This window comes from Anopheles merus, chromosome 3L, assembly GCF_017562075.2.
Source record: "Anopheles merus strain MAF chromosome 3L, AmerM5.1, whole genome shotgun sequence".
Lineage (NCBI taxonomy): Eukaryota > Metazoa > Arthropoda > Insecta > Diptera > Culicidae > Anopheles > Anopheles merus.
Window position 1 is genome coordinate 18,100,929 of NC_054085.1, and position 140,492 is coordinate 18,241,420.

The window sequence follows — 140,492 nt, forward strand, 5'->3', positions numbered from 1 at the left end:
TTTCTCGTTAAAATTTTTACAAAAATTTAATATGTACTCTTGTGGAGAAATTACAAACGAACAAATATGATTTATGCAAGAGTGCGGAAATTTACCAATACTTGCAAGCGATTTAGAGCTAGAAAAACGGTGCGAAACCGTCGGAAAGTTTAGCTTAGCAGGAAGGGCCAGGGTATTCGTTTCAATTTATTGTGTAAAAATTGAATTCCTTTCTTTCGCTGTGTTTGATTAGATTTAACCGTTCAAATAGGCATAGAGCGACAACTTCTCGCAGGATAAACAAGTATCTCAACATTTCACTCCGCGAAGATCTCAGTAGCTCATTTCACCCAGTCAACCTACATGTTGTTTGTTTAAAAATATAAAAAAAAAATAAAATGAGTTCAAGTTTATTTTTCTCAGTTTTGAATTAGTCTGGCTCGTAAACAAACTGGATAAATCGTTTGTTTCGGATGTAGCAAAAATGTTGCGCGAGTAGCTCAAGTTTGCAAAATTGAGCTACTTTTTGTTGGGTGAGTGCAGAAATCGCAGTGACAGTTTCGGGTTCTATTCCGGTACCAGAGCAGGTTCATTACTAGTTCTAGAACTGGTATCTGGTGCAGAATTTTACTTGTTTTTGGTATCAGGCTCTGCCGCATCCAGTACCAATGTTTACAATCCATCATGATACGTATCGGAAGCAGACTAATGAAGAAAGAAAAAAAAGCAACCAGCGACAAGCATATCACAAAAAAGGAAAAAAAAACAAGAGGTAATAGTCAGCTGTTACAATATGGTGTTCTCCCCCCTGAAACAGCCGCAACGCTTGCAACCTTCACGGGTTACATTACCAATGTTCGTGCACGATCACGCTGGCTGTAGAAGTGCGATCGACAACCGCGAATTTGCGTGTATTGTTTGTATAAAAAGCGAATATCTGGTATCTGTTCCGCACAGTGCTAGGCTTAGCGCCGATCGCTAAGGTGCAATTTTGCTGACAGACCCCCACACCATGGATAGAATGCAGGTAAGTAGGGCGACAAAAATCTCGTACTTGTTTTTGAATTCAACTGACGCCCTTTTCTAACGCCCCCAGCAGCGGGCTACGGTTCGCGCGATTCTACTCTCACTGGCCGTTAGCAGCGTGGCAGCATGGGCGGTCACGAAGCCCCCAACCACTACGACCACCCGCGGTGGAACAGGGAGCTGTCCCAGCTCCAAGTACCGTTCGATTGATTCGTCCAGCGCCAACCCGTTCAATCCCAGCTTGGGCCGTGCGGGTGAACCTTACGCTCGCCTGCTTCCGGCCAACTTTGCGGACGGTATCTCCAGCCCTCCGGTCATGAGCAATGGCAGCGAGTATGTTAACGCACGAACCATTTCGTCCACCTTGTTCCCGATCGACGAGACGCCCGATCCGAGCAATACGCTGATTAGCATATTCTTCCTGCAGGCGATAGCGAACGATTTAAGCTTGCCAGCAGGTTCCAACGACAACGTGCAGTGCTGCGTCGATGGGCAGATTGTACCGAACGCACCGAGCAGGTGCTATCCCGTCAAGATCCCGAGCGGTGATGCGCTGTATTCGTTTTTCAACATCCAGTGCTTGAACTATGCACGTGTGCTCACCAAACCGGGCAACCCACCGGCATCACAGCCGGTCCAACCGATCAACAGTGCTAGCAGCCTGCTCGATCTGTCCTTCCTGTACGGCACCAGCGTTGCGCAAAGCAGTCGGCTGCGAGCATTCTCGGGCGGTAGACTACAATCGTTAAGGCGCAATGGAGTCGAGTGGCCGGTAATAGATCCGGCCGGCTGTACCTGGTCCAACGTGTGCTATCTGGTGGCGGACATACGGAGCTATCAGTCGCCGATGGCCGCAACGGTGCATCTTTTGTTCCTGCGAGAGCACAACCGGCTGGCAACCCAGCTGCGTCTGCTCAATGCCGGCTGGTCGGATGAGGTGCTCTTTCAGGAGGCAAGACGTATCAACATCGCCCAGTACCAGCAGATCGTGTACTACGAGTATCTGCCCCGGATTTTGGGACGGTCGAACATGCTAAGAAGTCGGTTGATATTCGAAGGCACTGGGTTTGCGTCGGATTTTAATGAATTTCAAAATCCCTCCTCCGTGGGTGAGTTTGGAGCCGTGGTGATGCCGTTCATGCAATCCCAACTACCGGGTGGTATAAAGTAGGTCCAATTGGCTTGCAGAGGGAAAGACAGTTTCTAATAGGAACGGCCAACCTTTTTTGTCTCTCTTTTTACCAGTTTCTACATGGACAGCGTAACTCAGACGCTGCGGTTGAGCAGCTTAACGGGCAACCTCACACTGCTGGAAAGCATGTCCAGCAGCTTCTTCAACGGACTGACCACCCAATCGGCCAAACAGGTCGATGCTAGCTTCAGTGTTGAGTGGAAAAACTTCATGTACCGTGGTAGCGAGACGCTCGGGCAGGATCAGCTTGCACTCGACATTCAACGCATGCGGGACTTTGGCTTTGCGCGGTACAACGACTATAGGTCCCGGTTCGGATTGAGCCGGTACACGACGTGGGAAGCGTTCAACGCCACGTTAAGACAACCGTGCATCAAAACCGTTCAATACCTCAGCACGCTGTACCCAACGATTGATGATCTTGACCTGATCGTTGGTGCTGCATTTGAAGCGCCTGTGCCTGGAGCTTTAGTTGTTCCAACGCTTTACGCCATCATGGAGCAACAGTTCTTGGCAGCGCGTGCCGGCGATCGTTACTTCTTCGAAGCGGGCGGACAGCAGGGCAGCTTTTCGGCGGCGCAACTGACGGAGATACGCAAAATTAGTCTAGCACGGCTGATATGTGGAGCGCTACCGACGATATTGGAAGTTCAACCGAATGCTTTTGGGCCAGCCTCGGCACATAACACACCCGTGGCGTGTGGCGCATTGCCCGTACCCAATCTGGCGGCATGGCGTGTGTAGAACAGTGTACTTGAATGCCCCTTTTCTGTTGGACTAAGTTCTGGTATCAGTAAAGTAAGCCAATAAAAAAAATGTCCCCAAAAACGTACCACAACACAACTGCATCCAGCTGGACAAACAAATCGCACATCTGCAAAAGATTTTTGTTTCTGTACGATACCGTCACGGTATATCTGCTAGAGCACTGCAAAATGGTGTGCAATTCGAACGATGGTTTAAGCTCGCTCTCTTCCTGTGGGAGTATAATTTTGGATGCACGAGGCGCCGTTTGTTGAATGTTTAAAGACAGTTTGTACGTTGTAAAACTTGCTACAAGATTACCAGTAGGCATCTTTGAGCCTTTGTTTTGTTTAAAATTTATTCACTTAGAAGATCCCCAAGCGCCTCAGATTAAGCTTAAACAACTGGAAAATCAAATATCTATAGAAAAAAAAAAAACTTATCGCCGTTCTAGTTATAGCGATGCATAACTTAAATGCGAAACCATACAACAGTACAGAGGAAATGAGAAAGCTCTCCTCCAAGCGAGGAAGTTCCACTGGTTGGATATCCCACAAACAGATGGTGCCACCACTTTTTAGCTATTTTTAGAATGCATGAGTTGTTTGCCGTCTGCTAAACGTAGTCTTTCTATATTCCGTTTAGGTTGAGAGCTTGAGTCGTTTAGAGCCACTTTAGTGGTCGTTTAGTGGATTTGTGGTACTTGGGTAAACATGACGTACATAAAAGAAACACATGCCTCGTTCTACGCTGCTTAATAGCTACCGTCAGCCTAGAGGTGACATCCTGTTAACACGTCACGCTTTCTTTTATTTTCGCTTTTTGCGCATTCTCTCGAACGCGTGATTATGCTCGTAATCTGCACGTAGGGAGTAATTTCCCAAGTGACATTTGCTCGAAATTGTTTTTCCATATCTACTCGATTAGTGCTCGATACGCCTGAAATTGTGGATTTGTGTGTGATCAAGTGTGTTGAAAGCGCTAAGATTTGGCGTGTTCGTAAATTAGACTTTCTTCTATCGATGGATGCTACTGTCGAGCTCATTTTACAGTCGTAGCTTTAATTTTTTTATGAAAAACAAAAGCCATTTTTGTTTGACGTTATTTTATAAAAAAAAATCGATATTATTTAAGTACAAAATGGTTACATGGCCAACTATAATGATAGAAAACATCATTTCTGAGCGAATCTAGAAGAAAACAACGAAAGAGCCTCATCACAGTTGATTTCAAAGGCCTTTTTCTAAATTCCCTTAAATTGGTGCAGTTTAAGGAAAGTTTAAGGCTCCAGTCTAAGGGAATTTGCCCGATTTAATTCGAATTTCCCGGTTATTCGTGCTCGAAAATGTCAAATGTAAATTTACCCTCAATTTCCTACAAAAGATTGTTAAATAAACTAAAGAGTTTGAATTAATGGTCTGTTTTCATTTGAATGGTCCTCGACCGGCTTTCGCGAATCGTCAACGCTCCAAATTGGTGACCCGCAGAGCAATGGGTGAATGATGGGGAGGAGCGAGGAGTGATGGAGTGCATCCTCACAACGACTTACAAAAACAATCGCCAACGAGGGAAAATTGCACCGATTTGGAACGTTGGCGAGCTCGTTTAAGGAGGTTTTTGAGCTCTCGATCCAATCGATGTTTTTCCTAACGAGGGGTAGGATAGTGCTGCCAAATGTCAAATTGAGCCATTTCCACAGAACTTTCAAATCGCGGCATTCATTCGGAATTGTACTTGCCGATCAAAAGGGAGTGATCTTGCGTGGTTGAAACAAAAAAATGGACTACCTCTTCAACAACGACTGCAAATTCTTTACAGACCGTGGTGACGATGAGGAGCTTCCCGAAATCAGTATCGTTTGTGAGAATAGTTGCCACACGACGGCGCTGCAGTAAGTATCTTGAAGTCGATGCGCAATCTCCAGCCAGCTACACACATTCATGCTCCCCCGCCCTCTATCGCTCCCCTTAATCCACGTACCCAGGAAAGCAACACATTGCTTTGAAAAGCTGGACTACCTCGCCAAGCAGCGTCGTAAAAAGGCGGCCAAGGAAATGGAGTCACGCCATAACAAGGTGCTGCTATTGAACGGATCCGCTATGGTGCAGGACAAAGTGTTCCAGTGCAACAGTCTAGCCCACTTGAAGATGTACTACAACAACGCCGGCAAGCGTTTGCAGGACGCGGGAAGGATGCGGGACTCGATACGCTATCTTGAAGCTGCATACGTCATCCCGTTGGAAAATAATCGGAATGTGTTGCAAACCTCCATTAACCTGCTGCTTAGCGTAGCGTACAGAAAGACCGAACAGTACCGGAAGTATCTCACATTCCTCGGACGCTCGAAGGATCCGCATTCGCAGGAGCAGAATTTAAACATTCTTCGTAAAAAGCCATTCCCCGTCTGGCAGGAGGATGCAGCGTGCAGCGCTGTCGATTGGGAAAAGGAACTGTTCGGCACTAGCAACAGCCGTGCCGTGTCTTGCGAAATGTGAGTCCCTTCCACTAACCGGAAGGCATCGAAGCCGAACCGGAGTTCCTACGCATGTTTGAAATCACAATTTTTGCTTTTTCTTTTCAGAATCAACGGATCATTGGTGGCCAAGCGTGACTTTAGTGTTGGCGATGTCATATTCGTCGAAAAGCCAGTGGTTGGCTACGTTGCGGAATCAAGGGGTCAGTGTAACTGGTGCAACCTGAAGACGCTCTACACCGTGCCGTAAGTATGTTGGACAGCTTGGGGTACCTGATCGCAAAACCCAATAATAACTCCCTTCAATCTCAGGTGTGTAGTTTGCCGTGAGGTATTTTACTGCAGCGTGCAATGCTTGGGCAAGGATGAGCATTACCACCAGTACGAGTGTAGGGGCTACCGGTCGCTGTTCTTTCCCCTGATGGATTTTATGCTTACAATCCGTCTGCTGGTGAAATCGTTGGATGTACTGCAAACGAACCTATCGCTACGCAAACCGCCCATCCATCATCCCAGGACGGTGGAGCAGCTGTGGGCAGCTTTGCTTGAGGATCACCATGCGCATTCGGAAGACTTGCTTTCGCTGTTGCAAGGGTGCACGTGCGATCATTACGTGGAGGAGCCCGACAGCTATCCGGTGCTGATCCAAAAGGCTTCACTCATCATGTACTACTTGATGATGGACAAAAGGCTGGTTGAAGATTACAAGTCCTGCTGGATGAATATATCGATTGCCGAGCGGAACATATTCCTTGAAAGCGTCCTGCTGCGGCTTTTGTGTGTAGTGCACATGTTTATGTGCGGATTCAAATACGAGCTGTCGTACGACAAGGGAGATGTCGACGAGATGTTAGTGTCCCGCTCGTCAGCGATGGACGCGCAGGACACAGTACATACAAACGCGCCAGAGTCGAAGGCACCATTCGACGCGCATCAGCGGCCAGCCTCATACGCGCGAACACGTGATAACTTGCTCATGTTTTGGGACGTTTGTTGGACCGAGGCAATTGACCGCGCGCAACAGGCGGACAATGTAGACGCTGTGGAGTGTGCGCTGCAAAAGTACTGTGAAGGTTATCACTCTACGTTCAACTTTCTGGAGCACCTGACCCAGTGCAAATCGGCACCGAAAGTAACGACCTTCAACCAGTACCGTGGTTTGTACCGATTCGTTCGTGAAATTGAATCTTCTGACGATGAATCAAATGTTATCACTATGTAAGTACACTGTGGGTTGCTATTTGTAAAACAGGCCACGGGAAATGACCATCTTACGTATTTTACGTATCGGCAGATTGCTGGACCATGGAGTCGTCGCGTTTCGGGCATTAAAATCGATCAAAAAGGGCGAGACATTGGTATTGGCACGTACGTTCAGCAACGCCAGCGAGGTGCAGAAAGATTTTTCCAATTCCATTAAAATAATAGCAAACGGTAAGTATACAAGGGATCCAACGTTCAGTGTTGGTAAAATAGTAGCTAAGTCAAACGCATCTATTTCCATCCCTCAGATGACATCAAAACTGAGCAGGCAAGATTGATCTGTAGGATCGATTTAACGAGCGAAATCATCGATAAGATGAAAAATAAGACATCTTTATTCGTGTCGGGAAGTTTCTTCTCCTTTTTGTTCATTTTCGATCATTTCATAAAAGTGTTCGATGGGTAAGTGTAGTCACATGCGCTATCAGGTAGTTGATTGTGCAGCACTAATGTTACCATTCATTTTTGTTTTGTTATTTGGCAGCATTTTACAGCGATCGAAGCACAGCGTGCAGATTTTTGAGCTTATTAACAAAATAGAGAACATTTACAATCATGCCCGGATAGTGCCGGGTGTGCTTATGCAAGACGAGTGGACGTCCCAGTTGGTGAAGCGCGGTCCCAAGTTGCGCTTGATGAAGCGCCAGAACAACAAAATCGTTGCCAATCAGCTGTACAATAGCTTCTTCAAATGAAAAACGGATGTTGTCATGCGTACTTTTGTAGGAAAATGAATAATTTATGAACTACAGTGTGGGATTTCGAAAATAGAATGAATTCAATCAATAAGTCATCAAAGAGTTTATTATTTTTTTGATAAACCATGATTATTCTTAGAAGGGCACCTACTGCTCCGAACTGAATCCGGCTATTGTAAGCTCGATCCCATTGTAAGCTGGTTCCGGTGAAAACAGATCCATCCAGAGTCGGAATAAGCCAGTGCTGGAGTCGATAAGAGTCAGAGCAAATTGGAGCTGACTCTGATTCCAAAAGGCTAAGACTGAACGTCATCCCGGCGGACCTCGGTTTTTTCGATTTTGTACAGCTTTGAATCGATAGTGGTTGAACCTAACTTACCGGATGTTGACGGAGAAGAAAGAAAGTGGCGAGTTTCTAGATGATTCCGACTATGACCTAGCTCAACTTTAGATAACTCCGAGCGCCTCCAGATGATTTCGGACGGCTCCAAATAACGCTGATTGCTGATCTTCCGAAACCTAGTTGACTTTTGCAAACTTTACCCATCACAATATCAAACGGTACTATTCCATAGGTTTGTTGTTGAATAATTAAAATTAAGTTTTTACCTAACGAAACATTACAAAAAAACTTGTACGGATAAGTTCTTCATTAATTACTTCATAATTTACACGCTTTTTTAAATGGGACTGGAATGGATCTTTCTCATTTAAATGTGTTGTCTGTTTGCCTTGATAGCCCCTTGTTTATTTAATAGCTAAGTGATAAAGCACATTCACAAACTGATGATAAAATAAACGATGACAACGATATCATGGCCTACATCCTAAGTTTTTTTTCTGTTTTTTTTATGCGTCCGTATTCGTATTATTGAGCCGGTCTGGTGGTACAGTCGTCAACTTGTACGACTTTAACAACATGCCCGTCATGGGTTCAAGTCCCGAATAGACCGTGCTCCCATACGCAGAACTGACTATCCTGCTATGGTAACAATAAAATAAGTCACTGAAAGCCAAGCTCACTTTACTAGTGGGTACTGGCAGGCCTTGACCGACAGCGGTTGTTGCGCCAAAGAAGAAGAAGAAGATTCGTATTATCGAAATTCTGGTAAAAATTACTCTTGCAACACACATCAAGCAGAAAACCGCCGCCTGGGTCTGCGGACAGTGCTGCCAGACGCACTCTATGCTTGCTTTGACACAGCGTTTTCAGATGACAGCTGCTGCTGCTGGCAACAAGGCCACCGCTAGCTTTCATTTTTTTTTGCGGAGGTAAAGAAACCCATCGGGCTTGTAATCTTCGACGCGCTGTTTTCGCGAACTCGTCAGGACAAAACATGCAGCAAAAGCTGACCAGAACGGTGAATTAGCAGCGCGTTACAGGTAATACCGTCCGTCGGCGTGTGTGGAAAATGGGACTGGGTCGTTTTATTACGTAAGTTTTGTGTAAAAAGGTTCGTGCCTGGTGTGGGGGTAATCGCCCGTGTGTGCTAGTGCGGCGGGTGTCTCTGGGTGCATGAGCGGTGCGGAACTTCCATCAAACATGGACGACCAGCAGCAGCAGCAGCAGCAGGGTGAAAATGCGAAAACAGTGTGTGGTCATCCTGGCTGTTGCCGAGGTGAAAGTGGTTGTGGCGACCTGTGAGATGGAACGGAACAAGTCGTCGTGAAAGTGTCCATACATACGTACGAAAACACGGATTGTGTGCATCTGGGTTCGCTCCGTTTGCTTGATAAACATAACCTCTAACCGCAGGGATAGCTGCTTACCACAGCCTGATTCCCGTTTTCTGCTCTGAAATCGATGTTTGTCCGATGACAAGAGGGTGGTTGATTGTGTAAAACACGGCCGTTTAGCAGGGACCGGCAAGATTAAAAATCAATATCAATATGGTACACCCAAGACAAGACAGCCAATCAAACAAACTTTCGTTGCCAGAAATGGAATCTCGTTCGTAGCGAGTGTTTTTGCGACTGGTTGAATCTAATCTTGTCCTGTTTTTGTGTTTCTTTTTCGGTTTTTTCCCCCTTTCGCTCTCCCGATTCAGTGATAATCCAAAGCGTCGATACGGTGGCGTGTGTGCCGCCACCCAACAAGCGCGGTCAACATGTCGGTGCACTACAAGTTTAAGAGCGCCCTCGACTTTGACACGATCACGTTCGACGGGTTGCACATCTCGGTGGCCGACCTGAAGAAGGGCATCATCCAGCAGAAGCGGCTGGGCAAAACGGTCGATTTCGATCTACAGATTACGAATGCGCAAACGAAGGAAGGTAAGCGACGGCCGTATCCTCATCCGTATCCTCATCATGACAGTCAAATTGTCATCATTTAACGTGTTTTTTTTTACAGAATACAATGATGATAATATGCTGATACCGAAAAACACGTCGCTCACGATAGCGCGCGTGCCGGTCAAGAACACAGGGAAGAAGAACTGGGAAAAGGCCGCGGCGGCGGCGGCGGCAGCGGCCGAGGCGAATGCACCGTCGTCGGCACCGCGCGGCAAGCACGATGCGGCCAGCTCGCAGACCAACGTCGACCTGTCGATGATGAACGGGACGGAGGAGGACAAGATCCGGGAGATGATGTTTCAGAGCACGGCCGAGTACGACCCGACGAAGTGAGTATTACGGGCTCTTTTTGGGCCTTTGTTTCCCGCATAACGTACAATAAGCTAACCGTTCTAACACAACTGCAATGCGTTCTTTTCCCCCCAATTTCCCATTCACAATGCATACAATGGCTAACTGTTGGTAACTGGTGGTGGGATGTAGATTTAAGCACAGGTATCTAGTTACTTTCCGCCTACTTTACTTAATTTATTCGCTCTCATTTCAAATTGCATTCATTTTCAATTCTTCATTTGCTGTAAGTAAATCAACCAACTCATAAGCGTCTTTTCGTTCTTGCCTCCCCCCTTAGCTATCAGAAGGTGCGCGGCACGCAGACGGGCGAGGTGCCGATGAACTACAAGTGCTACCGGTGCCACAAGCCGGGCCACTGGATCAAGAACTGCCCGTTGGGGCCGCTGCCGAAGGAAAGCATCGAGGTGAAGCGCACGTCCGGCATACCGCGCTCGTTCATCGAGCGCGACAAGGAGGTGGGCAACAACCCGGCCATGCAGCCGGTGCAGATGCCGCCGGAGGAGAAGCAGTCCATCCCGGAGGATCTGATCTGCGGCATCTGCAAGGATCTGTTCACCGACGCGGTCATGATACCGTGCTGCGGCAGCTCGTTCTGCGACGAGTGTGTGCGGACCGCGCTGCTCGAATCGGAGGACAACGAGTGTCCGGACTGCAAGGAGAAGGGTTCGTCGCCCGGGTCGCTCATACCGAACCGGTTTTTGCGCAACTCGGTCAATGCGTTCCGCAACGAGACGGGCTACACGAAGTCGCAACCGAAGGGTAAGTTTTGATCGATTTTTCCGTTTTTTTGTTTCTTTATTTTAAATGTTTTTAAATTTTTGTTCTTTATTCAGCTAACGTTGGTAAGAAACAAACCAAACCGGAAGAAACGCCTACTGCGGACAGTACCACTACTACGACCAGCGGTGGTGGTATAACGTCCTCTTCCTCCGTACCATTCGGTGGTGACGGTGCTCAGCAGGGTGCCCCCATCGTCAGTACGATTTCCACCACTACCACCACCGCCGAGCTGGTGGAATCGTCCACGTACGAAGAGGATGGTGCGGGTGGTGGTGGAGCGCGCGATGCGGATAGCAATCTGCAGCCGCAGCTGTTTGACGAAATCTCCCAGCAGGATGACATCGGTTCGCCGGGTCGTGAAGAGAAGGAGGCGATGGTGGCGGGCGGTGGTCCGACCGGTGGGTTTGACAATGAGTCGGACTATGAGGACAACATTACCGTTACGGTGCCGCCGGCCCACCTTCAGAGCCGGGGTGCGTTCCGAGGCCACTACAATGGCGGGCGGCCGATGCGCCACGGCGGACGGCTGCACGGGCACGATACGCCACCGAACGAGCGGCAGATGGTGGCGAATCAGCAGCAGCAGCAGCAGCAGCTACAGCAAGGCTATGGTGGTGTTGGCGGGAATGGTAACAATGGTGGCCGCGGCAACGAACTGATGGAGCGGGAGCAGCGTGAAGACGACCATCACCGCCGTCGGATGTTGATGGAGGAGAAGGAAGGCGAAGGGTACGGTGGTGCCGGCCCGAATGCGGGCTTGTTGGGCGAGCGGGGTCGTGAGTACGATGAGCGATCGCCGGAGTACATGCACGGAGGAGGGGGAGGAGGAGGTCGAGGACTGATGCCCCATCCGCAGCATAATCATCCGCAGCACGTGCAGGCGATCGGGACGGCCATGGGACACCCGGGCGGCGGTGCGTACATGGGACCGGGCAACGGTGGCTACGGTGGCCACGTCGGCCACCCACAGTACGCGGGCGCGGGAGGTGCAGGAGCGTACGGAATGCAGCAGGGAGGCGGTTATCCGCCACAGCAGCAACAGCAGCAGCAGCAGCAGCGGGGATACGACCATCATGGCGGAATGTATCCCGCGGACCGTCCGCCGAGGATGATGTATCCGATGCGGGGTGGAGGGTATATGCAGCACCATCCACCCCACATGCGACAGCGTCCGATGGGACCGGGACCGATGGGTGGCGGCTATCAGACCGTACTTCAAACGATAGGGCCAGGGTAAGACAGAGAAGATCGTCCGTGTGTAGAAAAGCGCCCAATTAACGTTGCTTTTTGTTTTCCTTTTTCTAGCGTCATTGATGATCCGCTCGAAGCGTTCAACAGAATCATGCGCGAGAAGGAGCTGCGCAAAAAGCAGGAGCAGCAGCAGCAGCAGCAAATGCGCCGCAACCGTTCGCCGATGGGTGAGCGGGGCCGTCGCTCACGATCCTTCGACAACGGTGGTCGGGGCGGTGGCCCACGGGGCAATTCCTCCGATCGGAGACGCACCTCGCGACAGCGGTCACCTGATAGGCGACGGTCGCCAGACGATAAGCACCATCCGGACGAGCGGGACCGGGTGCGAGAGCGGCGCCGGAATCGGTCCAGCTCGTACAGCTCCTCGCGCTCGCGCTCTTACACGAGGTAAGCGATTTGCCTGTCCCCATCAGTGCTGCAAAATGTCACTGTCAATGTCATAAAAAATCTGAATGAAACAAAATTCATATCAGCGTCACGTACTCAATTGTGATAATCAGAGGTGATACTCAGAACGGTTGGTGTGACTAATACATGCTCATGACATGTTTGCGACCATCACGGTCAGTCACTATGTCACGACTTTTTTCTTGCTGTGATTAGTTTTGCAAAATGTCACTGGCGTAGTCATGACAAATTCCGGCTGAAACAACACTATGTCAGCGTCACGAGCGTCTACTGTGATGATCAGAGGTGAGACTCAAACAGTTGTTACGACCATCACATGCTTGGTGACATTTTGTGCAACCGACTCTTGTGGTCAGTCACTTGGTCGCAACATTTTCTGTCGATGATTATCACGTTAGTCATGGGAGATAGGCGGTGTGTGCGAATGGTTCCAAAAACAAAATGAGCATAGTGCTTCGCTTTGCGTGACCCGACAGACAAACAAAGCTGACAGAGCGAGAAAGAATGCCCATTTTGTTGCTTAGGACCACACGCCAAGTATATTCCAAGAATGTCGTGATTATCACCGACAGAAAATGTCATGACCAAGTGAGTGATCAAGAGTTGGATGCTAAACAAAATGTCATCAACCATGTGATTGGTCGACCAACTGTTTGAGTCTCACATCTGATCATTTCAGTTGTTTACGTGATCTGATTTGAGCTTCGTTTAAGTCATGTGTGTTGATGCCTGAAACAGTGGCATTTGGCAGCACTGTTCATAGCCAAAAAAAAATCATGATTATGCTTGCGTCGGCATTAAGCTCAGCTTGTCAGTCAGGGTTTCGGGTTTGACTCAAGCACTCGCATGTCGTGACCGGCATGTCATGACGCACTTTTATTGAGTATCATCAATGATCATCAAGCTACCATGGATATGGTGATTGTTTTCGTTGTTGAACATCTCGTGATGCTCATGACATTTTGCAGCACTGGTCCCCATTATTGTAGAGGAAGAGAAATGTATTTTAATACGATTTTTTTTTATTTATTTTTTCCAGATCCAAATCAAGGTCGCCCATGAAACGGAACAAGTCGCCACGGAAACGGTCACGCAGTCCACCGGGCGGTTACAGAGATCGACGAAGCCGAAGTCGGTCGGGATCGTTTGCGGGAGGAATGCGGTAAGTTCTGTCGATAGAAGAAATATTTCCCAGTAAATGACTGATTTTTTCCGTTGTACACAGATACAGAGACCGTCGTGATGATCGACGTCCGGGTGACTTTAATCGCGATCGATCGCCTGGATTTAATCAAAACTTTGGGTAAGCATTTCAAAAACAATTTTCCCATTCTAGCAGTTTACTTAACAACGACTTTTCCTTTTGTTTACTTTTACAACAGCTACGGCAATCGTCCTCCCCGAGGCGGCGGTGGCCCACGAGGAGGTGGTCGGGCCCGTGGCAACAGTCGGGACGTTGGGGGACCGATGCAGCATTTCCCGCCCCGAGGCTATGATCGTCACCAGCCACCCCTGTTACCGTTACCGGGCGGACGGCCGGACGAGATGCAGCCAGGCTTCCTGCACGGGCAGTATCATCTGCACGACTACCGGGACGGACCGGGCGGTGGCCAGCAGCACCAGCAGCAGCACCAGCAGCAGCAGCAGCAGCACGGCGGCAATATGATGAGCGGCGGTGGGCCAGCAACAGCCTCGATGCAATCGGGTGGCGGTGTTGGTGGCGCGATGGCTGCCACACAGTCAAACAGGTACTGTTCTCATGTCATTAAACTTTTTAGTAATTTTGGTGTACTTTGGTTTGCAATGTTCTCGACTGCCGCCGGTAACGGTTGCGCCTACGCGAACGCGCAGAGCAAAAGAGCTATTTATTGTGCGGAAAATTTAATTTTTACCTTTTACAAAACTCGACCTAAACCTGTGATATATATATTGAACCTGTGGTATACGTATAATGTGTATAGATATAATGAGGCGTTCGGTATTTGTAATTTAAATACATGCGCGCTTGTGGAAACCTTTTAAGGAGTAGCTAAACGTAAAAAAAACATCAAATTGTGATATAATAATCGTGTCAACTTAGCTACACGAGACACACATAATCGGGTCAAATTAAGTGCACACAAATAATACTGTGATAAGTAGTTCGTAATAAGTCACAATGTACGTTTAAGAAATTACGTTGAAATTGACACACAGTATTGATCTAGAACAGATATATCAAACAATCGTACCTTAGCACATTCAGCTCGTTTACTCTAGACTTCATAGTTTCTTAATGATGAACGATTTAAAATGATTTTTTAAGCCAGCTTATACACATACACCTTTTATTTATTTATTGTTTGTTTGGCGACACGATAAAAGTAAAAATATTTCACTTAAGCCACATAGAAGAATGTACGCAATGTGTATATGTTAATCGTAGAATTTTCTCGTCACATTGTGGCTGAGTTGAACAAGTTTTATTTTAAATGACTTTCATTGTGAATGGTGCCTCTTTTAAATCACGCCTAAAGATTGCCATTTAGTGTAAACCATATAATTAGAGCGTCAAAAAAAACAAACAGACAAACAAACAGCAGAGCAAAGTTAAGATTGTATTTCCAAAATTCCATTAAAACTCCCGTTGTTAATTATCTAGATTTTATGCTAGCTAGCGATTGTTTAAAATCGTATCCTTGTTGTGCCTGGTTGTTAAAATAGCTTTAAATTTACCTTGTATAACAGTTTACACAGAAGTGAAGATCGTCGGCATTTTCGATTGCCAAGGAGACTCGCCGGATACAGAAGAGAAAAACTCGTTTCTTGATGCGAATAGAAGATGCGTTAGCAGCTCTCTCTTTAACGAGTAGCTACGAAGCTAAGATGATCGCACAATGTGATGGAAAAACCCAACAACGCTCAATTCTAACATATAATGTAGAGAATATGTTTACACCTTGCCGTCCTTAGTGTTATGTTTGTGTCTGGGGAGAACTGAATTTGAAATGAGAAAGGCATAGAGAGAAAGAGAGAGAGTCTTTAATGCACTACTGGCTACTACCTCACACAAGTGACTGATTTTGAGAGGATGGAAATAAACAAAGAAAAGTTATTCCGGTACGAGGCTAGAGCTTGTTGAATAGACATTATTATCTTCTCTTTATTTTGTCGAATCCCTTTTCCGCGATGTGTCGATCGCTTCTCGTTTTTTGTTGTTGTTGTTATCAAGTTAAGCGCTAGTGATTAAGAAAGTATGCTCGATGCATAAGCAGCTCGGATCGCGTTTCGTTGTCCATAATCTGCATCAGAAAAGGTTCGTCGTTTGTCGGCATTCCGGCAAGAATCGCGCCTGTGAAAGTGCTTTCATCTAAATCATCGCCTGTGCAAGACGAGGGTAGAGTATCGGAGTAAACGATGTAACGAAGTTCCTCGTCGCCACTACAATCGTGCCTCCACTCAACCGGTTAAGAGTAGCTGAAGCAAAAGCTTAAGCACCGGAACGGCCAGCCTCCTCCTAGCTTTTCAACGCATCCAAAACGGCGGTCGGATTTGTTCCAGCGTTTTTGTTGGATCGTTACTGGGAGTATTACTGTCCGTGCTACAGCCCTCCCACCCCCCTTCTCCACAAACACCAACCCATGATGAGCGATGATAGAGGTAAAGTGGTCGTGCTTTTGTTTACTGTATCACCACCAGATGCTAATAACAACAACTTTTCCATCTCCGCAATATATCTGTAGGACCTGCGACACATTGTACAAGTCTCGGAGCGCTAAGCGCGCGCCTGTGCCACAACTAATTTGTAATGTTCTTTCTCTTTTTTTCTCTCTTTTCTTTTTAAACCACTCCCAACTGCGTTACGTTGCGTCCTTCAATCTATGGATGGTTTAGGTATCCGGGTCGTGATGAGCGTGAACGAAGTGTCGGTAGCTACGGTGCCAAGCAATCGGCGGACTTTGGCGAAGGAGGGGAGCATCATATGCAGCATCCGAACGTGCCTGGCGGCAGTGAGCAACGGCACAGAACAAGTCGACAGTCCAGCCGGCAATCTTCTCCGATGGGTGGTGCTCATCAGCAAACTGTCGGACATCAAGATCCTGCGCAGCGCGGTAGGGAGGGCGAGTGGCCAGAACACACTGACGATCCCGCCTACCATCACCAACACCATCAGCAGCAACAGCATCACGCTGATCGGCAGAGTCCCGAGTCGAAGGGCGTCCGCGGTACGTCCGAACAGCGGCCAGCGTCAATGGCCAGCGGTAGTCACGGTCGGGGAAGATCACGTTCGCGCGACCGCAAGCGTCCTCCCCCGACCGGGGCAGGTCAGGATGGGTCCGATCGGGATGGTGCGGATCGCCGAAGGCACCGATCGAAACGTTCCGAGTCGGCGGAGAGGCACGAAAGATCGAACCGAGGCTCCCGTTCGGCTGGCGGCGGCGGTGAACATGAGCGGGACAAGCAGGTCCGCATACATCAGCCCTCGGAGAAGGACAAGCGCAACGAGCCGGTGGACCAGCACGGCCGGCGGGGAGGAGACGAGCGTGACCATCATCATCGGGAGCGTGGCAAGGAACGGGGCGACAATGAGCGCGGCAGTGATCACCAGCGTGATCGCGAGCGGGAGCGCGATCGAGACCGGCAGCGGGACCGTGAGCGGGAGAAGGATCGCAACAAGGAGAAGGAGCGGGGCGATCACGCCGAACATCATGATCGCTACCGGGACCGAAGGAAGGAGAAGGAGCGCGAAAAGGAGAAGGAAAAGGAGCGCGAGCGGGAGAAGGAGCGGGAGCGCGAAAAGGTACGCGAAAAGGAGCGCGAGAAGGAAAGGCTGCGGGACAGAGAAAAGGAACGCGACAAGGAAAAGGATCGCGAACGGGGTGAGAAGGATCGAGAGCGGGAAAAGGATCGCGACAAGGAAAAGGATCGTGACATGGAGAAGGATCGCGAGCGGGAAAAAGAACGCGAGAAGGAGCGCGAGAAGGAGCGCGAGAAGGAGCGTGAGAAGGAGCGTGATCGCGAAAAGGATAAAGATGGAAAGGAGGTGACCAAGAAGAAGACGCGCGATTCGAGCGACGAAGACCGGCGTGACCGGAAGAAGGATCGCGACAAGAAGAAGCGCAAGAAGGAGAAGGAGGTGGAGAAGCGCAAGCACAAAAAGGAACGCAAGGAGAAGGACAAGGAGCGCCGGTCGAAGGATAGGCGCAAGGAGCGCAAAACGGTTGAGAAGGAGGAACCGGACAGCTCGCAGCAACCGGCCACACCGACGGCACGGGAGCGGGAGGAAGACGGCAAGGCCGGCGAAGAGCGGCGGGACGAGCGGGAGCGTGACGAGCCGCGATCGGCTGAAGAGGGAGACGACAATGCGCGGCAGGGAAGTGTTGCCAGTGAGGATGGCAAGCAGGAGAGCGATTCGGGTGAGTCTGGCGCAGACGATGACGACCGTAGCAACGCTGAACACCTTGAGGATGAGCAGCAGGAGCAGCAGCAACATCAGCAAGAGGAGGAACAGGAACAGCAGGAGCATGAAGAGCACCGGCACCATCAACAGCAGGAAGCGCACATCGATGGTCACGACCATGGTGATTTGTATTCGGACATACCGGATAGGTATGAAGCGGATCAGCTGGAGCTTTCCGTGCTGGCGGAGGAGGGCGGTAAGGCTGACCCAGTCGAGGACGATGGTGCAGCAGGGCTGGCAGACAGTACCGGGGACAGCCAGGAGAAACCGGTGGCCGACAGCGACGCGGCCAGCGGCGAGGGTGGCATGCTGATGAAGCGGTCCGATTCCGTGCTGGATCTGCACGCTAATCTCGACTACGAGCAGGAGCTGGACGAAAGCTTGCAGCTGCATTCGTCCCAGCCGAAGGAGGAGGAGGACCATGATACGGTCATGCCCGAGCTGTCCAAGTGGGAGATGGACGAGGATGGGCAGATCAATTCGTCCACCGGTGAGGATGGGCAGGAGGGCGCCTCACCCGAGGATGGATCGGCCGGTGGGGATGGGGACGGCCTGCAGCTGGCCACGGGTGGTAAGGTGACGAGCGAGGTGCTGAAGCGGGCCGAAAATGCGATCTTCACGCGTGCCATTAACGCGATACGGCCGATTGAGATTAAGAAGATCAGCGGCGATCGGCAGAAGCTGTACACGGGCGGCAGTGGCAGTGGCAACGGTTCGCCGACCCGGTTACCGTTGGACGTGAAGCACGCGCAGGAACACGACGAGCTGAAGCGCTTCCAGGTAAGTGAATGGAATGGTGGTGGAGGATACTCAAGATTAAAAAACATGTTTTGAGCGGTTTAGAATGATTTTCATCTTTTTCGTAATATTGGCGGATTTTCTCGATGCTTGTCACTTTATCTCGAAGCGTTGGCAAACTTTCTCGAAACAGCGTCACATAAACTCAAAATTTGCAATATTAATATATGCAATACAATTTTTTTGTTAGGAAATGATTCGAGATCATGTCACGAAGCTTCGAGATAAAATGCCAAGTTTCTAAGAACATGTGAAAGACGTTTGTGTGTGTATGATTTCTCTAAAAAGAACACTAACATTACATTTCATTTAACATTCAACATTCAGGTTACTGTACCAGTGAACGACGAGCGAGCGGAACGTTCGGTGGAGATAAAGCAGATGGCCGATCTGAAGGTGGAAACCCGTTCCTCGCCGGTGCGCACCTCCGTGAAAGAGCGCCTGGGCAGCAAGGTGCCGGACAATGCGTCCCAGTTCAGCCGGTCGCGAACTCCACCCACCAACCGCAAACCGGGCGGCTCCTCGAGCAACAACAACAACAACACCAGCAACGATGGCAACGGCCGCGGAAAACCGTTCTCGGACCGGCGCCGCGGTTCATCCCGCAGCCGCAGTCGAACGCGGGACGATTCGAAGCGCGTCGACCGAAACCGGTCCGGCGGAAGGCACGAGAGTGGCAGCGGTGGCAGCAAAAAGCCATCGGAATCGTCCAACCGAAGGGGACGCGATGATCGGCAGCGCGACGACGATCGACAGCAGCGTGATCGTAAAGATGCGGAACCGAGGCGAAACAGCCGGGAAAGGAGTGACAATAGGAAAACCGATCAGCAGCAGCAACGTGGACGCAGCCGTGATCGAGAGCGGGATCGCGATCGGGGTGATAATCGTGGTCGCCGTGGGGACAGCCGCGATCGTAAGGGTACCATGTCGCCGAGCGCGAAAAAGGGCAGCGATCGCAAGGATGCCGACACGCATCAACGGGGTGGCAAGCGAGAGGACACGTCCGCCGGTCGTGTATCATCGTCCAAGTCGGGTCACCGGATGGAGGAAGGTACGAAAGGAGGCCGCGGGGACGAGAAGAACGCAACGGCTCCCAGTTCGACGACGGGCTCGACCACCGGTGGCGAACGGTCACGGGGTGAACATTCGCCGGCGGAGCGACAGTCCCGCAAACGTTCGGCAGAGCACCTGCGGGAGGGTTCGCCCGAACGGGGCAGCGGTCAGCAGGACGAGGCAGCGAAGCGGGACGCTAGCGGTAGCAGTAAGCGCACGAAGGTGGAAAAACCATCGTCTGGGAAGGGGAACAAATCCGCTGCCGCCGGTGGCAGCTCGAGCGATACGACCAGCTCCGATTCGGAATCTTCCTCAACGGACAGCAGCCCCGATACGGATGCCGGCGGTGGTGGTGGTGGCGGCACCAGCAGCAAGAAGCGCAAGAAGCGAAAGCACAAGAAGGAGCGCAAGCGTGCCAAACGTTCCGCTGCGACGACGGAAACGGACGACGAATCCGGCGGGAAGCGCAAAAAGTCGAAAAAGAAATCGAAATCGTCGAAGAAGAAGAAAAAATCCAGCAAACACAAAAAGGACTAGACCTCGGGTCGGGGAAGGAGAGCGTAGCGGGGTAGTGCGTACGGATGATACTTACGTACATGCTTACTTGGGCACGCTTGGGGAGGTTTGCCCTCCCGTGCTTCGCGTTGATCGACGATCCGATCGATCGATCGACGAAGGGAGTTAGGTGTGTGGGTGAGCATCGTTTTACAAGCCGGATTTTGTCTAATACACCGCTACGACCAGAGCTAGGGGAATTATTCTAAGGGCGTAGTTTGCATTTCTTGGTCTGAATATGAGTGTGCGGAAATAAGGGAAGACACAGAAGGAGGGCGAGGGCATATATTATGAGAATTAATTTGAAGATAGTAGATAATTAGTAATTTTCCCACTTCCGTGACCGACAGAAGAGTAATGCTAGCAATTGAACTCACACACACACACTCTCTCTCTCCTTAGCATTTTACGGAAGACGGAAGAATAGCAAAGCGAAAACAGCTCTTATACTCTGTACATTTTGAAACTGTATTAAACGATGCACAGGCGGCGAGGGTTTAGCTTTGAATTAATATGCACTTAAACCCCTTCTCCCTCGAGCCTGGGCCGTGTCTCTCGCGGGGTGGGTTGGGGGGTAAACCAGGCTGCGCGCAATGTACGTATTCCAAAATTTATCGACTAAATAAAGAGTGTAAGGTACAGTAGGTGACCGCTAACTGGATGTGTTTTAACTGGAGTGCTTTTTAACTGGAGGTTCGCTAACTGGAGTGATTCTCAGTTAACGAACACTTAAACGTCAAAACATGAAACATCCGGAATCTCATAAAGAGAAATTTGTCGCAAATGTGCATTTTTCAAACAAATTTAGGGTCTTCTGCCTACGTTTGCTATTAATTTATGTTATTACACGAATTACTATACTTTATATCAACATAAATGAAAAAAAAAGTTTGGTATGTTTATTCCAGTCAACGCCAATCAAAACAATCAATCCATAGAAACGTCACTCCAGTTAGCGAACATTGTTCGTTAACTGGAGCTTGTTTACCTCTCAGTTAGCGGTCACCTACTGTACATCTAACTACTAGAATTAGATGGTTTTGTTTTTGAATCAAGTTCCCCAAAAAAAAACCCCGAAATTGTAAAAACCATTTGTACCATTTTATGTTTTGCTTATTGTTTTATTTTCCTTAGCACATTGCAGATTACAGGTGTTGTTTTATATACTGTGTTGTAGTTGTATGGTTTTGTCCCTACCCTGGGTTTGTTCGATTTTTTCATCATCATTAGTCCTAAGCGTGTCTTTTTGTTACTTTCTTTTAGTTTGTAATGTTTACTTTTACTTTTAACATGTTCAGTTTTCTGCTCTTCATAGTGCATACATTTGTGTGTAGCTTTCATTCTTTCTCATTTCCGTTCATTATCATATCTTACGCCTGTTTTTGTTTTATATTCTTTTTCGTAATGTACAGCACTTTCAATAGTAAGCTTGCCAGCTTATTTGCAACAGTTTTATTTTACTGTTTGTTTACTGTAAACTCATGCCTGTAAGCGTACAGCGTGTGTCGTGTAACTGCGTGTAGACGATTTTGATTACATTGTTTGCGTTGTATCCTATTGCTAAACTTAAAACGGCTAATTCTTTAGTTTTAATACGCGTTGAAATTGTGTGTGTGTGTCTTTTTCGTATCGGAATCGGTTTTTTTAAATGCTATTTAATTCTCATTCGACTGTGACCGTTTGACTTGAGCTTAGTGTAGACGAACTAGTAAAGCGAAAAGAAAACAGCAGCACGATTACGTTCAATCATCGAAAGCCATACAGCGTAGTGTCCTGTTTGTTTTTGTATGCATCGACACACACACATACACTTTGGATAGCAGTTAAATTGGTTATAAAATTTCCGGTATATCTATAGCATTAGATTCTGTATAACATCAACAATAGATAATTTCTATGTATAATTATTGAACGAGTTGTTTTTTTTTCTGCTACTTCCGATCCAATAACAATCCCTTTCGCCTTCACAATTTTGCAACTTTTTACTGTTTGTTGTCCCAAAATGGATTGGCTATTTTTTATACCTTTTTGTTAAACGTTGGAGCATTTGAGGAGATTGAAAGAAAATGAAAATAGAGTTTTTTTGTTTGCTGTGGCTGCGCTATATTACAACTTAAGTCTAGCACGGTTTGTTCCAATCGGATGCTCTGGTTTAAAACTACAGATAAATTAACGTTTCTTTTGGTAAAGTGAAAACCGGGAATGATCCGATATTCTATAGCAGATATTGGCAATATTATCATCATAGACTAGTATTACATTACGAGCTACTTTTGGCGCCTTACTATGGAACCAAACACAACCAAAGCGTGTAGTAGACATGGGCCTGTCACCCTGTCAACGAAAAGCATAAGTAAGCTGTGTGCGGAATCAAAGCAGATTGCTTTGTAACGTTGTATTACGATTCGTGGCTGAGTGGCGTCTTGTTATCGTTTCCAGTTGACATCCCGTTCATCCTGCGATCAAACCTCAATCGGAAACATTTGAGGAATCTCTTCTTGTACTTCGAAAAGTTTTATAAACACATTCTTTAATCGCGAGAGAAACTGAAATAAGAATAAATCTCTGTCTTTTATACAAAAGCGGCAAGCGAATTAAAATGGTGTGACCATAAACTTTTGTTGTTCGGCAAACCCACTACATTAGAGATAGAGAGGCAACGGTGGTACGACAAAAGAGAAACGATAGATTCATGATGTGGTGACAATATACCCGGGTTTCGCCAATTAATCCATCGCTAGTGCACACGTCTCGTGATCGAGATGGCCGATGCATTCGATCGACGGATGGTGGCCAGAGTCCCACATGCCCGGGCCGCACCGTTTGCACAGCCCGGACAGTGTGCACGGTATCTTGGGATACTGGCGGAACTGGTGCAGCAAACCGCGCGCCTTACGCAGTATCAACTGTCCATCCATGTACATCGCTGCAACAAAACACAGAGAAAAAAATATAATAAATGAGATCCTGCAATCATCTTAACCCGCTACCACCTACCCAGCGAGCTAAAGTGTAGCAACATTTCATCCGTGCGCAAATCTTGAGCAATTACATCGTCCGCGTAGACCGCAATGATCGCCAGGCAGAGGAACAGGTGAAAGTAGTCGGTCAGATAGTTGGACCAGCACGCCTCCCACATGCGTATGGCGACCGCTTCGGTGAACTCACGTTTGAAGCATCTAGGGTGAGAGAATCAGAAATCGTTGTAGCGAAGAAGCATGATCGTTTACCCGTTTCACTCACAGTAAGATCCAACGATGACAAAATAGCAATTCCATCGCATCGGCATGCTTCTGCAGGTGCTTGTAAAAGTTAGGAACCATGAGCCGAATCAATTCCCTTAGGTAACACTGCAAACAGAGCAAGCCGGATAAAAGAGTTTCATGTTTTAGACCAGGTCTAAGCAATAAGTTATCAAGGGGCTTATCCATTAATTACGTAACATTCATAATGATTTCTATTAGTGTTGTGCTTTTTGAATATTTCATAAAGATTCATTCGAATCGAATCTCCAAAGATTCCTGAATCGCTAAAAGTTAGTGAATTGCTAATGCTTTATGAATCTGAAGTAACTAATGAATATCTGAACATCTGTTCCGACACAGACACGCAAAAAGAGGCAGAATTTACACTAGATGCAACGACCCAAAAAAATTAATTAAAACAATTTTGATAGGGATTACTTGAAAATCTATTCAATTTACTTTGCAGGACATATAGCCTTAGCAGCTGGTCCTAATAGAGCAGCTGGCCTAAGAGGATAATAATAGATCGCAACCACGGATTAGTTGCGGAAGGCCCAGGAAGCTGAACTCCATTACCGAACCGGGGAATAACCTCGATAAGAAGAAGAAGAGATCGCTTCTTCAAGAGCCTAAAACGAGAGGAAATCTTTACATACACGTTCATAAAACATTAGACATTAATGCATCTCTTTGAAAGATCCTTCTTCTATCTTCTTCTATTTGTCGTAACTACGTCCTACGCGGATATGCCTGTCTATACAAGCTTTCAAGACCTAATTCATTACCATGCAGCCGGATAATCAATCTTTGCAACGGGATATACTTTGAAAGATCCGTGAATCTCAAATCTTGATATTGAAATTCAAAGATTAATTTAGATCCAAGAATTTGAATCAGAATTATTAATCGTTAATTCGAAGGATAAGATCCTGATTTAGTATACTCCTTCCTATAGGTATGATCCTTCCCCTATACCTACCAAGTTCCGATCGATATCGTTGTCCGTCGGGGTGCAGACGAAGATCGCCCGCTGCATCAGCCCCACGAAGCACCAGAACGTTTCCGACTCGCTTTTGATCTCGCACAGCACCGGTGCCAACAGGTCGCTCATGCCCTGGGTGTATCTGAAGGAAAAAAAGGAAAGAAATGAGAATCGAACGATCTTCCCATGTGTCTCCGGCATTGGAAACGCGCTCCTTACGACATGCCCGGATTGTAGAACGCATAGTTCAGCAGTATGTTTTTCATCGTGTCAATGTTGGGATTGTCGTCCCCGGCGAAGAACGGATTGCCCCGGTCCGTCCGCACCACGTCCTTCTCGATCACGCACTGTACCGTGCGCCAGAACTGGGCCTGCGCCTCGGGCGACATCGAGTACAGGCGCCGGCGCGTAATCTCCTCGTACTCCTGGCGCCGTATCTCCCCGAGCGCGGCCCGATCCTCGAACGTCGACCCGGTGCTGTAGCAGTGCAGCAGAAACGGCCACACCGTTTTGCGCAGGCTGCGGTCCAGCCCGCCGAAAAACACGCACTTGCGGAGCTGCAGATCGTCCTCGATCTGGCCGCGCTCGTTCAGCAGCGTGCCGTAGAAGTAGTCGGTCGTAATCTTCGACACCTTGCCCTCCTCCGGGTGCAGCTCGGCCGGGCGCACCTCCGGCCGGCACACCATAAACTGCCGGTACGGCACGTTGGCCGGCTCGTCCTGCCCGGGGGCTAGCTTGATGTTGTGCAGCAGACAGTGCCACTGGTGCAGCACCTGGGCCAGATGGTCCAGCCCGCCGTGATGGAAGTGCAGTATCTTGTACTGCGATTCGCGCGACGCAATCACGAGCTGGCCGGAGGTGCACTGCTCGTCGTTGAAGAACAGGCGCAGCGCCCGCATCTGGCTCAGGTCGACCGAGAAGCGGCGACACTTGAGCGGCGCCTTGCGGCTCACGATCGGCGACGCGGACGCACTCTCCGGGAAGGCGAGGTTGTGCTTGTACGCCAGCAGCTCGGGCGACATCCAGTTCGGGTTGTTCTCGTCGCTGGAGGTGAGGGAGAGCGAGCGCAGGAAGCGTTCCGTCGCCGGCAGGGTGGCCTCCGGCGGGGAGATGTCCACGTTTTGGATGTGCGGGCTCGCGATCGTTATGTTGACGGACGTGACGGACGACTGGGACGGGAGCTTGTGATGGTGGTGCAGCTTGCCCGTGCCGCCGCCCGCCGCCGACAGCTTCGTGCCATCCTCGAGCAGGGGCTGCAGTTCCGTCTTTAGCTCCGCATCTTCACCCTCCTCTTCCTCCTCCTCGAGCAGATCGTTCCCGGCACCATCGCCTCCCCCGACCGAGGCTGTCGAGTGGTGCGCTTCGGACGTCACGATGCACCCTTCATCCACGTCGTCCTCATCGTCGGGACCGTCGTCGCGCCCGTCGTAGTCGTTGCTGTTGCACAGGCTGGCCTTGTCCGAGTTCGAGCTGATGCTGATCGTTTCCGAGTAGTCGGAGCAGTTCATCGACTTGCTGTCGCTCGTCGCCGACTGGGCGATCGTTTCGTTGTACGGTTCCAGGAACGGATTCGTGTTCGCGATCTTGATCGCCGTTGTGAACGGGTTCTCTCCGACCGGGCCGGTCGGTTTCTCCGGCTGGCCGGCCGCGCCCCTGTCCGCCCCATTACCCTTCGGCGCCGGCTGCAGCTGCTGCAGGTGGAGCTTTAGCTTGCTTTCGCTCAGCGCCACACCGTTTGCGGCCGCCCGGGCCAGGCCCACGTTTTCCACCGTCGAGGGGCACTTGCGGAGCGTCGAGTTCGGTATCCAGGTGAGGAAGAGCGTCGGACGCTTGGCATTGTTGTACTGGTCGATGAACGTTTTGGTCGTGACGGTCAGGTAGCCCGGATAGTGCAGTATGTCCGACTCCTGCCGCACAACGGCCGGCGGATGGACGCAGATGTTGTTCTTGCAGAACAGTATCTCGTTGTCTTCGTACACCAGCTCGCCCGGCCCCTCCTCCGCGTCGTCATCGCTGCCCAGGATGTAGCTGGAGGCGCGCTTCAGTATATTCACGATCGGCATGCTCGGGTCGGGCTGGGCTGCGGTGCGGTGTCACTTGTCTCCTTCGATTGCGCTTGGTTTTGTTTTTAAAGCGGAAGCTACCTAAAAATAAACACAACCTTTTTAATGCAATCCACACACACACACACACAAGGACACTTTCAATTACACTAGTGCAGCAAAAAATAAAAATAAAATAAAAACAATTTCAATCGATAAAACATTTGCTTTTGCGTCTCGTCGAATTCGATTCCTGCGACAAAATATTGATTGACAAACGCGCTCTGTACAGTATCTCAAGGGCTCGGTTCGTGTGCTCAGGGACGAATGTAGCGTGCAAGCAATGCAGAGAAAGCAGTGAAGACATCCGCGAGCATAGTAGGCTTTGGGTGCTTTAATTGTAAATTAAGGATGAGAAGGACATTATTTAACCTACAATGTCATTAGGACTTGTAGAATCGGCCCTCAACGGCCTCACAATGGGAATGTCTGACGCAAACTTGACCCAATTTCAATCCGGACTCTTTCGCAATGGTGATGTATGCACTTGATTGGCCATTTTTTCGGTGATGAGTCAAAACAAAATGCATTTTTATACTGTTCCACAGTATGCGAAAAATGTCAATGTCCCCTTGGGAGACATCTTCAAGGTAGGAGGAGGCTTCTTGCAACTTCTTTCTACCAATGGGAAAAACGTTACCCGATGGAGACGCATGGTGGCTTTTACCATTTTTCCGTACCTTATTCCAGTCCTCACTGGCAAGCTGGTATGGTGGTGGATTCGCTTCAGTTCCACTTATCGGTGACGGTGCATCCACCCCAAAAAATGGTACTCACATAATCACGCACACACACACGGACACACACACACGCACACTAAAATTGCTCACTTCTATCCTAACAGCTTGGCTTGATTTTGGGGCAGAGCAGCTTTCGTTCTGGAAGGACTGATGGTATCACACTACCGTATAGCAATGCTCTGCACTTCCGGCTGTACTTTATGCATTATTTTCACTGCAATCGCAAACAACACCCTGGTCCGGAGTTGGCGAGATGATTTACCCCCGTTTGCTGTGTGGCACACGGTCACGAAATTATTGATCGGTTTTGTTCGCTTGCGGGGTTAAAAAAAAAGAAGAGGCGAGGAAAGGAGCGCGGTGCAAAATGTCAACGACGACCCCGTTGCTTCCGCGAAACGGGGAATATGCACACAGCTGCTGCTGCCGCCGACGACTGACGTTTCGAAAAGCGTTTGTCCTGCGCGTGCGTTTTCCTTCCGTGTGGGGTGAACCCCAACATCGCCTCCCACACTAGTCGGCTCTCCGCACACGACTCGGTATGTTTTCGATATGTTTTCGTCGTAAAGTGTATGCTGCTGCTGCTGCTGCTGTTTTTAATTTTCTTTTGCCACTCTGTCCCGCCGCGGAATGACATGTTTCGTTTGATGGGGAGCTAACAAACAACCATCAACAAAACGGTCTGTCTGGGTGTGTGTATGGGTTTGCAAATCAATTTCAGCCTCAGCCGCGGATGTGTCACAGTAGGCGAGACACTATTACGGCGACTATTGCGAAACGGTAACAAGCAAACGGGGCGAAGCCAGTGCTCGGTGCAATGATTAATTTGCCCCCTAAAAAGTGCCCTTTAAAAGGGGGAAAAAGGAAGCAAAGAAACGGCACGTTTTTAGCGCTATCTCGCCTTCCGGAGCTAAACGATAAGGTGGTTTTAGATAAAAACCCAGATTCCGTTGCTAAATATTGTTGCTTGTAAAAAAAGCGGAAGATAAGCTGCGAGGGTGCGAGTGTGTGTCTGGGTTGAAAACGCGACATTTGCACACCGAACACAGCACATCTTTTTTTTTTTAAATTAAATGTTGTAGCACATTACTGACACGTTTTATTATTTGCTAGCGCATTAATTTAGCTTAAAGTTTAACTTTACTTAATACAACACTTAAAGCATTAGTTCACTCGTTCGCGCTTTCGCACCTTTCGTGGGGTTTCCGGCTAATATCATGGATGGTGGTTAATTGGACACGCTTCACTGCTGCAACATCCGTCCAAGCCCTGGAGGGGAGAATTAATGCGTATTAAAGCACAATTTTCTAAGCGAGAGAGAGAGGGAGAGAGGCCACAGACTTGTCTGCCTTTTTTTTCTACTCACGCGTTAACGTTTTGACGATCAGCAGCAGCCCGCGGGTCACGATGTACACGGTGGCGGCGGGTATCTTCACAATCAGCGTCACTTGATCGAGCAGCGACGTGTTCGGCTGCGTAACAGCTGTGTGCATGCCCATGGTTGCGAGCGTATTAATGCGCGAGGTGTGGTTTTGGCGAACGTTTCGGCCCTTGCGCTCCTGTTATGGGGAGAGGGCAGGAGATGGGGGGAAGAATCTTATCATTTCGGGGCTAGGCCGAATCGATAGAGCGCGAACGAACGGTGGAGGAAAGATTTACTATGCACGCGGCACAGGGCGCAGATTAGTGAGGGAAAGTCTTATTTTTTTTTGCAAACCCAGATATCTGGGTAACAGGCACCGCACCACAATATATTGTAATTAGTACGTTAGGTGTGTGTGTGTTATCGGTGGGATAATGCATTAGTTCTTCGCCTGTATTAAGTAACATTATCATGCAAAATTGACCTAAATTAATCAATTGGTTATTAATTATTATTCTGTAATAGAAGATAGCACTGAATTCTTTCGCTTGCGGTTGTTTAAATTGTTTCATTTTGTTAATTTGGCTAGGTTACAGGGATGCGCAAATACATTTCAAAGATCCCTTTTGCTCCTGAGAGTGCGCTGAAATTAATGGGCTCTTAACACAATTAAAAAGAGATATTTATGAAGATCCCTTAATAGACTTAAAACCAAAACCAATCCCATACTGGTCCTGACACCAATAGATTACATATTCTGGCCCAAGAACCTAATTGGTACTGATCCTATACCGGTCTTAGAGCCGAACCCAGACCGGTCCTAAAACTTTTCATGAACCCGTGCTGGTACGGGATCCGGTCATGAGCCTATACCTGCCCTGGAACATATCATAAACCCATACCGGTCCTAGAACTGATATTGAAACCATACTGGTCCTGGAATCTATCAAAAATCCATATCAGTCCTGGAACTGAAAGTAAACCCATAAAGGACCTGGAACTGATACTGAACCCATAGTGATCCTGGAATCTATCAAGAATCCATATAGGCCCTGGAACTGAAAGTAGACCGATAAAGGACCTGGAACTGATCTTAAACCCATACAGGACCTGGAACCGATCAAGGAATCCATATAAATCCTGGGACTTAACCTAAACTGACACAGGAGCTAGAACTGATACTGAACCCGCACTGGCCCTGGAATCTATCAAGAATCCATGTAAGTCCTGGAACTGAAAGTAGACCGATAAAGGACCTGGAACTGATCTTAAACCCATACAGGACTTGGAACTGATAGTGAACCCATACTGGTCCTGGAACTGATACTAAACCCATACAGGACCTGGAACTGATACTGAACCCATACTGGTCCAGGAACTGATACTGAACCCATACTGGTCCTGGAATCTATCAAGAATCCATATAAGACCTGGAACTGAAAGTAAACCCATAAAGGACCTGGAACTGATACTAAACCAATACTAGTCCTGGAACTGACACTGAACCCATACTGGTCCTGGAACTGATAATGAACCCATACTGGTCCTGGAACTGATACTGAACCCATAAATGATATGGAACTGATACTGAACCAATATTGGTCCTGGAACTGATACTGAACCAATATTGGTCCTGGAACTGATACTGAACCCATACTGATCCAGAAATAACTTCCTATTTCAATTAGTTTCAAGAACAGTACCCGGAACTGATCCTAATACGAATACGGAACTATACTTGGACCTGGTACCGGGTATGAAACCGATACAAGTCCTGTAGGAATTAACGTAGGAGATTTAATAGAATTTTTGTGGTGATTCAAATTGGTACGTTTATTCAGTCTGAATAAAATAGCTTATAATACTAATACGAGACAGAGAGAAATGATTTATCAACATAAAACACGACGTTGATGTGTGTTAAAAACTAATAGCAGAGAAAAAGGGCCCCCGGAAAACTACTACACTTACACGGCGGCTGAGCGGCTCGCTCTTCTCAGGAAAGGTTAAGCGTGCTCATGATTTTGTCCAGATTCGTCTGCAGCTGCTTCAGCTCCATCAGCACGTTCGGGTCGATCTTGCGTATGAGCGATTCATCGATCACGTCCAGCTCGGTCGGTCTGATGGCAATCATACCGTTGGACACGGGGATATTTACGTTGGCGCTCGACTCCAGCATGCTGCAGGAAGAGAACATAAAAAAAAAGCATTAAAGTACCGTACCGTAAATGATTAAAGTATAAAGCTTGCACTTACTTCGCGGTAACGACCGGACTGCCTGTGAGCGAGAAAACCGACTCGCCCTGTTTCGCGTGCCGGATCATTGCCAGGGCGGCGTACGGTTGTACCTTTGGCGTGATCACACCGTAGCCCCGATCGGCACTGATCGCTTTGGGGCGATTTGTTGCGAGCGAGCTCTTCAGCTTCGAACGGGAAGTACGTTCCGAACCCGGCGGTGGTGCTGCTACTGCGGCCGCTGTAAGGGCTTTCACGGTCGATCCTGGCTGCTGCATTCGTCCGGCCATTGCACTCTGGGGCATGAACAGCGTGCGGTTAACGGTCGGTGTCGCGATCGCGCTGGTAGATTTGCTGCGGCGCCGTGTTCTGGCCGACATCAGCGGACCAAAGCGTGCCTTAGACGACGGCTTGAGCGATCCCATCCGGTACGTGTCGCCCTGCTCGCTCTCCTCTGTAAGGTAACCTGAGCGTTATGATCCACGGTACGGAAAGTGGGTGTTTTTTGAGTGTGCGTGTGTGTGCGTGTATACCAGCCACCCAGCGTTAACATGTGCGTATGTTTGATATGAAAAGAGGTGCGAAGAGAGAAAAAAGTGGGAAACGAAAAACAAACACCGGTTAGTTACAAATTATGAAGCAGTTGATTAGTGACGTGATGGTGACATGTTGTTTAAAAAAAAATGGAATTAATGTCCGCCTCAGACACACTTACCATCGTCTTTGGACTTTTTGCGACAAGATTTCTCCAGCAGGGCGCTCATGTTAGCGCTAACCGTTTGATTCAGCTGAGGCGAAGTGTTCAGCTCTTCCGTTGCTTTTTGCTACGCAGAGAGAATAGGGATGCAATTTTTTTTATGTATATCGGCAGGAGGTGGACACCAAGTTGGCAAACTTACCATTGCGCGCAGCTCGCCCATCGTGAGAGAGAGCAAGTTTTTGGGGATGCGCGAACGCATCACCTCAAACGCCCGGTTCAGCCGGTCCATATCGTTCTGGAACTTGAGCTCGATGTTGGTCAGATGGCAATCGGCTGAAACCGAGGGGAACACAACAGCAATGAAGGACCGTTTGTTTTGGGACGCGTACCAGTGCCCAGCTTACTTACATATGACGTCAAAATCGCGCAGCTTCATCTCAATGTACAGCTTCGAGTCGGAACTGTTCTGACCGCGCTTGGTAGCCGCACGGGACACCTTGGTGCGGACCATTTTTGGGGCTTTTGTGGTTTATTTTCTGTTCGGAGAAAACTCTACTCACTTTCCAAGCGCGTCTTCGATGCAGGGAGGTTTCGCTGGGTACAACTGACGAGCGCGGAAATGCGTTGGGCGATGCGAGTTTGAAGTTTGAAGTTTTGTTTATGTCCCCTGCGCGGTCGAGCAGCTGCTGCTTTCCTAACTGTCAAACGGAGGCAATATTTGCTCGAATATTTGCTGCTGCTGCTCGAATGGGGTTTGAATAATAAAAATATTTTTAAAATCTAATGAAAATCTTATTTTATTCAGAATATATTTGAAAAAATATAAAAAAACAACATAAAAAATTTTTTAAACCCAATTTGATAATCTTTTTTCGAACTATTTTCTCATTTTTCACTCATCTGACAGATGCACAGTGGTCGACGACTGCAACGTTTTGGACGTGTTTATTTTTGAAACTTTTTTTTCTGGTTTTGTTTATCAAACTTTCAAACTAAAAAAAAACCGTAACAATTCTACAGAAAGTGAACTTATTTGTTGTTTGGTCCGTTATGCTCGTGTAATTGAATTAAAAAAAAGGCAGAGGGAGAAAAAACCCGCCGAAAGCATAACTGCTCGAATATGAGCAAGCATAAACGAAACGTAGGCGATGGAGTGAGCGGGGGTAGCGAGCGAACAGCCGGGTGGTAAGGGCAACCATCTCTCTACCCCCATCGTACCAACGGTGTATGAGCACCGAATGTCGGGCTAGCAGCGCAGTTGCGGGAAGAGTACCCTGCCCTGCCTAGAAAGCGCGAAGGGGTAGAGGTGCGGGCACGGGTACAAGTACGGGGAGGAAAAATCGTGTGGAACAACACGCAGCCAGCAGGGAGAACATACAAGGGCCTCTGCGTCTGTCTGCCTGCCCGCTGTGCCTGGAAATCGCGCATCGCATCGCGAAGGAACCGGATTGGTCGGACGTGTGTCGGCAGCGCACGGTGGGAGAACGGGGACGAATGGAAGACAGGGTGGCAAGGGCACCGCCAGTATCCGCCCGTACCCGCACCGATTGCAATCATCGCCGTCGCTGGTTCGCTTCGCCCGCCGTGCCTCGGCACGTCTGAATGTGCACAAGTGCAGAAACAGGCGGATCCACGACGACGGGTGGGACGGGTTTTGGCCCCGGGTGTGCTTGACACGCGTGTGTGCGTGCGTCTATGTGTGTACGTGTGTGTATTGGTGCGCGGATTGCAACGACGACGATATTCATTCCGCCGTGCGCGTTCGGTTCGTGCGGTTCTCTGGACGGATTCGCTTGCACGGGGCTGCTTCGGTGGTGTGGTGTGCTCGACGCTCGCGCGTGTGTGTGTGCGTGTGTGTGTGTATAGCAGTAGCAGCGCTGCCCGCTTTTGTCGGCCACACCGGATGTTGGCAAGCAGTCGGCATTCGGGTTTTGTTGCTGCGGTGCTTTCCGAACATCCGAACTACGACGACGACGAGGCGTATCCGCGAAGTGGAGGCGATTTTCGAGTGTTTTGAGCGTTTGGTTTGGCTTGTGTGTTGGCCGCCCGTCGTACCCCGCCACACCAAGGACACCTACACGCCGTGTGTGTCTGTGTAATACAACCTGCCGCTGCCGCCGCCGCCGCCCTACCACGGCCGTGGGTTGGACGGTTCCGCGGGTTGCTCTCGAGCGCGCGCGCGTGTCTGCGTGTGTGTATGTGTAGGTGTGATGGGGGAAAAGTTGGACGTGCTGCTACCTTCGTTGCCAGTTACCGTCCCGGCACCCCCTCGCATCCATCCGCGTAGCGCGTAGAACGTGAGCTTGTGCGGGGTTTGGCGTTTTTTAGCGGCAGGCCGACGTGCGAAAAGTGACGGGAATCTGGGTGTGCGGGGGGTTTTTAGATTATCGGCTGCGGGTGCGGGTGCACGCTCTCTTTCTCCATCTTGCGTCACAGCACAGTGCCCCCCCCCCATCCACTTTCCGATGCGAACCGACCCCCGACCGCACACCATCGCACCATTCAGAGGGGCCCTGCGGGTTCCGCGGTGAGATAGAGACAGCCGCAATCGCGAGAAAGTGAACAACACACACCGAGCGAAGCGAAACAGTGTGCGAGCGCGCGCGAGCCTGTGTGTGAGTGAGTGTGAGCGAAGAAGAAGGGAAGTGGAACCGGACCGTGCGGTCCGCGCAGAGTAGCAGCAGCTGCAGGGGCCTGTTCGACGGGATACGCTTCTCTCCCGTGTGTGCCTGCGAGCGCGATGGAGCTGAAGGCGGAGAAAAAAGACCACAACGACCACGATGAAAGCGGCGGTGGTGGTGGTGGTGGCGTGCGGCGACACGCTGCAGCAGCAGCAGCAGCTGCTGCATCGGTCGCGATGGATGTCGAGGCGGCAGCGAATGGGGACGAACAGTCGTCGGATCAGGAGATAGTGGAGGTCGGCATTGACGAGGATCACATCAAGTTTCTCACCAGCATGCACTCGGGCGACGAGGAGCCGTCGAGCGGGGGCCACCACCAGCGCATGGTGGGTGGGGCGCCGCATCGACTCGCCGCCGCTGCCACCGCCTCGAATGGGGTCACAGGGAATGGGCGTGGAGGAGAGGATGGTGCCAGCAACGCCACCGGGGGGAAGCTGTACGGTGCGGCCCACCGGAATGGCGGTGTGCTGAACGGGCTGCAAAAGCTGCAACAGCAACACCGGCAGCAGCAGCAGCAACAGCAGCACCAGCAGCTTGTCAACGGCTCAGCAGCGGCCGACTACAGTGCGGATGATTCGGACGAAGATGGAGACGACGACGACGATGACGATGACGATGACGAGGAGGACGTGATGGTGGTCGCCGCGAACATCCTATCGAAGACGGCACAGAGGTCATCGTTGCTTGGTAAGTTGTGCCGCCCTCCACCGAATCACAGTGTGCTGCGGTCCCGTTTCGATGTAACGCCATTTTCTTGCTGTTTTCCAACCTTTTTTTTTTTCTTTTTCAGCCACCGAACGCACGTACCAGTGTGACGTGTGCCCGCGGATCTTTCACCGGCCGGACCATCTGCGCTACCACATGCGCATCCACGAGAAGAACAACCCGTTCGAGTGCAAGCTGTGCTTTAGCGTGTTCGCGTCCGATCCCGCCTTTGCGCACCACATCCGGACGGAGCATGCCGGGATGGGGCTGGCCGACGCGTTGCCCCCGGTGCCGGAAACGGAGGCGAACTACTTCGCCTGCACGTACTGCGACAAAGCGTACGGCGACGGGGTCGAGCTGGAGGAGCACCTGCACCAGCAGCATTTGGGCGAGCGGCCGTACAAGTGCAACATGTGCCCGAAAGCGTTCATCCGGATGGACTTCCTGCAGTGCCACTACCTGAAGTACCACAGCTTCCACCCGATGGAGGACGACGAGGACGAGGAGGGGGGCGGTGAGGGCGAGGAGGAGGAGGAGGAGGATGGGGAAGAGGAGGAGGAGGAGGGAAACAATTACGGGCGGATGCAGCAACATCAGCAGCACCATCAAGCGGACGCGAACCAGCAGTACGAGCATCGTGCCAAGCGGCCCCGCTTGATGGTGCGCAAGATCGAGGATTTGGTGGACGACCGGGGCAGCACTGCGGCGCTGAAGGGCCGGTTTGGGGCGGTGTCGCGGCGCACCTCGCACACCGGCACGAGCATTTCGAGTGACGATCGGCGCGAGGACGACGACGACGATGAGGATGGCGACGATGAGGGCACGGGTGCGGACAGCAGCGATCAGCACCAGCGGTTCCTGCAGCGAAGGGAGGGTGGATCGGTGGGCGGTGGGCGTAGTCTGCTCCCGAGGCTGAGCGGGGTGCATGGCCGGTTTTTGGCCGCGATGGAGGAGCAACATTCGAAGCGGCTGGCGGCGGCGGCAGCGGCGGCGGCGGCGGTGGAAGAGAGCGGCAAGCATCGGTGTCCGGTGTGTGATCGAGGGTTTGCCCGCGAACCGGAACTGATGCTGCACGTGCGATCGCATCCTGGTAAGTGTAGGAAATCGGGGCTCTTTTTTTCCAAAAATAATTTCGAATTAACGAATTAACTCTCTTTCTCTGCGTCTCGGCAGATTTGCCCACCTTCAAGTGTCCGCTGTGCGAGCTGACCTTCATCGGGTCGGACTATCTGAAGAATCATCTGAAAAAGCACGTGATCGGCAACGGGGAAGATCCGGGCGCACCGGGTGCGATCGATTTGAAGGTAAATCCTGCCGCCGACACGAAACCGACCGCCCGGCAACCGCCCGCTGGCGACGGTGGCTCGTCCCAGACCACACTCCTGCCCTCCACCGCCAAGCTGCCCAAACCGATCATCACGTCCAAGCCGCCCTCGACCGGCATCTCGCTGCTGAAACCGATCGAGGAGCGCAAACCGCCCGACCACCACCAGCAGGAGTACTGCGTGAAGACGCCCGACGGCAAGTTCATGTGCACGGTGTGCGAGCGGCTGTTCTCGCACCAGCAGACGGTGCGCATCCACTTCCGCATCCACACGAACGAGAAGCCGTACAAGTGCGCCTTCTGCGACGAGTCGTACATCCGGTCGGACTATCTCGAGCGCCATCTGAAGGTGCACTTTAAGGATGGGATGCTGCCGGCGGCCGCCATCGCGAGCATGGCGGCGGCGGCCGCAGCGGCCGCATCGAGCGGGGGAAGTCGATCGGCCGCCTCAACGCCGCCGCCACCACCGGCACTGGCGACGGTGAAGGAGGATTTGGCGTACGCGGAGTCGAGTCCCTCCACGCCGGTGGCTGCTGGTACGGGGGGCTCCACCGGCAAACCGCTGATCGGGCGGGCCGGGCTGGCGCCGGAAAACTACCACTTCACCGAGTCGAACGACGGGCAGTTTGTGTGCAAGATCTGCGACGCCGTGTTCAGCCAGGTGGCCTTACTGCGCAAGCACGCGCTAGCGCACACGGAGGAGAAACCGTTCCACTGCGACATCTGCGACCGGTCGTTCAACCGGGTCGACTACCTGAAGGAACACTTCAAATCGAAGCGCCACCTGCAGCTGGTGGCGGAGGCGGCGGCCGCCGGTGGAGGTGCTGAAGTGGTGCCGACGACCACTGCCGCAGCTCGGCCGGACGAAGAGGAGGGCGATGATTCAACGTTGGATGGATCGACCAGCAGGGTAAAGCTGACGGCGATGGGAAGCAAAAGTGGTGGCACTAAAGCAACGTTTGACGATGGCGGTGTGGTTGCGAATGGCAGCAGCAGCAGTAGCAGCAGCAGCAGCAACAGTAGCAGCAGCAGCAGCAACAGTAGCAGCAGCAGCCGAAGTAGCAGCAGCAGTCGAAGCAACGGTACGGCAACGCCTAATACGAGCCCGCAGAAGCAAAGCAAGCCGCCGGCCACCGGCGGCACCACCGAGCGCGAGGCGGGCGAGGTGGTCGAACCGGCGTCCCGGTCGGCGCTGGGTGAGTTCCATCGGTCCGATTACGAGCGCACGAGCGACGGGCGGTACAAGTGCAACCAGTGCGACAAGACGTTCGTGACGGCCGTCACGCTGAAGATGCACATCCGGCTGCACACGGGCGAGAAGCCGTACAAGTGCGACAAGTGCGATAAGGCGTTCATCCGCTCGGACTATCTGAAGACGCACGAGAAGTGCCACCGGCAGGAATCGTTCCTCAGCATGCTGTCGCTGACGACGTCCAAGGAACCGAGCACCGCGTCCGAGGCGGGCGACTCCGATGCGGACGTTGGTGGGGAGCTTGGTGAGCTGAGCAGCAATCGGTCGTTGATGGACGCGGCCGGTGGGACGATGAACGGTGCGCGCGGCCATGTTGGTGAGAATGGCAATGGTGTCGGAGGGCAGCTGAACGATGATACGGATGAGGAGGAAGGAGAAGAAGAGGCGGAAGAAGAGGAGGAGGATGAATCGGAAGAGAGCGAAGATGAGCAGGTACGGTTGGAAGAAACCTTTTAGTAGATGAGGAAGTGTTTTTAACGTATTTTTTGAATTTAATTTCAGGTTATTGAAGTGATGGTGAAGGAAGCGAGCTGCTCTGAAAGTGACGAAGAGGATGAAGAGGAGGAAGATGATGGCGAGGATGAGGAAGAGGATGAAGAAGATGGGGAGGAAGGGCAGCATGCGCTGTACCAATCGACCACCGACAACAGTACAAACCGAATCGCGACAAACACAACGTAAGCATGCGAACAAAAATGAATTTATAAAATCAATTATTTAACGCTTCATCGTTCCACTGTGTCGTTCCACATTACAGTGCCGCCAGCATCGACCGAAAGGAAGGCAAGAGCGCTAGCAAGCGAAAAAACCGACCAAAGGACTCGCGCACCCCGAACCGTCCGTCCCTGCCGGCCACGAGCGGGTGCGACAGCAGCAACAATGGCTACGAGGACGACAGCGCATCGCAGGCGAGTGGGCCGGTCACGGCCGGCAGCCATGGTGGCGGTGCGTACGCCGGCTCGGAACTGCTGCCGAACGGGCAGAAGGGCAAGCACCGCTGTCCCATGTGCGACAAGCTGTTTGCGTGGCCAAAGTCGCTCAAGATCCATCTGCGCACGCACACGGGCGAGAAGCCGTACCGGTGCGACGTGTGCGGCAAGTGCTTCGGCCGCTCGGACAGCTTGCGCGGCCACAAGCGGACGCACGCCGACGACAAGCTAATACAGTGCCATCTGTGCGATGTGAGCTGCCCGAACGCGACCGAGCTGGTGCAGCATCAGTACACGGTGCACGGTTTGCAGCCGCTGGAGAGTTAGGGCGGATAAGGGAGAGACGGCTCGGCCCAGGGAAGGTCGCCAAACGAAGGTGGGATGCAACGATTGGTGTGGTTCCTTAGCTTGAAGGAATGCGAGGTGCAATGCGCGTGAATTCAACAGCATCGTTTGTCGGACGGGTCCATCTGGGTGTCCTGGGAGTCGCTGTAAGATCGAATCCAATTCCACCGGAACACGGCCTCGTGTTCGGCTCGCTTCATGTACGCTATAGTGTAAATAAATATATAGAAATATGTACTTACATTTTAAATACCTGAATCCCAACAAACACTCCCGTGTGTGTGTGCTGCACGTGGGATGTGTGGCAGTAGCGCAATAAAAACAAAACCTTTTTCGGACACGTAATCACGCTGCGGTTGAACCGGTTTCAGATTTTATTCTAGTGCTTAGTGACGAATAACTAACATTACAAGCAGTATTAGGCTAATGTAATTTAATGTAATAAAGAAAAATGATTAAAAAGAAAATAATTAAACGAACCCCATCAAAATTTGAAAATTGTCATCCACGCGATCAAATGTGCTAGCTGTTTTCAAGCGCGTTCCGCTGCTTGCAATTGTAAACAAACCGCGTTCTTGGAGCTGTCACCATTTGACGTTGATAATGGCGGCTACAGCGAAACTGCAAAGGACTTTCTGAACAAGTGCATTTCCATTGTGTTATTTTGTAAATTTGTATTGTGTTCTATTGCTTCAATTCAGCTTGTTTAGGGAATAATCAACGAGCTCAAGTAGATGCTGTGATACTAAAAGATAGGTTAAGCCTTTTATTTGGCAGTGTAAGTGAAGGAAAGCACTCTTACATTCAAACACCTGGTATGTCTCGACGTTCAACGGACACCATCTTATGCGATGGCTAGATGAGACAGTGCTCAATAGGGTTTCTTCCATTTCCAGTGATAAGCAATTCTCGCCAAAATGGTTCGTACCAAAATATCCAAAAACAGTGCATCCAAGCGAAACCGGGCCAGCTACCAGGAGGAGCGCTTCGCCAACGTAATGCGGGAGTTCGATATTATATGTAAGTTACGCTGTTTAAATGCTCACAGTTGAATGAAGGGTTGCTATCGTATCGATTGCTTCTTTTTCGTCCCTTTCGTGTGTTGGTAATAGCGGAAACCTTTCTTATGTCGGTCGATGCGAAGCTCAACGCCGACCTGGAAAAGTTGGACTATCAGGCGAGCATGATGAAGAGTCGCATACCGAAGGAAATACTCCAGATGACGATGGGCGATCTGCGAAAGCGTGGCTGCAGTATGTTCGTCGATGTGCTGAATGCGGCCGCGGCCCAGTTCGACAGCGTACCGGAACGGGGTGCGGCCAACTCGAGCCAGCTGTCGATCGGCTCCGGAGACCTACAAACGAGCATGCGGCGATCGTACCGCACCGACGAAGGCTACCTGACGGAGGACAATGCAAAACAGCCACCGTTGGACGTGATGGCCTCGGCCAAACCCTCCAAGCGCCCGATGGGACCGCTTGCTTCCGCTATGAAGAGCAGTTACGGGCGGCGGCGCAGCAATTCCGTGTCCGGTCAGAGCACTATCGCCACACCCTGCAAACCGACCAGCAAATCGTCGATGCTGTTCGGGCTGAAGGCGAAGCAAGCGGATCTGCGCGGTACGCCGGCGATGGGGAAAAACATTTTCCTCGGGCAGTCGGAGCGAATCTCCCGCCCGAAGCTGCGCACACCGCTGCCGGACGGTAGCAGGAAGGGTCGCACCACCCAAGCGGTCAGTGCGGATAGGGGCATGAGCCAGATTATGCTGAAGGTGGAACCGAACACGCCGCTCGCGTTCATCCGCTATCCGCGGGCGGGCGAAAGCGTTTACTCGCTGACCGGCAGCCCGGTGGTAAACACGGTGATGTCGAAAAACACGGCAAACGTAAACATACCGGTGCCGGACGGGATGTTGTCGCTGCAGCCGACCGATCTGGAGGACATGGATCGGGAGCTGCTGCCGAAAATCGATTACGCGACGTTGGAGCATCTGAAGAAGCTGCAGGCGAACCTGAACAAAGTGATGCAATATGCGGAGGAGTGCATTTTCAATAAGAACCAGTGATACGCGATGGGAAGAGAAGGTAAACGAATGAAGTTTTTTATAAGTAGCGTTTTTTTTGTTTCATGTAATTTAATGTCATAATTTCATAAAGTTGTAACGAATGTTTAGTGGTTGATTTTATAGAAATAAACTTTTGGCAGTTTTGCCAGTATTTGCCTAGATTTGGATTGTGAAATTATAGAGGAAGAATCCATTTTTATGTTGAAATTGTAGATAACATTGTACATTTTCAATTTCTCTTCTTTGCTTTTTACGATACATCAACGGACAAACGAGTCTATTTTTAGATATTTGCTATGAAAGAGAGGTGGAAGACCTCAAACATGCTCCAAATGCGTTTTCTTTGGCATGTTTGTTACGTGATTGGGTTGATAAATAAGTTTGCTGATTTTACATACATTTTACATTTTAGTTTAACATGTTTTTAGAATAGAAAAATAGCTCTAAGTCCCATGTTATAAGAGTGTTTTTTTTACTAATTGCATTTAATAACCTTAAACTTAAAATATATAAGTAATTTTATTGCTATTTTAATTTATCCACACGACAAGGCAACGTACAAGATAAAACAATCTAAAAATAGACAAAACAAATCAAAATTCCATACTTTTTTTTATCGGAAATTTACAACACTACTTTTGTGACAACCTAAACCAATTTCTCCGCTCCACATACTTTCACTTCACGCTAATGGTAACAGCATGGTTGTGGTTTTGCAACCTGTTTGTGGTCTAAGCTGAATCATGCAAGCCATCGTCTGTAGCCGTGATCGTCTAGTGGTTAGGACCCTACGTTGTGGCCGTAGTAACCCAGGTTCGAATCCTGGTCACGGCAGTGCTGCTCTCCCCTCTCTCACTCATCACCCTTCAAAAGAAAGCCTTTTCTAATATTGGGGCGTGTGAGTTTGGAGAAAAAATGCACTGTCACGGAAGACGTTTGGAGTTTTGACAAAAATACCTTTTTTTTGTAACTGAATTATTTATTTCATTCCCTTACAACTGTGTACCATTTAATATATTTTTTTATGCGAAGCAAAACCTATCCCTATAACTTTAGATACCTACACTAGTACCTTTAGCCGTTTTATGTCATTTAGGAAAACAACGCATCTTTTTCAATTAAACCGCGCTTAACGAACAACAGTGAAGCTTAAATTTCATTAGCGATCGTGAGCAGTCTCTCTCTCTTTCTCGAATAGTCGATGTGCTTGGTTTAAGGTTCGTTACCACGCTTTATGTGGTCTCGTAATCATAAACAACACGCGCCGGTTGACGTTCGCCGGTCACCGCTGGGGGAGGTTCTACATGGGAGCCTTTAAATGTGATTCTCCACTTCCCTCGCCCTCATCCTAGCGATCATCAGCGTAGGTAGGATGAGCACAGACGCGATCACGGAGCGAGCAATTTAAGCTATGGCTAGATAATGCCCCGATCCTAGACCACAGATAGGGGTTTGCCTGCTGTCCAACGATCGCGCATCCTTGACCACAATTTGAACTTGAACTGGTGATGGAATCACATGTACTCCTCCCGGCTCCAACTCCTCGCATGTGATTACACTTTTACTTCCATCCGTTGGCCTTCCATCCGTTGGTTTGCTGTGCTGTGTACGATGATACGGGTTTGGGGAGGCAGCAAGAATGAGATCGTTCGGGTTGGTATTAACGCTGAGTCTAAATCCAAGCTCTAAGAGCTCCAAGATCGGAGAGGGGATGAAGAAGCTCTGATTGGAGCCAATCCGTTGGGAAGGTCGGATGTGTGTGGTACCTGTTCTTCTGCTTGTTGCAGTGCTTCGTTTTTGGATCTTGTACGGATGATTATTTTATGGTTATGTTGTTGTTCCCTTCCCTTCCCAGTGCTTCGTTCTTGGCAGCTCGAGTGATATTAAAGTGAGGATCACATACAGTGGTTTACCTGGTCGGGGGTTGGTTATTATTTTTGTAATGCTCAACTGGCAGGTTTGATTCCTGACTCCGCGAATGCTTTCGTAGTTTTCCGCATTGCAGCTATCGATCGTCGTGTAGGACCTGTGGATGTCACGCGTTTAATAAAATGATTTAATTTATTTTAAATAACTGCTGCTTCTTATCCAACGATTTTAAAGAAAATACTTTCCTTGTTAGCTTCCTTAAGTTAATTTCAATTAATTGGTAAGTAAAAATATTAAATGATTTAACAAAATGAATGATTTATCGTTCAAGATACGATACCTGTTTGCCGGTCTATGATTAATTTGATTCTTTCAACCTAAAAAAGGAAACGCAAAACGGGCAATTTGATCTAGAGCAGCTGAGCAACGAGCATCGTATCGGATAGCGTAATAGCGCCAATAAAGCTTCTAAGTACTTTTACGACCCATCGTGCACACATTGCACACACGTACGGTTCGTCGCTTGATGCGGCATTGAAGTCTTTCGTAGCTTATTCTCTTCCCGGGCGCTCTCCGAGCGTACCGGCCTTGAACGTTGCCTCTTCCGTTTGCCGGGATGGTTGCGGGAGGAAACCCTTCAAACGATACGAGTGGCGGGGGAAAAGCGAGCCCGGCACAGCATCTTTGGTGAACTCTCTGGGGCCGATCGTAAACAATAACAATTCCCGCCCTGGAGACCGCACGCTTCGGTACGATTCAACATAATAATAAGAGAGCCTCCCAAACCGGCATAATCAACGCCAATTCCGACGCCCGAAACCATCTCTCTCCCTTCCCCTTTCGCGATGGGGATAGGCAACAGGCAGCAACCAGCAACTGGCAACAAATGAGGCAAAACAAAACCACTCAATTCCAATCCCGAATCGCTCCACCGTTTCCTTCGACACAAAGTGATACTCACACAGACGGTCCGGTTCGATTACGTGTTTCGTGGTCAGCACTGGACCCGAACAGAGGGAGAGATACAGAGAGAGAGAGAGAGAGAAAGAGAGAACGAACATGCTTTACAGTGTGCTGTTTTATTTTCGTTTTGCTCCACTCCGTTCTACCTTCTACTATTCTGGGTAGAGGCAAAAAGGGATAGCACGGAGCCAGCACACTCGGTCGGGTCTTTCCACCGTCAACCGTGATCGATAACTGCGCCCCGGCTGCAGGGTTGTTGGTATGGCATCACAAACCCCTCCCCCCTCCTCCCCCACCCTGCGATAATCATCGCACACACACTGATCATCATCGTCATCGCAGCGTTAAGAACAAACGTTAAGAAGCAAGCAGAAAGCAGAAGCGTTAGCGGCGATCCAGCAGCAGCAGCAGTTCGCCAACTAGAGGATCCACGGCCAACGTCGTCTTCACCCGGACAGCAGCGGCATCAGTCGCCGGTGGAGCAGGTAACAGTACACAAGCAAACTGAAGCTGTGGGGCCCGTGCGCAGTGCGCTGAGTTGAGCTGCCCGCCGAATGGTCAATCCGGGCTTTTGGGGGCCGTTGAAGTTAAAAGGAAGAAGCTTTTGGGTGTATGTGTGTGTGCTACTAGAAGTGTTTGGAAGAAGTGTTTGTGATCCTTTTGTGAAGAAAACGGGTTTAATTTTAATTCGATCGTGAACACGGTTTAATGGGGGAAATTCGAGTTTCAATCACATTCTGAAACAGTAGCATGTTTCAAACTGTTTGGAATTTGGAAAAATTTTGGATTTTTTTCTTCAATTATTTGTATCATATTATTGTCTATAACAGAAACGATTTGTTTAAAAAGTCAGAAAGGTTCATTTTCCGCATTAAAATGGCAAAGAGTGTATTTAGTAAATTAACCATTTTTTGCGCTATTCAAAGTGACGTAAGGATAGTGGCTTTTGGTTTGAATTCCATCCTTATCTATTATTATCAAAAAGAAAACAAAAAACTGTATTAACAGTGTCCTCATATGGCCAGAGCGAAAGGCGATTCAGAGAACGATTCTCACCTAAAAAAAACCCCGAAAACCCCCCTCTGGTGGGGGATCACTCTGTTTGATAACGGTTCTGGACGCGTGACGGTGTTTTTGTTTCTGCTTAGGTCTTGGTTCTTGGGTCCCTGTTCCTACCCTCTCGTACACCCCACCGTTTGGCATGTGTTATTTGGGACTCTTTTTTCCTTTAAATAACAACCCTTTAAAGAATGACCGACTCAATCTCGGCACTTTCTTTCCCTGATGGCATCTTCCCCATTTGCTTCACAGTTCATTCTGACCGCGTGTGCCTTTTGTCTTTTGTTCCACTTGATAGTGATTTGCTTTACACGCGTGTGTGGTAGTGATTGGTGCAGTGTAAAACCAGCGCCCTGCAGCATCATCAAAACGAAAAAACGAACATCATCATCGATCCGCCTTACGCCTGTCACCTGTCTTCCGTGCGGCCTCCGAGCAGCATAACGGTGATTGAACGCGCGCGAGCGGGAGGAAAAGGAAGGAATTGCGCGGTGAAGGGACTTTCGGACGTGCTAGCAGCCTCCCCAGTAGCACCGAAAAGGTCGGCGGGTGGCTTTCATCAAGTGGGGCATCAGGGCAAAACCCGTGCCCTAGTGCTGAAGTGCTGAAGTGCTGCGAAGGTGAAGATTAAAAGCCGTAACCACATCGATAAAGTGAGAAAAGAAGCAACGAACCAACGAACGGCACATAAGAACAACAAGAACATCCAAAGTGTTGGACCGTTTTTTCCTTCTCTCTGTCCTCAACCACACTGTCCCGTTGCATTTGCAAATGAGATGCAAATTTTAGCGACGATAATGCGATTAGTTGTGATTTTAAGCGTTTTAGTACAAATTTATGCGAGCACCGGCAGTGGTGGTGGTGCTGGACTCTGGACGCGCCATGGGTTGGTAGTGACCGGCCCGAGCCCTATGGCACGGTCGATGATGGGTCCCCCCGTGGCTGGGGAGCAGCGTGCCACGAATGGACCGCCAGAACGGAACGTTTATCGGACGAAGCTGTCCAAGCTGCGGTTGATTTTGCTTGCGGATATGCTGAATGACATTGTGAGTATAAAGGTTGTTTTTAAAGCTTTACGTTTTAGAGATTAGTGATTGAGTGTAGGAAATTAATTTGTAGTTCTTTCAAATTTGTAGTAATTTTAAAGCCTCGCCATTCTTGTGCTGCAAATCGTGAATGTGAGCAAACATAAAACACAGCACACCGTACGATCGATTTTGCCCAATTCGATCTCGATCGGCAGACCAAAAATAAAACGGGTTTGGGGAATTCTACCCCTCCCAGCGAGATCGCTTTCTCCCGCCGATTGAATCTTCGCATGGGCACCGAGTTTGACTTTTATTAGCATGTACGGCATCGTGCGCCGCTGGAGCCGCGAACGATCGGTGCCAATCAACGGCAGCGGGTTCGGTTGGGAATCGATCGTTTTGTTGTTGTTGCTGTTGCTTGATCTTCTTTAAGCTACCCAATCCAATCGAAAATTAATTATCCTGCGACCGGTCAGTGGATGGGGTGTAAACGGGGGTTTATTGTCGATAGATTTTGCCGATCAGCCGGATTATTTACAACAAGCGCGGCCTGAACAACATAACGAGCTGAGCGATGGTCCCGCGAGTGGCTTTAATGGCTTTATAACGCAGGGTCAGGTTGCTTTTTACGGATCAGCAGTCGATATGGGAAGAGAATTTGTGCAAAAAGAAGAATGGTTCACATATGAGTTGAGTGTGTGCCGGTTATCTGATCGCTTGACATACAAACAGTTAGCAATACTTTAACTTGATGTGTGTTGATTAATTGTGATAGTTTTTGTATCATCTTGTTGTATCAGTTTGTTTGGTTGTCAGGCAAAGGTTACAATAGTGTTAAAGTGAATTAAATTAAAGTATAGTTTTTTCTATCAACTTTATAACAAATCTTTGCTACTTCTACATCAGTTTGATTTAGGACATAAATCTCCTTCGCCATAGATCGTCGCTTTTATTCCGGTTTTAGTGGCGTCCCAGTGAGTCTGCTAGATAGACCAGTTGTTATCGCGTTGCTTATCAACACAACCGGTTCTGGGTGTATATCTCGATCGGATCCGATGTCATCGCACACACGTTTGTGTTCATTCTGGAGCCAAGAACATTTTTCTGTTGTCACCTTCTCTAGCCACCTGTGGCCGCCCGAAACTGACTAATTATAGACGAATTGCGTTTTAACGTGGCAAAAAATCACGACCTCTTCTAAACTGATAAAAAAGCTTTTCTCTTGTCGTCGGGTGGTTTTGCAAACAAAGTTGTTATGCTTTTTTCGACAAAACCGCTGTAAATAGTTGCTAAACATCATTGCTAATACAGATCATCATGCTATTGCAGCTGTTAGCTTACATATTTAGGCTAACATTGGGATATAACAATCTTTTGTTAAGCTTTTACTGTCGCTGCTTCAGTTAAAGCAACATTTACAAAGGCTCAAAAAAGTGTCAAAAAAACTCTCCCTGTAAGGTATGGGATTTATCCATTTGTTGGACAATAAAAACAAACAATTTAAAATATAATCTTGTACAATCCAAAAAATGGCTCGCCACGTACAGCTGCAAAATATAGCTCATGCATTGATTAGAATGGCATGCACGCGCACGCACAATTTTTGCACAAATTTTGCATTCCTCCCCGTATCCAACGAGTTCTTCCCTGCTTTGCTAACGATTGTACGCGATACGGCTGCGTGCGTTTTCTATCCCGAACATGTTTTGGCACAATTCCCGTGGGGTGAGAGAGAAAATTTGAAAATTTATAGAATTTTTAACAACCCGGTGTGTGTGTGTGTGCCATCGCCCCATCCTTCCCCTATTCCTGTGGTGACAGTTGCTGTTTGCGGTGCTGTATTGGGCTTTCCTGCAATGCTGCTGCTACTGCTAGCCCCAAACGCGGACGGTGCGAATTCGTATCTATTTTGGCACAACCAGCACTAGAAGTATCTTTCTCTCTCTCCCTGCGTGTGTATTTTTTAATTCGGAATTTATTGTTCCCTCGAGGGAAGAAACTAGGCGCGCTGGTATGGCGCACCATTCGAGAGCGTTGTGTGGCGAAAATTCGATATAAAACGGAACCAGGAAAGTCGGGTTATTTCCTGCTGTTTTAGTTTCCACTCGATCGAACTATTTTTTACTCCACTTTTTCTTTCCTGTTTTTGGTTCATTGTTCCAACCGCCAAACATTCAAACAGTACGCATGCAGCAAGATTTGATATTTACTCTTCTTGACAATTTAGCAAACAAATCGTCCACCCGAATCCACCTTTTCGCACCCCACGTTCCACGGGTTCCACCGAAAAGCAGCGCAATGCGCCGCGATGGTTCGACAAATGTCACCGCGAATTTGCATAACCGCGTATCAACCGCCGCGCGCTTGTGATGGATTGATTGGAATGCGCTTTTTTTTATTATCTCGTTTCGCGTTTGGTTGGGTGCTGGGAGAACGCCGAGCAGGGACGGACAGACCCGGGCGGCGGGGCCGAGCTCAAAAGCTGGCAGCCAATTGACGGAAACAAGTGGCGGTCGTGTTCTAAAGCGATTGGAATCATTTGGTCGTTTTGTCGTCTGGCAACCGGTTACGTGTCGGCTTCTAGTTTTCGCATGTCAAAACAGTGTGTCCCGGTGGGGGGGGGGGGGGTTTCGATGTGTCCGGTAGCGAACGCACCCGACCGGGGGGCATCGGGAAAAGGGACCGGTTTTTGACAGTGACATAATTTATTGTTAAGTGCGTGAGAAAGAAGTTAATGTAGCCCGAGGGAGGCATGGGCAGGGTGTATCGGTGGACCACGGACCTAATTGAAACATAATGATGTGACAAAGATTAAGACATCAAACGGATTTGGGTGATGGGTGGAGTTGGATGGCAGTGTGCTCTGAGGCATTGGAGGTCCAGGGGCAACTGACGAACTTGAGTGTGATTTGAATATTTCAGAGATCTTCAACTTCTTCATCAAATCATACTTATACGTCAAATATTTGAGATTTTTTCTCCAGATTTTGTTGAATGTGATCATAAAAATGTAGTCCAGTATGTGTAGATTTTCAATAATATTTTTAAAATGGTTTTTATAATATTTGCCTGCGTTACAATGGTTCGAGAAACCCTGTAAATTACACAGTTTTACTTATTAGATCATTTCTTACATACTTATCAGTCGTTGTTGTAGTATTTTAGTCCTTAACCCTATTCCAGGCAACCGGCTACCCGGGTAGCCAAATCGATTTTGATTGCTCATTTCTCTGATTCTAGGAATCCGATTGACTTTAAATTTGGTATATTTGTGTAACCCACAGCCATTTTTCTCTGGAATTTTTTGAGTAAAATAAAACTGTTTTTAAGAATTAAATTTTCCAAACCCCTATTCCAGGACACCGGGCTACCCGGGTAGCCAGCGACTTTGGAGGCTTATAACTTTTGAATGCGTAATCCAATATTGATGCAATATTGTGATGAAAATTATGATGATTAAAAATTGACAGATTTTTTTTGAAAATAATAACAAAATGTAAAAAATATTTTTTTCAGTACTTTACAATTTTTTTTACAGCAAAATAACTCCAAAATCTTTGAGAACTGTATGTTACCCCAAATAGCCAGAATTGCTTAAGCAGCTCATTTTGGCACGCTAAAGATCGCTGCTCTAATTCGCCTTTTGCAGTAGATAAACAGCATCGAAGTTCTATGTGGGCTATGTGGGATAAACAACAAGATTTGTTTCGTTTAAACACATATGTATATTTTTAAATCCTTTGTATTGATGAATTACACAACATTTTACACAATTTACTGATAATTCACAATCACTTCACTCAACATTCATTCTTCAATTAACGAATCTAACTTGTGCAGCAGCAATGAGATTATTGCCGGCGTCCGTCTTTGACACTTTGACAAGAGCCACCTTGTACCGATGTCATGCATTAAAAAGCTATAAAGTTCCACCAAGTTCGGTATGCTTTCTTAACAAGCCTTCAAGTTCCATCATGAACCCTACACATAGTGCTAATCAGCCGCAAAGTTCCAAAGAGAACCATGTGCCTGTTAACAAGCTCCATAGTTCCGCAAAGTACCGTCTATCTCTTAATCAGCCACAAAGGACGACATCGGAACGATTTTTAGTTAAACAGCCCTAAATCACCTATAAAGTACGAGCTGGCTATTTGGGATATTTCCCACATACACATGTAGATGTAGTCCAGTATGTGCAGATTTTCAGTAATATTATTGAAATGGGTTATAAAATATTTGCCTGCGTTACTATGGTTCGAGTAACCCTTTAAATTACACATTTTTTTTTCTTAGATCATTTCTTACATATTTATCAGTCGTTGTTGTAGTATTTTGGTCCTTAAATCCTTAATTTATACCTCGCAGTTATACTTTTATTACAGTATGTCTCAAATATTGTCCTAAAACCTACTAAACTTTGGTCCTTCGAGCCGGATTCGCTTTCTTAAAGCTCAAAGAATTGTAAAAATATTTAAAAACATTAACGTTGTATCAAAGCTTGCAATCCAAAGCACGAGTACCTGTCCAATGTTCATAGACGATAGACGTATGAGATTGTTTTGAAGAATGAATGTCTCACCAGCTTCTTAAGGAGATATCATGATCATATCAAGAGTTCCTATTAAAGTGAAGAATTTATTGTGTAGCATCTTTACACAACCCATTTAACACACGTATCTTATCCCAGCTTACATCGAATCAGTGAATCGACCACCATCAGTAACACACCATCCTTCTCCCGTCTTGACTTAAGCCCATTCGTTGCGGGTTCAAAGTCAAGCGCGCTTCGAAGCTTGTGTGCTGGTCAGCGGGATTAGTTGCGGCAGTGGTGTCATGCAGCTGAATTATTGCGGAGCATTCGTCAACGAATCGGACCATCGGAACCCCGGGCCCCCGTTGACTCTCCGTGCAAACCGCGATGGCCCTTTTCTGTGTGCGCGCACCAACCGCAGCTAATCTTCTTAGGTTCGCTAATCGACTAGCCGGGTGCGCAGCCGGGCTTATGGCACATTTTAACGATACCGTTCTCTCCGGTGGAGGAAAGTTCCCCGAAGAGTGCGAAGCGAGAATCGCAAAGCAAAAATGATCACTCGATCCAAGTTGTCAATGACCCCTTGCCTTGTTTTCTGCCAGAAATGGTGACGGTGGTTTTCTGCTGGTCGATGGCCGAACATGGCCCCATCTTCGGACGGGTCGGTGCTGATCTTGCGACCGAATCGGTAAATCTTGCGCCCCGTAACCTAGTATGGGCGTAGAGACGATCCTTTTGCGTAGAAGCTGTCGATGTCGGGAAGATATACGCAAGGATATGCAAGCTATTCGCGCACCGTGCCCCAACCACAGAATCCGCGCAAGCCTGCCCTACCATTTCATTGCGCTTGCTTAGTTGAGAAATTTGTTCTTCCTTCTTCTCCCCGCTCCCAGCTGAACGCTTATCGACCATTCATTAATCATCGAAATATGAGGAGCAAAGGAAGGTGTAGGGCAAGTGACCGTTGATGGTCGATTACCGGTAACAGGCGTTAATTGCGTTCCTGGATGCGTGTGAGGTTTGCTCGCTGCCATACCCCCACACCCCCCCCCCTCCTCGTCTTTGGCTGGTCTCTTTTAAAGTGACGACGGGCTGATCGAACCGGCAACGGCTAAATCAAGCCGGACAGGTTGGTGTGGAGCCGGTTTTTGCGGTTAGCCGTCGTTCACGCGCTGCGTCCGCCTTCCAGTCCGAGGCCAGCGTTCTGTCCATATTTTGGCATGGCTTGCCGGTGGTGCCGATACCACCTTTTCGGTCTCCGTGTCCTTGACCTGAAGGGGTACCGATTCGGGGTGCGCTCGAGGTGGCGAATACAGAATCTCGAAAGAGGTAAGAGACAACCACAAAACTGACCGCCCGATGTTTGAGGTTTCGCGCATGCATGCGTTCTATAGGTGTGTTTTTTACACTTGTGCCATTTGTGGAATTTGTTCTCGCACCAATGAAAAGCTGTGGTGGAAGAGAAAGGGAAAGAAGAATTAAATACCCAGCAGAGGAAAGCGGGGAAACAAAACAAGAAAAAATGTTCTAATTTGGTCGGCACATTCTTGCGGTTGTTTGGTGTCCGATGGTGAGTGATTGAGAACGGCAAGAACGGCTGCGGTTGATTCTTTTTTTGGGAGGAAGTTATTGAAGAAGATTGTGGTTTAGCAAGAGACCACTGAAATTGTTCGATAAATGAAGAAATTGAATTCTCTGAGGTTAATTTGGAAACATCTGTGACCAAAGCGGCAGCACAGTGATTCTTTGCCTTCGAATAATTCTCCTCCATTGAGGTATGTCGTTAAAAATTTCAGTTATTTTAGTTCGTATCTGCTTTCCAACGGAGTAGATTTAATTTGGAATTCAAACATTGTATCACTTACATTGTATCGAGCTGGATCCTTAGTGAAATCTAAGTGGTTATAAGGTCCTCTCTAGCTGTTCAGTTTTTGGCTCAAGACATTGAGGATTCACAGGGGATTCACACAAAAATGAGTGGAATTCCTTTAAGTTGGTTTGGAAAGAACATGCCCAAAGTGCCATTTATTGGTTTCTTGTCTTTGCTTCAGCAGTCGGCAACTGCATCCCGTTGCATATGAAATTAGTAATTCGAGTCTACTTCAAATCCGATGTGAACATCAATAAGGGGAAATGGAAAAATCATTACTACAAGTCTGAATAATTTCATTGCAATAAAATTATGTTAACTAAACTAATGTAAAATAATCTTACTAGGCTATACAGGGTTTTCCAGGGGTTCTCATAGTTGTGGGACATTTCCTTGATTCTTTACTATTGGAAGTGAACTTCATATGATGGAAATTGGACCCCATGGCACCCTTTTTACGGCCAAGCTACACGTACCGGACGACATCGGACGATGCCATAAATCTGTTAACGCCAACTGTCAAATCTCATACAAAATCGGCCCGCTGTGATCCGACACGGCCCGGCCCGACGCGAATCTCTTGTCTGCGGTCCTACGTTTTATGGCATCGTCCGATGTCGTCCGGTACGTGTAGCTTGGCCGTTAGATAGGCTCCTTGGAAAATCCAACTGGATTTGTCCAACAAGTGTGCTATGGATTCTAATTTCCATTACCTTAAGTTCATTACGCGTAAGAAGGAGTCAATAAAGTGTCACACAGTTATGAGAACTCCTGGAAAACCCTGTAACATACATAAGGCTTTTCTTGGAAAACTAACTCAAGCGCTCTTGAATTTCTTAAATTTGACCTATTTATCGGAGTGAGATCCCGACAACTGGGACAAACAATTTGAAACATATTCAAAAAGCATCAATTTGAAATTGAGCACAAGTTTCCATTGAAAAATAACTGGAATGCTACCAAGATGTCACATTTGGGTCCTCTCAAAGTATTTAGTATTCCAGTCACTAGCTCAAATATCTTAGGACCCAATATCTCACATCGTGGACATTGTCCAGAAATAGTTGACATCAATTTCCCATCTCCAATCCTGATGCTCCAAAGTAAACGCGTTGTTGCCCCTTACGTTGCAATACTTTGCACACTTAGCGCGCAACGCCATACAGCGTGAACCGTACGGCCCAGTTGCACCCGTTCGCAGCCGTGCGCCAACTACCGTGCCTGCTTACTTTCGGTGGAAACCATTTGCGTGCTCCATAAATCAACGCAGCGTACGGCTGCTAAATCTGTGTGTGCTTCTAGGTGTTCGTTTTTTTTCTGTGTTTTTGGTTTGCTGCCACTAACCCATCCTTTTATGCTCATCCGAGGTTTTTATTGCGTCATTTCCGAATGGCGTTGCGAGAGCGCGCACCGGCAAGGAACCAGCATGCGAACGCAATATCCGCCAGGAAGACGGCCCGGGAAGGTCATCGTCCGCAGGAATAGCAATCAACACACCAGTTTGTTTCCGCAGAATGTGTTCAAAATTTGTGTTTGCTTACTAGCAGCAGCGGCGTGTGCTTCTCAGCGCATCCAGCCTTGGATGAGGCGGCTCCACGGTGGCTGTGAGAGTTTTGCTGGCACCGCGAGGCCTGTGTGGCTCGGAGGGCTGAGGATGTTGTACGGTTGCAAAAAGGATTGCCCGAAACAGTGGCTGTGTGCAGTTTTGTGTGCAATTCTGCAATCCGCAAAGCGGGGACGGGGAGCCAGTGAACGGAAGCGTACGGTGAAATGACCCAGACTTTCGAGCACAGACACAGAGGCTGGTGAGGCTTTGTCAGAAGGTATTGTTTAACTGGTCAATACGACGACAACGGCCAGACGGGCCCGGTCTGGCCAGCCAGGCCGTCTGGTTTCGTTGTACAGAAATGATCACTCCATTCGCTGGCCCTCCACTGTCCACTGTCCACTCTCCCCGAACGAATTGTGTGCAATGTGTTCATTCTTGTTTTTCTTGAATGTGCCTTTTTTCCCTGTACAACAACGCTCTCTCTCTCTCTGCCGCTCTGTTAAAACAACCCGTTCACTATGTGTGTTTTGTGGGGAAGCAGTAAGGGTAGGGCAGAGGGTTTATGTTGCCTTTCAGTGGTTGTCAACAATTGTCGTGCTGTGTTGTTTGTCTGTTAACGGATTCATGCAAGAGCACGAAACGGTCGGTCCCGCCGGCTTCTCCAACCGTACCGGTTTGGCGCATCTCGGCATCATTTGGTGAAGGCATGCTCGACCGTATTGTCTGGCTGCTCGAACGAGTGTTTAATTATATCTATCACGTGATGCTGTAAAATAGGCGCTGATGAGTAGTAAATGTAGCATGGCTCTATGACTCTTTAAATGATTACTTTAAAACAGATTAATTTTACAACGTCCTTCTGAAGTCACAAATTGAACACAAACTATAAACTATTGCCCGCTACACGTCCCACTTCCACGGAAAAGGACACTCGCAACAGAACTTGGCCGGCCCGTCAGCAGCAGATATCCAGATCATGTCCACTCCACGGCTGCCTCTAGCTGGGAGGGGGCCCCCACTTTACCATTCGGGCACAGGCGATATAGCTTAATTCTATTATGAGCGTACTTTCCATTTTTAATTCATCCATCCACCATCGTGCCATCGAATTCCGCGACCATTCCTGTTCAACGATTGGCAAATTGTTTGAAAGCGCTCGGCGCATTTTCCTGCAATTGATGGCAAACTACCACACCGGGATTGAGTGTTCGGGCGTCCGGAAAATGTAAATTATTTATTCATGAGTTTGTTTTAGCGTGCTACGTGCAATAATGAAACTGACTGGTTTTGGCTGTGATTTTACCGAACTGACACATACATACACACACACAGTTCATGCGCTCTTCCCCGTGACCGCCACGTACGTCCATTGGAGAAAAATCTGCGGCAATTCTGTGGCCATGACTTCCGGCTTTTCGCGTTCCGTCGGTGCGTTTTGGGAGGTATTGTTTGATAAATTTGCTGCCGTCACCCCGCACCGTAAACGGGCTCCTCGAACCTCACCAACCGAACCGGGGGATTTAAATTTGCACCATCTTTGTGCAGTGGTGGCCCCGGTCCCGGCCGGTGGTGGTTGGTCGGTTGGAAAATTGAAAATATGTTTTTTTTTTTGGGGGGAGGCAGTTTCGGCTGATTTTGGGAACCGCTCGTGGTCCTTTATGGACCTCACCAGCGTACGGTGAAATTGCAAATTTTGTTTACTTGTTTCCCGATAAGGGAACAACACAATCACCGTTCGGGGCCAATCTGTTGAGGGGGTTTTGTCAATCCGTGCCGGAAGGAAGGTGAACGCTGTGGTCCTGCATCTAAACCGACGCCGGTTCGGGGTATAATTATGGGTTTGGAAATGAGTGTTCGTGGAATAGTGCAAAAGCTTTGATGGGATGCATTTTAGATGATTTATTTACCTGTAGCAGTTTTGAAATAGCGAAACGGCTTATTAGAATGGAGGCTAATGCCATTATTTGGATTTGATTTTTTCTTTGTCAGGTTAAGGTGTTGACATGACAAACCCTGTCAAACGTGTAGAAATGGGTTTATTTTCTGTCGAATTGTTTGCTCCAGTTTTTTTGTCTATTTACCGATGTTTGGTGCATTTTTACAAGCAAATAAATAAGCATTTAAATTCAAAAAACATTTATTCAAACAGAAATAAAAAGAAAAAATAAAAGTGACTACAAATATCGACTTTGCGAGAAACAAAGTCTTTTAGGAAGCATATCAGAATTGAGCGCAGGATTGACTATCCTGCTATAGTAACAATACAGGGTTTTCGAGGATTATATAGACATGTTCAACGATTTGTAGATTCTTTCAGGTATATAATAGACTCTTTCAGTGAGATATAGAATTGTTCGGAAGTAGGCGTTGATATGTTCAGCGATTCTGTAATGCTGTCATTAGTTTTGTTTACACACTGGGCCGCAGAGTTCAATTTTTCATTCTTAAAAGACCTAAAAGTAGTTAATAATCATTCCCCAAGCTGTTTAATACATAAATTAGTTGAAAAAAAGCATATTTTTTCGAAAACCGTTTGTTTACCTCCTAATGAGAATGATCCAAGCTGGAGTCCAAGGGGTGACAGCTCTACAGTATAACCGAACATGTCAACGCCTACTTCCGAACAATTCTATATCTCGCTGAAAGAGTCTATTATGTGCCTGAACAAAACTACAACTCGCTGAACATGTCTATATAATCCTCGAAAACCCTGTAAGTCACTGAAAGCCAAGCTCTCTTCACTAGTGGGTACAAAAGCAGGCCCCCAAGCTCCCGACCACGTTGGTTTTCGCTGGTCTTTTCGGGGATAATTCGTTAACGAATTATCCCCGAAAAGACCAACGAAATACAGATCATTTTCGGGGATAGTGAACACACGTGAAAGATGAACCCATGTAAAAAAGAGCTAAAAATAGAAATGAACATTCGGATTCACTTCCTCCACTCATGTTCCAATTCATGATCATGCTTCATCCTTGATGCTACCAACCACATCGCTAGTTCTACTTCGAATCACTTTGCCAGTTGCGCCACCATATTATCATTCATTATCGTGCTATTTACTGGTTTGGTTGTATGAAGGGGTACTGATACTAAATGAATTAAAAGAAATAAATAAAACAATAAAAATAACAGATTAACTATTAAACACGCATTTCTAACAATGAGTAAAAGGGGTTTGAAGTTATTGGAGCTGGATGTTTTAAAAAATAAATAAAACATTAAATCATCAAAAAATTAATAAAAATGGAATTGAACTCAGGTCAACCATGGTACAAACATTACACCATTAACATTTGACCATAACTACTTCATGAACATGAATCGTTATCTGTCACTTTTAAACCCTTTAAATATAGTAAAATGAACAAAGAGATGTGTAAAAGTTCATCGATGCGTGTGAGAGAGTAGGGCTGATGAATAGAAAGAGATGGCATGAGTTTGTGTTCATTATCCCCGAAAAATTTCGCTTGGGCCTTGACCGACAACAGTTGTTGTGTCAAGGAAGAAGAATCAGAATTGAGCACGAAGAATTTTGAGGAAATCGTGGGAATGAACCCAAAATTTTTGGGATACGATGAATATATCGTGAGACGAGCCCAAAACCTTAATGGAAAGTCAATAAATCGTGGGAAACCTTATAAGTTGGAGCCAAGAAAGTGTTGTTTTTTTTAATTATGAGAACCCCTGAATAACCCTGTAACCGTTTCAATACTATAAAAAAGGCTTAATTCCTGTTTCTGTTGTGCAAAAGTAGTTATGAAAATGGGTGGAATTTCATGAACTTATTTGAAAAAAAAAACAGAAAATTGCTCTTCCCAATGATCAAATTCCAAACATCGGAGAATCCAATGCCCTTAAAGATAATGTTAAAATTTGTTTTGTAGGGGAAAGCGGGGCAAAATGGGCATGTGGAGCAAAATGGGCACCCTCTATTTAAGCATTATTTGACTACAAACCCAAGCGAAATTTTTCGGGGATAATGAACACAAACTCATGCCATCTCTTTCTATTCATCAGCCCTACTCTCTCACACGCATCGATGAACTTTTACACATCTCTTTGTTCATTTTACTATATTTAAAGGGTTTAAAAGTGACAGATAACGATTCATGTTCATGAAGTAGTTATGGTCAAATGTTAATGGTGTAATGTTTGTACCATGGTTGACCTGAGTTCAATTCCATTTTTATTAATTTTTTGATGATTTAATGTTTTATTTATTTTTTAAAACATCCAGCTCCAATAACTTCAAACCCCTTTTACTCATTGTTAGAAATGCGTGTTTAATAGTTAATCTGTTATTTTTATTGTTTTATTTATTTCTTTTAATTCATTTAGTATCAGTACCCCTTCATACAACCAAACCAGTAAATAGCACGATAATGAATGATAATATGGTGGCGCAACTGGCAAAGTGATTCGAAGTAGAACTAGCGATGTGGTTGGTAGCATCAAGGATGAAGCATGATCATGAATTGGAACATGAGTGGAGGAAGTGAATCCGAATGTTCATTTCTATTTTTAGCTCTTTTTTGCATGGGTTCATCTTTCACGTGTGTTCACTATCCCCGAAAATGATCTGTATTTCGTTGAAATACAGCCTGGTCCCGAAAAGACCAGCGAAAACCAACGTGGTCGGGAGCTTGGGAAGATACTTTCCTATGCTCAAAATGTATTCATTAGAGTGTTCTATGAACACCATGTAAGTTTCATAACCCTTACATAACAAATAACCAAGAAAAATGCAAAAAAAAGGTTTAATAGCATATTGATGTATTTTTGCCACTTCGAAAATAAGCTTAAACCAGTGTCACTGGGATGCGTTGAAATTTTTCATAATATATTTTTAAAGATATGATATTGCTTTACAATTTGTTTGAAGAAAGCAAGGCGATTGAATGCATAATTTTACTAATGTAGCAAAAAATACAAAAATGCTTCACGTGGGGCAAAATGGGCAGTTACGTTTGGGGCAAAATGGGCAGATGCTTTTGACATACGGCGCTTGGTGAGGCTATGGTGTTGTATTTGTCGCCTCAATAATGATAACAGACACAGCTTCAAAAGATTCGATTTTGTAGATTTAAACGTGTAAAAACTGTTTTAATTTTGATTACACATTTTTGGAAGAATTTCAAGGGCTTTCCTACACAGCAAAACAAAAGATAGAACGAAAATACATTTCACGAATCGTGCACAAAAGCATAGACCAATGCCTAAGCGCAGTTGTTGTGGCCAATATTGCCCCAGTGTTTTGACGTTTCTCAGTTTGATTACATATGCCCATTTGCCCCAGGGCTATGCCCATTTTACTCCGCGTGTCAAAAAATCTTCTCGTAAAACATCAACTTTATTTTACATTGTTTTCATGTTTTTAAGTTGTTTTCATTTTATGTGGCAATTTTAATCCCTCGATAAATGGTGGAGGCATACAATAATGAAAGAAAAATTGTGTTTTGTGGCATATTCAAAGGAATGTTCAGTAAACTGCTTAACATGCCCATTTTGCCCCGCTTTCCCCTACTACATACAACCCAAGTACCAAATTTTCATTTGCACTATCTCGCTACCTTCAAGATGCATCTTCAACTGGAATTCATTTTGAAAAATGACCAACTTGCCCTTTGTGACCGTTTAAGAACGATTTCTAATAGGCAGAAAAATGCAAACCTGCTTCTAGTCGTCATAAGCAGCCGGCATGTAAATCCGACGTAATGGGCAATCATTTAAACGGTTAACCCCTAGCCACCATGTTTCAATTTATCACTGTCCCTTGGAGAATACTTTCCACTAAGCGCTTTTCACGCTTTATAGGCTGCAATTCCAAGCCGCTCACAGAAAAACACATTCAATAAAGTGTATGAAAAATCGCTACTATTTGTTTAAACTACGCGAACCGCTCGTGGTAACAAGGAGCAGTGGCAGCTACCGATCGGTAGAAGCAAGTTTCGAACAAGTTAACTGCTTACAGCAAGCATTATTAATGTAAACGGGCACATTCTTTTGCACAGTGCGCAACGTCGCTCCCTTCTGTTAGCAAGGATGTTTCGATTAACGAGAAATATTCATTTCAGAACAGACGTTGTATCTTTTTTTAAATCTTCCGTTGTTATCGCTTCCTCCATTCAATCATCCATGCCACGGCGTACGTGATGTGGGGAAGTGATTTCTCTTCCCTACTCTTTGTTTCTGTATGTGCAACCGCCAGCGCCAGCGCGCTGTGCGAGAGCTGAAAGGATGTTTCGCACACGTACCGTCGGCACCCGCGGTCTCATTATTTGCCGTGAATGCGTAAAGCGACGTTCGGTGACGTAAAACTGACTGACTGGATGACACTGCAATGGGATGCACCGGTGCATCGGGTTGACTGGGGGGGGGGGGGGGGGGGGGGGGGGGGGGGGGGGCCCTGGGAGGAGACCATGGGTGCGTTCAATCAACTGGCGCAGAGACGACCCTGTGCTCCGCGTGGTAGAAAATTAAATTGTCGTCTTTAGCGGTGTGATTATCGTAGTCCATTGTCTCTGGTAATGGTATGCTCCACACTCACACACGTTGATGCGATGTCATCGGGTGTAAAAATAACTAATTTTTTGCCTACTTGACAGCCCTGTCAATCTCCGTGCGGCAAGGGAGGAATGTTGATTGAAATGGGACTCGTTTGATGAAGTTTCGGTAGTTGTTTTAGTCGACTCTGATGAACCTGCAATGTATCTGCTGTTAACAGCGAAGAAGACATTTTGGGGGTAATGTCTGAGTATCAGTTCATTCGTCAGGATACGCACACGTCCCGAGTAATGATGGCGATAATGATGCAGATCAAGGTACACCGTCCGCGATGTCATACAAATAATTCGTTCTTTTTCCCATGTCTTTTTTTTTTGTTGGTTTATTTTCAACTTCCCGCGCTCTCCCGAACGGTGTGTCATCTCGCCGGCTTTTCCATCCATTAACACCGGCACGCACTAATGAACGACGCAACGCAATTGCAAAAACCCGGCCCATCCCCATCGGTAGCCAGCGCCGCAACCGGAATTAATTACTTGCCTGGCGAACTCGTCCACGCTGAACGTGACCACCAAGCACTGCGACTGTGAGGCTTACTCGTGTAAGGACCTGCTGGCCAGCTCCAGCCCATCCCCGCTCAACTCCCTGCAGCCGAAGAGGTAAGTGATGGTGACGATAGTTGTCGCAGCGTTCAAACCAAACCCAACCAGGCCCGGGCCCGACCCGATCGTCTCTTTCGGACGTCACTAATGAGCGACCGTATGGTTTGGTGTGGTCTGACTTTCCGAAGCCAACGCGTCCACTGGCAGATGATTGGTGGTTGTGTTGGATATTGGGTGGTTTCGGTTCCCCGGGACACCTACCGCTTCGGGCATTGAAGCACGCGTGTCCTTGCGGCTTATCGAATGGTGGTGGTGGTGGTGATGATGGAAAGATGTCGAAGATGCTGTAGGTCTGTAAAGGGTGGGAAGAACGCGCGCGAACGAAGGTTAATGCTCCGTGTGAGTTGTATGAATAGTTTAATAAACACCGTTGCAATTTGTGCACCAGAACGTAGTGCACTGCCGTCCGGACAGTGCTATGGTGAACGTGGTGTGGTTTGACTGTTTGGAAGGGATTAGCGAACGACGGGTCACATCTTGCAGCGCGTTTCTTGCCCGGGGGAATGGTTTGTTCGTGTTGTGGTCCATTAGAATTAACTGTATTGAATGTTACATGGACGATATTGGTTGAGGTTCCATTAGTCACGGGATGGTTCTTGGCTCTTATCAAACATATTGGACAGAGCGTACCTGCGTGCTGTTCGGTAGGAGCAGCGATAAAATAGATCAGTTATTGAAAAGGAAATCTATGCGCTAATGCGGACTCGCATTGCTCCCGAAGCACATATGTTGACTTTTGTAATGTTGTAGTCATAATTCATGTAGTGGTCGTCATTTGGAATAATTTTACCAATTCGTGAAATACGTTAGAGAGCCTATGTCAATTTTGTAGATATTAGCATGGAGTTGATTCGAAAAGAGCTACTGGAGTTGAAAATTGAATGATCCAGTTAGTCATCAACCGTAGTTCAAAGATTTCAGACCACAGTAAGACGTCAAATGATGTTTTATAATTTATGTAACTCTATGATTCCCGGGAATTCTAGCCTAGAGTGAAAGGCTTTGATGAGCCTAGAACATCTTCTGGGAAATTGGATCAGAGTTTCTTTGGTATTTGGTAGAACCAAGTGCTTGGCTATTCATTGAATATAGTTTGAAGACTACATACAAGCGAAACATGTTAAATAGAAATCTATGCTGAATATCCTGGTACATTCGGAGAAATTGAATAGTAATTTGATTGTACAGGGTGGCATCATAGAAGAGATACACTTTGTTTTTGTAATAAAATTGACACCAAGTTTGATTTCTCTTAGGAATCGATTTAAGTAGCTTTTACTGGTACTAAAACTGTATTTCACTGAATGTATTTTAAATCTTTTACCTTTACACTTGATAACCGCCCGTAGGCGCTTTTGGAAATCGTTGTAGGCCGCACGCAGCTCCCCAAACCATCACAGCTGACGCATTTTGGCACCTTTCGACTGTTCTCTTATCGGCTGTTATATCCCCAATACATGCTCCATAAATACGATCATTCTGCTTATTGAAGGTTTCCTCCAGAGTGAACAGTTTTTTGTCCGAAAAGATGATGTTGTGGCCTGTGTGCGTCTTCAGCAACAAGCGAGATCTGGTCACCCTTTCGGCAATATTTTTGCTGGTTAAGCCGTGAATTTTTTGCTTGCTAAACGCTTTGTAACCAAGGTCCTTTTTCAGAATGCTTTACATGGTAAAATGACTCATGTTCATTTCACACGCCATTTTTCTTCCCGATCGAGCTGGATTTCGTCGCACACCGTTCCTTTACCGTTTTGATCACCGCTGGAGTCCGGACACTCCGTTTTTTTCTGTCTCCTCGTATCATCCGGTAGACGAATAATAGACTTAAATTGAGATGAGATCGTTTCTGCCTAATCTGTATGTTTGTCAATCCATACAAATGCAAGATTTTTACTTGTTCGCGACTTGAATCCATTATAATATATGAGAAAACTGAAGTGAACACTAAGTGTACGTTTTTCACGATAAATAGTAAACAAATTAAGCTGTCAAAATATGCCCATGAGTTTGACACACAGTGACAGAAAACACACTACAGGGGCACTCGAAATGGTGTATCACTTCTACGATGCCACCCTGTAAATTGGAAGTTCAGGCCCTCAGTCAATCTTCTTATTATAGTTTTATTACGCCAATAATTCAATTAATAAAATGTAGTCAACTGTAGCTCGAAAACCTTAATCTGCAGTGTCTAGTTATCAGTTAATAGATTCAAGTGAATAGATAGCGTTGATGAGCAAAGACTTGATGTTATTTTGTACAATTACAAAACAAAAGCTTTCCCATGAAAAAAGAACTCTTCATGTGGCTGCAACCATTCACTACCTGTATTAAGCATTATTACTGTCATCGCAACATACACACGCATTCTTATCGGCGGAGCTTTCTTAAGCCCATTTCTCGCCCCATTAATGCACCCCGAGGCCCGGGTCGTACCTCTTATCGGCACGTTAGCAAATAAGCAGCAAATAAATGACGCTGCCACAACTCATCACTGCCACCGCCTCTGGTTCACCCGAGCATATCGCAAAACCATCCAACCTTCGTTTGCTTGCATTTCCGATCAGCGTCCAGCAGGACCTGATTTCAAGATGCATCCCATGCCAACCCCACCGGTGCCTGATTGCGTCATCAACGCTGTGCTAATCCTGTGCACACACACACACACACACACACACACACACACACACACACACACACACACACACAAGGGTCCGCTGTCTCCTTTGCCGCATCCGCTGCCCTTCGAGATGGTGTACCATTCCGGCATGGCATCCGAGCTGGGTAGCTGCTTTGATTGTGAAATTAATAAATTGATTGCTTAGCGTTACTTCCTCGCTTGTAGCCCCATCGTCCCTTTCCAATTCCTACCCCATCTGTATCGACTCTTTATCCAGCACCGGCTGCTAATTGTGCTTTACGCGCGATCGCGTGTTGATTTACAAGTCCATAAATTTATGCACCCGCTGGCAGCGCTACACGGAAGCGGCCAGGATGCAGTTTACATCCTTTGCGCAGTGCAAGCGCCGTGCGGGGCAAGGTTGCGTTTCGCGTTTGGCGAGCGTGCGATAACGCGGACCTTTGCCTTGCTGTTTGCGCTGGCAGGGAATTAATGGGTGTTTGATTATTATTATTTCTTATCCATTAGCTCCCGAACGTGCACACGCTCCCGCCCGTTTTGGATGGAGCGTCGTGCTGGAGATGAAAGGGCTTCTGCACTTTTAAACCTACAGCAATGGTACAGGATTGCACGTCGTTCATTCGCGTGTTTCGGGTGTGTTTAGGAGAACGAGCTGGACGAACTTTATGTAGGAGAAAATTCGTCTTAAGTGCTTCTTAATTTACTACTCTCTTTCTTACTGGGTCATAACAAACGCCCTTGAGCATGCAAGGGTTTAGCTGAAATCGATTGCACGTGGAGGCTTTGTAAGCTCAGAGCACGAAGCAGCCTACAACAGACTTGCTGATGATGTAGTACCGCGCCGCATGATCTCACCTTGTCGGGAGGCTTGTCGATTGTTTCGATAAAGGCCAGCAGGGCCATGCTTGACGCATCGCACAGCCCGCGAACACGACTCGGAACCCTTTGTTCGTGGTAGAACATCCCGAGCTTTAGATGAATGATGTGATTATCGTACCCAGTTTTTTTTGTTGTCATTTTGATGATGTCATTTTGCGTTAGCGGAAAGTTTAGTCAAAATGTAATGGTAAATTATTTGATAATTTTACGAACGATAATGATTGCATTGCATTTGTCGTATCACAGCGAAACCCCGAGGCCTCGATAAATTATGCCATCAACCTGCCATGATTCTGCCTCATGCCGACATGCGATTGCGGTTTTGTGTTATCGTGGTGCGTTTGACTGACAATGTTCCTGCCCCACAACGCGGGAATACAGAGAGAGAGAGAAGGGCGTTGATGGACCTCAATCATTCATCAACGGTTCGGAGTGGCTCGGACCGATGCACACATACGGTGAGGCCTCCTCCTGCGGAAGCCTACATCGGGCCTGTAACCGACAGCATGCATCAAACGACGAGCAGAACCATTCTCGAGCCTCTGTTCCGAGTTGCGAGGATAGCATCGGTGCTGGACGACCTCCCCTAACGATGGTAGCAATTTGGATGGATTAGCCGGTACATTGGCGTTAAAACAACTATGTCGAGCGGGGCTTAAAACTGGTAAACAGCACGGGGCAGGCCAGACCATTCGATGAGCGGCCACTTACGGCTAATGCACTCGCTTTAATGCACAATCTCGAACGTACACTGGACCCGCTGTGGGGCAAGGCTGTGAAAATATCCTGCCGTTCCTGGATAAACGTAATTTAAAGCCACAAAAGCTCGACTGCTTTCAATCAATCTGATTAGCTGTCGAAAGGGGGATACATTCAGGGAAAGCTTCAATGAAGTTCGCTGCTCAAGATTACTGGTCTTACTTTTCAAAAGATATTCGTTCTTTCACCTTGAACTTTGCTTTTGTGCAAACAAACTGGCGATACAAAATGAAACAGACGGTGCAGTTCCTTCCACCTGTGCAATGGCATAAATGGACTGCTCAAACACTGTCCCAATTTCCGCAAATGTTCGCAATCCATTTTACATGCAGCCGCTCCCGACCAGCTACTCTCGCTTGGATGCGATGAAAGGATTTCTCGCCCGGGCAGCACCACCGGTAGAAGTTGAAAAGCGATGCTTTGGCGATGGAAATCACATCAGCGTCCAGTGGCTGTCCATCGCTCGTCCTTGCGGGCCAGCTGACGCCATCCATCCATCCATAGCCCGGGACCGCTCGACGTTGGTGGCCATGTCACGCGCGTACCATCACTGTCCGTACATCCGATATCACCTGTCGCTGGTTGGTCAGTGTGTGTTTGCGTAGCAGCACCGTATCGACCCTGGTCGTCCGCGCGCCTGCACTACACCGGTTGATTTTGTTCAAATATCAATTTAATTAATTCATACATAATAAATCAAACTCTGCTTTCAATCAAGCAGCGTTGGTTCGGTGCCGTTCTGCTCTTTGTGTATATCAGAACATATCGACCGTATCGGAGACTGCACGCGTGGCCGGATGAATTTGAAAGTGATTTGCTCTTCCGCGCTTCCTTGTATGGGTTGATTAGGAGCGGTTTTGTTTTCGGGTGTTCGCGTTGGCGTTGATGAAGGTCAGTTGTCTATCGGGCGGGTTGATTCCGGGTTTCGGAAAATGTTCTTTCCCATTTGGGCAGCAGTCGAGCGGAATTGATTTCGGATGTATGTTCTGCGAATGCTAATTGATTTTATCGATGCTGCGTTGTCGGCAGGCTTCAGGTGCTTCGCCATCGCCAGGCAATAACGCTTACACGTGGATCTTTCGATTGAAAGTGAGAGAGTACGTGAGCATTGTATTTGCTTGCTGGAATGGTTTGAAATATCTTTTTTTCAATATCAATTGTTGAAGTTATATTAGACCAGGGGTTTCCAAACTACGGCCCGCGGGCCGTATGCGGCCCTCAAGAGCTTTTAATGCGGACAGGGTAAAGGTTAAATTAAATAGCTTTATTTACTAACTGATTATTTTCTATTTCTGAAGATAAGAATCAAGATTCAATAAAAGAAAGCTGCAGAAATTTGATATATTTCATTAGTATTTTCTTATTAAAACGAGATTTGAACTTCCACTCATTGTAAAGGTAGCGTCAAAATGGCCCTCAACAGGGTTGATTGTGAAGCAATGCGGCCCGTGAATTTTAAAGTTTGGAGACCCCTGCATTAGACAATAGATCTTTTTTGTAAAAGCCAAATCTGTTTCAGAAAAATACAAAAAAATACGCTCATTACAATGGCTGTTATCTAAAGTCGAGTACCTCATATTTTCGTCGATCTTCCAAGTTTGAAGCTTCGTGGACAGATCCTTGCACTACTTATCGAAATATTTTTTCAATCGTCGTTGAGGACACTCTTTAGGTATACTGCTGCAGAACGTCAGGCTAACATCTTCGGAAAAATCTCGAAAACTTTCACATACTTGTAAACAAAAGAAGGACATTTGTGAGATCCACTGAAAGTCGGATAGTCTTCTTTCTTTAACAAAATGACCATGTAGCTTTCCGATAATGGTCAATATGATGCTGTAATAGAACAATTATAGCTATTAGCCATTAGTCAACTGTCAAATGTAAAATTCAAATGGTCGAAAAGAAAGAGATAAATTAGTCCTTAGTCAGGACGTATCGAAAGCTTCTTCACATAGGAGCCTTCGACGCAAGAAGCCTAAAGATTCAACCATCCAAGTAAGCACAACGCGATCTCTACCGATTGCATGCATCCCATAGCGCATTTGTCAGCAATTACAACTGATCCTCATTAAACTTTACTACCGACCGAGCCCACAAAATCCCCAAATAGACAGAGTGTAATCGGGCGGGAGCTTAGATGCGGTGGTCGAGAGCCGCAAGACTGCGAGGAGGTTAAACTTTATATTGAATTTAATGTCCATTCCTTTCGACGGCCACTAAAGTGGTGTGATAATGTTGGTACATGCGGGTACGCAATCTGTGTAATGCGATGCGGTTGCATCGTGCATTATCTCTGAAGGCGGCGAGGACAGTCGTCCGGGGGGGGCCTCGAGACCGGTTCATTGGCCATCCAGCGGTCCGAGCCCGAGGTTTAATGCCGCTCGGACAGGGTCCGGGGAGGGAATTGGCGGATTGGTGCTACAATTGCTAATTGAGCATGTTCGCACATTGCGCCCGGGTGATGGAGGAAGCCGCCGAGAACCAAGTCAAGTGTCAATATGTGGCACGACACGCTAGATAATTAAATAGAAGTAGTTCGGACAAACGATGGGAACGAACGATCGTTGAATGCGAAGGGACATCGGGACGCACTCAAGCGGACAACTCGACCACATCGGCCGGACTGAACTTGGCCGGCGCCGACAACAGTCACACACACACACACACACGCACGTACACGGCCTGCAAAGGATGAGATAATGCGTGCAATTAACCATTTATGGGCGTTTAATGATGATGGAATGGTTGGTTCCAAGGCTTGCGAAAGGCAGGATGATGATGAGTCTTGTTGTACTATTTTCTTCTTACCGCAATTTTTACGCTCGGTTTACGATTTCCCCTGGGACTGATTCGTACTCACTCTTTCTCTGCTATTGTGTTTGTAAAAATTTGCAGAAAAATCCACACCTCCTGCCGGGAGCACTGCTGCCGGAAGAAGAAGTTCAACCGCTCGATCGATCCGGCCGCGCTCGAGAATGTGGTAGCACCGGCGCTTGGGCCGGTCCGGCGCTACAACACGGTGGCGACTCCCGCCGCGGTTCATCGGTCACCGATGGGATCGCTGTCATTATCTGCCAGGAAAGGGATGCAGCCGTCGGAAGCGGCATCGTTTCGGTTGCGGATGACTGGTTCACCTTCACCCGCGAGCGTTCGTGACCATCGTGACCGACCGGCAACAGCAGAAGCAGCAGCAGTACCATCGTCATGCAACAGCGATGGGATCGATGTAAGGCTCACTCTCTCGACCCGGGAGGTGGTAATGTAATTGTATCGCAAGATGAAGGTCTCTTTTTACAGCGCGCTGCAGTTGGAAAGTATCCCACAGTTACGGTGGTAAATGATTGGTGCAACAAAACGGAACAGAGAGGAGAAAAAAAATACAATCATTCCTATTACTGGTCATTTCGTTTCAGGTTTAATCTGTCCCATGACATGATCATTTTTGCTAAAAACTATTATCCGCTTGCAGTGCTTGAGGCCGTTCTTTGCCTCTGTAAAGGAGGAGTAAAACAGATATTGTTATTGTTTGGCGTACATTGTTGTCTGACGAGAGACGCATGTACCATAATTGAATTAATTGACCCTGTAATTATTGTGGGTAAGCCGGTCTCATGGTACAGTCGTCAACTCGTACGACTTAATAACATGCCCGTCATGGGTTCAAGCCCCAAATAGACCGTGCCGCCATACGTAGGACTGACTATCCTGCTATGGGGGGAAATCAATAAGTCACTGAAAGCCAACCCCACAAGTGGGTTGGTAGGCCTTGACCGGCATCGGTTGTTGAGCCAAAAAAAAAAAAAAAAAAAAAAAAAAAAAAAAAAAAAAAAAAAAAAAAAAAAAAAAAAAAAAAATTATTGTGGGTTGATGGAAAGATCCTTGTTTGTCAGTAGCTTTTGTTACATTAAAGATAAAATTTTTTATAATATCCATATACTCATGATGAAGATCTTCACTCAAAGCGTGAGTTACTTCAGTGAGTGGGAAGTAGCCGACAAGTGATTCAACACACAGATAATAAGTTATGAGAGATCGTGATTTAATTCTTGAAATAGTTATTTAAGAGCAAATGAGTTGTAAAGTCACTGCAAAGAGTTACATTACAATTCAGGTAGATAAACTCGATGTAATGATTTAATTCAATTCGTTCGCTCTCAAATGACTGTACTGAGCAAAGTGTATGAAGACCTGGTGGTCTCGTCCCATATAAATTGACAACTAATTTCGGAAACATAAAAAGCTCCTTTTGACAGAATGGGTGAAATGAATTTCCATAGGAACGGTTCGCTTTGTTCTTAGCAACACATACGTAGTACACATTGGTGTCCTCATCGACGGCATTATTTTGATCCAAAAATGGATTTTAATTAGGTCAGATTTGGTTTAGCTTACAATGAGAAATATTTTGTGTGTTTTTTAAGGTATTTCAGTGCAAATAAGGAAGATTCTAAGATTATTCGTGTATTCGGCAAGTCACCAGAAAGCTTGTTTAGGGAAAAGTTTTCACCCGTGCTGTCAAAAAGTGACGTTCAAATTAGGTCTTGAAAACAGTCTTTGAGACCACCTGGTCTTCATACACTTTAGTACTGAGTTGAGTTTCAAAATTATCAAAGTAGATGAAAACCCTTGCAGCAATCGTATTGAACTTCTATGCTTGCATTTCTTCTTGTTAGGATAACATTAATTTATTTTTCCTCAAAAGGGACACAGCCCACCACCATACCATGTAAGTGTGTGGTCCATTTGAGGCTTGAAGTCATGATGATCCTGTTTTAAATGATTTGCCCTAGACAATTACGCTATCGCATCATCCCAGATGAGTAACGTTTATCGTCAAACTGATTCTAATTAAACATTCAGCACACGCCTCTTCAGCAGCACCCTAAACGATGAAGCTGCTATTTTATGTTTCCCATCACACTATACAACTGTCGTCAAATATACAAAAAAACCTTCCATACCTGCAACATTCTACCACCAGCATGACAATAATCCTTCCACTAAATATCAACGTTGCACACGTTTGTTTTCCTTCTCTCCCCTTCGCTTTTATGTAGCAGCAAAATTCAATTGCCAGCAATCGAGCACCGTGGCTGTTCCGGGTCGGTTTAATTGAAACGAAGCATCCCGTCTGCGTTGGCGCTTTAATCCATCCGAGTTTAATATTAACAACTGCAGTGTGTGTTATAAAGTAAGTACCGGCTTACACATGGAAAACTAACCCTACTCTAAGGGAAATATGGTGGTGGTAGTTTGGAGTAGTTAGTACAGGTAAACGCTTCCTAGAAGTGGTTGCTTTGGAAGCATCGCCATGAGCCGTACCAGGGGCCGAGCTGTGAGCTCCTGAAAAGCGAATATCATCCGTTCGGGGTCTCGGGGTTATGAAGATTTTTACGTTCCGCACCGTTTGACGATGGCGTCCGGCGGCGTACTCGAAAGTCCGGCCAGGAGAATCTGGACAATTCTTCGCAAACAATGCAAAACGGTATGCGTTGTGTTGTGCAGCAAGCTCTAAGGGCCGTATGTACCCTGACTGTTGTTGGCTCTTAGGAATGCAAGGGAAATTAAAACGTTATTGCATGCGTTGTCGGACGATGTACGGTCTCGTTCTATTGTACGACTTAAGAGGTTACTGTGAGCTTTACGATGGGGAAAGAAAAATAAAAGGGTTTACAATATTTGTGCTCTTTCAACGGTACAGGTTTTGGCAATGTGCTAGGGCATGGGTTAAACGATGCATTGTTTTTACTGTTTTAATTATTCCATCCAAATAATGTTCAGTTATGCTGGATAAAAAAAAAACCCTACAGCACACTGTAGCTCTTCCTGTTCAGTAAAAGAAAACACCCTGTTTATCTGATCTCCCCAATGAAGCCGGCGAATATTGGATTTGAAGATGCATTTCCGCTGCCTAAATGTTTATTTGCTCGGGAGCGTATGGGCGCGACCATTGGAAAGCGGCCACTATCCTCTCAGGCGCAAAGCAATATGCAAACACGATGCGATTCGTGGTCCTCTGCTCGTGTACGTACGAATGTCCTGCCATGCCACGTACGTGTAGTGGGCCCAATATTGTTCTAGTCTGCCTAACCTCTGTTCCGTTGGTCCGCTGCTTACAAAGCACGGTTTCGAAAGTATTAATTTGAATTTTAAATAAATGACACTTGCGACACTGGTTGCACCGGCTCGACCAACGGAACCGTTGGGCTTTGCGTTCGCAAGCGTGCACCATGGCCGTCGTGGGGTCTGCACTCGATTGCACTCGAAAATATGTTCCACATTACGGCGAAAGGGCAGCAGCGGCAGAGGACAGGTAGATCCAGCCCAACCTGCGTTACAAATCGCTGGCGATCGCTGGTCCGTTTATCCTTTCGCTATCCTTTGCCGAAGCCTTTACCGTAAGGGGTAAGACACTGTGGTTTGGGCGAACGAGTTTAAAACCACATAATCGTACATAATGAAATGGACACTGGCCTCGTTCCGAGAGATGAGCCCTGGGTTATGAGCGACACGGGCCACACGGGCACAGAAAGAGCAACCGAGAGCGATCGAACCAGCATGCGACAATGGGAAAAAGGACAATTCAACGCGTACACAAACGGTCCGCCGTGCGCCTGCAAGGTAGGCAAAAGGTTAAACGGAGCGCACAATGCAATGCGTCCCGAAAAAGCACATGGACGATGACTCTTGAAATGATTACGTCTGTCCGGGATTTAGCTCCATTTTGTCTCTTGGAGGGGGAGGGACAGGTCTGCTGTTACTAGCTGTTGTCCGTTGTTGGTGTGTGGTGGTACCATTACGTGATTTGCTTGAACAAACCGTCCCGGCTTCGTGAAAGCTGCCAGTGGTGATATGGGTTTAACGTACACCTTTCCCTACACCGGTCGGGAGATATTGGAGATAATAAATTGAACGGGCAAACCGGGAGCCACTGTATGCAGCTGGGTGTTGAGTTTCGTTCAACAGTTCCGAGATTCATCACACACGCATCGACGGGGACGCTTTTATTGCCGGTGCTATGGGAATTAAAACAGTCAAATAGCGTATTGCTGCAACCCAAAGCGGTGGTAACAGTTGTTCTGCGAATTGTTGTACACAAATTTAATGGACGTCTAACATGATGGTACGAAAGCTTAGTTATCCGCTATTTTGTGCAGCTTTGAAATTAAAAGCGTAGCGAGCAATTTTCCTATTGCTTTCGCAAAATAAATCAATCACGGAACGTAAATGAATTGATGTGGAAACGGAATGTTTGCTGCACATGCAATTACAGCATACAGCTTGCAAGCAGTTGCCTTCGGGGCGTGTAACGCGCGCAACGTAACAATTCCAATTGGAGCTTCGCTCTCCTTGTTATTTTTTTGTTTTGCTCTTTCAAAGTGCATACTCAAAGTGGAGGTGAAATTTGTTTTCCGATTTTTTGTTTCCTGTTTGTGCGCACGTTTGCCAGGGAGTCAAGAAATCGGAGCGAGACTAAAAAACACAATCAGCGAGCGGCGAGTAAATGGGAACAAAAATAACCAACTTCCTGGATGCTTCCTGAGTGGGTTAAACTTTCGAACGGAGTGAGAGTGCGGATGCTGGGATGGGTGGGAGAGGGGCGAGTGTCGGAAACTTTTTTAATTACAGCATGTAATCGAGGAAGTTTTCGTCCGTTTGGCAGGAAGCACAATGGTTGGCACCTTACGGGTGGATTGAGATGATGTTTTCTTCGGTGCTCTTTTTTCTGCTTCTGTTGATCTTCTTATGCGTGAGTATGTCGTTAAAAGCACATGTTCTGACCTGCTGGTGGACAGGTTGGCAGACGCAGTTTGTGTAATAAGCGGTACGGAAGTAGCCCAGTGTACGAAACAGGTGCTTACAGTCAGTCGTGAGAAAGATGTAGAACCATAACAGGAAAATGTAATATACAGGTTGTTGGGGCTTTCAGCGGTGAAGTTGAAACCGTTTTTAATAAATCGCTTTCCAGAGTTTTCTTGTACTAACGAGATGTAGTAAAGATCTTGTTTGATACAAAATAACAATAAAACAGTTGTACTGTGATAGGTGAAGCTGAGTGATGATGAGGTGATACAGCCGCAGCTCAGTGATGCCTGTCTCGAGTTATCGTGTAGTAGTTCCTGGACATAGTGAACTTAAAGCATCAGAACGTATGAGAAAGGAAGTTGATTGGATAGCTAATAACTTCAGATAAGTAATATAATACACCCTGTAGTTAGTCTTATGCTGACTATCCTGCTATGGTAACAATAAGTCACTGAAAGCCAAGCTCACTTTCACTAGTGGGTACAGGCAGGCCTTGACCGACAGCGGTTGTTGTGCCAAAAAAGAAGAAGAAGTTATTCTTATGATTAGACGATTTGCAGGTTATAAGTATCGAAAAAACTATTCTTAGCTAATATACCAGAAGTCTTCCTAAAGATTTTACCGGATATTACCCTAATAGTACTGCCAAAGAAAAATCAGTTCACCTCAAAGAACTTGTCGCGACGGACGAAGCTGGGACTATATAGTACCTATATAGCTCCGGTACTCACATACGCCTCTGAGACATGGACACTGTCCAAATCTGACGAAACCCTCTTAGCCGCGTTCGAGAGGAAGATGCTCAGAAGGATACTTGGCCCCGTATGTGTGGAAGGACAATGGAGGAGCCGCTATAATGACGAGCTATACGAGATGTACGGCGACCTCACTGTCGTGCAGGGTGTATCAAGCTCGCCAGGCTCCGGTGGGCTGGCCATGTTGTACGCATGGAAACGGACGACCCAGCCCGTAAAGTCTTTTTGGGCCGTCCACAAGGACAAATGAGGCGTGATAGGCCCAAATTGAGCTGGCAAGATAGCGTGGAGGCTTCCGTCATTAAGGCCTGGATAATAGATTGGCAGACGAAGGCGCGATACCGTGAGTGGTTTCGGACACTCCTGAGGCAGACCAAGACCACAAAGCGGTTGTAGCGCCGGATAAGTAAGTAAGTAAGTCCTGCCAAAGATTTACAGTGAAGTCTCTTTAAAATCAGCCTTGAAGGAACCTACAGCTTAGTGTGACCTACATCTTCAGAAAATGTAATTTAACTTGTTTCAAAGGAGAATCTAATAAACTAGGATATTAAAACATTACTACTTTTAACTGATTATTTAAAATGATATTTAAGCTGTCTTTTGATGTTTCAGCTTAAGGAATCTTAAAGTCCATCAAACAACAAAATCCAACTGGATAAAAATCTACATACGCGGGTATTCAGCTAAAATTGTATATGAAATGAAGCTCCCGAGAAAATAAATCATATTGGAGGGCACATTAGGGAGATTTCACTATGTGTATTACCGTAAAAGATAGATACTATGGATTTGGACATTAACGTTGCACCTATGTATATGCTCAAAGCCTAACCGATCTTCAACATCCACCAATTACGTAAATACAGAATTTGTTATGTCTACGTCTACGTCTCAACTTGACGGTAAACAAAACATATACAGTCTTAGGTGATACAATTTATATCTATTACAATAAAACTTATAATATACAAAAGCTTAGACGGAAACCCGCTCACGTCTTTCTCTCGGCTCGGCTCGTTGGGGAGTGACCTCTTCGTGCTTACATCGTCCCTAGGTGACAGTCCCTGTCACCTGAGAGAAGGAGGCCCATGCAGCAAGCTGTAAGGCCGTCTACACGAGGGCACTCCCCAACAGAATTCTATAGGTAATCCTACAGGAATAGCTTTCTAGGTGGAAAATTTGTTAAGTGTCACATCCAAACAGGCACACTAAGATTGCTGGAAGTCTATAGAAGTTCTAGTGACTTGAAACTGTTTCCAAACCAAGCAACCAGTTCCAAGAGTTTCATTCGCCGCGTACAAAGAGCGCAAAACAACCCAAAAGTGATTTTAATCGCGCATACACTGCGAAGACAAATCACTTGCAGACGCTTACACAGTTAATCTATGTAGTTCTCGTCCACCCCTCCAAGTAATGATGCGAATAGATTGCAATTGTGCGGATCGTGAAGCGCAACATACAGAAGAGGGAGTACCACACGTACACAGCATCAAACACCACTTACGCGCATTAATTACATGAAGCGCACAAACGCCGCTGCTTCCCGGTCTGGTCGAGCTCTGGTAGCACTGGAAATGGATGTACCGTGTGACAGAATCGCATCAAACACTAAATCCATGATACAAACGAGGCCTGGCGGGTGCGGAGTGCCAGGGACTTGGTGAAGAAAAATGGAATCCTTTTTTCCCGTTGCCAGCTTTCATCCGTCTGAGGTCCGTTGTGCGGTGCGAATCTGTCAGCCGTCAGCCAAGTGTTTGTGAATGAATGGGAAGATACTGGGGGGGAAAAGGACATAAAAAGAAGAGGAAGAATAGACGTGATATAAAGGAAAACAAAATGACCACAAGCAACTCGGCGACCGTCGACCGTTTGTACTGTTTGTACAGTCACCTCGCCCCATGCTAAGCCGGTAGGACTCATTTCGCTTGGCGTAAAGGATATGCGTACTTCACTGGCGCTACCGGAGGCTGCGGCAAAAGAGGGGGCCTGGAAGCAGAATGTTTATTTTCATTTGTTTGGTTACAATGGTTTGCTGCCGCTAAAAGGAAAATTTATATCCATCATTTTTCTTCTCATTTCCGAAAATGGTGATGGCGGCCGGCAGCAACCCTCCTTCATGTGGTTGACTTTGTTGTTTGTTTGCTTTGCTTTGCGCCGTGTTTAACGCTTTTGTGGCTATGGCGAATGTTTGTGTGTGGGCTCACTGGCCACCCTAGCAGCGCACACGTGGTACTCGTCCGGAGGTAAGACTTGGTGGGCTGTCAGCCAACTGTCGGCATATAATAGGGGCAAACAGAGCACGCCCGAGCACGCCAACCGCCGAACCGAAGACAAATGAAAGCTGCTTTTACTAATGATTGATTAAAAGTAATATACTTGTTTCCCTCCCAAATCCTCGCCGTGTTGCTGCTGCCTGGGTTTTGAGGCATTGTGCGGCATTGTGCGGCGGTTGCTTTCGTCACTCGCACACACTGCCGGCAAAAGCGACCGACCGGTTCTTCCGATTGTGCCGCCCGGTGCTGAGTGAAGTTATCCGTGGCATCGGCTTAACGGTGGCTGTAGGATTCGTTTCCTTCATTTGTTCTGGCAAAACCGGAATGAAACCAAACGCTGGTTGTGTGTGTGTGAGTGTTGGAACCAGGTTTCGGTTCGCCTGTCAGGAAATGAGTTTTTCACCGAAACGACGACTACGGTACTGCGGTGCCAGTGCTATGGAAATCCTTTTTCTGATTAGACGCGCGTTTTGTGATGTTTTCCTTCCATTATCTCACTGCCGCTGCCGTGCTCGCTCTCTGTCCCTCGCCAAGCACTCGCTACTTACGATTTAGTAGTCTTTTGTCTTCATTTTGGTGGAGGGTCTCTCACTGGTACCACCACCACCACCGCAGTGATCCGGGATCAGCTTCTACGGACCGTCGTCGTTTCTTTCTGGTACTGTGGTGCGCGGCAAACCGACCTTGCGAGCTCGTTACTCATTAGTACTGCTCCCGGTTAGAGGATAGAGAGATGAATAATGATTGCGCTAAGTCCTTATCTCACATCGTTTCTGTTGTATATAGATATAGAATTTTTTTCTTCCCTTTTTCTCGCTCTCTCTCTCTCTCTCTCCCCAACAACAGCTCGTTGAGGTTTTGCGCTGAACGCCATCCGCTTGTGCTCCATTCGGTGGAATGATTTTTCGCACTGATGCGTTTCCATCCGTTTCCGGTCGCTTGCGTTTGCGCTGGCTGGTTTCCAGTCAGGGAGTGGAAGTGACGAGGGCAAGGTTTGTGTGATTTCGGGAATATTGCCGTTTCGAGAGCCGCTCGAGCGTTGGATTGATGGGTTTTTGCGGCGTGGAAGCGACAGCGAGTGCGTTCGTGGGAAACGAAAAATGAGTCGACGGGGTTGGTCGCGCTTCGTAATCAGTATCAGTGTGCCGACAATATTTCAACCGGCACTTTGCCGGGGCTTTGTCACGGGAAAATTGAAAGTAGCTAGATTAAAATCCACCAAGCAGGGTATAACCAAAGGGTAGTGTGAAAAAAAGGAAAAGGATTGTTAAGTCGTTTTAAGTTGATAACTGATCTTATTAAACATCTCGCGTACTTTTTTTTTTGCTCCCTTTGAGTACATAATGAAATGTTCTTTATTTAGTTTTCCACATCAAAATAAAGTACTTCGGACTGTAGGTAATTGATTTCAGATTTGTTTTCGCAGGAAAATGTTTCGTTTCGACCAGGTAGAAAACAGGACTACGATCAATCGCCGTATAATGGTGTGCAAACAAATGAAACCACACTCATTACTAGTTTTGCTATCCTTCCACCGCCCCGAAGGTATGCAATCTGAGAGCACATTAAAAGCATTCATTAGCAGCAGCTGCAGAGTGTTATGTGTTTAGCCTACCTTGCAGGCGCACGATTACCACAGCACACCAGGATCAAACGGTGCATAATCAAAGATCGGCATGATGATGTTTGAGCTTGGCTGCATGCTTTAGATACGAAGAGGAAATGAAAATTTTAATGAAATATGTTATTTACTGTCTAAATATGGTTTCTTTTGTTATTTGTAAAGTTGTTTGAATGTTCAATAATCAATCCAATCCAATCCATCCAACTGAAATGTAGTAACCTTTACCTCATATGTTTGATTTTTTTACATATCATTCCAACAAAGCATTTTCCAACTGCTTTCGTACGTTATCTCCAGATTTGGCCGATTAGAATGCATGTCAAAAGATCCTGTTGTTCGGCTAAACGTTTCGCATACAAAGAACATGACATAAGCTTGTAATTACATACTCCTCCTCCTCCTCCTCCTCTCGCTGCACTCATCCATTGGACAATAAATAATTTGTGTTTGAGTAGCATGGCATAGCAACCGTGGCCAATCCCAGTCACTCCTCCTCCCTTTGCTTAATCCGTAACACAGAACACATCTTTGCTTTGCTAACAATCGGGTGCAAGTACTGACGAGGCGATCCCTTGCATCCCAACAATCACGTATCCGGGCGTCCCTCTCTTTAGCCAATCAGATTTATTTTACATACTCTACATTTATTTACCATACGATACCCGTAGTGGATACATTCATGGAATTGTAATTAAATTTTCAGCAAGCAACCGGAAGAGCTGATCGTCTGGAGCGAGCGTGCACCGGAGCGGCCCGAGGAAAGGACGCGGTGGCCCGTGGGCAGGATACTGTTGCCGGAGAAATTTGCCACCACTTTCGAGCGGCTCGAGAACAATGTTGTAGGTAACAATGCGTACACAAAGTGCTACAGAATGGAATTGTAGTTGTCATCCGGGGTATGTCCTCCGACGTCCTCCGATGGGAAAAAGGACGTGCTGAACGTTGAATGATGAGCGCGTTGGAAAGCGGGCAGTGGTTGGAGCTTGCAAAAACCCCTCCTGCAACAGCCATATGTCTACCCCGTGTCGGCGAGCCCCAGTTGACAAATGATTGTTTCTTTTTGAACAGATCCTTACCCACCTCGGGTGCCACTTCCTTCTGTGGTGGCATGTGATGGCATCCTTTGATGTTTGCTGGGACTTGTGTGTGTGTGTGTCTGTGTTGCGTAGCATCCATCGCAGCACGATGCTGTTTTCCCTTTCAGCTTCGCTCTTTGGATCCCTCTGTTGACACGGCTTGTGACGGTTGACAGGTTTGGCTGAAGTGCAATCCTCGGGATCTTCTGTGTGTGGGATCAGAAATCTTTCACCGGTCCTGCTGGTGGGGTGTTTGTTGCAATTTTGTATGGGGACAAGAGTGCGCCACTTGTACCCGGTGAAACAAACTCATGCGTGCGTGCGTGATTGTGTCGTCTGTTCCGCCCCGACAGTGGTGGTCTTTAGCAGCTGCAGAATGTTTCGGTGTGATGACAAGTTGTTAACGGAAGTGCAATATCAATAAACACCCGGGACAGCAGCTTCGCATGGGGTGAATCGTTTGCGAAGGTTTGGGGTGGAGATGAAAGAACGCCTCCCCCTGGAGGCGCTTCCGCTCCGAGCAAGTAGCAGGATGGATCAGTGGAGGGGCACAAAAGCGTTCTTTCATTTCCGCTCCGGAAAGTGAAAGATGAAATTAATTGAAACGTACAGCCCGATTGCTGTACAGCAGCGCTACCATCTGGTTACGGATGCACACCGAGGCTGAGCTCAGTTCTGCTTCTGCTAATGAATATTGGATGCAGAATGCTGCTCCATCCCATTCTCAGGATGATCAGGATGCTGCACTAAAAACCTTTCACTCGATGAGCACACGTACACACGCACAAACACACACACACACCCACACAGCATACACTCTTATAGGCAGTTGGGATATTTACGATGAGAAAGAACACAAATTGTAGCCCCCTCCCGACTGCCAATGATACTACTGGTGGAATAAAAATAAATTATTAACCAATTGCAGGCTTTACTGTTGCTGCTCGAGCCACTGCCGAGCGCTCCGCCAACGGAAGCTCCCGTACCGATCGGTTCGACAGGTGGGCTGCGAGCGCGGCCAGTTAGCGTACGGAGCAGCGGCGGCGGCGGCGGCAGCAGCAGTGTTGGTGGTGGTGACGCACCACGACCAAATCTTGCCAGGACGCAACTTTTCCGAGCGCAGCGGAAACGGCCACCGGCGTCTATTTGCTTATCATCAATTATAGACCGTGCCGCCGCGCCGCCAGCCAGCTCCCGGAGCCCGTCGGAGTACGCCTGCTACACCGTGTCGCTGCGGAAGACGAACCTTCCAAGCACGTAAGTAATCGCACTAAAGGGCATTACGCGCAAAAGGGTCAGGGGAGGGCTGAGCTGAGCAGGAAAGTTTTCCCTTCGTTTTTGTTTCGTTTGTTTTTGCGGTTTTGAAAATTGGAACGTTGCGCTGGTGGGCTTTCGTTTGACTTTGCAATTAGAGCGCCGGAGGGGATGCTGTGGTGCTGTGGGGAGTAGGGAAACGGAACGTTCCGGGATTGTGTCTAACATTGGGCGAGGATTACGGTTTCGATTGAGGTTTGTTTAAGTTTCCTGCCGAAGAAGGAGGTTTTTTACTAGATTTACTTAAACTTCCTTTGTAAGAGATAACAAAAAGCTTCTCGTCTCAAGTCATGGCTTTCTTGAATACAAAGTGAATGTATAGATACTTGAATAGTAAAATGTATTCCAGGATTGTAGTAGAGATATCGAGGCAGGCACATGTAATCCTTTATTTCAGTAAAATTTAAAATTTGGTGATCGAAATCATAGTTTTTGTAATAATAATGACACACTAAACACTAAATGACAGCAATCTAGTGCCTTTCTAGCCTGCCATAAAAAATGCTTCCTCTTATAGCACACTTTTTATGGGAAAAAGTAGATTAATTAGTAAATCTAGTTATACAAAACATTACTTTTTGTTTTATTGAAATCTAATGAATTAAAGTTGTAGCGATTTTTAATGAGTAAAAAAGTGAAAATATCTGCATTTATCGTGTCTTAATCGTTCATCAGATTTATTTTACTCTAATTTTATGGTACATTGTAACGTAAACGATGATCATAATGAATCTTGCTCCTATCTAACAGTGTACATCTTAATCCATGCTCATTAGAGATGAGTTATTTGCACAAGCAATTTGAACCATTGCCCATCCATTGGTGGTTGAATTTAGCTTCTTATAAAACCACAACCAAAAAAAGCAGTGATCTACTGCAGCTTGTTTGGTGACAATTATTCTCTTGATTAAATAACTCTCTTCCGGTTTCATTATGAATTAACCTCCAGCGAACCAGCGCATCGCCCATCTTATCCTTTTGTCCTCGTAAAATGTAAACATTCACCATTCGGGAAGGCGGAAACCTCACCGTACGTAGCACTAATGAGAAACGCCGGCTACCGCCACCGGGCTTTTGGTCAACGCTGTTCTCCTCCCGGAGGGGTTGCCGTGGCTGCAGCTCGTGTTTGACTAAAATCTGAATTAAATAATTTCATCGAAAGAACGTCGTTTATTCAATTAGCACCGTCTATCTTTTCTCGGTTTTCTCACCATGGTTTCCCGGTGCATCACACAAACACACACACACACACATGGTCATACCGGACTGCCTGGGTCCGAACAATCCGTTCGGTGCATCGGTGTATCCAAATCTGCAGCACGGCACCGGCCACACAACCACCACCGGCAGCTGGCAGCACTGGCGCGGACGACTGGCTGGCCAACGATGGCACTAATTACGTTACGACAAATATTAGCATTTTTCCGGCCACCGAGTGCCGACCGGAGCATCGGGAGTATCTGCAGCACGATGGCAATCTGTGCGCCGGCTACGGTGCGGCCAAAAACCGTAGCATAGATGTGGTAAGTGTACTTGACCGAAACCCGAAACGGACCGGCAGCAATCGGAACACTGTTGCTTGGCGATGGCGTAGATTGCTTTCGCCCGGGCAGCCAACGGTGACGGGAACATTTGCGTAAAGGATTTTCCATGTTTCCGTGTTTTGGGGGGAGCTAGTTGGACGGTTTCGTTTCGAGGGCACTGTGTCGTTTAGCGGTTTGGTTCGCTCGCAAAGGAAAGAGTTGGACGATGCAGCTTTCGACATTTGCGGTTTTCTTGGCCGCTCACGAATGTGTGGTTTAGTGTACGCTCGCAACGAGGTCGTGCGACTGTGTGTGATGAACTGGTCAATTGTTAGTGACGATTGGTCAATTTGAAGCTCAGTGAAAGACAGTGCGAATCTATATGGAACATGTATTCTTGGCTTAGTAGTCGATAGAGGTTGTTTGGTTTTAAAGTGTTTAGAAACATTATTTTAACAAGTTTTTTTTTAAATTTGCATTCATAAGTTGAAAAGTAATCAAGAATAAATTAGTATGTTCTGTAACATCCGTTTTTGTTCGTTTATAAGAAAAGAGTAAACATTTCTTTAAGTACTTAGAGCCATTGCACACTACCGCCCTCTATTGCAAAACTCTGGCAGCTTGTTAACTCTAGGCGATTTTATAGTTGTAGTCTTGTGTTTTAGTCTAGTATGATTTAATTTCTCTAATAAGTGCAGTTTTACATTATGTTTGGAATGAGCGAAGAGATTAAAAAAAACGTTTTAAACTTCTATGAAATATTTTGTTTATGAAAGTCCAACTCTGAACGACACTTCACGATAAAATGTACTAATCTTTTCTGGCTTGGAATGATTTTTCTGGTCTTGGTTTCCAAATGCAAACTATTCTAACAATTTCCTACTTTCTACAGGACTACAGCGGCTCTCCCCTGATATGCGATCAGCTCCTGGAAGATGGCAAACTACGGCGCACCGTCCAGGGTCTGCTGACCTGGTCCACCGACATCAATCATGCGCCGCATCTGTTCACCAACCTTACCACCTACCGGCCATGGATTGATCGGGAAATTGAAAAGCTTGACGCAGAAACTCGCTCACAGCGGCCACCGAACACAGTGCCACGACCGATCACGCTACAAACAGTCCCAGTCTATCGGAACCCGAACGTTCTTTATGGATAAACTCCTTCCTCCCTTCCGTTCCCGCCATTCTGTTTAGTAGTGCCCGTTTAGTGATTAATTCCGGAAAGACATTTGCCCGCAGAGCACAGTCGCGCAATAAAATTGCACAAATTTGCGTGCAGAATGAAGAAGTAAGTGTTTGCAGGGAAGGGAGGCAGAAATTTGCTCGAAAGAAAGTACCTCAACAACAATGGAGCAGGGTTAAAAAATGTGGTAACATACATTTTTAACAGCACGAACAATGCATTTTCTAGCCTAGGCGTCTAGGCGGGGTGCGGGCCAACACAATGAGTTCCGGTGAGTATGGAAGGAGTACCGCTACCACCGATACTCCCTGTTCGCTGCTGATGATTAATTGGAGAAGTGTGTCGAAGCCTGAACTTCGGGGCCGTTCGCAGCCGTGGTACAAAATGGGAAAATTCCGACGGAATTGTGAGGCGAAGCATGTGCATGTGAGATATGTATTGATGGGTGGGCGCGCCCACACACACACCCACACACACGCTGATATTGGTAAAATTTCCTCGGAAACAATTTTCTGAGGACCTCACCCGTTGGTTCGTTGTGTGGAAACTTTCACTTTGTACGAGACGAGAGACGTGAAAAGCAAAAGCTTTATGTCGTGATTGAACGTGGCACATGGTAGAGGGTACAGTGTGGTACGTTAAGCTGGCATTGGCAGGATGTTTGTGATAATTGTATCCTTACCTGTGAAGCATGAACTTGATGCTCTCGGTGAGATTCGTTAGATGTTTGCATTTCACAAAATTAATATAAAATCAATATGACATTGTCACACTACCCGGCACGGGGTGACCGACTGTTGCACTCGTCACTGTACGCGCTGCTAAACGACAATGTCCCGAATGCCATTCAAACCCCCGTGGCAGAAAGGGAAATGGTTTTTGGTGGCACGGTTGTACGGAAATTGTTTCCCGAAAATACAATCACTTTACCGCAAGAAAGCACTTTGCAGCCCCTGCCACGTTGCACACAGCGAGCGAGAAAGGTGACGCAGCGTCACGATGCTGCACGGTACTACCACTGGCGGTACACATCGCTCCGGGCCATCTACATTATATCGAACCGGTAGCATTTTGCAGTGACGTAGCTGGTAGCTGCCATCGGTAGCCTGGATGGTAGCAAGGATATAGAAATTTGCATAATTTACTGTCTCCGCCGGTGAACATTATAATGAAAAGAGGGCAGAGTACAGGCGTCGTCACAGGGCACGGCTGATGGCGGCCTTGTCGATGGCGGGCGGCCGTTTTGCCGACAGCTACCGAACGCGGCGAAACCCTGCTCGCTCCGAAGCGGCGCTGATGTGTATGTATCTTTCGCATACGGGCCTCGGGGAGGAACTTTCGCACTGAGTGTGCGAACAATCACGTTAATTTATTGTCTTTATTGTTTTATAATTTTCCATTTTCGCCAGCGCACGCCAACGCAGGGGGGGCTTCCGCCGACACACGGAAATCGAGGCAAGCAAAAGCCAAAAGATTGCGGTTGAACGTAACCGCACCCGCGTTGGCAGTGGTTTTGTTGGATGCAAGAAAAAGAAAAGTGGCTGAGGCAGCTTCGTAGCCTCAAGTGTTCGAAAAATTTCCAAATTTGCTGATCAGAGGGCTGGAGGAATGTGATGGAATTTATGATGAAAGTTGCAAGCGTTCCGGCGCTCGAAAGCTGGAAGATGATAGGTAGATTTATTTCTATCGCCAGTAACTTTGAACCAACAAAAAATAGGAGCCGATCCCGAAAAGAAAGGCCTTCAAAAAGCTTGCGAAGTGCTTGGCGAACATTTTGTTTTGGTTGCTCAACAACGCCGGAATGTATGCAATGCACGCAGCGCTCGTCTTAACATGATGAGAAAGGGCTGTGTACTTTTATCGATTTGTTTTAACCACAGTTTTTGTAACGTTGTAAGATCTACGTAAAACTATCAACCCACTTTAATTACGACCCAATCTACCTCTGCGAAACAGACCCGAAGCATCAGTTGGGTTCAAGGGTGGTTTTCAACCGAAACTTCCTGCCGACAGCCATTTTAGCGTCCAATAATTCCCCATTTGCTCTTGCGGTCAATGTCGAAGGTCGGGTTACAATACCAAAACAAGACGAAAAAAAAAAGCTTCTCCCGGGCAAGGGTAGTGAGACCACCAGTGTTCACCAGCTCTTCGTTAAGCTTGTCAGTTAAATGCCGTAGTTTACCGGTGAGCAGTAAAAAACAATAAAAAAGCAGCATTCCTGTGCGACGTTGTCGTCGGTCCCTGGGAAGAAAATAAGAAAAACTAACCCAAAAGGGTTGTCCCTTTTCGGTAACCGTAGCAAATTAGAGAATTAGTAAGCGGTCAATCGGACATGGTTTGGGAGGTGGCCTTTTTGCTGAAGGTGGTCAACATCGCCAGGGAGAGACAGAGAAAGCTCCCAGAGAGGTTGACGCTGTCCAAAAGGAGCCTGGAGGAGGGTTAGAAAAACGGAACCACAACCATGTCACCAAGTGGAAAAGTCGGCTAGATAAGTTTTCTGTGGTTTTCGGTAATTTGCACACGGCAGCTGCTCGCAAACATGGGAACACATTTCGTGCTCACACACAATGCCGGGTCGGGGCTCGCTCAAGCCAGGTGTATCTGCCAGGCAGCTTACGGTGGCGATGTACCTGAGCTGGAAGTTTTCAATGATGCGGCCAACGGGGACGACAGGTGGACCACATTTTACAATTGTTTGGTCAAGGGGTGGGAAGTACTATGCCTATCGATTCGATAAGAAGTATCCTAATTGGAGCAGTGTGTTAAACCCGGTGTTTAAGAGAAGTGTGTTAGAGCCACAAAAGCTAGCTGAAATGGTTGACAACACTTTATTTCATTGGGATTTTTTTTGTTAAAGTATTTATTGATAGTCTCAAGCAAGTATGAAAAAAAAAATTGAGATACGTATCAGGAGAGTATTGTAGGGAACACATTATTAAAAACTAAAGAAAATAGTATAAAACGCCTAAAAGTATGGCTTGGATCTTCATAAAACGCCTGAAAGTATGCAATATAAAGTGCTTCATGTACATTTTTTAATTTTTTAACGGTAAAATCACCTTATTTAGATGTTTCACTATTTTTCCAGGATCAATTGCCACAAAAAATAATTCTTTTACCGTTTTATTTTGTCTGTCGATATAAATGCCTTCATAATATTACAAAATTCCACTACAATACAGATTCCAACATATACCCAATCGACGAGAATCTCCAAAGTAAACCCCACCCGTACCTGAGGAACGCAATATCCTAATTAGGGCTGCCCTGTGCTGTTCTTTCCCGTTCCTTTCTGCACGAGAAGTTTTCCCCACGATTACCTGCTAATACACCTGCCCAGCGAATGTTCTTGCGCTCGGCGGGGTGGCAAGCGAGGACTTGCCTTGTCGGAAGAAAAAGAAGCAAATAAAATAAATAAAAAGCAACACCACAACAATTGACTTGTGCCAGCCCAAAAGGTGAGCTGAGGTGGAGCGAAAAAGGCTAAACACACCAGCAGGCTGCAACCAAAAGGGATCCCTTTTCTTTCTTCCAAGCAGCGGCGGCAGCATGGCACGGCGCGGTGCTCACGACGGCAGATAATCGTGATAATCGGAGCTTAATTTAATTAACGCCTCAATGAAGAAACCACTAAACCTGTTAAAACTTTCTCCCTTATCATTCGCACCTTCGCGAAACGCAGCCTTGCCCTGCTTCTTGTGGGGGTGCAGGTGGTAGGTGCAGGGGTTTGCATTTCTTTATCATTGTTTCGCCTCAGCACCGCGCTCCGGTGCGGTGTTGTGTGGTGAAGATAGTGCGCGAGGTTCGTTGCAGGTGGTTTTGCTCTCGGATGCTCTGAGGGCAATCGCAAGCAACGTACTCACGTCTTCGCCTCCCCGCACTGTGAATTGACTGAACACCGAAGACACCGATCGAGACCAGCCTTTGTACACGCGAAGAGAAAAGCGGCTCAAACTCTGCGATGGTTTGAGGCGGAATGGTGGCTGAAGTTTATTGTACGCCAGACGTGGTTTTATTCGTGTGCCGGTCCTTCGCTTTCTTCATTGGCCTTCAAATCTTGGTTGCGTAAGCACGGGACGCTTTAAGCATAAATTTTTCCTTCCCCACTGTTGTGCCAATTCACCAGTCAGCGGCAGAAAACGGTTGTTGTGTACTTTGCGCTGAATGGCGCGTGGTGAGATTTTCACCATTCACCTTCAAAGTGCAGGCGGATTTTCTGGACATGCTGACGGGGAAAATGGAGTGTCAGAAAGCGCACCGCACGCACTGAATGGCGAGGAAAAAGGCTGCGGCGGCTAGCTGCTTCCTGTTTCGAACTGTACACGCACCGGCCAAGAATGGAAGAATGGAAAAAACTCTTTCGTTGCGCTTCCGCTAGTCAATTACCGCTGAAGCAATTGCTGAGAACAGTGAGGGTAGACACGGAGCAATAAGGAGAAGAAAAAAAAAATGCAAAACATAAAGAGTCAAACGTGAACAGCACATATAATTTAATTACAACTTTGATGAAGTGGTGGTATAATTATTTATGAAGTTAATTAGAATTTTAATTAACAAATTTGCATAGATATTGTGCGGGCGACTACTCTGGGCTACGCAGATACGAGAGATTCGTTGACTCGCCTTTGTTTCTGGGACAGAGAAGTTTTCTCCTTCCGATTTTTCCTCCCGGTTGTGGCTGGTATGACAGTTTAGGAAAAGGTGCTGTACGGAACTGATTGAGCATCCTTACAGTTGGAGACTGTAGGAAAATAATTCTTCCTGTCGATAAGCCTTGCTTGCTGAGATACAGATTGGTATCTTAAAAATCATAAACTTTATTACCTTGTGAAGCGTTTTTGAGGCGCTTTAAAAGGCGTTTTTTGCAAGTAAAATATTTTACAATTCTATGTGCAAGAAAAGTTTAATAAAAAAAAATACACAAAAAACTACAAAGGGAACCGCACAGACACAGACACACATGCCAGTGGAACTGAGACTAAAAGAAAATAAAATGACGCAAACGCAGGAAACAAAACCGAACATATTGCATGGCGGGGTACAAAGCGGCACTGTGCGCGTCCCGGCTGTACAAACAAAATTAAAACTTTGACTTTGAAATTCCGCCCGTACTGCCGGATTGTCGATTGTTTCTGGCGCGGCGGTTTACGAAACTACGCAAAACAACTACGCCAAACGGGAAAAACCGCCCCAGGAAAGGAAATACGGCGAGTTTTCGGCGAGCGTTGCCTTTGGTGGTGCATATGGTGCAGAGAGCGTTTGCTTCTGCTACTGGCATACGCTGGATCGTTTCGTTCGCTTTGTTAAATTAAGCAGGAACGTGTCGGAAGAAAAAGTTCCATTCCGGGGCTGCAGTTTGTCGCTGGTGTAACGAGTTCGACGTATTTTGGGGGCGGGATCCCTTTTTTTTTTTGGGCGATTGAAATAACTTATAGTTGATAGAGAACATGTAACAGGATTGTCAGAGTAAAATGGTATACGAGTGGTACATTAAAATAAGATTATTTTAGATTTGTGACATCGTGAAGGTACCGCCGGGAAATGGCCATAATTGATCGGTACGTTTTCTCGCATCCTTTTACCAAATCCAATTTCAAATGCTATCCGAAAAAGCTACGGAATCCACTGCACATTTGACTACCTCGATTGGTGCATTGGAAGGGCGCTTGACAGTCCGATGATCATTACTGCACCACTTTTAGGACATAACTTTGCGATGGGGAATGGAACACTGGAGAAGTACACAATTTGGACGCGCATCACACGGGATGCACTTTGGATTTTTTTTGGAGGGTTAGTGCCCCCCCCCCCCAAAGATGTTCCCCAACGATATGCTGCTGACAGTACGGGAACTGCAATGGCGAATTGCATTTACTGCGTCTGGATGGTCGCCAAATGTGGCGCCAGGCGGGATGCTCAATTTAGGAACGCAACGCTGTGCTAACATTTCGCTAGCTGTTGGTTATACAATTTTAATCATCAACACAGAAATAGGTTTTGCTAAACATAAAATACGCATTAGTGATGACGTATGATAAGAAAAAAATTGCAATATAAAAATTTGCTATATATGCAACAGAGGACGTTCCATAAAGCTTTTTGCTTGCTCTGGTGCTGTTTAAAAGAATCAAACTTTAACTTTTCCCCCCGTTCCCCGGCTGGTGACTGGTTCGTTTCATAAATTTATCCAACATGAACTATGACGTCCAGCGCATGGGATGGTGTCGGGAAAGAATGCCCGAGTCCCGATTCCAAGCCACTGCTGCAACGCGTCTGGCAGCATCATGGTCCGCCAGCGTTTCCATCCCTTGATGCTTTCTACGGGAGTGTGTGTGTGCTGTGCAGCTATTTCGTAGCTTTTACTGCTCCACAGCTTTATGTGCGATATATTTTCTTTTCCCCTTTTCCCGCTCTCTTTCTCTCCCTGTTTCTGTCTGTGCCAAGGCATCGCATTTCCTAGGGCAGCGTCATTTTTTGGCATCATAAAAATGGTTCCCGTGTGTGTTCTTACTTACCCGTGTGGATTGGAATCGGTCCACTGCTGCAATTTTTTTTCCCTGCTCTCTGTTCTGTTCTGGAGCGGTTCGCGGCAGTATCCTTTGTGTATGGTGTGACCATTAGGAAGAAACATTTGCACTTCCGCAGGCTAGTTGGAAGCCGTTGCGAGATTATTTGTTTACTGGTGCAGCTTCTCCGCTCTGGCGTGCCCATGCTTCCCGTGCCTTCCCGAGGAAAGAGTGAGGGTTCTTATTTTTAATGTTAGTAGACTCTTTGTTCGGTTGCTGTTTTTGTACTTTTATTTTCTTCTCTTCTGGGTGTGCTTTGTACGAGATGCAAGTTAAATGTCTATTTGTTTGGGTAAAGCTATCATCATGATCATGACGCAATTGCTACGGCAGCTGTTGAGATAGCATTGCATGTGAGATGTATAAATGGGTAGAACATACTTGGAACATTCTCCCGTTTAAGGTCATTGGGTCGATGGTTGTGTTAGTTGCAGAAGTGTTATGGAAAAAATGATTAATTTTCTTAAATTTTGTAGGTATATATGATTTGCGCCTAAAGGTATGCAATGAAATGTGGTGAGATAAATCAATTCGATTCCAATTCGAATTTACAATGTTTTATTCGCTGCAAGAAATAAAGTATTGACATTAGAATTTAAACGAATTTAATACCAACGTACATTCTTGCATCTTGTACGAATTTGGCCTGAATTTGTAGTAAACACCATTAACCACATTTATCCTTAGGGGACACAAGCACGCTGTTAGCACCGAAAGCGATAATTGATCTTTTGAGAGCAAAATCAAACAAAAACTTACAAACTATTTGTCTGCTGGTTCGAGTGAAACAAAGGGATGATGAATCTGCGGTTAAGACGGGGTAAAATTAGGTAGCTTTGGCTGAAAAGCAGAAGATACATTCATCTTCTGAACCGAATTAGAGCCTGCTGATCCTGGCTTGTGGGCTGGTGTGCGCAATCCTTGAAGTTAGTAGAGTGTTGTGGTATTAGTTCGAAAGCAGCCGTTGCGGTTGTAATTGATGTGGTTGAAAGGTATCCACAAGAGCGTGTGTGGTATTTTCGATTGGTATATCCGAAATCGTGATTTACGATGAATTGAATAGCAATATATTGAAATTTTGCTTGTGTCACAAATCTTGCCCATCATACGTATGCATACGGTTTATCAAATCATCAATCATCATCCCCTACCGCGTAGAAGCGTTCAGTTCAATCTCGGCTGAATTCGTTTTGAAAAGTGGTGAATTTATTCCATCCCCCACACCGCTCGGTGAAACTGAACCAAAATGCGCCTGAAAGTATGCAATGCGTAGATAGCACAAAGAAAGACATCCTTTCCCGCCAGCTCTGCTGCTAGAGCTATTGTAGAATGTGGCAAAAAGAAGCAAAGCGAACGATGGCTTCTCTCGATACACGTGCCTCTACGTTCGTGCAGCTAAATATACGCTCCCACATAACCACAATTCAAACATTCGGTCACGAAATGCCAATAGAAGCATCCGGCCCCTTGCTGGATCGCACACCGGAGTGTAGCAAAAACCCCACTGCGGCTGCAGGTTCTTATGATAGTGAACCACCGGCGATACTTTCGCGAGTGGACGCGTGGTTGGGACGAGGCTGAACTTTTACCGAGCGAACGAAAGAAAGTTTTACCGGCGAGTCAATAGCACGACCAGCGACCATCACCGATCATGCACTCTATGGGGAAGGGAGGGAAAGGAAACAACCCCCCCCCCCCACACGTCCTTGCCCAGAGGCTGGATGTGAAAACGAGCAAAAGCGACGACGTGATGGCAGATGATGTGTTGTTGTTGTTGTTGTTGTGCTGCTTCTGCTCCTTTTTTCCTGGTGCAACTGTTTAGCAGAAGCTCCAAGGGTGACCATCGCCTCCAGTTTTTCGGATCGTTCCAGCCCGGCGATCGGTTTGCGATAACTTGGCCGATACTTTTCGCTCGCCCCCAAGCGAACGAAAGGTGCTTGGCGCAGATTGAATTATTTTACACACGTTTACACTTTGATTGAGTTTTATTGACTTCTAACGCTTTTCCCGGGTTTGCAAGCGGTCACAGTGCACACCGTCGATGATGTGTGCTTTCACGGTTCGCCGGCAAACTTTCGGGGCGCTGGGTTTTAGTATTTTGTTTTTACCTGCACGGCGAAATTGGTTCTGTAGTGTATAATTAAATGCAATCATGCCGGGCGGGTTGGGTGTCGCGTGATTTACGATCGAGGAGGCCTGGGATGGGAAAAGTTTGCGTTTTGTCGTATGATTTAAAATAGTTAAGACTTTCCTCAGTTCGAACAACAGTTGCAAGAATCTAACATCAACATCGTATTGTAAATTTATGGTTAGAATTATTAAAAGATACCATGTTCTGAAGGTTCACGAACGCTTTTCCACTATATAAATAGTCTGCGAAGTGAATTGCACCGTCGTTGTTTGTTGTTCATATGTTTACAGGAGTTGCAGCCCCGTCTCGTAGCTTGCTCCGTTAGTCATGTTACGCTTGTCTGGCTATTTTGAGAAAGAATAGCAAGCCAGACAGTCTGATTTTTGTTTCTGCAAGAAAAAGGTCCTGCAATGGATGTCTTGAGAACCATTGTTGCTTACAAACAAGTCCCTTTCGGTTCTTCGTGTTCACCCGTGGAAAAGGCACACCGAAAACCATAAATGATACATTGTGGGACATGTTGGAAATCAAATTTAGCTAAAAGTTGCTCTATCGGCAGCGCTCAAACCCCTGGCTCTGTCATTGCGCTTAAAGAATAAGAAAGCCCCGAACCCGAATGGATCCATCGATCGGTAATGGTTTTTGCGGAGGGGGAGAAAAAGTTTCCGCGGATTGGGAAACCGTCCATCCGAAGGGGCTTCTGACACATCGTCGCTTCTGAGGTATGGCTTGAACGAATCTTTTCCTTGAAGAGCAAGACCCAGCAAGGCCCGGTCTGTGCCGGACAATAGCCGGCTAAATGAGCGATGGGCAAAAGTTTAGAGTATTGGCAATTTTACGCTTCGTCGGGTGAAAGTTGACGATTTATGGGGCAATTTTGAGGCAGAAGCGGGGGTTGCAAAAGGCCTGAACCAGGATGAACCACAATCACAATGGACGTTCTTTCGATTTGTGAAATGATTCGTAGTAAAAGATATGATTGTTGTTGATGGTTTGGATGAGTTGGTGACTGTTGATGGTCAGGATTGCTGTTTTCATGTTTTTCGGTTGAGTTTAAATTAGCTCCGATTAGCGGGGTATTGAGCGTTTGTATTGCTTTGTTCGGACAAGATTTAATAGCGTTTGTGCAGTTTTTGTGAAGTCGATTATATCGTAGATGATGTCCATCAGTGCAAAACCATTTTGTAGTTTATATTTCAATCGCGTTTCACGTTGGAATTGAAAAACTAATAAGACCTTTGTATAATAATTTAGCGTCGTTGAGTGACATTTTCTTCTCCTGGTAAGCTATTTTCATTCTAAACCTGAAGCAGCATATTTCATGAAGGGTTTCTATGAAATGGGTTACCGTAGTCTCTGGCTGCAGAAGGATGGATAATTATGTTTTAATAATGGATTGAGAAAGACATAAAAAACTAATGTGCCATTCCCAAAATCCTTCTTCTGTCATTCTTGGCGCGTTTCTGCACATTTCAATTACCCTATTGCACGAAGCAAACTCAGAAAAGAGCGGTTTTTTTATCCGCAAATTTTACTGCATTTAAGTTTCTTTCCAGCCGTTTTTTTTCATTATTCGGGAAAATTGATGATTTTTTTCTTATTATCAATCATCGGACTTATTTGATGGATTGATGGACCGGTAGCAACGAGGATGCATAATGGCATTTTTAGAAAATTGCCCCAACCAAACCCCACCGCAGCAGCAGTTCCGATTGTTTGGCAAAGCTTCTCGCCATCGAAATGGAAGTCATTATCGCCGGCAGAGGAATGAAAAAGGACTTCCGAAATGGAGAGAAAAAAAGGAAAATAACAAAAAAAACCGTGGAATAAAACTTCATCCTAATATCCCAGTCCGCTTCGAATTCACAAAGGATGACCTTAATTTTTATGCAAATTCACGATCGCTTTTCCACAGTGCGTTTGTGTGAGTGAGTGATGTGACGATTGAAAATTAATTTATGAGCGCGGGAAGGTTTGGCTGGCTAAAGAACGGACCGATCAGCTCATCATTCATTTTTTGCAGCTCCACACGCATTCCGCTGGCCCGCTTTGCGCCCATTGCTTCCCATTCCTATCATTTGCTTTTTTACCGTTTTTACCAACTTTTTTCACCGCCCTGTCCTCGGGATGGATAGCTTTTTATCCATCAATTGTGTCCGCTTGATGGAGCAGGGAAATTTATTGCCCAAATTTCCGGACCTTTCGGAACGGGCAGGGAGGAACAGATTTTGTCTTGAGCGGTCTTACTGCGGTTGGGCTTTTGCTGCTTCTGATTTTTCTGCCCGTCTGCTGGAAATTGATATGGAAATGGGAAGAAAATTGGGCTAAATCGGTTTGCGGTGTTTGAGCCCATATCCGACTGGCAAATTTTTTCACCATCAATCGCGGTTTCGGAAGGGAGTGTTGAGTAATGAGAAGTGAAAAAAACTTCATCTCAAGATAAAGGCAAGGACAAGACCTGTTTTTTTTCTTCTTTTTATTGGTGTTTTTAGGCACTTAAGTATGGTCTTAAAGCGATTAATTATTTTTGAATTTCCAAAAAAAGTTCTTCTTCTTTGGCTCAACAACCGATGCCGGTCAAGGCCTGCCAACACACTTGTGGGGTTGGCTTTCAGTGACTTATTGATTTCCCCCCATAGCAGGATAGTCAGTCCTACGTATGGCGGCACGGTCTATTTGGGGCTTGAACCCATGACGGGCATGTTGTTAAGTCGTACGAGTTGACGACTGTACCATTAGACCGGCCCAAAGGCCCAAAAAAAGTTACATTCTACATTTATAACCTTTGCTTACCTAGAAATAACTAGTCTAGCCCTACTGTGGGCACACAAAACATCTTTCAGTTAAAAATAAAACCACCTTGCACCGTGTACCCAACCAAGCAAGTTAATATTGCTGTGCCAGATAATTGTTTGATTGTTATCCAAAAGCAGCTGTTCGTGCAACACCGCAATGGATGGTTGGTTGGCACGTGAAGAAACGGTTACCAGTCGGCACCGTTTAGCCATGGGTCGGCGCTAAATCGCACGACTGGCACAGCGGGGTAAAGATTCACGCTACATAAAAACAACAAAATTTCGCTTGTTGCGTTCCGCTTGTACGGTGGAATGTCGTTCGTAAATTTGAAGCAATTTGCCATTTGCCTAGCATGCCGGTGCCGAAGGGTTTTGTGTGCGAGTAAGCCTTGTATTTGTTCTCCGTAACCTGTACCGATGGTGGAGGTTTGGATTGCTTTGCTGATTAATTGCAACGAAAGCGATTCGTTCGTCCAATATCGGTCAGTGAGCAAAGGGCAAAAGTCTAGCACAGGCACGTTGGAGATGATTGGGAAGAGCTGTATCCGGGACGAATAAATTTAGTGCGGGGTTGAAAAACGCAGCCCTGGCATGCTACGGTGAAGGGAAAATGGGGTTCTTCAGGGCCATTGATTTGTTGGGGACGCATGTACAAAGTTGCAAATTAGAACGGTTATTGATTTTTTGTTGGAGAGAAAAATTAAGTAATAAATTCACCGTTTTGTCAGAAAGTGTGTCGCGTAGTTAGGAGTAAGATCAGGCAGGACCATTTTGGAGAACTTCACACATCCAGTGAGACGGGGTCAACGGATTGTCCAGTTACAACTTAAAATAATAGGAAGAAAGAAGGATGATCATAATAGTTGTGAGTAGGACATTTGTAGGACATTCTGAGAGCTTTCAGACATAAGGAAATGTCGAGATTTATCACAGTTTCTTTTTTGCCGTCTAAGTCTAATTAGACTAGAGATGTTGAAACATTGAAACAGAGCACGAACACTGAAATTATAGACATAAGTACGATTGATGCTCAGAATATTGGAATAGGAATAAAACAAAACCCTAAAAACTCCACGTTTTTGTTTAACATTGTGATTCTTGAAGTTGTTCGCTTTTCTTATCTTATTTTGAGTTCATTTACTGCTCCTAGATGCTCAAGAGTAGTGATGTGCAAAAGTTGGCAAAAATCCGGAGTCGACTTCGATCCGACTCCAATAAATTTGGAATCGACTCCGGAAGGTAGGTCCGCGCTGCCATATCCGAAGTCGTTCGGAATCGTCTGAAAAGGTCCGGAGTCGTCCGGAGTTGCCTGAAGTCATCCAGAATCGGCTGCAGACGGAGTCATCCGGAGTCATCTGGAGTCGGCCGAGGTCGGCTTGTATAGGAAGTGCACGGGCAAAGGGAAAGACAAAAAAAAAACGCAACGAAAGGAAATGTCTGATCACAAGCACATTAAACCACACTGCTCCTGTTGACTCCGACCAACTCCGATTCCAAACGACTCCGGACGACTCCGACGATTCCGAAGGACTCCGAACGACTGCGGACGACTCCGGGCGACTCCAGACGACTTCGGATGACTCCGACTCCGGATGACTTTGAACGACTCTGAACGACTCTGAACGACTCCAAACTACTCATGACGACTCTGGACGACTCCGGACGACTCCGACTCCGGATGACTTCGAACGACTCTGGACGACTCCGGACGACTCCGAATGACTCCAGATGACTCCGAATGACTCCAAACGACTTCAGACGACTCAGGACGACTCCGTACGACTCTGGACGACTCCGACTCCGAACGACTTTGAACGACTTCAGACGACTCAGGACGACTCTGGACGACTCTGGACAACTCCGACTCCAAACGACCCCGGGCGACTCCAGACGACTCCGGACGACTCCGGACGATCCCGGACAACTCCGACTCCGGACGACTCCGGACGACTCCGAACGACTCCGGATGACTCCAACTCCAGGCGGATCTAGTGGTTCCATTTTGCTGGAGTCCGAATCGGACTAACAATAGTCGGACTCGGATCGGAGTCGTGGGTGCGCTCCATACAGCACATCACTACTAAAGAGTGCATCAGGGAACATCCTTGAACAGATACTACCCTTCCAAAAAAGCACGATAGCAAAGAATTTCCCTGTACGGTATCAAACAGTACTGTAATGAAATTGAATTAATTCTAGCAAATTTCCTACAACCTATCTCACTACACTGCCGCTCTCTGTATCGTTTAACACCAGACGAATCCATCCTAACAGACAGTACGGCTACTCCACGCACATGAAACGATCCAGCATGGAAACGATCCGTCTGCCAGCATCACTCACTCATCACGGGCAGTGGTGCGGGCCGGGCAATTTTTCTTTATTCGAGCACCGAGGAGTGTAGTTGGATAAATTATTCCGTTAATTTATGTCCTGTTTTGTTCTCGGTTAACGGTACCTACTTTCGGTAGCCTACGTACTCTAGGGGGCCTGCTGCCTCGGATGCTTAGTCGGAACGCTTGCAAGTGCGTGCCAGCTTGGCCTCCTTACCAACGGAAGAGTGACCGTTTGCTACCGTACTGGCAGCAGTATCCTGCGCTCGTAAACCGGAAATAGCTATAGCAAATTAAATTTATTGACTCCAATAAAGATAGACTCGAACCAGCATCGGCCCTGGACCGGGTACAGCATCAGCTCAACGGAGCGAGAGTAAAAGTTAATCATGATTCTGCAGTAGCCTTACTGGGGGGGGATGAAATCGAAATGGGTGGGTGAACACATTTGGCGCCAGTTACTGAGCGCCGAACCGTTTAATGTTCTCGTTTACCGGCTTAGGAGGAGAGAGAGGCAGAGAAAGAGATACTGAAACAGAGTGACCGGTAGACACTTTCCCATAAATGGCAAAACGCAAGTAACGCTAGGGAACAGCGTAAGATCCCCAAAATCGAGTGCGGCATTCGGTGGAATCATTTGGGGAAGTAAAAGGGCGACTGGTCACAAGTTGTCGAAATTCTTGATTGGTCATCGCGTTGCTTATTGGTGCGATGCATTTATTTCTGATCTTGGTTTTGGGTGCGATTGGTGATTTTTCCCCAACAGCATTTTGTGTGCTGTGGCAAAGATTTGGGGAAATTGGGTTGACGACAGTCGGACGTGAAATGATTCGTAATATAGGTGCATGGGTGGAGGTCTTCGTTCGTTCGTTATGGCTTCACGGTGGATGATGCGTGCTGGATGATTGTTATCAGTCGCATTAGATGCTAAATTTATGATTCCTAGAATAGATGGGTAAATGAAAAACTGGAGCCGTTTATTTGGAGCAAAAGATTGTTCATTCGATTGCGCAAACGAGGATATTGTAGGGGAAGAGTAAATTATAGAGATAGAGAGAAAGGGTAGTTTTATTGGATGAATGTTTGGTTGTAAACTATAAATATTGGATCATTTAATTAACATTTGAACAGTTTTGGGCAGTCGAATATTCTGCTCTTTTGCTACGAGGTTCTTAAGCGAAGCATGGTATTTCAGGATACGGAGTTAAAAATTTTGAAGCAAATCGTACGTGTTTAATACGCAATGTGTAAAAATCAAAAGAAATTCGATTTTTTATAAAATTATAAAATACATGAGCAAAGAGCTACATCATATTCAGTTTAATCTAAAATACAAGTAAGGTTGTTATCTTTGACATCTTAATGCATTAAGCATATACCTTGGATATAGTTTAATTATCATTTAAAGATGTAAAGTGCCTAATATAAATGTAAGAAAAGCCAAATATCTATCCATCCAAATAGCCTCCATTTGAAGTTAACAGACTCTTATAACTAGAAACGATATCATCGCTGCAAATCAAACCCCTGCATATGGCACTATCCTTCTTGCAGATCGGAAAAATGATTGTACACTGTGCCTTCCCTCATTCGGTACCATTCACACTACATGACCATTAAAACTTTTCCAGGCAAACACCGCCCGGAGCCAATCGTCACCAGCGAACCGGTGGAATCGTACCGTCGTGCCAGCCAGCAGAGCCACTTCTTTGGCGAGCAGAAGAATGGCGCTCGGGAAAAGTTCACCTCACTGCAAAACGGCACCAGCGGCATGCTTGCCAAATATTGTGCATCCATGAAAACTTTTTGAAGGGGGGGGGGGGTCCAAAACACTGCACGATGGCAGTATGCGCCGTGAGCAGCAATGCAGCGACTGCGACTGGCAAGGCATAAGGAGCAGCATAAGGAGGACATCCATGACACGAACATGATGCAGTCAGTGCTTCCCACGTGTGTGAGTCTGTCTGTTTGCGGAGATATATCAGTTCCAATTGCGTACAGCTTCTTGTCGCAGGGGTGGGAAGTGGTAGAAGTTTTTTGTTTTGTTTTGTGCATTGAAACATTCGTACATCCCGGGGAACGGACGGACGTGCGGATGAAGATGATGCCTGTGGGCCAATTTTGACGACGCAAGACGACGCAGCGAGCAAGTGATGGGGGTGGTGGTGCGGCACCAACGTGCACAAATAAAATTGTCTAATAGTCACGTTCGTCAAATAAGTTCACAAAGAAGCTAGCAGTGTGCGATGCGTTCTTTTGAGGATCATTTGCACGAAGCTCGTTTTAAGAAGCGAAAGACACCGGGCACCGCTTAAACCCGCATGTGAAGTGTTTCAGGGACTCTCCTTCTGCCGCCGTCCTCTGAAATAAGGCGGTATCAGAAGACGGGACGCTAGGGATTTTAGAGCTTGCTGTCACGAAAACACATTGGCAAGCTGGGAAGGGGGAGGTAAACGATTTCAACACACACATACGCGCGGTGCCTGGGTAGTGGTGCATCAAAAGTTTCGTGTGACTATGTTTGGCAAGCAGTAGTACATCACGTTGTTCGCGTATTCGAGGCTGGAAGCGCAACCATTTTCCCCGAACCCCGGGACAGTGTGTCGACGTGAGTCGACAGGGTAAACATTTGCACCGACTGCATTAGGTGGGCAAGATGGAGCAGCAGCAGCAGCAGCAGGGAAAGGTTTTGATTGGCACTCGCGTACGAAGCTGTGCCAGCTTTGGTTCGGAATCGGTGTTACGGTTAGCGTATGCTCACGTGCTTGATGCATGAACTTAGCACGATCCTTGGGGAGGGCGGGAATAGGTGTCGTTTTGTGATGGAACCACAGCACAGTAGTTTGATTGGGTTGATTTTTCTGATTTTATTGGCCGATTATTGTATGAGATACTGAAGCTAGGGACTGGCAGCAAGGGATTGTTACAAAGGGGGACGAAAAAAAAAGTAACGAAATGCCATTTTTGGTACCCAAATTACTACATCATTTACACAATTGAACCATATAGTAGGGGAACACCGTGAAGTCTGAGCGGTTCACGGGGTCATACTAACAACGATGGATGTGTAGCATTCGGTGGCTGTATGAATTGATGTACACGCAGACTTTATTTCATAAAGTGTGAGCATTTAAATGATCTAAGACGAGCTAAGAAATGATCAGACAATAGGATGTACAGCAGATTGTTTTTAACAAAAGTAGAGCAAAATTAGATTGTTTTTAACAAAAGAAGATCATAATCCTGGGCCGGTCTGGTGGTACAGTCGTCAACTCGTACGACGTAACAACATGCCCGTCATGGGTTCAAGTCCCGAATAGACCGTGCCCCCATACGTAGGACTGACTATCCTGCTATGGTAACAATAAGTCACTGAAAGCCAAGCTTCATTAGTGGGTACTGGCAGGCCTTGACCGACAGCGGTTGTTGTGCCAAAGAAGAAGAAGAAGTAGATTATAATCCTGCGACCTCGTACATGATATCCTGCGAGAATTGGAAGTTAGATGAATTATCATACTCAAGAGGTTGAAATCTTCTAGAAATTTATCTTAAAATAGACCTCGGCAGAAGAACCAGTATAGCAGCACACGTTCTAAATGCATATAGTTTGGATATTGGAAACTTTGAATGCAGATTGATCAGATTTTTCATTTTATTCGTGTAAATTTGATGTTATGCAGTGCGCTATGATTATGTTTCACGTATCAGCATTCTGGAATATGCCAATCCCTGGTAAGAAGATTTGTAATGGTACCAACATATAGCTTTTGGGTCCACTTTATCCATATAAACTCCATTCAGATTTGAGTAGTGACACTCTTTGTACCACCATGCTCCCTCGTTTTCGGTAGCACAGTTTCCACCTGTACTATCATTGTCCCGATCCTTGGTGGAGAACTTCATCCCTTTGTGGTGATGTAATGAATCTCCTGCTGTTCCTGTGTACGATCCCAGTTTTGATAGTGGATATTGTTCCGCCTCACTGCCAATCGCAAACTCACTATAGCGTGCGTAAACGTAGTTTCCGGAGAAATCTTTCAACTCCACTAATAATTCGTAGGATCGTGCTGAAGTCAACCAATGCAAACGCTCCAAACCGAGCCAAAACTCTTCATCGACACTTCCGAATCCATTCCGATACTCGACCCAGTTGCGATAAAAGTCCAACGATCCGTTAAACCGATGCTGAATCACTAGCCAGCCTCCTCCGAAAGTCGTTTGATCGCAGTACCCCATGAATGGTTCGTCGTTTTCGGTCGGTTGTATCAGATACTTGCCCGATTGCTTCGATGGCGTTTCCTTGCACGAGCGAACGGGGGTTTTCGTCGATGTAGACCAAAAACTGGCCTTGAATTGACCTCGATCTTCCTTTGACGCTAGCATTTGGATCTCGTTCCGCATTTGTTCGTGGTTGGCGCAGGCCGTCTGCTGCGAGAGCATTTTATTCGACTGTGTCTTCAGTGCGGTTAGATTGTGACCGACCGCTCGACTCAGTTGGCTGATGGTCCCCGTAACTTCCGACTGCTTCTGGTCGATGGTCCACAATAGTTCATCCATAAGAGTCTCCTGATGGGTCAGCTTCAGCTCGATAGTTTCTCGATCCTCCTTCATCGCGAGCTCCATTGCGATCAGTTTGTACTGGAGGTATTCCAGCTTGGTTGTAATGACCTCGTATCCAAAGCCGGTGAGGGATGGATGTGAATCATTTTGCTCGATACCGTGCACTTTTGGTGTTGAAAACAAGACTACCACAAGATACAAAAACACTGAATGAACGTTCATGGTCATCTAGAACCAATTACCACAATGGAATGATGCTGAGCAATGGCGTATGTGGCTTCCTTTTATAGTGCCGCTTTTTAGGTCTGGTTGCATTGTAATTCTCAAGACAGCAACTGATTCCCACGACTTGGCTTTCAGCACACCATAGTAAGTAAATTATCTGATTGGTCATCTGTGTTCTACTCTATGCATGAAACGTTCGGATGCGGTCTCAAAAACTGCGATAACGTATGCAAAAATAATGCGGTCTGCCTTATCAGTCGTTTAGTGTGGTGTTTTAGTTGTGCCTTTTTATTTCAAGTGGCAGGGTCAGTCATGTTTATTGTAACTGTGAATAGACTCTCTTCCATAAATGTGTTGCTTATAGTAGTTTTTTTTTTATTTTAGTAGTGCGATCACGTCTATAACTTCATAAGTTGATGCCTTATCATAACGCACAGCATTCCGGCGAGTCACCAGACCAAGGATGAAGATGCAGCGATAATACACCAAACGTATGCAACTGTTAACTGGTTCTGGAAATTCAACTGAGCTTGGAATGGATGCATGTTTGTTTTATTTTATTGATTAAAACGCGTTAAATTTCGCGAACCAACATTCTTGAGTATGCTAAACCCAAATAGGATGATTTGTAAAAATACCAGCTTATAGATTTTCCACTTGTACTATTCATATAACGATCATTTAGATTTGAAGTGTTAGCACAACTATACCACCAAGCTCCTCCGTATATGGGAGCACAGCTTTTATCGGGATAGTGATCATTGTCCCGATCCTTGGTCGAAAACTTCATCCCTTTATGATATTCTAATCCATCTTTTACTGTTCCTAAAGACAATTTAACCTTATTTAACATATATTGCTCTGCCTCGCTGCCTATTTCGAACTCGCTATGCAGTGCGTAAAAATAGTTTCCATCGAAATCTTTCATCTCAACCAACAGTTCGTGTTGTCGTGCCTGCGTAATACAATGCAAGTGTTCCAAGCCGAGCCAAAACTCTCCATCGAGGCTTCCAAACCCGTTCCGATAGTCATCCTAGTTGCGATCAAAGTCCACCGATCCATTAAAACGATACTGGAACACAAGCCAACCTCCTCCGAAACTAGACTGTTCGCAGTAACCGAGGAATGGTTCGTGATTTTCGGAAGGTTGTATCAGATACTTGCCCGATCGCTTCGATGGATTGGTCTTGCACGATTGAAACGAAACACTGTGAAGATTTAGGCCAGAAGTAACCATAAATGGAGCCGGGTCTTGCTTCGATAAAAGCATTTGAATCTCATCTCGCATCCGTTCGTGGTTGGCGTTGGCGGTCTCCTCAGTGAGCATTTTATTTGTTTGTGTGCTCAGTGCGGTCAGATTGCGGCCAATCGTTTCGCTCAGTTGGCTGACAGCTGTAGACAGCTTCTGGTCGAAGCGCTTCCGATCCTCGTTCATAGCAAGCTCGATCGCGGTCAGCTTGCACTGAATATGGTCCAGTTTCGCTGTTATCATCTCGTACCCAAAGCCGGTGAGGGACGAATTAGCACAGTTTTCGTCGGTGAATTTTTGTTGTAAGAAATACTAGTAATAGAAGGTAGAATATCACTTGATGGTCACTCATGCTGAACTGTTACCTTTACTTCTACCAGAATGACACTGAGGAACGGAGAATACGGCTCGTTTTTTATATTACCCCGGGAAGGGGAAAAATTGTAGACAGGGAATAGCAAGCAAAGCTTATCAGTTGTGTAAAGAAGCAAATAAAAAGCTTAAAGTAAAAATAAAAACACATCAGGGCCAGTACAGTTAATTGCAACTTAAAGAGCGTCTTAATGTTTCATATCGCTTGTTATGATTAACACAAATGTATTACATGCAGAAGTAAAAATCAAAATCAAGTCCAAAAGGCCCACCCAACGAAGAGAGCTTATCAATTGGTAAAGGTTAAAGGTGGTCCAATTTGTCCAATAATCACGTGGGAATTCCCACTTGATGTAAGCTAATGTTTACGGCATGCATAATCTTTTAAAGTCACTTTCGGTGAATTCAATAATGCGTGTCAGTCCGTTTGTTATCTCTACTTGGTTGAAACTCATCTCGCTTTGGGTAGACTCTATCGCTCTGAGCGTAATAGATTAAACAAAATAAGTTGGACCGGTACAGAGATTGCATTGCTTACGGTGCATTATACAGTTTCATTTTTCTCACCTTTACATGTTTGATGAAGGTTCTAAATATTTGCATAATATTTTTCTACCATGACGTAAATCATTTTCCGTATCGATCCTCCCGAGTAGGTTTTTCGTTCGAAAAGTTGTTGATCTATGACTACCTCTTGGAGTGAAGTTTATCGGCGTGCTTAAGAGCACGAACCAAAAAAAAACTTAAAAATGAAGGCCTCTCTTTTTCTACTAACCCTCCCACGTGAGTGTTTTAGGACGGTTTAGGTGGAACAATATTTCAGGCCCCACTCGAAAGATCGAAAGGGTGCGCGCTCATAATTTATCTATACCGATGTGATTTATGTGCGCTACCGGGCCCGGGCTCGGTGTATTCAAGATTCATGGTGACACAAAAACAAGCGCACAAGGGGGAGGGAAAATGCGAAAAGGATGCAAAAAACATGGCGCAAAAACATACACACACAATAACCAAGAAAACCATTTGCACAACACAAGTATAAAGCTAGATATTTTCTAAACCCTACGTGTCTACATGATGGACTTCAAAAAACGTGGAAAGAAAGCAAACAAAAAAGAACGCTGGAGCTCCCAAATCGGAAGTCACTCACTATTTATGCTGCCACGAAAGCCCCCTTTGGTCCCGAGTGGGGGATTCACATTGGTCGTGCTGCCTTCGATGGGCAAACAATTTGTCCTCGAAAACTTCCAATGCAATGATCTATGGATTGAGCGGTTGCACTCCTATCCCTGATAGAGACTAGCCGATACGGTGGGTTGGTGGCTTGTGAAGTTTGGATCTTTTTTACTCCTCTCTGCCTTGGCCGGAAACTTGGAAGCACAGCAGGAAATGGTTGTTGACTCGTTTGTGTATGTGTTCACACCCGAAAGTGTTTCGCGAACGGCATATCAGCAACGCAGCAGGCAAAAGGATACAGCCACACTCGTTAAGGCTAAACGCATCATGTAAGCGAACTGATAGCCCTCCTTTTCAAGAACATCGGCATGCTTCCGGCTTGCTGGAGTGCGAAGAAGCGTACGAAGATGATATATTTCTGTCCTTCGATCATCTGCGAGATGAAGGCTTGGTGTTGTGGCGGAAAACGGGTTGGTTTTATTGGAAGATGAGTTAGGGGGATGGAAAATATCTTTCGTGAATCTTTTTTTTTATTCATTCGCTTGTTATGAGGAGAGACATTTTGTTCGGCATTTTTTCGAAGCTTGTTTACTTGGTGATTTGTAATGCTAGGGAGAGAATTTATTTTTCGTTAGAGGAGTAAAAACAGGAAAAGGTGTAATGGAGTGCCTAACGCACGTCAGGAAAGTGTGATAGACTTTTACAGCCACACGGTTGGTTGTTTCTGTTTTATTTTGATGATGTCTCTCATCGGAATCAATAACTATAATTAAACTCAATAATCTGTTTAACTTTGCCAATAACAATTGTAAAGTAATTTGAACTTAACAAAGAACTTCCGAACATTCACATACTCTACATCGTGAAGAACACAAAGCAAAGATAAACTTTATGAAATCAATTTACTGTTGATGCAATGCAATGATCGATTCAATAAAAACCATGGAATTTGGATACTTCGAATGCAGATATTTGGTTCAAAAACTTTTCTCTTCCTTTTATTGATATTAAGTGTAATTTATACATTGTGCTGTGATTATATTTCGCGAATCAACATTCTGGAATATGCCAATCCCTCGTGAGATGTGTTATAGTGGAACCAACACATAGATTTTGCATCAGCTCTATTCATATACACTCCGTTCAAATTGGAATAGTGACAATCTTTGTACCACCATGCTCCCTCGTACGCGACAGCACAGCTCCAGGATGCAATGTCATTGTCGCGGTCCTTGGTCGAAAATTTCATGCCTTTTTGGTTTTCTAATGAATCTCCTGCTGTTCCTGTGTACGATCTCAGCTTTGCTAGTGGATATTGTTCCGCCTCACTGCCAATCGCAAACTCACTATAGCGTGCGTACCCGAAGTTTCCGGAGAAATCTCCCAACTCCACCATTAGTTCGTGGGAGCGCATCGAAGTTAACGAATGCATGAGTTCCAAACCGAGCCAAAACTCTCCATCGACACTTCGGAACCCATTCCGGTACTCGACCCAGTTGCGATAAAAGTCCAGCGATCCGTTAAAGCGTTGCTGGATCACTAGCCAGCCTCCTTCGAAAAAAGTATGATCGCAGAATCCCACGAATGGGTAATGATTTTCGGCAGGCTGTATTAAATATATGCCTGATTGTTTCGATGGCTCTTCCTTGCACGAGCGAACGTAGGTTTGCCTACTGACTTTCAACTGAGATGGATTTTCCTTCGACGTTAGTTGGTTGATAGCTGAAGATAGCTTCTGTTCGATTCTTTCCCGATCCTTTTTCATAGCAATCTCCATCGCGGTTAGTTTGCACAGAATATGATCTAGCTTCGCCGTTATCATCTCGTACCCAAAGCCAGTGAGGGACGAATTACTACAAATTTCGCCGGAACAGTGGATTGTTGGTGTAAGAAATGCTACTAACAGAAGGAAGAACATTACTTTAGTATTTAACATGGTGCACTGCTACCGATCACTTAACTTCTATCAAAAGAACACAGAGGAACGTTTCACGAACGGCTGGTTTTTATAGTAACCTAGGGATGGGAAAAAATCGTAAAGAATTCACATAAAGAAAAGCTTATCAGCTTTGCAACGGGGCAAATAAAACCATTGGCTCCACCAAACGTTAAGGTCAGTGCAGTTAATTGCAGCTGAAAGAGCGTCTTGAGGCACCATATCGCATATTGTGATTAATACAAATGTGAAACATGCAAAAGCAAAAACATCAAACAAGCCTCCAATGTGGAGTCCACCCAATGGGAGGAGCTTATCAATTGTAAGGTTGAAGTTAGTCCAATTTGTCCAAAAAAATACGCGGATATTCCCACTTCATGTAAGAAATTTGTTATGACATGCATACTCATTTGAAGCCACACTTAGTGATGTATTTAATGCGTGTCAGTTCAATTGTTATCTCCATTTGATTAAAACTCAATCAGTGTTTGAGTGAGTTACCATCTAGGATGCAATAAATAAATTAAAAAAGAAAAAACAATTTTCTCTACGTGATTTTGTAATTGAAAATCAATCGATTGTAGATGTAATGAACATTGAACGATGCTATCAAAATCATTGAACGATGCTATCAAAACCTTATGATCTTGAGTTATGATCGGTTGATTGAGTTGTGCGTAGTTTGAAAGTGAAAAATATATACCGAAATTAACTTTGAAGACCTACTCAAAAATTTCCCATACCCTTCCTAACTGTCTTCTTCAAAATATATTGTTACCAAACGAGTTAGACCGGTGGCGGTTAGAAAAATGAGCCAGCCCTGTTGTCCGCTTGTGATGATTTACTACTTCTGGGGTGAGTGGTCCATCCGAGGTTCGAAAGCCTTTTATGAAGATCCCAAATCACTTACCAGCAAAATAGCGAGCAATAAACAGAGTGAATGCGAGAGAAGTATGTTATTGGCCCCGACTCACTCGATCGTCCAATCTTCGAAAGGCCCATTGGACGGATTGTTAGAAAATGGTCCATTAACTGGCCAAACTGTGGCAAAGCGCACAACAACCCCAAACCGAGGCTGCCAAGTGATTCCGAACAATTAATCATAAATAATCGAAACGGCACAAGCGAACGTTGTTGTGTTGAGATCATTCTCTTCTTAAGCTTTCTCTCCCACCCTCTCTCTCTCTCTCTATCATCTTCCCCGAACCGTAATCATAATGTTATTCATAAACATAAATTGTCTGACACATTTGCATAACTCTTCGGAAGATGTGCTTCTTCCGAGTCCGGCCATGGCGTCAGTGCTTGCCCGGTGCCAAGTCAAGAAGTTGTGCGCCGATTGCACCCTGGCCGGACAGAGGCAGGCTGGCCGGAACTGTCGGTTTGCTAGTACCGGGCTTCGTCTGCTTCCTCCGAGCACAAATGGCACCACCAAATGGCAAAACTTCCAGCCAAGCTCCAGTTCCGAAGTGCGGTCCCGGTCTGTCCGAAAGTAACGTGCCTTCGGGGCGCATTGTCTTGTTCATGCAAAGGTTTGGCGAGGTCGGTCTCCCGGGTGCCAAAAGCCACCTCTCTCCCTCTCCCTGCCTGTACCAATTGGAGCAAAAACTTTAAATGACGAACATTCCAATGTTCAAGGGGAGCGATAGAGAGAAAGAGAGAAACGATAGGGTCACTCGTTTAATGGGAATAATGTTTTTGGCTTGTGTTTATGTGTGTGTGTATTTTTTGTTTGGTTGTTGCTGTTGCAGAAGTACTACCAGCGCAAGTATACAGCAAGGAAGAGAACACAGCGAAGAAGGACAGCTCATTCCCGGGAGAAATTAGTCGAAATGAGTTTTTTGGAACCACGAAGAAAGCCTCCGGCAATAAGGCGGGTGAGATTTCATTCCGGTGCTCCGGCCGTGTTTAGTCGGGTTTTGTTAGGTTGCTGGGGGTTGGTTTTGCTTATCCCGGTACATTTGAAATACACTCAAATACACACACAAACCATCGGATGAGGATGTAGGAATCCTCGAACCGCTCTCTCCCCAAGGGAAACGCACGGAACGGGCAAAAGCAAATGGAACGTATCCGTTGGAACGCAATTCTGGGTTTTGTGTGCTGAATTGAAGCTGAAAAAGAATTAAGGGCAAAAAACACGAAGACTACCCTTTGGGCATGCAGCCCCAGCTCAGGTGCAGTGAGATAAAAAACATGGGAAGCAGATCAGAGGAATAATTTTCAATTACTTCGGCTTTGGTCCCCTCCGGGCCAGCGGGCAGGATGAGATGCATATCGCACAAATATTGATAAAATGCTGATTTTATTTATGACGGTTTCCGGTCGGAACCAGCACCAGATGGACTGTGAAAGACTGTGGCTCGGTTGGGGCGGTGTATTTATGGGCTTAAGAGTGGCGGCGCATTTTCCTCCTCCCGCAAGTGCACAGCAGGCCATGGGAGATTGGTCGCGTTGGTCAAAGCACCCTGGATTTGTTGGGAACAGGGCTGAAAGTGATAGTGTTGCTTTTTAAGTTAGTTCGAAGGCTTTAGGGTTAATGCTGCAATTAATAATTTAGTGGTGACTGCATTAATTCTCCAAATTTATTGCTCCCAACATCACAGCAGTGATGAGGTAAGCGTGTGTTTTTTTTGGCTCTCCATTTCTTCACCTACGACATCCAGCCGTGCCCACTGTGCCGTTTGTATTAAAAGCCATCTCAGCTGGCAGCTGCCAGCCAGCGGAAATCTCGTTTGATCAGTTCAATCCTGCTGCGGGGGATGGATGCAAGCGGCAGCGCAGCCCACCGTTCGCCTTTCAGCTGCAAAACCATTGAATTTCAATATTTAATGAAAAGAAGCAATCTCTCTGTTCGCATCTTTCACCATTTCATCCATCATCTCGGATGCTTGCATCGGCGCTCCAAAGCGTTACTCCAAGCAGGTTACTTACCAGCTCGCCCGCTTACGAGGATGGTGTAGTATGTGTCCCGGGCAGGGAAAACTAACTCCCGCGCTCAACCCTTGCTGCCTTGTTCATTTTCCACCTCTCTCATAAATATGCATATCCATATGCCGGGCAGCGCTTAATGTAGCTGTAAAGAAGGGTTGTGGAGAGAGTTTGCCTTCCGGGGCCGCGCGGAGCTACTAGCGAATGAAAAGCTTGCCAAGAAATGACGTACTTCGTCGGTTCACTTCGCTCACCTGTCTGCCGTGCGGATGAAGGAATGAGTGTGCAAGGCTGTGGGGCAGAGGGGGGGGGGGTGGTAGGGATTTTTAATACCAAACTAGTGCCGGGTACTAAAGCTTAATGGCTGTAGATTTAATTTAAGTTATTATATCGATCAAACACACAAAAAAGCAGGGCTGAAACTGCTGAAGGGTTGAGTTAACTAATTCAGCCATTCGGAGCATGAGCAGGCATAAAAGCCCTTTTTCTATCCGATCCTTCAGATCTCCTTCCACGCGCTTGCACACAGGGGTTGGGAAGGTGCAGCCTTTTTAAGAGATTCGTCTCCAAGACTCGGTAAATTGCTTCGAGGCTGATCTCCCGTTTTCCCTGCATTCGATTCTGTCGCCTGTGATAATGCGCCCTCCTTTGGCAGCCCTTGCTGTCTCTGTTCCTTCTAATTATTTGCCATAATGAATCAGGACCGCTTGCGGAGGGTGCGAATGGGAAGGGGCGCTCGACTCGAAAGCCATCAACAGGATCTCGAAGAAGGCACTCGGCTCAGAGGATCGGTTCCCTTATCGGGGTTTAAGTGCTTTTGACAATTTCATATTTTATGCCGTTAATAAGTTATGATATTTGAGCATATCCACACACTCACCCACACTGTCTGTGTGGTGTGCATGTGGGTTTTGGCAGGGGCCCACCTGCTAGAGTGCCACCGCCGGAATGTGTGTACATCGGAACGGAAGGCAACATTTTATGCAAAGTTAGCTCCCGATCTGAAACGGCAGCTCGCTTTGCAGCCGGAAAGGCGTACATTTCATCTGCCAGTGCCATCCTTGGGCCATTGGAGAGTGTTCCGTGGGGGGGGGGGGGGGGTGGAGGGTTTTGTAAAAGAAAAACCGATCCCCGATTGCATGATGATGGCAGTGTAAACTTGACAGCGTTCCGCTCTATCGTGGGAGGTGCCAACTTGACTCGAGGCCATATGTGTGTATATGTGGGGTGGGGAAGGGAGTGCGCAGCTGGAAGGAACATGCAATTCTTGGCTGGCGAATTCTCCCTCCAGGCGGGTCCTTTTGGAAACTTTTAGGAATGGTTTAATTAAACTTTGGCACACAGCAGCTGGTGGCTGTTTGGGTGATTGTGTGTGTGTTTTTGCTCTCTCTCTCTCTATCTCTCTCTCTCTCTCTCTCTCTCTCTCTCTTTCTCTCTCTCTAAATCGTAACAAAGCCAACCGTAAAGTTATGATGATGGCACACATGTGACAGGGAGCGAGCAAGTGAACAAGAGTGCATTTATGGTGGTACTGGCTCATCCCCGCACACACACAATGCAAACGACGGGCGAGGTCGTCCTGCTTGTGCCATGGTTACACTACACACTCGGTGCAGCGGAAAGCGTTTGCGATAATTTGTTTGTTTGTGTGGTGCCGTCTCTGCGGTGCGGTGACTAGTTTGAGGTTACTAACGCAAAGATGTACGAGCTTCCGGCATGCGTGTAATGGGCAGGATTCGCAAACGGTTAAATGCTTTACGCTCTAAATACGATGCCAGCATCAGTTTTGCACCAGTACCAAAGTTTCCGCGCGCCAATTGGAGCGTGAAGTTTATTCAGATGTTTGCTGGGAAGTTATTCCAATCGGGGTTGTTTTTTTTTCTCTCTTCGTTTTTGACTCACTCTATCAACGATAGATTATGGTTTGTTTAATACTCTTTTAATGCGAATTTCGATCGTAGAACTAATTGATTGGAAACTGAGCGCTTACATTTGAATGTTGGTTGCTGCATGGCCTGAGGGATTGTTTTAATGGGATATATTTTATGAACGCTCCTTGCTTCATTTTAGCTTCATTTGTTTAATGATGCGTACATCGGCAAATGATACTCAGTGTCTTACATTGATTGCATTTAAGAATATGAGTTTTGATTGCCTGTTTTTCCAAACATTGTTCATGGATGCGTACTGTAGCTGGAATAGGATATACCTTTGGACACATTTAAATAATCAAGACCAAGATGATGGCTTTTGAATCAACAACGTTTTTTTCGGGGGATGTAGAAGCTCTAAAAGCTGTATCATTTAAAAGCTTCAGAGTGTTCAGTGATATCTGATTTGTAGACATTTCCTACCGTAACTTCAATTGTAATTCAGATAATTTTACCGTAAAAGTGCTATCCGTGTGTCTACATTAGTAGGAATTCTTCCTTCAAATTTGACCATACTCCATACCCGCAAATGATGGAAAACTGAACAATCATATCCAACATGGACTCCACACAATTTTGGCTGATGTTAGAAACGTTTGCTACTGAAGAATGATCCTCTCATATTCAGATGATCTCATGGTGATCCTCTCAGATTTTCTAAGTGTAAGGTGCGTAGGCATTGTATGGCACTGAACAAAACTGGGTAATAGGGCCTTTAGTTTAATTCCTAGAAGCTTCTTGATGACTTTTTTGCCACGATTATCCCCTAAGATAGGTCTCATGGTACATTTAGGCCGGTCTCGTGGTACAGTCGTCATCTCGTACGTCTTAACAACACGCATGTCTTGGGTTCAAGCCCCAAATAGACCGTGCCGCCATACGTAGGACTGACTACGGGGAGAAATCCAAAATTTATTGAAAGCCAACTCTACAAGTGGTACAGGCAGCTCTTGATGAATGATGATGATGGTAAATACCACCTCTTACCCCAACACAGGTTTTGAGAAGGACGGAAGTATCTTTACGATAAGTTTACTTTAAAGTAGTTTTTGAATAAAATAAAAATTTACGAGCAAGTGGTGGCATCTGACGTCATTCGAAAGAATCCACTAAGTCATACACACACCCAAGACGACCGACCTAGCTTCATCAAGAAAAAACGGGTCAACTCAATCGAACACATCAGGACATAACTTTGGCATGCATATGGCCAGTTTCACTGGTGCCAACACCGGCTCCAGGGCACTACAACGGTTGTTGAGCCAAAAAGAAGAAGATCCGCTAAGATCATCTTGGTACAAGGCCAACTAGGCATTGTCAATTCTGTACAAGATTTAGTACAAATATACAGATCTCAACGCAATCTTTTTTACTGTTCTAAAATAGTCAAAGACTACCTTAAAATATTGGGCAACAGGGACATTTGTTTAATTCCTAGCATAAATAACTTTTGTTTAATTATTGATGATTTTGTTGAAGTTATTAGATACGGCAGTAGGCCGATGGTTGAGTTCACGATATTGACCGCATTAAGTTTGAAGGACAGTCATACTAACAACAATTATCACTAAGTGTTCGAATAGTTTAAATGGAAAATATCAGATGGCGCTAAGAAGATAAGTAGGATCATCTAGGTCTGAAATGACATAGCCAGACAATACAATTGTGTTGAAAAAACAGATGTAATAGTGCATCTAATAAATATGATGCAAATGGAATGCTTTAGCCTCTATTCGAATATCTGTTAGGTCTCTTTGTTTCAAAAGCTACTAGACAATCGAAGTAGTCATCTGATTTTGACACGAGCTGTAAATTTTCTACTGCTTTGTTGATAATGATGATAATGATACCCTTAAATTGTTTTTTTATTCTATCTCCTGAAAAGTATCTTAAGTTTATTAGTGTCAATCCTGTGAACATTATTTTTTATATCAGCCTCCTATGATATCCCAGATAACCAAAAAGGTTCCTATCTGCTTCACGACACCGATCACGACCGTCTGATGGCCGTGCGTCTAATATTCAGCAAACAGCATCGCTTCATTTCAGCACACGTTTTCGTTCGATTGAACAATCATGCTCGGTTGCTGCCGGCGGAGCACAAAACAGCAAAGCAATAAAAATAGCACCACGTCTGATGATCCTTCCTTCCTTTCCCTCGTGCTTGATGTCTCAATATCATAAGTAAACATGCAAATATAACGTGCCAGACGTGGTGCGTAAAGACGTCCCCCCCTCCTCTCCAAATTGTACAGTTTAAATGGTGGCTGGTGAAAATGGTTGCTCTTCTGTTGCTGCCGTGTGCTTCAAACCGGAAGTGGCACTTGGATTTGCGACTGTTTTTGTTGTGTGCACATTCTCGCCCATGCGTCCCGAGACCGTCGTCCCTTGCAAACAGGCGAGCCAATCAAATCAGACCCTAATCCGGAACGGTTCGCTTTCCTGATTTGTGGCAGGCCGGGTCGGTCCCGGCCTAACACTCCACAAAACATCAGCCGCGCGCGCGCGCGTTCGAGGTCCGTAACGGTTTATGAACATTTAACGTAAAATGTTTACCGTTTATTTTGACTGCTCGTTTTTTTTTCATCTTCTTCTGTTGGGTACGCTGCTGGGGTACGTACGCGTATTGGAGGTGTATTTATTTATTTTATTTTTTTACTTTATACGCTGTTACGGTTCCGCTTTGCTCTCGCTGCGGCAAAAAGGAACAAAGCTGGAAAAGGTTTGCTTAAGTCTGGCGGCAGCGATGGTTCCAAGGTTTCGGATGGATGCGTGCGGAGTGTGAGAGGGCGTTCACACAGAGAGAAAGAGAGAAGAAATGCAAGAAGGAAAACCACAGCTTTGCTCGTGCACCGTAGCGACGATGTCGGAAAATCGAGCTTAAAGAATTCTGACGATTCTACATCTACCCCCCCCCCCCTTTTGGGCGCTTGTGGGTGGAGATCGTTTAATCCCGACGACCGTCCGGCTACTCGAATGGAGCACTCTGACGGAGCAGATGGTTTTGATTACGATTCGCCAACATCATTTCGTGCTGATAGGGAAATGGAAGGGCGGCAAGAGCGCCGCCATACGGCAATCGGAAAAATGCAAATCATATTAAATCTCGCATAAAAATGACAAAATATTATTTGCATAACACAAACACAACACGATACGATTCTGGGGAGCTGACATTTGGTTACGCTTTTACATGCCCCGGGGAGAGGGATGCCTAATGCCCTCCGGATGGTATGTGCCTTCGAGCAGGGAGGCACTTTTGGATATGTACTCCGATTAGTCTCCTCATCGTTTGATGCTGGCTGGAAAATTGTTTGGCCGAAAAAGGAGAAGCATAAATTTAATATTGTGGGAGGAATAAATGATATCGATAAGGCAGGGGTTGCCGGAGAGAGCAAAACTGGACACGTCCACTAAGCACACTAACCACAAAAATCACTGCGTCAAAGCTGGTAGGATGGTAGGAGGGAGATTTGAGTTTTCCTTTTTCACTTTCACGTACATTTTACTGAAATGGTGCAAAACTTACTCTCATCCAACTTCTACTGGCTATTGGCTAAAGTCAAAGTACTACACCAAAGCAAGATGGCGCACGTACGAAAAAAAAACGAGGAAAAACATCAGCTTAGGGAGAAAGAAATCAAAAGTATAATTTTCCACTTCAACGAGCCCCAATGGTCCTGCAGTGGGGGCGACGGTGTTTCAATGCGGCACCGACGGTTGGTTCGCTTTTTTGGAGTTTTTGCAGGGTTTTTTTTGTGTTTTTTTTTCGGTATTATTATAACGTAGTTCCGAGAAACAAAGGAGACAGATGTAAAATGGGGGGGATAAAAAAGGTTCTAAAAGTTAATTTTTCCTTTTCATTCCCTTCCTGGACACCCTGGTCATGGTTAAGGATGGGTACTGAAATAAAATTTAGGTAATGAAAATACCTCTTGCAGGTCATAAGAATTATTTCATTACTTTTACAAGAGTTGGCCCCGTAAATAAGACACTATACAGCGAGATTATAATGCAGTTATGGGAAGGTTCTATTGCGGAAGGATGTTCAGTTTATGTTATTTTTGTTTTGTCTTGTTTTTTCCTTCGCCACCCCACTTGGTTACGAATGAAGTGACAACAAGCGGGATGCGTTTAAGGAAGGCGTTTTAATATTCTTTTGTGTAAGGGAAACACACACACAGAGACACACACACAATAGGAACTGCATATGAAAACAAACCACAATTCCGTTTACTTTTTGCGACCTTTCTTCCCCACAATGTACGCGCTCTGTCAGTCGTTTCGTTCTTTTTGCACGGTTGTTTGATTCTGGGAAGGGTAGGGCGGGTCTGGGAGTAATCTGTCTGGACCCATATCACTCCGGCCCTGCCCTGGTTCACTCATTCGATACTGAAACGGCGCGGCGATTAAAGTGTCACTCTAGCGGAAGGATTTACGAAACGTAATCTCCTGGGCAAATTGCGGGTGGCATGGGGATGGACGGATAGAAAAGGAAATGGATGAATGCGTCGTATCAAAATCCCTCTCCACTCCCCCCCCCCCCCCCCACACACACAGACACACACACACACGCTTTTGCTTATCACGAGATGCGTATCCTTTTGCATCGACCGTAAAGGTACAGGATGCTGCGGGGGCTGTTAGCTTTTCCTTCATTCTTGCGTGTTCTGTTTTTGCTTTCACCACGCTGCGTCTATCGCTTCCCCCCCCCCCCCCCGCTCGTCAAGTTGACGTTCAAATTCCAAGGTATTATGAGGGATGACGTTTTGCAGCGTCGAAAACGCGCCCGAAAGGTGTCCAAATCACATCAAATGGCAAATGGGGAAAACCGCCGAAACCTGGGGATGGAAAACTTCCTCTCTTCTAGGGTGCTGCGCTTCCGTGTTCGGGTTCCGTGTTGCTGCCGTCTGATTCGTATCGTGTTTTATTAGGCAAGATGATTGCCGGCGAGGGTCGGTTTGATTAAGGCGGACGTGAAACGTTTTGTCCTGTTTGCGATAATGCCCCGCAAAAGGGATAATTTCAGCTGCGGTTGGGTGTAACGTTGAAACGTTAGGGAGAGCTCGATGTTGTTGTACATATCAGATTGGTTGTTTGCTGTATTTTGTTGGGTTTTGTATTTCTCATTCAAAATTACCATTTGTAAACAGTCGCTTTATGTTGCAACATTTTGTATCCTGTTTTTCTTGTTCAGTACAGAACGCCTGAAGGTATGCAATCTTTTTTAAATATTCAGTTAAACATTTCATTGGGACTTCTTAATGAACATGTTGCTTGTATTCAATCATAAAAAAGCCTATTTTTTTCTTAAATTTTAGCAAAGTTCTTAGTATTATATTGTACACATTCAGGAGCTCTTAATGGACAGATGACGAGTCTTTTTTCTTTTTTACATTCTAGCAAGGGAATTCTCCTCCCTTAAACAAAACCCTTAAGCCCTTCCAAGTGTTTCAAGCACCTTGCAACACACCTTGGCATGTTTAATGTCGTCAGCTTTAACTCCTTGTTAAAGTAGAGCCCGGTACACGGTTGAAAAATTAAACCATTCCTCAACACACTTCTCTCCCGTCTCGAGCAGCAAACCCGGAGGAGGTTCCGTGGTTTCGAATTCAATTTCTCCACTCCCGGAACGGGACGCCCGGGCCCGGGTGCCCCATCGCACGAATCTAACACCGGAAAAAGCATCCACGTTCTCGTGGTGAAATATTTTCAACAAACGGATTATACAAACATGCAACAACCCGCCTCCAAGTCGAGCCGTATAGCAAGTCGGACTTTCCGTCACAACGGGCACAACCGAATTGTTTCGATAGGAGGCCCCCTTTTCCAGCGGGGCGGTGTGTGGCGATCGTTGTCGCTCGCTAGCCTTGTCGGGTTGAATGAAAACTATTATAACCTGCATGTACTTGTCCGGGCAATTTCTCGCCCCCGGGATGGAGCGAAACCATTTGAAACATTTATGTCCGAACGTCCGCACAGTGCGCGGTGAGGGAAGGCCAAAATGCAAATGCAAACGATACAGCTGTACACTGCACACCCGTTTCTTCTTTTTGGCTTATGGCGAACGTGGGGTGGGACTTCCTTTGTCCGTGTGTGCAGCTCAGTTGTGCCAGTGAAGGTTCTCCCCGGAGGACCCCTGAAGGTTGGTGTCAGCCCAGCAGCACGTTCGTACCTTATGCTTGAGAATGTTAAGGCTTAAGCTTACCGGTAGTTTCGATTCGTAATTCTCCAGCTCCCCCCCCCCCCCCCCACAAACCAATTGTCCGATTATGCTGGTTTGGCGGTTTGGTTGTTTGTGGTTGCGGCCGGTGCCGGTGAGTTGCCGGGTGGTTGATCGTTATATCCGTTCGGGAAGTGTTGGGAAAATAGTATTGTCGAACGCGTCTGGATGACACAAGAGCAAATAGGAGAGGATTCGTCTGGAGAGGATCAGTCAATACGACTTCTTGAGGACAATTCAATGATTCGGGCGCTTTCGGGCTGGTGGTTTTGATGTGTTATTTGAGCGGCAAATTATTTTATTTAAATTGGAGAATTTCCAGATGTGTTGATAGGGGTAACGAACGATTGGGATGGAAAAATGTGGTTCGAATGGTTTTGTTTGCTTGAAATAAGTGAAGCAAATTTTGATTAAAGCCAACAAGCTGTATGATTTTGGGTTCTACTGTACAACTGTTTGGTTTTTGCTATCGAAATTAATTCATTGACATCATATGATAATAACAATAAAACAATCGCGGAAATATGAAGTAATAATAGAAAAATAAAGAAGGATTCTCTAATAAAAATAATATTTCTAGTATTATAAAAGATTTTGAAGTACTTTTTACATAAACAAGTAACAAATTACCCAATAAATTTAGCAAAAAATCATATTCAAACAAAACTACGTGATTCTGCAGCTGTTATGTCGATACAATGATCTAAAAAATGAATATCAATGTAAGCAAACCAGCTGCAAACAGTTTGCTGTATTTTTCTTCTACTAAATTTCAATCATGTAACATTTGGCACTAACAAAAAAAAAAAAAACAAAAACAACATCCCTTCAGTTGACTCATCCTGTTCACGGATGTATCAGCACGACACCGCATCATGAAATGAGGGGATGAGCCGCAAGTAAACTATATCGACAAATAGCGACATCTGACGCGTCGGTCCTTGCATCCTGTCGTAGAAGAATCACCCCAACCTCCACTCTCTTTCTCTCTCGCTCGGTTTCTTAGTTTATAGTACCGTGCAACCCCTTTTTACGAGTAGCCGGGCTAGTCTGCTCGCTCCCCGTATCACGTCTGCACACACATGCCCAGGCCCAGAGGACGGGGTTCGTTCATGCAAGAGCAAACAGCATAAACAAATTCATTTAATGATCTGGAAAACAAGGCGCCAAAATCCACTTACGCTGATGCTTACAAGGATTTGGGAAAAGGGGGCACAAGCTGCGGGGGCTTGATCACGGATCGGTGAAAATACGTACAAGCATTCCTTGTTTTAACGGGGTGGAGATGGTTCTTTACGGTGACTTGTCTCGACAAGAATCAGCAGGGGTTGAATCCTTTTTTCCTTTGCGGAGGGAAAATTTGGAAACACGTGAGACTGTTTTTTGTTGGTTTTAAGAAGAAAAATTGTGTAGAATAAGATTGAACTATGAAAAGAAATAGTTTATAAAACGAAAGGGAGCTGACACTATGTCCGTAATGGAACATTATAGTGCTGCACATGGCAATACATCACTTATGTAAATAAATTCTTACACCGATCAGTAGCACGAAGCAAACAAAAAAAAACGTAGAAACCAATCGTGCCAAATGGAAAAGCATTTCGCGCTAATAAAACACGTCCGATTGTACATTTGTCGCTATCATAAATTCAAATTTTTCACCCCTGTCTCAGATGGGCGTGATGATCGGTATGTTCGTTGTGCATTTTTTGCTTATTTCTCCTTCGCCGTCAGAAGATAAACCGACAGCAGTGCAGCAGCAGCAGCAGCAGCAAGAAGGAAAAAAACTCCGTGGGTGAAGGTAAAAAGCAATCAAATAGCTCAGGCTGTGCGCATTTAATCGAGCATAACCGGCACTACGTTCGGCGGGATTGGTGGTGGGATTATTGTCGCCGGAAGGCGCCATCCAACTACAGCCAGGGTGTGTCCCATTACGCACCCGGACGCACTTGCGCTGTGAGTGTCAAAGGCGTGAAAAACAAATTGAACCGATAAATCAGTCGATGTGTTTTATCGGCCAGTTTGCCTGCCCCCCGGGGGGGGTGGTCGCGATCAAGCGCTGCCCATTGCGCACCCATTGGTTAAGAGTTTTATGGGCGGGCAGGGGCGAGGCTGTTGACACACGGCTCGTCGATCATCGGATATGATTGTAATATTTTGAATGGTGTACCAATGGGGGATATTAAAATTAAATACCAACTGTTGGCGTATTGTAAATTACGTATCTGCGTGTTGCAATTTGTACAGTATCATTCGTTATTGCCCGGCAGGCATGGCAGAAAAGGGGAGAATGGCAAAGGAACTATTAATGACTAAAAGGATTCTCCAAACACATGATGAGGTGCGTGCTTGCAGGCGTTTTGCGCAGTAAATTGCATACTTTATAAGCCTGAATATCCAATTGGCAGCGAAATGGCAATCCGTTAATCAAATCCCCTGAAAGTATGCAAACCTGCCTCACAAAATTGACCTTTTTGGGAGCTTTTAAACGAAAAATTTGATATTGACTCAGATTAAATTGAAAAAAAAACAAGGATTTATCTCTTCATAGACAAAACAAATTTCGACTACTGCTAAACACTAAAACCCTATTTCCCCAACCCAACTTACTCAAACATTTTTCAACAGTCATTCGTCTTTTTGAAATTGCAAAAGTCAAAAGCACACCCTAACCGCCGCTTTAACTGCCAAACTGCTAAAGCATCTGTCCATAATTACACTACACAGCGAACTTGCGTACGTTTTTTTTTGTTTTGCATTTTGCATCGTCACTTTAGGTCGTTGGGAAAACTCCCACCCTCACCCGTTGCCCAGAATGATGAGTCGCTCGTCATCCCGCGGGGCCAAAGTTCACACGAAATGACATCGGTACCCTGTCGGTCGGTGTGCCGTTTGTTTTATTGCCGTAAAGTTCTGTCGTCGGGTTTTACCTTACAAATCTCCACGCTGCCCCCTCCTCTTTCGGTCGATGGTTCCATTCCGACGCGGCACGCTAATTTGACGACGGGATAAAACCGATGCGTTACGCTTGGATGCAAACTGGCAGAAGCTGGCAGAAACTAACGCCCTTTTCGGTCGGGTGCTAAAGTTAAATGAAGCGCCTGTGGGTCTTCTCTGTGCAGTGCCATTATGGTCGTTGCAAAAAGGATGCGGGGAGGAACGGGTGTTAACCATTGCCGGGTGAGTTTTGTCGAAAAGTTACGTCCTAAAGGATTGCGCAGCGATGGAAGGGTAAAGACGGTGGGAAAAGCCATTTTGGTGTACTCGCACGTCGCAGTGGAATTGGTTCATATTCACAAAAATAAAAGGGACAAATGTGTACGAGTAAGTGTATGTGTGTGAGTGTGTTTAGTAGCAAAGCTAAAAGAAGAGGGTTGCGATCATCGTGCGGCAAAGTGGCAAGTTCTACGCCCGGGCATTATCTAAATAGCAATATTTTCTCGAAATGGCTCTCCTTGATAGCTTTCGTTTAAAAGTTTCATTAAGAATTTAAATAGAATCTGTTGCTGGTAATTACTAATTACGAAAGCATGTGCACATTCGCACACTCCGGCAACCCGGAAGGAACCGCAACACAGGGCCACAAAACGGGAAGCCATCTTTGCCGACTTCTTGCGTTGGGGATAAAACCCAACCCGTACGGCTCCAACGCTCGCTGCTGTAGGAGATTATCCGCCCCGGCTGGAATGCTTTTCCTGGATGAAGACTCCCGTCGGTTACGGAACCGGGTTGGCAGTTAATTTAATCTCCATAGGGTTTACTTACTTGGGCAATGGGTCCCACACAGCGCGTGCTACGACTTCCAAGCTGCAAAGATCTCCCTGCAGGCGGAAGCTGAATGCCAGCGGACATCTCCTGCTCCACTCTGCTGCACAGGAAGGTAATGCGACCTCATTCGGTGGGAGATAAATCATCATTCTGCTTCAAAACTTCAAACGGGCGTCAGATTGCGAAACCACAGCAAATTGTCGTGCTTTCGCTGTGTTTTTTTAATCTTCCTTCGCTTATTTGCATCACGGGACGCACGTGCATTGCAATTGCTGCAGGTGCGATGGAATCGCATCTGGCCCATCGTTCCAGCGACGGGATTTTGGCGTGGCCACGCTTTTGATCAGGGCGCTTCGGTGGTTTAGTGCTCCAAGCAGGCGATGGATAGTGCCTGCCCGAGAAGTGAGCAGTCGGCTGCGAGACTACTTTCATCTTGAGTCGCCGAGAGCGTCTTTGCGAGTGACGGCGAAGGATTCGACTCTATTTGCTAATGCACACGCTGCTGGATTGAATGTGTGCACGGCATTGCTGTGATTAGTGAAGGTAGACGGGCGAATTTAATTCATTAGACTTAGCGCAGCTAGCATGTGTGTGTGAGTGTGTTGGGTGAGAAAATTAAATTTTAATCTCCAAAACGGTACCCTATTCTGGGGATGGAACGGCTCGCTTGTTTTAATGAAGCGGTGAAATGTATTTGAATTTGTAATGTGCGACTTTGGAGTGCGGTTGTGTTGGATGAAAACATGAAGCGGATTTGATTATGATCAATGCAGCCGGGGAATTGAATGGCGTGCCGAGCTTTGAGCGATCACGGTACAGTGATAGGATTCAAATAGGTTAACACATTAAGGCGGCGCTCTGGGACCAATCGAACGAGACAAACAAACACGACTCTGTTCGATAGGTGCTCTGTCAGCTGTTCGATGTCTTATAGAGCTGTCAAGATGCACTGCAATAAGTTTATCTTTTCATCTCGAAAATGAAGCATTTTCATAGTTTAAATGAATTTCCATCTGCAGGGGGAAGATTCAACAAATAATTTACTACTTATTCACATCAATTATAAATTAAAAATCATTCAAGTTTAATATTTAAAAATGTTAACAAACCTCCATGACAAAACACATACAGTGCATACACATGCATCATGTACGCGTAATAGTTTTATACGTTTCAAACCTGCATATTTGATGTTTTGAGTGATTGTGAAGCATTGTAATAATTATTGATAGCTATTTTAAATATTTAGCACGCAATATTACGAAAAAAAGAGACAAACTACGTAAACAAACTTGAAAATGTTCTGAATTGAATTCTATCTACTATAGCTGTGAAGCGTTTGACAGCCAAGGTACTCACAGCACAGGTGGGTATCGAACCACACAGACAGAATCAACTGACATTTTCGACTTGATGTTTGTCTTGTTTGTTTGTTTGTGTCTGACAGTCCACCTCTATATGATTATATGGTTTGTTCAAGTCAGATGTCGTGGTGCCAGAGCGCAGCCTAAATCTGCTGCTGTGATGTGTAACTGGGAATGAAAATCCGCGAATAAAATTGTTTACTGACATTGAAATAGATAAGTTGCAGATGATGAATTGACAACGTGTAGTGCGATTATGAAAACGATGTACATTTAAGATACATAAACAACTCAATAAATAAATACGTTAATAAAAATAAATAAATTAATCAATAAAACGATTATTGGTTTGTTTATAAAATAATGTCATTAACTCGTAAAATTCCAATTAGACATTCAGGAATCTCACTTTAGTAATTTATTATCACATAAAACATGTTGTGAGACTCTTATCTACTTATCTAGTCCGAATTATTTTTTTCTTTCTACGATGTATATTACCAAAAAATGTTCATGATTTATATCAACGTTCATCTACATAGAAAACTTTTTTTACTGACCTTCAGTAAAATTTTACTGAATTTTTTTTTTAAACTGAAGTTTCAGTAATCCTTTCAGTAAAAAGAATATTTACTGAATCATTCAATAATGTCCGGTGCTCACCAAAATGACAGCTCGTTTACTAAAATCCCAGTGAAGCCATTCTAATATTACTGATATTTTAGCAGTTGGTAGCGATTAAAAAATGACGAAATATTTCTTTTAAATTGAGTTTTTATTTACGATTAGAGATTGCTAGTTCCTCAATTCATGTTCATACATGTTTTGTGTTGTTTTATACAGTTTTTATACTGTATTTTGCCGCCGCAAGTATAGATGGTTCAGTAAGCGCTCACAGACACCACGCAATTTCAGCAAGCACAGTGGATTGTAGCAAACATTTTACACACCATTACGGCTGCCAATTGTTTTAAATTAATCCCGTAAGCCGAAATCTCACCTGAAATTTCACCAGGGTACCTGTAAGCGCCTACCAAATCAACTTTTTGCACATCACGAGCAAGTGGGTACCGCATTGTTTTGCTTTGATGTTCTGACTGACAGGTCGATTTGACAGAATGAATTGCTGCATTTTCAGTAATATGTTTCACCGATATCCGGTGAAACGACTAATTTGACACTTATTTCACTGACATTAATGCTGAAAACCAGTAAAATATTCTATTACTGTGTACTGTTAACTTGCGACTTTAATATCTGTTTGCATATTCAAAAAGCGTTTTTTAAAAGTTGAAACAAAAACTTTTCTGTTAACTTAGTGCAGAAGTCTGTTTTGCCTCAGCAGAGAAGCAATTTTTCACAAGTAGAAGTAAAGTGTTTGTAAATATGTTTCCGTAGATAAGGAAACAAAGTTATGCTATGCATTCTATAGCAAATTAATGTATATTTTAGAAAATTGGCCCTGAATAAGTCTCTTCTCCTCCCTTCAATTGGAACCTTTTCTCGTAAAGTTCGCCAACCCCTCGCAATTGAGCTATCAAATGAAAAGCACTGATGTAAACAAAACCGGAAACAGTTCCCCTTTTACCTATCAGTGCTTTGTCAAATTGCTTCCTATTATTAATGCGTTTATGGTAGACTTTTACAGCATCGTATCGCGCGTACCGTTACACATTACCATTGCTTGGCCATTGTTTGCCGCTGTCTGTGATGAATGTAAGCAGCGCCAGCAGCGTGTTTCGTTTCGTATTATCTGATAATTAAAACAACAACCCCCAACACACACACACACTAACGCCACAATTGTTTCCATGGTTGTGTATTATCGGAAACCATACCGTCTAAACCGCGACCAATAAATCTGTTTCCAAACAAAGCATATTCGATAAACATCTTTGAACCTGGGGTTTTTTATGATGACTTCCTACTTCCCTTGTCGCACAGATTGCCCTGCTGCGCTGTGGCGATGGTGTAAAACAATCTGTGAAGCAAATCGTGGCGAGATCATAAAAATCCCCCCAATTAAACCGAGAACCAGCGGGGGGGTTTTGGAGGTGGTTGAATGCGGTAATAAAAAATACCCCCGCATAGTGGTGGGGCCACTTTCCCGGGAAGCTTTTCTTCCTCCCCGTTTTCCATTTCCCTTTTTTTCCAGGGAATCGCCCGTAAGCGCAACCGTTGAATGATGAATTCACACTTACTTCACTCCAAGCTAAGGGTTTGGCGCCACTTTACTTGCCGCTTTTAATCCATATGTTGGAAAGGGTGCTTCTGCGGGAGCGATCCTTGGAGTGATTGCTTGTGAAGAGGAAGAAGTGCAGAAAAAAGAAGCTACACAACTCCCCCAAATGGAAAAAAAGCAAATCTCCCATTTCTTGGAAAGGGAAAAATCGACCACCATCCCCCGTTTTACAGGTTGCGGCCAAAAACGATGATGATATGCAACGACTTTTCTTACGAGTTTTGATTACATATTCATGAGATATGGGTTGTGGGCGGGACCGCCTGTGGCTTTCCGTTCACCCTCCAATCTGCACCTTTCGGCTTACCTTTTGCTGGTGCTCCAGAGTGGCGAAGAAAGTTGAGGTGCTTTGGGGCGTAGAAATCTTAAGGACTTGAAACTATATACACACACAGGAAAGACGGGAAGAGGGAAATCCTTCCCCGGGAATCATAAGGCAAAGGGAGAGTTCTTTTTTTTTTGTTCATGGTTTTAGGGCGTGCTGGCAAATTTGTATCTTTGTACCGCCAGCAGTAGCAAAAGGATACAAGTTTTCCTACCGTTGGAAGGGTGGGGGCTCTAGTGCCTTGTCGAAATGATTCATGACTGGGTAAGTTCCCCAAAAAGCCCTTAAGGGGTTTTAGGAAGCGTACGGGATCTGGCTGGTGCTAGCAAGTACAATGGCTTAGCTCGTTTGCCGTTCGCGGCAGAATGGAGGACCAACCTTCCCTTGTTGCCTGTTGTTGCTCTGCGTGCAATGCCGGCGCCTGGCACGAGGAACCTGATGGGGATGCGTGTTTAAAGTTTGATTCTACCGCGTCGCGCACAAATCGGTACGATTTGGCACCATTCTTCTTCCCCGGTGTAGCTGATTTGCTGGTCGAGACGACCCGAAGCCGGCTGGGGGAAATTAAAAGGTAAGGAAGTCTGGCAATTCCTGTATACGCTGTTTACTTCTCCGACGTGGCCTTAGAAGTTTTGATGGAGCAGGTTGGTGTGGAAGATGGGACAGACGGTGGTGTGTATTGTTCTCGCGCAGGGGGTCCTCGCCAGAGTGGTAGACGTCCATGGGCCGGAAATCTATGTACACGATCCCGGTTTGTGCCTTCATTCTCGGCACGGTGGCTCAGCAACCCTCGATCACCCGGAGGCGATTACGACAGCTTCACGAAGCACACACACACACACACACACACAGACACACATACTAACAGGAATCGAATTCATCATCTCCCGAACGAGTGGCGGGGTGCCTTCCGAGCAGTGGCGTTCGTTGTAGCGTTGCTTCCGCTTCCTGTCGGCGCTGATGCCTAGGACTTCCTCGCTCATCCGGAGCCATGAGACATGTTGATGTATTCTTTTTCCATTCTCTCTCTCTCTTTCTTTCGCTTTCTGGCGTGCTGTATTGTCACCAGCTCTCGGCATCCCGTGCAAAGATTCGTCGCGCTGGGGCCTGGCTCCCGCGTGTCATTTGTTCACCGACAGATTCTCGCAGGGCCGGAGGTTGCCCGCAGGGCATTGGAATTCATAAATATTGTGCTACGCGGAATGATGTTTGAACAATGAAAGCGAAAGCAGCCCCCGTTTGTGCCCCGGTCGTGGGTCGTCACGTTGTGCGGGAGCAATTGTTCCCCACCAGCTCCGAAATTCCATCCCTCCTAGGGACGCGTCCTGTCCGTCCGTGCTGGTGCTGGGCGCTTTGCGTCGCGCTTTGAATTGTAAATGGTTGAATTTCTAGGGGCCTGGTGTCTCGGTGGAATCTAGCGCCCCGCGTGAGTGATGAGATCGTCACGGAGCTGTGCCGTTTTTTTTGTTCTTTGTTCTTGGCGAGTTCGTATCGCTTGTGATGTATTTCACGGAGCGATTTTTTTCCTTTCCTTTCCTGTCGTCTGGGAGCAAATCCTGAAGACGCCGAACAGAGGGCTTTTGTGTACCGAGCGAGTGCCGCGGATCGTTGACACGGAAAATTGCGAATCAGTATGTTGTAATTTTTGTGTGTGTGTGTGTCCTTGTTCCGGTTGCTGATTTCGGGGTTGATTCATAACGCGAGGTAGATGCTTTATGGGGTTGATTTTTGAAGCGGGAAATAGGAAGAGGTAGAGCATTATTACAAGGAGTGTCAATGTCGGAGTGATCAAGCACTTGAGATTGTCTACAGAGATTTTTTTATCTCGAAATGAAAAATAAACATGTAAAATCTAAAAAACAACAGTATTTTGTAATCGGTTTCGATGGAGTACGCCGAAAACAATTGACTTTATTTACATTTGAGCGTATGTTTGTTTTACAATAAATGATTTGTTAAGCTTAACTCTTCAGGATAAGTGTTTTCAACAGATGGATCTAGAAGCGACTGGAGCTGATTATTGGTGCTTTGTATAACGCTTAAGAATAACTCCTTATTTCCCACCTTATTCTTTATTTAATAAAATTCTGAAGATCCTAGAACAAAACTTGTATAACTATTAGTGTGTGATAGTTTTATTCAAATTAAAAAAAATACCAAACGATTTCAACCGACATCGTTATCGATTTTTGCACTCGACCCATCGATATGCCAACGTTTCCGGAAAGGAGAAAGTAAAACTTTCCCTCCGATAGTTAGCGATAAAACCAAATCAACCCCGAGTTGGGACGAAAAACTCAAACATCAATCAATTATTTAAATACGAACGTCCATTCACACGCCACGCAACGAATCGCAAACAACGCAAAAGTCAAATATGAAAGCTTCGCACACTGTCGGTTCGAATTCCACCGAGTCATCTGGGATGTTATCCATCCGGTCACGGGTGGTGATGCTTTTCGACACCCCGGCGCCAACCCTGGGACCTAGTTCCCCCCCCCCTCCCCCTCCATGAACCGATATGGCATTGGATTCACCTACGAATCCGAATGACTAATGGTATTTCGTCCTCAATCCCTCAAGCCTCAAAACCACTAGTGCTCGCGCGCAACCCGGAAGTTGTCCCCCGGGAAACTCCCATGAGGAACCGGGCGGCCGGTGAAGTGTATCAAGTGTTTTATCTGGCATCCATCATAACAATCCTTCAGATATTGCAACACACACACACACACAAACAAGTCTAGCACAAGCCCACACTTCCATTAAAACGGCACCACTCGCAGTGGCGTGCTTGGATGGGAAGTTTTTCCTTCCACTTGTAGGAAGAAAGGAGCACCGCCTACCGTTGCTGTATGCGTCAATAATGATGCCCCTTTGCGCAAAACATATTCCATTCAGCCAGCACACACAATAGGATGGTAAGAATGAGAAATCAAAATTAATGATTAGTCCATTTCTTATTCGTGGTACTCGTTCGTCAACGATTCTGGGTGAAAGTACTGGGGAACAACTCAAGGATGCAACGGAGTTCGTTTTTCCACAATGCTTTTCCACCAAGGGTTGTCTGTGCAAGAAGAATAGCTTTTAGCTTAGCGCCAATCCATAACGCTATCGAAAGGGAAAGGATACAAGATATGGACGAGGGGTTACAATTGTGCCGCAGCCTAAACAAATGATCTTTTTTTTTCTGTGTTTGTGTGCAATGTTTCATCTTTGTGGATTTTTCTCGCCCTCTGATATCTTGAAGAACTCAGCGGATGATGAGCGTACCGACGTCAACAAGATGTATTGTTTAGTTTTCCATGCCTCCTCTCGTTTCTTGTGGCATGCTTTGTGACCAGATACTTTAGTGGTTGGATTTATCATTTTATTGATAAAGGCGGAAAGAAACTTCCGCCGAATTGGTGTATTGAGTGTTATCGCTAGCGTTTCTTTCTCTGAGTGGGGCAAATTAATCAAACGCGTGTTTGAATGGATATAGCAAGGACGTTTGCGGTTGGTGGAGTAATGGACTAACCAAGAACCTTAATAAATATTTTCTATTTAATCACTCAGAAGACAATAAGATGTACTTTTTGAGTATTTTAACACAAGATGTGTGTTGAAGATTCGGTGAAAATGTTGAAGAATACATTAATAAGTTGAGTCTCTTGAGATAATATTTCTTGAACTCTTGTGTCCTTGAATTCTTGAATAAGAATACAGTCTCTTGAGAATGTCATCCTTCATCAAATCGCAAAGCCATAGAGAGTAGAATTTTACCTGATTTGCAATCATCAATCTTAACAATACAAACACCACTTTGGCTTTGATTGGTGTTCCTTGACCTTTCGTGTCTTTGTCGTTTGTAATGGATCGATTCCAAAGGTAAGAATATCCATCAGATAGGAAGATTGTTTGGAAGGTTCACCGGATATACTGGTTTGGTGTTGCAGGTCCCGTTGGGACGAGAAACTAACTTTTCCTTACTTCCTCTCTAAGGACACACACATAAGAACACAAACACAAACAGTCTTCGTACCGTATAACCCTTCCCGAAGATGGAGATGACGATAGCAAGAAATCATGATGAGGTCGTCAGCTACCTCCAGCCCCAAACTATGACATCACGAAGAACGCGCTTGCCACGGAACACGGAACAGACCCCCGGCTTGCCCAGCGGAGAAGAACATTGGCTGGCATTCAAATGAACCGAAACTAATTTCATCTTGCCGCTTCATTACGCGCTGCTTCCGTCAGCTCCTTTACTGGCACCTTTTCGGGCAGGCTCCATGCAGGCTGCCGTCGGCGTGAAGAAGCCCTCCCTTCTGTCCGGGGTACACCGGAACAAGATAAATAATCGTTCGTAAAATGCGCGCTCGGGTGTCGGTGCTTCCAGGGTGACCGGGGGAGAGGGAAGCTTCACGTATTAATCCTTTCCCGGGAATGATGTCACGTTTAGATTACGTGCATTATTAATGGCGATTAAGAACCGGGGGAATGCTATTAATTACTTCGCTCTCAAATTTCCCGACACGACAGGCACTTGGGGTTGGATGGCGAGAGAGAGAGAAAAGTCTCCGTCCTTGTCGGACGGAATGCAACGCAACTGTGGAGCAACGTCGCTGAAGCCTCGGAGTTTCAGCGCTGCTGGACGATGATTGCCTTCGAGCGGAAATGTTTCGGCTTTTTCGGTTTCTGCCTGTTCCATTTCCACCGCGGTGCAGGGCAGGGTGTGAGCTCCACAGGCAGCGTACAGAATATTCATCATACGGTGGTGTGCATGGGTGGAAAGTTTAAAATGATTGCGGACAATCTTGTCGGTTGATTTATGGCTGACTGGCGTGTACCGCGCGCGTACTGGGGCAAAGGCTCGGAAATACCGGCCGTAGGCACGGGTTTGTCGATGCAGTCGGTAGTGTTGAAAGGGGATAAACATTTAATTAAGACAAGAGACCTGCCAGGCTCGCTGTTATCGATAATATCACGTGCGTGACAGAGTGCTTATGATGAATGATTCATGCAAGGAGGCAGCTGGAAGCAGTGAGCCTCTCGCAGGTAACACAGATTGTGTGATGTACCGGGAAAGGTAATTTGTATTGGTGTAATGAAGAAAATGGAAATATTTGAAAAGCAACATTTACCAAACAATTTTGATGTATTTTTCACAATTCTTGTCAACAACAATTTAAGGTTTTTTTTATCTCTATTAATTTCATCAGACACTTTTCATTTCGCTTTGAAAGCAAAGTGAAATCGTTAAAATATAGTTAAAAGAAGAACAACAAATCATCGAGTGATGTAACTTTTTCTGCCCCGGAAATTAATCGAGTTTATGTGAGCGGTTTTCGTTCCGCTTTCCCAGCACCGTCCCACAATGAAGCGTGAAAACTGGAAATAAAAACAAGCAAACTCATAAACACTACCCACGATGGAATGCGGAACAAAAAAGGAAAGAAAAAAAAAACTATGCCCTCATTATGTTTACTCTAATCCATGACGCATGGCCATTCCCTGCCACCCGTTTGACGGTTTGAGATTAACGATTCCTGCAGGGGAAAACTTTACACTAAACCTCCAGCTCAAGCTGCAAAGCTGGAGCTGGAAGGGACGCCAACCAGGGGGCTTCAATGCAGCAGCAGCGCCAACCATTAGAATCAGTGTCCACCCGGAGGCCCGAAGTGGCGGTAGCAGTGCGGGAGTAAGTAATTTCCCTACTAAAATATGCTCCATTAGATTGGTAATTGGAACGCACCGGGGAAGTGAGGGGAAAAAACTCAAAACAAGAAGGAGAAAAAACCCACCAAGGCACCAAAGTGCGGTCATGAGGTGGCACTTTCGTTCGTCCCGGCGTTCATGAGCCGTAGCATGACTTCCGTCCGTCCAGCACTACTGGAGGGTTGCGGTCCGTGGCATGAAAATGGTCCTTTTACATCGATAATTATATTCACTTTCAATATTTGTACGCCTGTACACGATGTGATGAGGAAAACTGGCGCATATTGCGCGCAAAAAACGGACCTTCAGCTTTGAGTTTCTCTCTTTTGATTAGCGCGAGGCTTTTCTTTTCAAATAAGCCATGAACCGTGTGCCATATCAAGGTAACTAATGACTTTCACGTAGAAGGGAAACCGTGTGTTTGATGTACTTGGCTTTCCATTTGGCTACTCGTTTGGTGGACCACTGTAACCACAAGATACATCCATTCGTTCCTTTCCTTTTCATATTTTTGGGTGAATTCACAACATTGTGTCAACACAAGGTAAATGAAAACGCAGGACTTCGCTTAACGAAAGTTTTGGCGTTTTTCACTCACACTCTGTGCCGTGCTTTCCCTTATTATCCACAGCCTGCTGTCACTATCACACTTTCTAATCTTGCATGTTTTACAATACCAACAAAAAGGGTGGGGCTGGAACGCCGTGTGATAAGAATTCCCGAATAACCACCAACCCCAGACTCCCAGCATTGCCAGTCGAACTTTATGCGGTGAGGGAAAACTTTAGGTTGATATGGCGGTAGATGGTACCTTTTCACCCTCTGCAGTAGGGAATTTCCCCAGGAAGCCGGTATTTCAAACCCCCCATCTGGGTCCCCCCATTTTAGCGTCGGTCATTGTACTCTTTAATTTCTTCCGGTTGACACAGCGTGTCGTGTGCGGTGCGTGCGAGTTTGCCGGGATAAAGACCGGGACTTTCGGGACGGTCAGTCGGCCACGGGGGAAGGGTATACCCGGGTGTCATAAAATCATTGGTAACGAGCAGCGATAAGCTTGCCCGCTTTCTTATCGGAAGGAAAATGATGGACGGTGCAGTTTTTTTTTTGTTTGCTTACGGGAAATGCTAGGAATGAGTAGGGTTGATTTGACGCTCGGTTGGAAGGGCGTTACAGCGTTTAATTTAGTGCGAGTGCAATGATTTGTAGCGGTTGAAATTCCTTTGTGTCGTTACAAATACCTCTACGAACGAGAGATTGCAATACATTCGGAAATGTTTTAATTTGCAGAAAGCAAGCAACTGCTCGTCAAAAGATTTTGAAGAATCAAGATGTTGGGAAGTAGGGCTTAGTAATAGGAAGACATGGCTCTCTTCCGTACAGAATTCTCAGTTAATATTACACAATAATATAATGTGTAGTCATTTACAAATTTAAAACTAAAAAAGGTACCAAAAATTAGCTTTAGTAGATGAAATCATCATTAAGTTAAGGTTTTAACGATCTGATCATATTTACTTGTCATGGTTACGGTTTTGCAACGTCATGAGAATAACATTGGATTGTACAAGGCTTGGTTCTCCAAAGCAGAAAAAGATAAATCAACAGAAATAAATGATAAAATCCGTTCCTATGTCACCTTTGTTTTATTACAACGATTTTTATCACTTTCTGGATAACGATACCTTGATTGTATAGACATTACTAAACTGAATACTAAACTAAAAGCTCAGCTGCGTCTGTAACGTCTAACATGTTTAAAAATTGATTTAAGAAAAATCAATAATCATATCATTTTAATACGCTCTGTTAATTCCCCCATCAAGAAAGTCCCCCCGAAATGTGACCATAATTGCATCCGCCACTTTTACACCCCCCCCCCCCCTTGCCAAGCATCTTCCTTTCTCAAATGTCATGTGCATCCTGTTGGCATGCTCCGTCTCGAGGGAAAGCGCGATTATACCGATCGATGTAGAAACCCAATTACCACCACCGCTTAGCAGATCGAAACGTCAAATCAGGCAAGAAATTATGTAAAGCACACAGCACCCTTCTCCGGGTGTCCTGAGGTGGGCCGAGTGGCTTCGGGAATCGACAGACACGGCCCGCACGCGTCCCTCGGTAAGAGTTTGTTGACGTGTATGTTTTGTTTGTGCTTGCTTTCTGTGTCGTTTATTGGTTCTCGTTTCCAATTTCCATATCAGAATCAGTTTCCTAGACGCAGAAGGAGCCAGCCAGTCAGCTACCTGTACGTTTGTGTGTGTGTGTGTGTGTGTCTGGTGTGAAGATGCACCGCAATCAGCTTACGATGTGCACGGTGTCTGCATCTCCACACTTATCGTGAAAGTTTATCTTATAACAACCCTTCCCCTTTCACAGTTGCTTTCTCCCTGACTTCGGGAGTGTCTTTTGGTGACAGTTTTCTCTGGAATGAAAAAAATAAAAAAAAGTGTCGAATAACCATGTGAAATCATATTTCCATTGAGAGCTGTGCTGTGGCTGTTGAATATTAGAAGCGAGCGGGGAAAAGGACACACGGTATTAAAAATCAATAAACACGGATGCTTAACACATGTTTTTACCTACTCGTTTTCGCGTTTCAGGAATCTTCCTCAGACTGCACAAACCTGAGCTCCGGTTTTCCCTTGCCATTTAAAAAAAACGAGCGGATTCCTACACACCCACACTCATACAGAGCTCATTTACATATTTTTTTAAACCCTCCACACTTGGCAGCTCTTAGGAACAGGAGCTATTATGCCTTTTTTGTGTAGGGAAGGAGGATAGAAAAAAGGAAAATGTACACCATTTGCATTTCAACCCACGAACCCTCCCCCTGAAATTGCTTCCGAGATTCGTGCATCACGTAGACGAGTGTAATGTGGCCGTGTGGCCCTTCACCAGGTTCACTAGACCACAGGTTGTGTATGTGGGGGAATTGTAAAAATGGAATCTCATTTTCACATCAACCACCATCCAACTCAGAGTCAGATTTCAATCCCCCACTGTGTGTTGTGGGTGTCTGTATGCCTGTTTTTATTGGGTGAGATGCAGGAATGACAAATAAAAAAGCGTCTACAAACGGTAAGCACCGAGAGCAGGACGCATTCGGCAAAGAAAATTGGTGAGGCGGTGTAAAAGTAGCATTTTCCTTCGTTGTTTAGGTCGCCGGTGCCACGGTGGTTAGGGCCTGCGGGACCGCGAACAACTGGTGTGACTGTCGTATTTCAAACAAATGCACACCCGAGGCATGATCTGCCGCTGCCGGTCTGTTTGTGTCCCTGATGTTGCGACCCATTTCTAGCTTGCTGCAGTCTACCAACCGCTTGGTTGTGGTGTTTTCCCGGAGGGCGAGCTACGGTGTAAGTGATTCCTAACAGAGCGGCAAATGAACATTGGTTAGCCGGCGGGTGTTCTCGGGGCTTTGTGTCGGGACTTTCTTCAGCGAATGTCACCGATCGGTCCAATCGTGGGTGTGTGTAAGGGTGTACTACTAATATCAATAACGTTCGATGTCGGTAGTAAAGGAGAAGGCAATCAAAACGAATCGGTTTGCAAATCGGGGTACGTTGATTGGTGGTTGATAACAAATGTGGGGAACGGAGTGAAAGATTTCACTTACGTCTTGAAAAAAAGTGAAAGCTCATGCATAAAACATTAACTCACTGTTGAGAGATCAATATGTACAGATATTACTTTACAAGAAAATTATAAATTATGCTCTTAACGTCAGATTACGTCAAACAATAACACGGCATTGACAAAAATGCCTCTCGCTCTCGCGCATATTATATTCGCTTTTCTCCTATGGTACATTCACACCATCATCAAACGATGCCAAATGTGATGTTTTCCCCTAATGGTTTTCCCGACTCCGTGAGGGTGTCCCTTTCTCTTCCTTTTCCCATCTCCCCACAGCAGTCAAACATACATACAAATTTAGCCGCCCTCTGGCTTCTTCTGAATAGTATGGCCAGTGTCCATTTCCGCCTCGAGGCTCCCTTCCCGAGAGGCTGTAAACGAGCTCGTGTTTGGGCGGACCGGATGCTAACCCCACCCCTCGGTCAAAAGGTGTGAGATTTGAAGGGAAAACAAATTTTGCATTTCCCTTTTGTGGCCGTTTGGGACGGCTGTTCGGTGGCACTCAAGGCTTTGACACCCTCGCACATCCCCCTAAAGTGGTTATGGCATTTTGAGTTCGCTGATGATGGTGCCTGTGCCTGTGTGAAGGGGCTCATTGTGAATGGTGGTAGCAGGGTAGGCAAAAATCAATATGTAGATGTGTTGCTCGCGTGAGTTTTAGTTTCTAAAGCGGATGCTTAAAGCTGAGTATGTGCGATTTTTACACGTTATTTGTTGTGTATTTTTCTGCGGTATTCTGTGTTTAGAGGGTCATCCATATATTACGTAATGCCCTGCATGGGGAAACGGGGAGGATTCAAATTTGCGTTCTGTAACAAAAAACTTTATGTTACACATATGGCTTGATTTTGAAGTAAAATGCTGTTCAAACTCGTATTTAATAGAAGTGACGATGATAATTTGCATCGTAATCTTCATCTAGAAAGTATAGCTTTAAATTTGATTCTTGTAAAATGTTTTGGATCGTTTAAACGGCCAAATATTTGGGATTTGACACTTCTATGTGGAATAAATATTTTTATTAAGATAAAAAAGAGTATTTAAGCGATAAGCGACGATGAAAGCAATGAAGAATTAGAATTTGACAAATTGTTACGTAATTTATAGACTTCTCTTGATTTCAGTATTATGATATGTTGTTGTACACTATTTTCGCAAGAAAAGCGGTAAAAATTGAAACGAATGGATGACCTCAGACCAATAGATGGATTTATATGAAACTACTGCACATATACATCGATGAAATACAACATCATAAAGCAGTTGATTGGCGTAAAATATTGTAAAATATAAAAATGGAATAGTTATCGAATGATGTTGTTATATCTTTCTTCTAGCAATTGAATACAATTAAAGTTACATGTAATTAACCATTGTATTACAAAAGCCCACACACGTCCAGCTGTAAACAATTCAAAATAGCCGCTTGAATAAACGTTTAACGTTTCATTTACATTAATCAGTCGTGTGTCGGAAGCAGCATATTTTATTTCACCCCCTTTTCCCCCATTCAACTCAACCCATTCAATGCAATCCAATCGGTTCCGAGGATCGTAAATGAAAGCAAAAATATATATAAAAAAAAGAATGCACCATCCGATTCCGAAACTTATTAGTGGGCAATTTTAATTAAATATATTTTGTATCCGTGCATCTGTGAACGGTGGGTGGAATTGAAACGGCTTGTGTAGTTTTTTTTGTTGTTGCATTCCGCTCAGCTAGTTAATTACACACGCTGCTTTCCGCTACATAAATGTGTCAGGATTGGTTCGCACGCTGACAGGCTGACAGTTTGGTTGACGCTCCCCTTTACAGTCGCATCCAGGCCGTGTTGCACCCGTGTTGCATTTCATCCGTGCAGTGATGCAGAACATTATCACATTACTGATTTTTTTTCATCTCTCTTGTAAATGGTAACACGTTTTTGTCCATTGGAAAACAAATGGTAGATTAATCAAAAATAGTATTTTATTGTTTTGCTGTTCACCTTCAGCTGCAACGCTTATCCATTGCAAAACGTACGCTGAAGTGCGCACAGTGACCGAACATAAATGCTTCCGGGTGCGGCACTAATGGTGGAGAAAACGTGATTTGTTAACTTGTGACCCTATGGGTGTGTGTGTGTGTTTTTTTAACTTCTCCTATAATCTGATATTTCCATAAATTCTATCCCTCCCTTTTGCAACCTTTATTTTCACATTCATATGTAAGCATTTTCAAACAGAAAAAAATATTACAAAAAAGCAAAAAAAAAAAACATCATGCTTACCCACACGTAAATGGCAAATGTGCACGATTTTCACACGCTGGCCACCTCCCCATTTCTAAACTATTTGCGCCGCGCGAACGGGTTTGACAAATTCGTGCACACCGTGGTATCGTGGTAACGCTCCCTTTTGCATTGCGACACAACCGAAACAGCAGGGAAAAACAGCAGCGGGAACGACCCGTTTCGGGCGAAAAATGCTGCACAAGATGCAATAAATTTGGCACTGTGAGGCGTCAAAAATACAATGATTTGTACGGCGGAAGTGAAATATGGACGACAATTTGTCCGGTGATGTGCAACTGTGCAGCTTAGTGTAATCAGTGGGCGAGAGTGGCCGTGTCGAGGAATGCAGCTGCAGTTGGAATTTTTATCATCATCTCACACAGCCGTACATGTATGCGAAGGCTGAGTGTAATGTTGCTGTTACAGTAACGCGGCGCTGTACGAACGAATCAAATCAACGTGGGTTCAATCCATTTTTTTGCTCCTCACACGGCACAGTTTAATCCCGCAGACGAACGTTTCTTAACACTCGGCAGATAGGGGCGAACGCGAGTGCTTGAGAAATTTGCCGACGAAAGGAAAAAAAAAAACCAGAAAGACCCAGTACTTGATCATCACCCATCACCCGCAGCTTAGCTGCCGTGTCTGACAAGTCATTAATATCGAAAGTATTAGTTTGTCATAATTTATTTCATTCCGTTCCGGAAAGGTACCGCCCGGCAACCTCGAGTCCGGTAATCGCACGGGCTATCTTCATCGAGCACCGCGCGCCGTTCTGCTGCAAAACTGCATCCGTATTAGATGGCACTGAGTCGAACGAACGGGTGTGCACAGAAAACAGCTCCCATTCTTACACTTGCGCCATTTATCACCGAGTGCCGGCGTTGGGTCTGGTTCTGGTGGTTGTAACGAGCAGTAGAACATGGACTGTGAGTGGGTCGTTCTGGATTTTTTTTTGTTTTCTTTCGTCGGCCATCGGTTTTGGTGCAATTCGTTTAGTTTTGCCCGAAGGTCGGCTGACTCTCCACACACACACACACAGAAACACAGGGGATGGAAAAGGTGACCCGTAGAACCTCCGCGGGTCACCCTTTCAGGAGATGGTTGATGATAGTAATAGGTTGGCTATAAAGCGAAAAATATGAGCTCGGAAATTACGCCAGCCAAGTGTCATGCGAGTGGAAGTAATCATTGAGTGACACGGCGAGTGTGGTGAGAAAATAAATTATCACAGCGCAATGGTTCTGTGTAATCTCGGAGCGGGTTCGTTGCAATGCGGGTACTTAGCGCAAAGAGTGTGGAGTTGTGGTAAAAGAGAACCAAAGGGTTGGATAAAATTGGAAATTTCGCTCTTGTTTTATTCTATGATACGAGTTGGGAGCTGTTGACTATAATTTTGAATTTTTAAAGAACATTTTTCAGTTCGGGCTTCCTTGGTTGGAGCTGGATAATATCCTAAAATATGCAATAATTCTTCTGGTGAAATCATTCGACATGCTGTAAATCAAGTGGCTCACGCGCGTAATAGAATTGGGACCATTTTTTAAAGAATATTTCCAATTCTTCATTCTACCTAGGGGGCTATCCATAAACTCTGTAACGCTTACAATGAGGGAGAAAGATTAACTGCGGGCAGAGATAAGGTGACAAACGTAAAATATAGCTTCGTTTGTACAACTACATATTCATGCTCATAAAGGTTCACAGTTTGATTGAAATATATTAGTGTAAGTGATCTTTTTTTCATCAAAATTATGTTAAAGGTCGGTGGTAAGTTTATCACAAAAAAAAAATTTGAAAAACACATAAGAAATTAACTCAAAAATGTAATAACGATCACCTTTCTGTTAACAGTAACACCTTTGATGGTTCAGATAATCTTTTAATGTAGAAACTTATCATCATTAAAATAATATTTATTTTGGAGGACATTAAACTAAGTTGAGGTGCTGTTAACTTTATTAAATACACTTATCAGAGGAAAAAGCATCTTTATTTTGCGTTACGTAGTCTATGGATCACACTGGATATCATATAACTTTACAAGAATACCGCCACCATCAAGCATATATATATATATGGGCAAGTGGTTTTAATCACAAGAATGTGTCATATCTTCCGAGAGTGTCTTTTGCGGCGATGATCTACGACCCGGCACGCCACTGAGTTATGACGCGAGCTGTTCCCTACGGAGCAAGGAGCAGCTCGGCAGCCCAAAAACCCTTCACATCCGCCGGGAATTGCGGGTGTATAGTTGAATCCTCCTTTTTGCTCGTCTGCTTGCTTGCCGTTGGGTAGTTAAAATTCCCCCCCGAGGGTAGGAAATATTTATCCGGAATTCGTGAACGTGGCTGCGTTGGCCTTTTCGCTAGCATTTTACCGATTGATTCAAATCCAGCACGGCCCTTTACGTCGATTCCTCGGGCTAATTGAGCACGTTTTTCGCCTGGTCGTTGTTACACTTTCATCTTGCATCACCCCTTTTTTTTGCCATCCAACCAACCAATCGGTGGATCGGAGCCGGGGCAATAAGTCGGATCGGGCAGTCTATTTCCTTGGTGTTTCGAAACCATTTCCGGTCTCCAATTACGACGATTCCGGTGAAAATCGACCATTGGTGTGGAGAGAGTATACTCGGCTTTTACGAAGAATATAGATCAAAGCACTTGTTACTAGAACGGGAGTAATAGCTAGATGTATGAAATGATAACTTATATCAATGTTATTAACATTTACTATGTACGAAAAATGGGCTAAATTTTTCTATGAATTTGTGTATGGTTGCATCTAAAATGGGTATCAAAATATGCACTCAAGCTGATGCATTACAAATTTTAGAGAATACATTCTTTATGTTTCATCCCCCTGTACCATTCCAAAGCAAACATCTCATGGGGTTATCCCATGAAACGAAACATCCGGCAGCAGGCCGCTAACGAACGAAAGCGGCCTCTCCCATGTATCCCGCCCTTCTTACAAAAATCCGAAGAAAACATGAGATGCGTCATCGTAAGGTGGTTCGAACATTGGGGGAAAGGGGAACAACATCGTATGGGGAAATTCTCTGCCTCTGCTACGTATCCTTTTCATCCTGTTTTTCTTTTTTGATGATAGAAAGGAAATAAAAAGAAAATATACAAAACTGTTCCACTCAGCATCTTCTTATCAGAGAAGGGTGGGTGTATGTTAGAGCATTGCTGTTGTTACTTCTATACCGATCCCAAATCGATAACGAACGGCATAAGTGTGTCTTATTAAAGATGGGTATTTTTTTCTTCTTGGGTACACTACTGCTAGCAGCAATGGCCAGTGGAGCAAAAAAAAAAAATGGTTTCGGTAAGAATGCCAAGTCAGCAGCGATAGAGACGCCGGCTGTAAACTGATGAAAGGGACTGAGCTTGTATATTAAAATTATGATTACGCTATCACATTCTGGGCTAGTAGAAATAGTTTTCCTACAAGGTACAGGACCTGCTGGTGGGTGTGGTTGTACTTATGGTGGTGAAGGAAATTTTGGGAGTAGGTTCGATGCACCCGGTGCGATAGGACAATCGTTATGATTGTTTGAATTTGTCGATGCAATAATAGATACTATTTCTACGGGAAAAAAAGCTGACAGTAAACAAAAAATGATTATTTAAATAGGTTGTACCGTAGAATAAATGAAATAAAACTCGCAAGTGGATCTAGTAACGTTGATTGTAGTCATGTAATATTTAGTACATATTCAGAAATTACTAGTTCAAGTAAAAGCTTTTTGCTTACCTGCAGAAGCAAACACAGCATCACAGTTTCTCATTATATTTATATTATTTTTTCTTCAACTCACTCCCTTCACATCCTGTGTACTGTTGTCTAGTCGTTACGAATGTAAGCATCTGCCATCGTTTGAGTACGCCCTCAC

At 45.9% G+C, this 140,492-nt stretch overlaps 11 protein-coding genes and 1 non-coding gene across 26 annotated transcripts; 7 read left to right on the forward strand and 5 right to left on the reverse strand.

Annotated features, from left to right (window-relative positions):
* Positions 1–868: 868 nt before the first annotated feature.
* On the forward strand, positions 869–3,029 carry LOC121600026 (peroxidase-like). Of its 2 annotated transcripts, none has more exons than XM_041928290.1 (3): positions 869–1,006; positions 1,076–2,172; positions 2,251–3,029. In XM_041928290.1, the coding sequence occupies exons 1-3, from the start codon at positions 992–994 to the stop codon at positions 2,939–2,941; spliced, it is 1,803 nt and encodes a 600-aa protein (XP_041784224.1). In that variant the 5' UTR covers positions 869–991; the 3' UTR covers positions 2,942–3,029. The 2 variants fall into 2 exon arrangements, with proteins under 2 accessions (XP_041784224.1, XP_041784225.1); XM_041928291.1 differs by having other exon boundaries at positions 870–1,006; positions 1,079–2,172.
* A 1,631-nt stretch (positions 3,030–4,660) lies between these two features.
* On the forward strand, positions 4,661–7,466 carry LOC121599431. Its single transcript, XM_041927224.1, has 7 exons — positions 4,661–4,832; positions 4,926–5,432; positions 5,523–5,660; positions 5,727–6,632; positions 6,709–6,848; positions 6,926–7,079; positions 7,162–7,466. Exons 1-7 carry the CDS (start codon positions 4,720–4,722, stop codon positions 7,370–7,372), a joined length of 2,169 nt encoding a protein of 722 aa, XP_041783158.1. The 5' UTR covers positions 4,661–4,719; the 3' UTR covers positions 7,373–7,466.
* A 1,145-nt stretch (positions 7,467–8,611) lies between these two features.
* Positions 8,612–21,020, forward strand: LOC121598880 (zinc finger CCCH domain-containing protein 13). Of its 2 annotated transcripts, XM_041926231.1 has the most exons (12): positions 8,612–8,758; positions 9,424–9,649; positions 9,729–9,999; positions 10,154–10,165; positions 10,302–10,783; positions 10,858–12,037; positions 12,110–12,442; positions 13,503–13,625; positions 13,689–13,766; positions 13,846–14,211; positions 16,337–18,683; positions 19,029–21,020. In XM_041926231.1, exons 2-12 carry the CDS (start codon positions 9,484–9,486, stop codon positions 20,289–20,291), a joined length of 6,621 nt encoding a protein of 2,206 aa, XP_041782165.1. In that variant the 5' UTR covers positions 8,612–8,758; positions 9,424–9,483; the 3' UTR covers positions 20,292–21,020. The 2 variants fall into 2 exon arrangements, with proteins under 2 accessions (XP_041782165.1, XP_041782166.1); XM_041926232.1 differs by lacking the exon at positions 10,154–10,165.
* A 384-nt stretch (positions 21,021–21,404) lies between these two features.
* On the reverse strand, positions 21,405–28,920 carry LOC121599471 (TBC1 domain family member 16). 4 transcript variants are annotated; one of them, XM_041927299.1, is made up of 7 exons: positions 28,742–28,920; positions 28,567–28,644; positions 24,756–26,680; positions 24,534–24,678; positions 23,553–23,659; positions 23,307–23,488; positions 21,405–23,235 (listed from the first exon to the last, which is right to left on the reverse strand). In XM_041927299.1, exons 3-7 carry the CDS (start codon positions 26,597–26,599, stop codon positions 23,036–23,038), a joined length of 2,478 nt encoding a protein of 825 aa, XP_041783233.1. In that variant the 5' UTR covers positions 26,600–26,680; positions 28,567–28,644; positions 28,742–28,920; the 3' UTR covers positions 21,405–23,035. The 4 variants fall into 4 exon arrangements, with proteins under 4 accessions (XP_041783233.1, XP_041783235.1, XP_041783234.1 ...); XM_041927301.1 differs by lacking the exons at positions 28,567–28,644; positions 28,742–28,920 and adding an exon at positions 27,319–28,193 and having other exon boundaries at positions 24,756–26,676; XM_041927300.1 differs by lacking the exons at positions 28,567–28,644; positions 28,742–28,920 and adding an exon at positions 27,319–28,192.
* A 1,607-nt stretch (positions 28,921–30,527) lies between these two features.
* Positions 30,528–32,316, reverse strand: LOC121599231 (borealin-like). 2 transcript variants are annotated; one of them, XM_041926888.1, is made up of 5 exons: positions 32,082–32,316; positions 31,873–32,006; positions 31,689–31,797; positions 30,995–31,427; positions 30,528–30,918 (listed from the first exon to the last, which is right to left on the reverse strand). In XM_041926888.1, the coding sequence occupies exons 1-5, from the start codon at positions 32,182–32,184 to the stop codon at positions 30,735–30,737; spliced, it is 963 nt and encodes a 320-aa protein (XP_041782822.1). In that variant the 5' UTR covers positions 32,185–32,316; the 3' UTR covers positions 30,528–30,734. The 2 variants fall into 2 exon arrangements, with proteins under 2 accessions (XP_041782822.1, XP_041782821.1); XM_041926887.1 differs by having other exon boundaries at positions 30,995–31,439.
* A 531-nt stretch (positions 32,317–32,847) lies between these two features.
* Positions 32,848–39,159, forward strand: LOC121599105 (zinc finger protein 721-like). Its single transcript, XM_041926631.1, has 5 exons — positions 32,848–35,041; positions 35,145–36,149; positions 36,233–38,067; positions 38,137–38,312; positions 38,393–39,159. The coding sequence occupies exons 1-5, from the start codon at positions 34,414–34,416 to the stop codon at positions 38,889–38,891; spliced, it is 4,143 nt and encodes a 1,380-aa protein (XP_041782565.1). The 5' UTR covers positions 32,848–34,413; the 3' UTR covers positions 38,892–39,159.
* A 361-nt stretch (positions 39,160–39,520) lies between these two features.
* On the forward strand, positions 39,521–41,432 carry LOC121599412 (borealin-like). The gene is made up of 3 exons (XM_041927206.1): positions 39,521–39,724; positions 39,806–39,929; positions 40,022–41,432. The coding sequence occupies exons 2-3, from the start codon at positions 39,827–39,829 to the stop codon at positions 40,972–40,974; spliced, it is 1,056 nt and encodes a 351-aa protein (XP_041783140.1). The 5' UTR covers positions 39,521–39,724; positions 39,806–39,826; the 3' UTR covers positions 40,975–41,432.
* Positions 41,433–41,736: 304 nt separating this feature from the next.
* On the forward strand, positions 41,737–41,808 carry Trnah-gug. Its single transcript has one exon. It is a non-coding gene; the product is annotated as a tRNA-His (tRNA).
* A 2,238-nt stretch (positions 41,809–44,046) lies between these two features.
* LOC121599678 lies at positions 44,047–82,951 on the forward strand. Of its 9 annotated transcripts, none has more exons than XM_041927686.1 (9): positions 44,047–44,291; positions 45,118–45,911; positions 60,861–61,009; positions 68,190–68,520; positions 70,352–70,485; positions 78,456–78,591; positions 79,757–80,085; positions 81,461–81,665; positions 82,558–82,951. In XM_041927686.1, the coding sequence occupies exons 2-9, from the start codon at positions 45,642–45,644 to the stop codon at positions 82,825–82,827; spliced, it is 1,824 nt and encodes a 607-aa protein (XP_041783620.1). In that variant the 5' UTR covers positions 44,047–44,291; positions 45,118–45,641; the 3' UTR covers positions 82,828–82,951. The 9 variants fall into 9 exon arrangements, with proteins under 9 accessions (XP_041783620.1, XP_041783621.1, XP_041783624.1 ...); XM_041927687.1 differs by having other exon boundaries at positions 45,164–45,911; XM_041927690.1 differs by having other exon boundaries at positions 44,285–44,363; positions 45,164–45,911.
* A 17,355-nt stretch (positions 82,952–100,306) lies between these two features.
* On the reverse strand, positions 100,307–101,502 carry LOC121600327 (microfibril-associated glycoprotein 4-like). Its single transcript, XM_041928809.1, has one exon. The coding sequence runs from the start codon at positions 101,464–101,466 to the stop codon at positions 100,369–100,371; it is 1,098 nt and encodes a 365-aa protein (XP_041784743.1). The 5' UTR covers positions 101,467–101,502; the 3' UTR covers positions 100,307–100,368.
* A 248-nt stretch (positions 101,503–101,750) lies between these two features.
* Positions 101,751–103,086, reverse strand: LOC121599378 (fibrinogen gamma chain-like). The gene has a single exon (XM_041927129.1). The coding sequence runs from the start codon at positions 102,953–102,955 to the stop codon at positions 102,497–102,499; it is 459 nt and encodes a 152-aa protein (XP_041783063.1). The 5' UTR covers positions 102,956–103,086; the 3' UTR covers positions 101,751–102,496.
* Positions 103,087–105,296: 2,210 nt separating this feature from the next.
* Positions 105,297–106,119, reverse strand: LOC121599009 (ficolin-2-like). Its single transcript, XM_041926455.1, has 2 exons — positions 105,397–106,119; positions 105,297–105,318 (listed from the first exon to the last, which is right to left on the reverse strand). Exons 1-2 carry the CDS (start codon positions 106,080–106,082, stop codon positions 105,297–105,299), a joined length of 708 nt encoding a protein of 235 aa, XP_041782389.1. The 5' UTR covers positions 106,083–106,119.
* Between the last annotated feature and the right edge of the window lie 34,373 nt (positions 106,120–140,492).

Excerpts from the sequence above, each read along its gene's own strand:
- LOC121600026 (XM_041928290.1), top strand. Across the intron at positions 2,173-2,250 it reads CAACTACCGGGTGGTATAAA|TTTCTACATGGACAGCGTAA; the intron begins GTAGGTCCAATT and ends TCTTTTTACCAG.
- LOC121599431 (XM_041927224.1), top strand. The coding sequence starts at position 4,720 with ATGGACTACCTCTTCAACAACGACTGCAAATTCTTTACAGACCGTGGT. Across the intron at positions 6,633-6,708 it reads GAATCAAATGTTATCACTAT|ATTGCTGGACCATGGAGTCG; the intron begins GTAAGTACACTG and ends ACGTATCGGCAG. Across the intron at positions 7,080-7,161 it reads TTCATAAAAGTGTTCGATGG|CATTTTACAGCGATCGAAGC; the intron begins GTAAGTGTAGTC and ends GTTATTTGGCAG.
- LOC121598880 (XM_041926231.1), top strand. The coding sequence starts at position 9,484 with ATGTCGGTGCACTACAAGTTTAAGAGCGCCCTCGACTTTGACACGATC. Across the intron at positions 12,038-12,109 it reads CTTCAAACGATAGGGCCAGG|CGTCATTGATGATCCGCTCG; the intron begins GTAAGACAGAGA and ends TCCTTTTTCTAG. Across the intron at positions 18,684-19,028 it reads ACGAGCTGAAGCGCTTCCAG|GTTACTGTACCAGTGAACGA; the intron begins GTAAGTGAATGG and ends TTCAACATTCAG.
- LOC121599471 (XM_041927299.1), bottom strand. The coding sequence starts at position 26,599 with ATGCCGATCGTGAATATACTGAAGCGCGCCTCCAGCTACATCCTGGGC. Across the intron at positions 24,679-24,755 it reads TTCTACAATCCGGGCATGTC|ATACACCCAGGGCATGAGCG; the intron begins GTAAGGAGCGCG and ends TTTTTCCTTCAG. Across the intron at positions 23,236-23,306 it reads GCTACACTTTAGCTCGCTGG|CGATGTACATGGATGGACAG; the intron begins GTAGGTGGTAGC and ends GTTTTGTTGCAG.
- LOC121599231 (XM_041926887.1), bottom strand. The coding sequence starts at position 32,184 with ATGGTCCGCACCAAGGTGTCCCGTGCGGCTACCAAGCGCGGTCAGAAC. Across the intron at positions 32,007-32,081 it reads GCGCGATTTTGACGTCATAT|CCGATTGCCATCTGACCAAC; the intron begins GTAAGTAAGCTG and ends CCTCGGTTTCAG. Across the intron at positions 31,798-31,872 it reads TGGGCGAGCTGCGCGCAATG|CAAAAAGCAACGGAAGAGCT; the intron begins GTAAGTTTGCCA and ends CTCTCTGCGTAG.
- LOC121599105 (XM_041926631.1), top strand. The coding sequence starts at position 34,414 with ATGGAGCTGAAGGCGGAGAAAAAAGACCACAACGACCACGATGAAAGC. Across the intron at positions 38,068-38,136 it reads AAGAGAGCGAAGATGAGCAG|GTTATTGAAGTGATGGTGAA; the intron begins GTACGGTTGGAA and ends ATTTAATTTCAG. Across the intron at positions 38,313-38,392 it reads CGAATCGCGACAAACACAAC|TGCCGCCAGCATCGACCGAA; the intron begins GTAAGCATGCGA and ends TCCACATTACAG.
- LOC121599412 (XM_041927206.1), top strand. The coding sequence starts at position 39,827 with ATGGTTCGTACCAAAATATCCAAAAACAGTGCATCCAAGCGAAACCGG. Across the intron at positions 39,930-40,021 it reads GCGGGAGTTCGATATTATAT|CGGAAACCTTTCTTATGTCG; the intron begins GTAAGTTACGCT and ends TGTTGGTAATAG.
- LOC121599678 (XM_041927686.1), top strand. The coding sequence starts at position 45,642 with ATGCAAATTTTAGCGACGATAATGCGATTAGTTGTGATTTTAAGCGTT. Across the intron at positions 61,010-68,189 it reads AACTCCCTGCAGCCGAAGAG|AAAAATCCACACCTCCTGCC; the intron begins GTAAGTGATGGT and ends AAAAATTTGCAG. Across the intron at positions 81,666-82,557 it reads AAAACCGTAGCATAGATGTG|GACTACAGCGGCTCTCCCCT; the intron begins GTAAGTGTACTT and ends TACTTTCTACAG.
- LOC121600327 (XM_041928809.1), bottom strand. The coding sequence starts at position 101,466 with ATGACCATGAACGTTCATTCAGTGTTTTTGTATCTTGTGGTAGTCTTG.
- LOC121599378 (XM_041927129.1), bottom strand. The coding sequence starts at position 102,955 with ATGATAACAGCGAAACTGGACCATATTCAGTGCAAGCTGACCGCGATC.
- LOC121599009 (XM_041926455.1), bottom strand. The coding sequence starts at position 106,082 with ATGATAACGGCGAAGCTAGATCATATTCTGTGCAAACTAACCGCGATG. Across the intron at positions 105,319-105,396 it reads TATTCCAATTTGAACGGAGT|AATGTTGATTCGCGAAATAT; the intron begins GTATATGAATAG and ends GGCATATTCCAG.